Below are 112,365 nucleotides of genomic sequence, written 5' to 3'. Positions count from 1 at the left end.
GTTTGCTTTACTGTATGTATCTGTATTGTAAATGTTATTTTTTTTAAATATGTCTTAACTGTATCATATTGTTGTTTTACTGGTTTAATCCTTATTGTTAATTTTCATTATTTCTTTTATCTGTGTTTAATCTGTATCATATTGGTGTTTTACTGGTATTATCTGTATTATAACTGTTGTAAATGAGGAAACGAGATGAAAATGAAGAAGAGCAGAGGAAACAAGGAGTTGAAGATGAAGAGAAGAAGAAGATGTATGACGTCTCAAATCGGCCTCCGAGGCAGGTGGCGATATGGCGTCTCAAATCGGCTTTTGAGTCAGGTGGCGGTGTGGCTTCTCAAATCGATTTCTGAGTCATGTTGCGGTATGGCGTCTCAAATCAGCCTCCTAGTAAGGCTGCGAAGATGAAGAGGGACAAACTGAAGAGAATACAAAGATGAAGGGGCGGCAGTGGCTCTGGGGTAGAGTGGCCGGTAGAGCGGCCAGTTCGATCCCGGGCTCCCCCAGAGTTAGTGTCGAAGTGTCCTTGAGCAAGACGCTGAACCCTAATTGCTCCCGATGAGCATGTTGGTGCCTTGCATGGTTTCCTCCGCCATCGCTGTGTGAATGTGTGTGTGAACATTCACCCAATCTTTGTAAAGCGCTTTGGATAAAAGCGCTATATAAATGTACCGTTTACCATGAAGAGGAGGTTGTATGCATGCTTGTTTTTTACGTAAGTATAAACTGGGTAAGTATGAAAACATTTCCCCTTCCCTTACAGGTCCTGGTATCATCACTGATGATCCTTCCCAGTGCACCCAGGAGCTGTTTCCTACATAATATTGTAAATGTTCATTTATTTTGTATGGTTTTTAATCTGTATCAAGTTTGTTTGCTTTACTGTATATATCTGTATTGTAAATGTATTTCTTTTAATATGTTTTAACTGTATCATATTGGTGTTTTACTGGTATTATCTGTATTATAACTGTTGTAAATGAGGAAACGAGATGAAAATGAAGAAGAGCAGAGGAAACAAGGAGTGTAAGATGAAGAGAAGAAGAAGAAGTATGACGTCTCAAATCGGCCTCCGAGGCAGGTGGCGATATGGCGTCTCAAATCGGCTTTTGAGTCAGGTGGCGGTGTGGCTTCTCAAATCGATTTCTGAGTCAGGTTGCGGTATGGCGTCTCAAATCAGCCTCCTAGTAAGGCTGCGAAGATGAAGAGGGACAAACTGAAGAGAATACAAAGATGAAGGGGCGGCAGTAGCTCTGGGGTAGAGTGGCCGGTAGAGCGGCCAGTTCGATCCCGGGCTCCCCCAGAGTTAGTGTCGAAGTGTCCTTGAGCAAGACGCTGAACCCCTAATTGCTCCCGATGAGCATGTTGGTGCCTTGCATGGTTTCCTCCGCCATCGTTGTGTGAATTTGTGTGTGAACATTCACCCAATCTTTGTAAAGCGCTTTGGATAAAAGCGCTATATAAATGTACTGTTTAGCATGAAGAGGAGCTTGTAGATCTGCTATTTTCACAATTTCTTAGGTTAATTTTTTTGAAAAAGCTTTTGTATTGTAAAAGATCTTTGACAATCGTTTGAAATAATGTTTTTTTCTCCTGCTCCCAGCAGGCCAGGAAAGTACTGGCGAGAGCTGTATGGAGGATGGAGATGACTCGAGACGCCACTGGAGGGCTTGCCCGTGGACGGACTAGAGAGAGGTGGGCATCTCTATGCATGGGTTTCAAAGTTTGACCCTGACCATCGCTTACACAACTGATGAAGTCAAGTAGAAGACGACTCAAGGTAGGAACCTTTTTTTCTTTGCTGCTGCTGCTGCTTGTGTTGTATGCTGTGTACTTATGTGATTCAAGCTGTTGCTCTATTACTGGCATATTGAGACCCAATGACTGGGTGGTTCAGTGGCTGTTTCTGGCTGTGGAATTGAAGACTGATGTGAATCTACTGTGTGTGCTGTGTTGTTTCCACTGTTGAAGGTAGTGAGTTGTGGTTCTTGGTCACTTAAATTAGTTTTCTATTTCCTTTAAAGTTCAAGCTAGAGGTTGTGGGCTCTGACATAACAGCCCTCAATTTCAAATATTGGCTGCTGTTGAAGGTAGTGAGTTGTTACAGGGTGAATGTATTTTTTCATACTAGAAAAAACATCACCCATAGGGCGTTTGGCCTAAGGTTGGGCGATTGGACGAATATATCGGCAGTCGACGATTGGATGATGATTAAACAATCGTTGAATGTTTTTATTAGGCAATTGTTTTGGACGATATTTGTCCTTTTATTTTGCAAAATAAATGTATCCTAATGGCCTTCTCGAGAATTAAACTCTTCAAATATAACCAAATAAATGTAAAGCGCAATACAAAGAGTGCGCAAAAATGTTAATTGGGCCATTCTAATAATGATTGATGATGATGATGGAGGCACACTCTTGTTGCGCTTATTTCCGACAAGTCTAGGCTACAAAACTCAGTCCCCTCCCCGGTTGGTAGGCTACTGAATGGAGCGGAGGAGAGCAGAGGAAAGAGGGAATAGCTTTTGCTTTCCTAGTTGTCTGTTTATCAGCTACTGTACGTTTGATGATAGCTGTATATATATTTTTATATAAAAATGTAATTGAAACTACAGCTCTAGTTTTTGCAAATGCTGTGCATGTGCAAGCTTGATCACGGAGGAATGCATGTCTCCCTGGTCTCACAAGATCCAGCACTTGATTCTTAACTTTAGCTGTCAAGTCTGGATATTACGCTTCCTGTACCCCAGACATGTTTATTTGCGTAGATGACAGGGGCTGCTCCCTCTGTCCATAGTCATCTTTGAGTGTACATTTATAATGTTCATTTGTTTTCATTTGTTGTCTGTCTATGTCTTCAAACTGTATGTGTGTTATACTGGTTGTATCTTAATCCGTATTGTAAAGCTGTCCTGGGCATGACATTAAACTGCATCCGACAGTGGGGGACGTACAAGAGGGGACAAAATGAGGGTACCCGAAACCACTGTTATGGTATGGCGTCTCAAATCAGCCTCCTAGTAAGGCTGCGAAGATGAAGAGGGACAAAAGGGAAACAAGGAGATGAAGATGAAGAGAAGTAGTTTAAGATGAAGAGAAGAAGAAGATGTATGACGTCTCAAATCGGCCTCTGAGTCAAGTGGCGATATGGCGTCTCAAATCGGCTTTGAGTCAGGTAGCGGTGTGGCTTCTCAAATCGATTTCTGAGTCAGGTTGCGGTATGGCGTCTCAAATCAGCCTCCTAGTAAGGCTGCGAAGATGAAGAGGGACAAACTGAAGAGAATACAAAGATGAAGGGGCGGCAGTGGCTCTGGGGTAGAGTGGCCGGTAGAGCCGCCAGTTCGATCCCGGGCTCCCCCAGAGTTAGTGTCGAAGTGTCCTTGAGCAAGACGCTGAACCCCTAATTGCTCCCGATGAGCATGTTGGTGCCTTGCATGGTTTCCTCCGCCATCGTTGTGTGAATGTGTGTGTGAACATTCACCCAATCTTTGTAAAGCGTTTTGGATAAAAGCGCTATATAAATGTACCGTTTACCATGAAGAGGAGGTTGTATGCGTGCTTGTTTTTTACGTAAGTATAAACTGGGTAAGTATGAAAACATTTCCCCTTTCCTTACAGGTCCTGTATCATCACTGATGATCCTTCCCAGTGCACCCAGGAGCTGTTTCCTATATAATATTGTAAATGTTCATTTATTTTGTATGGTTTTTAATCTGTATCATAGTTTGTTTGCTTTACTGTATATATCTGTATTTTAAATGTATTTTTTTTTAATATGTTTTAACTGTATCATATTGGTGTTTTACTGGTATTATCTGTATTATAACTGTTGTAAATGAAGAAACGAGATGAAGATGAAGAAGAGCAGAGGAAACAAGGAGTTGAAGATGAAGAGAAGAAGAAGATGTATGACGTCTCAAATCGGCCTCCGAGGCAGGTGGCGATATGGCGTCTCAAATCGGCTTTTGAGTCAGGTGGCGGTGTGGCTTCTCAAATTGATTTTTGAGTCAGGTTGCGGTATGGCGTCTCAAATCAGCCTCCTAGTAAGGCTGCGAAGATGAAGAGGGACAAACTGAAGAGAATACAAAGATGAAGGGGCGGATGTGGCTCTGGGGTAGAGTGGCAGGTAGAGCGGCCAGTTCGATCCCGGGCTCCCCCAGAGTTAGTGTCGAAGTGTCCTTGAGCAAGACGCTGAATTCCTAATTGCTCCCGATGAGCATGTTGGTGCCTTGCATGGTTTCCTCCGCCATCCTTGTTTTTTACTTAAGTATAAACTGGGTAAGTATGAAAACATTTCCCCTTTCCTTAAAGGTCCTTTATCATCACTGATGATCCTTCCGGTGCATCCAGGAGCTGTTTCCTACATAATATTGTAAATGTTCATTTATTTTGTATGGTTTTTAATCTGTATCGTAGTTTGTTTGCTTTACTGTATGTATCTGTATTGTAAATGTTATTTTTTTTAAATATGTCTTAACTGTATCATATTGTTGTTTTACTGGTTTAATCCTTATTGTTAATTTTCATTATTTCTTTTATCTGTGTTTAATCTGTATCATATTGGTGTTTTACTGGTATTATCTGTATTATAACTGTTGTAAATGAGGAAACGAGATGAAAATGAAGAAGAGCAGAGGAAACAAGGAGTTGAAGATGAAGAGAAGAAGAAGATGTATGACGTCTCAAATCGGCCTCCGAGGCAGGTGGCGATATGGCGTCTCAAATCGGCTTTTGAGTCAGGTGGCGGTGTGGCTTCTCAAATCGATTTCTGAGTCATGTTGCGGTATGGCGTCTCAAATCAGCCTCCTAGTAAGGCTGCGAAGATGAAGAGGGACAAACTGAAGAGAATACAAAGATGAAGGGGCGGCAGTGGCTCTGGGGTAGAGTGGCCGGTAGAGCGGCCAGTTCGATCCCGGGCTCCCCCAGAGTTAGTGTCGAAGTGTCCTTGAGCAAGACGCTGAACCCTAATTGCTCCCGATGAGCATGTTGGTGCCTTGCATGGTTTCCTCCGCCATCGCTGTGTGAATGTGTGTGTGAACATTCACCCAATCTTTGTAAAGCGCTTTGGATAAAAGCGCTATATAAATGTACCGTTTACCATGAAGAGGAGGTTGTATGCATGCTTGTTTTTTACGTAAGTATAAACTGGGTAAGTATGAAAACATTTCCCCTTCCCTTACAGGTCCTGGTATCATCACTGATGATCCTTCCCAGTGCACCCAGGAGCTGTTTCCTACATAATATTGTAAATGTTCATTTATTTTGTATGGTTTTTAATCTGTATCAAGTTTGTTTGCTTTACTGTATATATCTGTATTGTAAATGTATTTCTTTTAATATGTTTTAACTGTATCATATTGGTGTTTTACTGGTATTATCTGTATTATAACTGTTGTAAATGAGGAAACGAGATGAAAATGAAGAAGAGCAGAGGAAACAAGGAGTGTAAGATGAAGAGAAGAAGAAGAAGTATGACGTCTCAAATCGGCCTCCGAGGCAGGTGGCGATATGGCGTCTCAAATCGGCTTTTGAGTCAGGTGGCGGTGTGGCTTCTCAAATCGATTTCTGAGTCAGGTTGCGGTATGGCGTCTCAAATCAGCCTCCTAGTAAGGCTGCGAAGATGAAGAGGGACAAACTGAAGAGAATACAAAGATGAAGGGGCGGCAGTAGCTCTGGGGTAGAGTGGCCGGTAGAGCGGCCAGTTCGATCCCGGGCTCCCCCAGAGTTAGTGTCGAAGTGTCCTTGAGCAAGACGCTGAACCCCTAATTGCTCCCGATGAGCATGTTGGTGCCTTGCATGGTTTCCTCCGCCATCGTTGTGTGAATTTGTGTGTGAACATTCACCCAATCTTTGTAAAGCGCTTTGGATAAAAGCGCTATATAAATGTACTGTTTAGCATGAAGAGGAGCTTGTAGATCTGCTATTTTCACAATTTCTTAGGTTAATTTTTTTGAAAAAGCTTTTGTATTGTAAAAGATCTTTGACAATCGTTTGAAATAATGTTTTTTTCTCCTGCTCCCAGCAGGCCAGGAAAGTACTGGCGAGAGCTGTATGGAGGATGGAGATGACTCGAGACGCCACTGGAGGGCTTGCCCGTGGACGGACTAGAGAGAGGTGGGCATCTCTATGCATGGGTTTCAAAGTTTGACCCTGACCATCGCTTACACAACTGATGAAGTCAAGTAGAAGACGACTCAAGGTAGGAACCTTTTTTTCTTTGCTGCTGCTGCTGCTTGTGTTGTATGCTGTGTACTTATGTGATTCAAGCTGTTGCTCTATTACTGGCATATTGAGACCCAATGACTGGGTGGTTCAGTGGCTGTTTCTGGCTGTGGAATTGAAGACTGATGTGAATCTACTGTGTGTGCTGTGTTGTTTCCACTGTTGAAGGTAGTGAGTTGTGGTTCTTGGTCACTTAAATTAGTTTTCTATTTCCTTTAAAGTTCAAGCTAGAGGTTGTGGGCTCTGACATAACAGCCCTCAATTTCAAATATTGGCTGCTGTTGAAGGTAGTGAGTTGTTACAGGGTGAATGTATTTTTTCATACTAGAAAAAACATCACCCATAGGGCGTTTGGCCTAAGGTTGGGCGATTGGACGAATATATCGGCAGTCGACGATTGGATGATGATTAAACAATCGTTGAATGTTTTTATTAGGCAATTGTTTTGGACGATATTTGTCCTTTTATTTTGCAAAATAAATGTATCCTAATGGCCTTCTCGAGAATTAAACTCTTCAAATATAACCAAATAAATGTAAAGCGCAATACAAAGAGTGCGCAAAAATGTTAATTGGGCCATTCTAATAATGATTGATGATGATGATGGAGGCACACTCTTGTTGCGCTTATTTCCGACAAGTCTAGGCTACAAAACTCAGTCCCCTCCCCGGTTGGTAGGCTACTGAATGGAGCGGAGGAGAGCAGAGGAAAGAGGGAATAGCTTTTGCTTTCCTAGTTGTCTGTTTATCAGCTACTGTACGTTTGATGATAGCTGTATATATATTTTTATATAAAAATGTAATTGAAACTACAGCTCTAGTTTTTGCAAATGCTGTGCATGTGCAAGCTTGATCACGGAGGAATGCATGTCTCCCTGGTCTCACAAGATCCAGCACTTGATTCTTAACTTTAGCTGTCAAGTCTGGATATTACGCTTCCTGTACCCCAGACATGTTTATTTGCGTAGATGACAGGGGCTGCTCCCTCTGTCCATAGTCATCTTTGAGTGTACATTTATAATGTTCATTTGTTTTCATTTGTTGTCTGTCTATGTCTTCAAACTGTATGTGTGTTATACTGGTTGTATCTTAATCCGTATTGTAAAGCTGTCCTGGGCATGACATTAAACTGCATCCGACAGTGGGGGACGTACAAGAGGGGACAAAATGAGGGTACCCGAAACCACTGTTATGGTATGGCGTCTCAAATCAGCCTCCTAGTAAGGCTGCGAAGATGAAGAGGGACAAAAGGGAAACAAGGAGATGAAGATGAAGAGAAGTAGTTTAAGATGAAGAGAAGAAGAAGATGTATGACGTCTCAAATCGGCCTCTGAGTCAAGTGGCGATATGGCGTCTCAAATCGGCTTTGAGTCAGGTAGCGGTGTGGCTTCTCAAATCGATTTCTGAGTCAGGTTGCGGTATGGCGTCTCAAATCAGCCTCCTAGTAAGGCTGCGAAGATGAAGAGGGACAAACTGAAGAGAATACAAAGATGAAGGGGCGGCAGTGGCTCTGGGGTAGAGTGGCCGGTAGAGCCGCCAGTTCGATCCCGGGCTCCCCCAGAGTTAGTGTCGAAGTGTCCTTGAGCAAGACGCTGAACCCCTAATTGCTCCCGATGAGCATGTTGGTGCCTTGCATGGTTTCCTCCGCCATCGTTGTGTGAATGTGTGTGTGAACATTCACCCAATCTTTGTAAAGCGTTTTGGATAAAAGCGCTATATAAATGTACCGTTTACCATGAAGAGGAGGTTGTATGCGTGCTTGTTTTTTACGTAAGTATAAACTGGGTAAGTATGAAAACATTTCCCCTTTCCTTACAGGTCCTGTATCATCACTGATGATCCTTCCCAGTGCACCCAGGAGCTGTTTCCTATATAATATTGTAAATGTTCATTTATTTTGTATGGTTTTTAATCTGTATCATAGTTTGTTTGCTTTACTGTATATATCTGTATTTTAAATGTATTTTTTTTTAATATGTTTTAACTGTATCATATTGGTGTTTTACTGGTATTATCTGTATTATAACTGTTGTAAATGAAGAAACGAGATGAAGATGAAGAAGAGCAGAGGAAACAAGGAGTTGAAGATGAAGAGAAGAAGAAGATGTATGACGTCTCAAATCGGCCTCCGAGGCAGGTGGCGATATGGCGTCTCAAATCGGCTTTTGAGTCAGGTGGCGGTGTGGCTTCTCAAATTGATTTTTGAGTCAGGTTGCGGTATGGCGTCTCAAATCAGCCTCCTAGTAAGGCTGCGAAGATGAAGAGGGACAAACTGAAGAGAATACAAAGATGAAGGGGCGGATGTGGCTCTGGGGTAGAGTGGCAGGTAGAGCGGCCAGTTCGATCCCGGGCTCCCCCAGAGTTAGTGTCGAAGTGTCCTTGAGCAAGACGCTGAATTCCTAATTGCTCCCGATGAGCATGTTGGTGCCTTGCATGGTTTCCTCCGCCATCCTTGTTTTTTACTTAAGTATAAACTGGGTAAGTATGAAAACATTTCCCCTTTCCTTAAAGGTCCTTTATCATCACTGATGATCCTTCCGGTGCATCCAGGAGCTGTTTCCTACATAATATTGTAAATGTTCATTTATTTTGTATGGTTTTTAATCTGTATCGTAGTTTGTTTGCTTTACTGTATGTATCTGTATTGTAAATGTTATTTTTTTTAAATATGTCTTAACTGTATCATATTGTTGTTTTACTGGTTTAATCCTTATTGTTAATTTTCATTATTTCTTTTATCTGTGTTTAATCTGTATCATATTGGTGTTTTACTGGTATTATCTGTATTATAACTGTTGTAAATGAGGAAACGAGATGAAAATGAAGAAGAGCAGAGGAAACAAGGAGTTGAAGATGAAGAGAAGAAGAAGATGTATGACGTCTCAAATCGGCCTCCGAGGCAGGTGGCGATATGGCGTCTCAAATCGGCTTTTGAGTCAGGTGGCGGTGTGGCTTCTCAAATCGATTTCTGAGTCATGTTGCGGTATGGCGTCTCAAATCAGCCTCCTAGTAAGGCTGCGAAGATGAAGAGGGACAAACTGAAGAGAATACAAAGATGAAGGGGCGGCAGTGGCTCTGGGGTAGAGTGGCCGGTAGAGCGGCCAGTTCGATCCCGGGCTCCCCCAGAGTTAGTGTCGAAGTGTCCTTGAGCAAGACGCTGAACCCTAATTGCTCCCGATGAGCATGTTGGTGCCTTGCATGGTTTCCTCCGCCATCGCTGTGTGAATGTGTGTGTGAACATTCACCCAATCTTTGTAAAGCGCTTTGGATAAAAGCGCTATATAAATGTACCGTTTACCATGAAGAGGAGGTTGTATGCATGCTTGTTTTTTACGTAAGTATAAACTGGGTAAGTATGAAAACATTTCCCCTTCCCTTACAGGTCCTGGTATCATCACTGATGATCCTTCCCAGTGCACCCAGGAGCTGTTTCCTACATAATATTGTAAATGTTCATTTATTTTGTATGGTTTTTAATCTGTATCAAGTTTGTTTGCTTTACTGTATATATCTGTATTGTAAATGTATTTCTTTTAATATGTTTTAACTGTATCATATTGGTGTTTTACTGGTATTATCTGTATTATAACTGTTGTAAATGAGGAAACGAGATGAAAATGAAGAAGAGCAGAGGAAACAAGGAGTGTAAGATGAAGAGAAGAAGAAGAAGTATGACGTCTCAAATCGGCCTCCGAGGCAGGTGGCGATATGGCGTCTCAAATCGGCTTTTGAGTCAGGTGGCGGTGTGGCTTCTCAAATCGATTTCTGAGTCAGGTTGCGGTATGGCGTCTCAAATCAGCCTCCTAGTAAGGCTGCGAAGATGAAGAGGGACAAACTGAAGAGAATACAAAGATGAAGGGGCGGCAGTAGCTCTGGGGTAGAGTGGCCGGTAGAGCGGCCAGTTCGATCCCGGGCTCCCCCAGAGTTAGTGTCGAAGTGTCCTTGAGCAAGACGCTGAACCCCTAATTGCTCCCGATGAGCATGTTGGTGCCTTGCATGGTTTCCTCCGCCATCGTTGTGTGAATTTGTGTGTGAACATTCACCCAATCTTTGTAAAGCGCTTTGGATAAAAGCGCTATATAAATGTACTGTTTAGCATGAAGAGGAGCTTGTAGATCTGCTATTTTCACAATTTCTTAGGTTAATTTTTTTGAAAAAGCTTTTGTATTGTAAAAGATCTTTGACAATCGTTTGAAATAATGTTTTTTTCTCCTGCTCCCAGCAGGCCAGGAAAGTACTGGCGAGAGCTGTATGGAGGATGGAGATGACTCGAGACGCCACTGGAGGGCTTGCCCGTGGACGGACTAGAGAGAGGTGGGCATCTCTATGCATGGGTTTCAAAGTTTGACCCTGACCATCGCTTACACAACTGATGAAGTCAAGTAGAAGACGACTCAAGGTAGGAACCTTTTTTTCTTTGCTGCTGCTGCTGCTTGTGTTGTATGCTGTGTACTTATGTGATTCAAGCTGTTGCTCTATTACTGGCATATTGAGACCCAATGACTGGGTGGTTCAGTGGCTGTTTCTGGCTGTGGAATTGAAGACTGATGTGAATCTACTGTGTGTGCTGTGTTGTTTCCACTGTTGAAGGTAGTGAGTTGTGGTTCTTGGTCACTTAAATTAGTTTTCTATTTCCTTTAAAGTTCAAGCTAGAGGTTGTGGGCTCTGACATAACAGCCCTCAATTTCAAATATTGGCTGCTGTTGAAGGTAGTGAGTTGTTACAGGGTGAATGTATTTTTTCATACTAGAAAAAACATCACCCATAGGGCGTTTGGCCTAAGGTTGGGCGATTGGACGAATATATCGGCAGTCGACGATTGGATGATGATTAAACAATCGTTGAATGTTTTTATTAGGCAATTGTTTTGGACGATATTTGTCCTTTTATTTTGCAAAATAAATGTATCCTAATGGCCTTCTCGAGAATTAAACTCTTCAAATATAACCAAATAAATGTAAAGCGCAATACAAAGAGTGCGCAAAAATGTTAATTGGGCCATTCTAATAATGATTGATGATGATGATGGAGGCACACTCTTGTTGCGCTTATTTCCGACAAGTCTAGGCTACAAAACTCAGTCCCCTCCCCGGTTGGTAGGCTACTGAATGGAGCGGAGGAGAGCAGAGGAAAGAGGGAATAGCTTTTGCTTTCCTAGTTGTCTGTTTATCAGCTACTGTACGTTTGATGATAGCTGTATATATATTTTTATATAAAAATGTAATTGAAACTACAGCTCTAGTTTTTGCAAATGCTGTGCATGTGCAAGCTTGATCACGGAGGAATGCATGTCTCCCTGGTCTCACAAGATCCAGCACTTGATTCTTAACTTTAGCTGTCAAGTCTGGATATTACGCTTCCTGTACCCCAGACATGTTTATTTGCGTAGATGACAGGGGCTGCTCCCTCTGTCCATAGTCATCTTTGAGTGTACATTTATAATGTTCATTTGTTTTCATTTGTTGTCTGTCTATGTCTTCAAACTGTATGTGTGTTATACTGGTTGTATCTTAATCCGTATTGTAAAGCTGTCCTGGGCATGACATTAAACTGCATCCGACAGTGGGGGACGTACAAGAGGGGACAAAATGAGGGTACCCGAAACCACTGTTATGGTATGGCGTCTCAAATCAGCCTCCTAGTAAGGCTGCGAAGATGAAGAGGGACAAAAGGGAAACAAGGAGATGAAGATGAAGAGAAGTAGTTTAAGATGAAGAGAAGAAGAAGATGTATGACGTCTCAAATCGGCCTCTGAGTCAAGTGGCGATATGGCGTCTCAAATCGGCTTTGAGTCAGGTAGCGGTGTGGCTTCTCAAATCGATTTCTGAGTCAGGTTGCGGTATGGCGTCTCAAATCAGCCTCCTAGTAAGGCTGCGAAGATGAAGAGGGACAAACTGAAGAGAATACAAAGATGAAGGGGCGGCAGTGGCTCTGGGGTAGAGTGGCCGGTAGAGCCGCCAGTTCGATCCCGGGCTCCCCCAGAGTTAGTGTCGAAGTGTCCTTGAGCAAGACGCTGAACCCCTAATTGCTCCCGATGAGCATGTTGGTGCCTTGCATGGTTTCCTCCGCCATCGTTGTGTGAATGTGTGTGTGAACATTCACCCAATCTTTGTAAAGCGTTTTGGATAAAAGCGCTATATAAATGTACCGTTTACCATGAAGAGGAGGTTGTATGCGTGCTTGTTTTTTACGTAAGTATAAACTGGGTAAGTATGAAAACATTTCCCCTTTCCTTACAGGTCCTGTATCATCACTGATGATCCTTCCCAGTGCACCCAGGAGCTGTTTCCTATATAATATTGTAAATGTTCATTTATTTTGTATGGTTTTTAATCTGTATCATAGTTTGTTTGCTTTACTGTATATATCTGTATTTTAAATGTATTTTTTTTTAATATGTTTTAACTGTATCATATTGGTGTTTTACTGGTATTATCTGTATTATAACTGTTGTAAATGAAGAAACGAGATGAAGATGAAGAAGAGCAGAGGAAACAAGGAGTTGAAGATGAAGAGAAGAAGAAGATGTATGACGTCTCAAATCGGCCTCCGAGGCAGGTGGCGATATGGCGTCTCAAATCGGCTTTTGAGTCAGGTGGCGGTGTGGCTTCTCAAATTGATTTTTGAGTCAGGTTGCGGTATGGCGTCTCAAATCAGCCTCCTAGTAAGGCTGCGAAGATGAAGAGGGACAAACTGAAGAGAATACAAAGATGAAGGGGCGGATGTGGCTCTGGGGTAGAGTGGCAGGTAGAGCGGCCAGTTCGATCCCGGGCTCCCCCAGAGTTAGTGTCGAAGTGTCCTTGAGCAAGACGCTGAATTCCTAATTGCTCCCGATGAGCATGTTGGTGCCTTGCATGGTTTCCTCCGCCATCCTTGTTTTTTACTTAAGTATAAACTGGGTAAGTATGAAAACATTTCCCCTTTCCTTAAAGGTCCTTTATCATCACTGATGATCCTTCCGGTGCATCCAGGAGCTGTTTCCTACATAATATTGTAAATGTTCATTTATTTTGTATGGTTTTTAATCTGTATCGTAGTTTGTTTGCTTTACTGTATGTATCTGTATTGTAAATGTTATTTTTTTTAAATATGTCTTAACTGTATCATATTGTTGTTTTACTGGTTTAATCCTTATTGTTAATTTTCATTATTTCTTTTATCTGTGTTTAATCTGTATCATATTGGTGTTTTACTGGTATTATCTGTATTATAACTGTTGTAAATGAGGAAACGAGATGAAAATGAAGAAGAGCAGAGGAAACAAGGAGTTGAAGATGAAGAGAAGAAGAAGATGTATGACGTCTCAAATCGGCCTCCGAGGCAGGTGGCGATATGGCGTCTCAAATCGGCTTTTGAGTCAGGTGGCGGTGTGGCTTCTCAAATCGATTTCTGAGTCATGTTGCGGTATGGCGTCTCAAATCAGCCTCCTAGTAAGGCTGCGAAGATGAAGAGGGACAAACTGAAGAGAATACAAAGATGAAGGGGCGGCAGTGGCTCTGGGGTAGAGTGGCCGGTAGAGCGGCCAGTTCGATCCCGGGCTCCCCCAGAGTTAGTGTCGAAGTGTCCTTGAGCAAGACGCTGAACCCTAATTGCTCCCGATGAGCATGTTGGTGCCTTGCATGGTTTCCTCCGCCATCGCTGTGTGAATGTGTGTGTGAACATTCACCCAATCTTTGTAAAGCGCTTTGGATAAAAGCGCTATATAAATGTACCGTTTACCATGAAGAGGAGGTTGTATGCATGCTTGTTTTTTACGTAAGTATAAACTGGGTAAGTATGAAAACATTTCCCCTTCCCTTACAGGTCCTGGTATCATCACTGATGATCCTTCCCAGTGCACCCAGGAGCTGTTTCCTACATAATATTGTAAATGTTCATTTATTTTGTATGGTTTTTAATCTGTATCAAGTTTGTTTGCTTTACTGTATATATCTGTATTGTAAATGTATTTCTTTTAATATGTTTTAACTGTATCATATTGGTGTTTTACTGGTATTATCTGTATTATAACTGTTGTAAATGAGGAAACGAGATGAAAATGAAGAAGAGCAGAGGAAACAAGGAGTGTAAGATGAAGAGAAGAAGAAGAAGTATGACGTCTCAAATCGGCCTCCGAGGCAGGTGGCGATATGGCGTCTCAAATCGGCTTTTGAGTCAGGTGGCGGTGTGGCTTCTCAAATCGATTTCTGAGTCAGGTTGCGGTATGGCGTCTCAAATCAGCCTCCTAGTAAGGCTGCGAAGATGAAGAGGGACAAACTGAAGAGAATACAAAGATGAAGGGGCGGCAGTAGCTCTGGGGTAGAGTGGCCGGTAGAGCGGCCAGTTCGATCCCGGGCTCCCCCAGAGTTAGTGTCGAAGTGTCCTTGAGCAAGACGCTGAACCCCTAATTGCTCCCGATGAGCATGTTGGTGCCTTGCATGGTTTCCTCCGCCATCGTTGTGTGAATGTGTGTGTGAACATTCACCCAATCTTTGTAAAGCGCTTTGGATAAAAGCGCTATATAAATGTACTGTTTAGCATGAAGAGGAGCTTGTAGATCTGCTATTTTCACAATTTCTTAGGTTAATTTTTTTGAAAAAGCTTTTGTATTGTAAAAGATCTTTGACAATCGTTTGAAATAATGTTTTTTTCTCCTGCTCCCAGCAGGCCAGGAAAGTACTGGCGAGAGCTGTATGGAGGATGGAGATGACTCGAGACGCCACTGGAGGGCTTGCCCGTGGACGGACTAGAGAGAGGTGGGCATCTCTATGCATGGGTTTCAAAGTTTGACCCTGACCATCGCTTACACAACTGATGAAGTCAAGTAGAAGACGACTCAAGGTAGGAACCTTTTTTTCTTTGCTGCTGCTTGTGTTGTATGCTGTGTACTTATGTGATTCAAGCTGTTGCTCTATTACTGGCATATTTGAGACCCAATGACTGGGTGGTTCAGTGGCTGTTTCTGGCTGTGGAATTGAAGACTGATGTGAATCTACTGTGTGTGCTGTGTTGTTTCCACTGTTGAAGGTAGTGAGTTGTGGTTCTTGGTCACTTAAATTAGTTTTCTATTTCCTTTAAAGTTCAAGCTAGAGGTTGTGGGCTCTGACATAACAGCCCTCAATTTCAAATATTGGCTGCTGTTGAAGGTAGTGAGTTGTTACAGGGTGAATGTATTTTTTCATACTAGAAAAAACATCACCCATAGGGCGTTTGGCCTAAGGTTGGGCGATTGGACGAATATATCGGCAGTCGACGATTGGATGATGATTAAACAATCGTTGAATGTTTTTATTAGGCAATTGTTTTGGACGATATTTGTCCTTTTATTTTGCAAAATAAATGTATCCTAATGGCCTTCTCGAGAATTAAACTCTTCAAATATAACCAAATAAATGTAAAGCGCAATACAAAGAGTGCGCAAAAATGTTAATTGGGCCATTCTAATAATGATTGATGATGATGATGGAGGCACACTCTTGTTGCGCTTATTTCCGACAAGTCTAGGCTACAAAACTCAGTCCCCTCCCCGGTTGGTAGGCTACTGAATGGAGCGGAGGAGAGCAGAGGAAAGAGGGAATAGCTTTTGCTTTCCTAGTTGTCTGTTTATCAGCTACTGTACGTTTGATGATAGCTGTATATATATTTTTATATAAAAATGTAATTGAAACTACAGCTCTAGTTTTTGCAAATGCTGTGCATGTGCAAGCTTGATCACGGAGGAATGCATGTCTCCCTGGTCTCACAAGATCCAGCACTTGATTCTTAACTTTAGCTGTCAAGTCTGGATATTACGCTTCCTGTACCCCAGACATGTTTATTTGCGTAGATGACAGGGGCTGCTCCCTCTGTCCATAGTCATCTTTGAGTGTACATTTATAATGTTCATTTGTTTTCATTTGTTGTCTGTCTATGTCTTCAAACTGTATGTGTGTTATACTGGTTGTATCTTAATCCGTATTGTAAAGCTGTCCTGGGCATGACATTAAACTGCATCCGACAGTGGGGGACGTACAAGAGGGGACAAAATGAGGGTACCCGAAACCACTGTTATGGTATGGCGTCTCAAATCAGCCTCCTAGTAAGGCTGCGAAGATGAAGAGGGACAAAAGGGAAACAAGGAGATGAAGATGAAGAGAAGTAGTTTAAGATGAAGAGAAGAAGAAGATGTATGACGTCTCAAATCGGCCTCTGAGTCAAGTGGCGATATGGCGTCTCAAATCGGCTTTGAGTCAGGTAGCGGTGTGGCTTCTCAAATCGATTTCTGAGTCAGGTTGCGGTATGGCGTCTCAAATCAGCCTCCTAGTAAGGCTGCGAAGATGAAGAGGGACAAACTGAAGAGAATACAAAGATGAAGGGGCGGCAGTGGCTCTGGGGTAGAGTGGCCGGTAGAGCCGCCAGTTCGATCCCGGGCTCCCCCAGAGTTAGTGTCGAAGTGTCCTTGAGCAAGACGCTGAACCCCTAATTGCTCCCGATGAGCATGTTGGTGCCTTGCATGGTTTCCTCCGCCATCGTTGTGTGAATGTGTGTGTGAACATTCACCCAATCTTTGTAAAGCGTTTTGGATAAAAGCGCTATATAAATGTACCGTTTACCATGAAGAGGAGGTTGTATGCGTGCTTGTTTTTTACGTAAGTATAAACTGGGTAAGTATGAAAACATTTCCCCTTTCCTTACAGGTCCTGTATCATCACTGATGATCCTTCCCAGTGCACCCAGGAGCTGTTTCCTATATAATATTGTAAATGTTCATTTATTTTGTATGGTTTTTAATCTGTATCATAGTTTGTTTGCTTTACTGTATATATCTGTATTTTAAATGTATTTTTTTTTAATATGTTTTAACTGTATCATATTGGTGTTTTACTGGTATTATCTGTATTATAACTGTTGTAAATGAAGAAACGAGATGAAGATGAAGAAGAGCAGAGGAAACAAGGAGTTGAAGATGAAGAGAAGAAGAAGATGTATGACGTCTCAAATCGGCCTCCGAGGCAGGTGGCGATATGGCGTCTCAAATCGGCTTTTGAGTCAGGTGGCGGTGTGGCTTCTCAAATTGATTTTTGAGTCAGGTTGCGGTATGGCGTCTCAAATCAGCCTCCTAGTAAGGCTGCGAAGATGAAGAGGGACAAACTGAAGAGAATACAAAGATGAAGGGGCGGATGTGGCTCTGGGGTAGAGTGGCAGGTAGAGCGGCCAGTTCGATCCCGGGCTCCCCCAGAGTTAGTGTCGAAGTGTCCTTGAGCAAGACGCTGAATTCCTAATTGCTCCCGATGAGCATGTTGGTGCCTTGCATGGTTTCCTCCGCCATCCTTGTTTTTTACTTAAGTATAAACTGGGTAAGTATGAAAACATTTCCCCTTTCCTTAAAGGTCCTTTATCATCACTGATGATCCTTCCGGTGCATCCAGGAGCTGTTTCCTACATAATATTGTAAATGTTCATTTATTTTGTATGGTTTTTAATCTGTATCGTAGTTTGTTTGCTTTACTGTATGTATCTGTATTGTAAATGTTATTTTTTTTAAATATGTCTTAACTGTATCATATTGTTGTTTTACTGGTTTAATCCTTATTGTTAATTTTCATTATTTCTTTTATCTGTGTTTAATCTGTATCATATTGGTGTTTTACTGGTATTATCTGTATTATAACTGTTGTAAATGAGGAAACGAGATGAAAATGAAGAAGAGCAGAGGAAACAAGGAGTTGAAGATGAAGAGAAGAAGAAGATGTATGACGTCTCAAATCGGCCTCCGAGGCAGGTGGCGATATGGCGTCTCAAATCGGCTTTTGAGTCAGGTGGCGGTGTGGCTTCTCAAATCGATTTCTGAGTCATGTTGCGGTATGGCGTCTCAAATCAGCCTCCTAGTAAGGCTGCGAAGATGAAGAGGGACAAACTGAAGAGAATACAAAGATGAAGGGGCGGCAGTGGCTCTGGGGTAGAGTGGCCGGTAGAGCGGCCAGTTCGATCCCGGGCTCCCCCAGAGTTAGTGTCGAAGTGTCCTTGAGCAAGACGCTGAACCCTAATTGCTCCCGATGAGCATGTTGGTGCCTTGCATGGTTTCCTCCGCCATCGCTGTGTGAATGTGTGTGTGAACATTCACCCAATCTTTGTAAAGCGCTTTGGATAAAAGCGCTATATAAATGTACCGTTTACCATGAAGAGGAGGTTGTATGCATGCTTGTTTTTTACGTAAGTATAAACTGGGTAAGTATGAAAACATTTCCCCTTCCCTTACAGGTCCTGGTATCATCACTGATGATCCTTCCCAGTGCACCCAGGAGCTGTTTCCTACATAATATTGTAAATGTTCATTTATTTTGTATGGTTTTTAATCTGTATCAAGTTTGTTTGCTTTACTGTATATATCTGTATTGTAAATGTATTTCTTTTAATATGTTTTAACTGTATCATATTGGTGTTTTACTGGTATTATCTGTATTATAACTGTTGTAAATGAGGAAACGAGATGAAAATGAAGAAGAGCAGAGGAAACAAGGAGTGTAAGATGAAGAGAAGAAGAAGAAGTATGACGTCTCAAATCGGCCTCCGAGGCAGGTGGCGATATGGCGTCTCAAATCGGCTTTTGAGTCAGGTGGCGGTGTGGCTTCTCAAATCGATTTCTGAGTCAGGTTGCGGTATGGCGTCTCAAATCAGCCTCCTAGTAAGGCTGCGAAGATGAAGAGGGACAAACTGAAGAGAATACAAAGATGAAGGGGCGGCAGTAGCTCTGGGGTAGAGTGGCCGGTAGAGCGGCCAGTTCGATCCCGGGCTCCCCCAGAGTTAGTGTCGAAGTGTCCTTGAGCAAGACGCTGAACCCCTAATTGCTCCCGATGAGCATGTTGGTGCCTTGCATGGTTTCCTCCGCCATCGTTGTGTGAATTTGTGTGTGAACATTCACCCAATCTTTGTAAAGCGCTTTGGATAAAAGCGCTATATAAATGTACTGTTTAGCATGAAGAGGAGCTTGTAGATCTGCTATTTTCACAATTTCTTAGGTTAATTTTTTTGAAAAAGCTTTTGTATTGTAAAAGATCTTTGACAATCGTTTGAAATAATGTTTTTTTCTCCTGCTCCCAGCAGGCCAGGAAAGTACTGGCGAGAGCTGTATGGAGGATGGAGATGACTCGAGACGCCACTGGAGGGCTTGCCCGTGGACGGACTAGAGAGAGGTGGGCATCTCTATGCATGGGTTTCAAAGTTTGACCCTGACCATCGCTTACACAACTGATGAAGTCAAGTAGAAGACGACTCAAGGTAGGAACCTTTTTTTCTTTGCTGCTGCTTGTGTTGTATGCTGTGTACTTATGTGATTCAAGCTGTTGCTCTATTACTGGCATATTTGAGACCCAATGACTGGGTGGTTCAGTGGCTGTTTCTGGCTGTGGAATTGAAGACTGATGTGAATCTACTGTGTGTGCTGTGTTGTTTCCACTGTTGAAGGTAGTGAGTTGTGGTTCTTGGTCACTTAAATTAGTTTTCTATTTCCTTTAAAGTTCAAGCTAGAGGTTGTGGGCTCTGACATAACAGCCCTCAATTTCAAATATTGGCTGCTGTTGAAGGTAGTGAGTTGTTACAGGGTGAATGTATTTTTTCATACTAGAAAAAACATCACCCATAGGGCGTTTGGCCTAAGGTTGGGCGATTGGACGAATATATCGGCAGTCGACGATTGGATGATGATTAAACAATCGTTGAATGTTTTTATTAGGCAATTGTTTTGGACGATATTTGTCCTTTTATTTTGCAAAATAAATGTATCCTAATGGCCTTCTCGAGAATTAAACTCTTCAAATATAACCAAATAAATGTAAAGCGCAATACAAAGAGTGCGCAAAAATGTTAATTGGGCCATTCTAATAATGATTGATGATGATGATGGAGGCACACTCTTGTTGCGCTTATTTCCGACAAGTCTAGGCTACAAAACTCAGTCCCCTCCCCGGTTGGTAGGCTACTGAATGGAGCGGAGGAGAGCAGAGGAAAGAGGGAATAGCTTTTGCTTTCCTAGTTGTCTGTTTATCAGCTACTGTACGTTTGATGATAGCTGTATATATATTTTTATATAAAAATGTAATTGAAACTACAGCTCTAGTTTTTGCAAATGCTGTGCATGTGCAAGCTTGATCACGGAGGAATGCATGTCTCCCTGGTCTCACAAGATCCAGCACTTGATTCTTAACTTTAGCTGTCAAGTCTGGATATTACGCTTCCTGTACCCCAGACATGTTTATTTGCGTAGATGACAGGGGCTGCTCCCTCTGTCCATAGTCATCTTTGAGTGTACATTTATAATGTTCATTTGTTTTCATTTGTTGTCTGTCTATGTCTTCAAACTGTATGTGTGTTATACTGGTTGTATCTTAATCCGTATTGTAAAGCTGTCCTGGGCATGACATTAAACTGCATCCGACAGTGGGGGACGTACAAGAGGGGACAAAATGAGGGTACCCGAAACCACTGTTATGGTATGGCGTCTCAAATCAGCCTCCTAGTAAGGCTGCGAAGATGAAGAGGGACAAAAGGGAAACAAGGAGATGAAGATGAAGAGAAGTAGTTTAAGATGAAGAGAAGAAGAAGATGTATGACGTCTCAAATCGGCCTCTGAGTCAAGTGGCGATATGGCGTCTCAAATCGGCTTTGAGTCAGGTAGCGGTGTGGCTTCTCAAATCGATTTCTGAGTCAGGTTGCGGTATGGCGTCTCAAATCAGCCTCCTAGTAAGGCTGCGAAGATGAAGAGGGACAAACTGAAGAGAATACAAAGATGAAGGGGCGGCAGTGGCTCTGGGGTAGAGTGGCCGGTAGAGCCGCCAGTTCGATCCCGGGCTCCCCCAGAGTTAGTGTCGAAGTGTCCTTGAGCAAGACGCTGAACCCCTAATTGCTCCCGATGAGCATGTTGGTGCCTTGCATGGTTTCCTCCGCCATCGTTGTGTGAATGTGTGTGTGAACATTCACCCAATCTTTGTAAAGCGTTTTGGATAAAAGCGCTATATAAATGTACCGTTTACCATGAAGAGGAGGTTGTATGCGTGCTTGTTTTTTACGTAAGTATAAACTGGGTAAGTATGAAAACATTTCCCCTTTCCTTACAGGTCCTGTATCATCACTGATGATCCTTCCCAGTGCACCCAGGAGCTGTTTCCTATATAATATTGTAAATGTTCATTTATTTTGTATGGTTTTTAATCTGTATCATAGTTTGTTTGCTTTACTGTATATATCTGTATTTTAAATGTATTTTTTTTTAATATGTTTTAACTGTATCATATTGGTGTTTTACTGGTATTATCTGTATTATAACTGTTGTAAATGAAGAAACGAGATGAAGATGAAGAAGAGCAGAGGAAACAAGGAGTTGAAGATGAAGAGAAGAAGAAGATGTATGACGTCTCAAATCGGCCTCCGAGGCAGGTGGCGATATGGCGTCTCAAATCGGCTTTTGAGTCAGGTGGCGGTGTGGCTTCTCAAATTGATTTTTGAGTCAGGTTGCGGTATGGCGTCTCAAATCAGCCTCCTAGTAAGGCTGCGAAGATGAAGAGGGACAAACTGAAGAGAATACAAAGATGAAGGGGCGGATGTGGCTCTGGGGTAGAGTGGCAGGTAGAGCGGCCAGTTCGATCCCGGGCTCCCCCAGAGTTAGTGTCGAAGTGTCCTTGAGCAAGACGCTGAATTCCTAATTGCTCCCGATGAGCATGTTGGTGCCTTGCATGGTTTCCTCCGCCATCCTTGTTTTTTACTTAAGTATAAACTGGGTAAGTATGAAAACATTTCCCCTTTCCTTAAAGGTCCTTTATCATCACTGATGATCCTTCCGGTGCATCCAGGAGCTGTTTCCTACATAATATTGTAAATGTTCATTTATTTTGTATGGTTTTTAATCTGTATCGTAGTTTGTTTGCTTTACTGTATGTATCTGTATTGTAAATGTTATTTTTTTTAAATATGTCTTAACTGTATCATATTGTTGTTTTACTGGTTTAATCCTTATTGTTAATTTTCATTATTTCTTTTATCTGTGTTTAATCTGTATCATATTGGTGTTTTACTGGTATTATCTGTATTATAACTGTTGTAAATGAGGAAACGAGATGAAAATGAAGAAGAGCAGAGGAAACAAGGAGTTGAAGATGAAGAGAAGAAGAAGATGTATGACGTCTCAAATCGGCCTCCGAGGCAGGTGGCGATATGGCGTCTCAAATCGGCTTTTGAGTCAGGTGGCGGTGTGGCTTCTCAAATCGATTTCTGAGTCATGTTGCGGTATGGCGTCTCAAATCAGCCTCCTAGTAAGGCTGCGAAGATGAAGAGGGACAAACTGAAGAGAATACAAAGATGAAGGGGCGGCAGTGGCTCTGGGGTAGAGTGGCCGGTAGAGCGGCCAGTTCGATCCCGGGCTCCCCCAGAGTTAGTGTCGAAGTGTCCTTGAGCAAGACGCTGAACCCTAATTGCTCCCGATGAGCATGTTGGTGCCTTGCATGGTTTCCTCCGCCATCGCTGTGTGAATGTGTGTGTGAACATTCACCCAATCTTTGTAAAGCGCTTTGGATAAAAGCGCTATATAAATGTACCGTTTACCATGAAGAGGAGGTTGTATGCATGCTTGTTTTTTACGTAAGTATAAACTGGGTAAGTATGAAAACATTTCCCCTTCCCTTACAGGTCCTGGTATCATCACTGATGATCCTTCCCAGTGCACCCAGGAGCTGTTTCCTACATAATATTGTAAATGTTCATTTATTTTGTATGGTTTTTAATCTGTATCAAGTTTGTTTGCTTTACTGTATATATCTGTATTGTAAATGTATTTCTTTTAATATGTTTTAACTGTATCATATTGGTGTTTTACTGGTATTATCTGTATTATAACTGTTGTAAATGAGGAAACGAGATGAAAATGAAGAAGAGCAGAGGAAACAAGGAGTGTAAGATGAAGAGAAGAAGAAGAAGAAGTATGACGTCTCAAATCGGCCTCCGAGGCAGGTGGCGATATGGCGTCTCAAATCGGCTTTTGAGTCAGGTGGCGGTGTGGCTTCTCAAATCGATTTCTGAGTCAGGTTGCGGTATGGCGTCTCAAATCAGCCTCCTAGTAAGGCTGCGAAGATGAAGAGGGACAAACTGAAGAGAATACAAAGATGAAGGGGCGGCAGTAGCTCTGGGGTAGAGTGGCCGGTAGAGCGGCCAGTTCGATCCCGGGCTCCCCCAGAGTTAGTGTCGAAGTGTCCTTGAGCAAGACGCTGAACCCCTAATTGCTCCCGATGAGCATGTTGGTGCCTTGCATGGTTTCCTCCGCCATCGTTGTGTGAATGTGTGTGTGAACATTCACCCAATCTTTGTAAAGCGCTTTGGATAAAAGCGCTATATAAATGTACTGTTTAGCATGAAGAGGAGCTTGTAGATCTGCTATTTTCACAATTTCTTAGGTTAATTTTTTTGAAAAAGCTTTTGTATTGTAAAAGATCTTTGACAATCGTTTGAAATAATGTTTTTTTCTCCTGCTCCCAGCAGGCCAGGAAAGTACTGGCGAGAGCTGTATGGAGGATGGAGATGACTCGAGACGCCACTGGAGGGCTTGCCCGTGGACGGACTAGAGAGAGGTGGGCATCTCTATGCATGGGTTTCAAAGTTTGACCCTGACCATCGCTTACACAACTGATGAAGTCAAGTAGAAGACGACTCAAGGTAGGAACCTTTTTTTCTTTGCTGCTGCTTGTGTTGTATGCTGTGTACTTATGTGATTCAAGCTGTTGCTCTATTACTGGCATATTTGAGACCCAATGACTGGGTGGTTCAGTGGCTGTTTCTGGCTGTGGAATTGAAGACTGATGTGAATCTACTGTGTGTGCTGTGTTGTTTCCACTGTTGAAGGTAGTGAGTTGTGGTTCTTGGTCACTTAAATTAGTTTTCTATTTCCTTTAAAGTTCAAGCTAGAGGTTGTGGGCTCTGACATAACAGCCCTCAATTTCAAATATTGGCTGCTGTTGAAGGTAGTGAGTTGTTACAGGGTGAATGTATTTTTTCATACTAGAAAAAACATCACCCATAGGGCGTTTGGCCTAAGGTTGGGCGATTGGACGAATATATCGGCAGTCGGCGATTGGATGATGATTAAACAATCGTTGAATGTTTTTATTAGGCAATTGTTTTGGACGATATTTGTCCTTTTATTTTGCAAAATAAATGTATCCTAATGGCCTTCTCGAGAATTAAACTCTTCAAATATAACCAAATAAATGTAAAGCGCAATACAAAGAGTGCGCAAAAATGTTAATTGGGCCATTCTAATAATGATTGATGATGATGATGGAGGCACACTCTTGTTGCGCTTATTTCCGACAAGTCTAGGCTACAAAACTCAGTCCCCTCCCCGGTTGGTAGGCTACTGAATGGAGCGGCGGAGAGCAGAGGAAAGAGGGAATAGCTTTTGCTTTCCTAGTTGTCTGTTTATCAGCTACTGTACGTTTGATGATAGCTGTATATATATTTTTATATAAAAATGTAATTGAAACTACAGCTCTAGTTTTTGCAAATGCTGTGCATGTGCAAGCTTGATCACGGAGGAATGCATGTCTCCCTGGTCTCACAAGATCCAGCACTTGATTCTTAACTTTAGCTGTCAAGTCTGGATATTACGCTTCCTGTACCCCAGACATGTTTATTTGCGTAGATGACAGGGGCTGCTCCCTCTGTCCATAGTCATCTTTGAGTGTACATTTATAATGTTCATTTGTTTTCATTTGTTGTCTGTCTATGTCTTCAAACTGTATGTGTGTTATACTGGTTGTATCTTAATCCGTATTGTAAAGCTGTCCTGGGCATGACATTAAACTGCATCCGACAGTGGGGGACGTACAAGAGGGGACAAAATGAGGGTACCCGAAACCACTGTTATGGTATGGCGTCTCAAATCAGCCTCCTAGTAAGGCTGCGAAGATGAAGAGGGACAAACTGAAGAGAATACAAAGATGAAGGGGCGGCAGTGGCTCTGGGGTAGAGTGGCCGGTAGAGCCGCCAGTTCGATCCCGGGCTCCCCCAGAGTTAATGTCGAAGTGTCCTTGAGCAAGACGCTGAACCCCTAATTGCTCCCGATGAGCATGTTGGTGCCTTGCATGGTTTCCTCCGCCATCGTTGTGTGAATGTGTGTGTGAACATTCACCCAATCTTTGTAAAGCGCTTTGGATAAAAGCGCTATATAAATGTACCGTTTACCATGAAGAGGAGGTTGTATGCGTGCTTGTTTTTTACGTAAGTATAAACTGGGTAAGTATGAAAACATTTCCCCTTTCCTTACAGGTCCTGTATCATCACTGATGATCCTTCCCAGTGCACCCAGGAGCTGTTTCCTATATAATATTGTAAATGTTCATTTATTTTGTATGGTTTTTAATCTGTATCATAGTTTGTTTGCTTTACTGTATATATCTGTATTTTAAATGTATTTTTTTTTAATATGTTTTAACTGTATCATATTGGTGTTTTACTGGTATTATCTGTATTATAACTGTTGTAAATGAAGAAACGAGATGAAGATGAAGAAGAGCAGAGGAAACAAGGAGTTGAAGATGAAGAGAAGAAGAAGATGTATGACGTCTCAAATCGGCCTCCGAGGCAGGTGGCGATATGGCGTCTCAAATCGGCTTTTGAGTCAGGTGGCGGTGTGGCTTCTCAAATTGATTTTTGAGTCAGGTTGCGGTATGGCGTCTCAAATCAGCCTCCTAGTAAGGCTGCGAAGATGAAGAGGGACAAACTGAAGAGAATACAAAGATGAAGGGGCGGCAGTGGCTCTGGGGTAGAGTGGCAGGTAGAGCGGACAGTTCGATCCCGGGCTCCCCCAGAGTTAGTGTCGAAGTGTCCTTGAGCAAGACGCTGAATTCCTAATTGCTCCCGATGAGCATGTTGGTGCCTTGCATGGTTTCCTCCGCCATCCTTGTTTTTTACTTAAGTATAAACTGGGTAAGTATGAAAACATTTCCCCTTTCCTTACAGGTCCTTTATCATCACTGATGATCCTTCCGGTGCATCCAGGAGCTGTTTCCTACATAATATTGTAAATGTTCATTTATTTTGTATGTTTTTTAATCTGTATCGTAGTTTGTTTGCTTTACTGTATGTATCTGTATTGTAAATGTAATTTTTTTTAAATATGTCTTAACTGTATCATATTGTTGTTTTACTGGTTTCATCCTTATTGTTAATTTTCATTATTTCTTTTATCTGTGTTTAATCTGTATCATATTGGTGTTTTACTGGTATTATCTGTATTATAACTGTTGTAAATGAGGAAACGAGATGAAAATGAAGAAGAGCAGAGGAAACAAGGAGTTGAAGATGAAGAGAAGAAGAAGATGTATGACGTCTCAAATCGGCCTCCGAGGCAGGTGGCGATATGGCGTCTCAAATCGGCTTTTGAGTCAGGTGGCGGTGTGGCTTCTCAAATCGATTTCTGAGTCATGTTGCGGTATGGCGTCTCAAATCAGCCTCCTAGTAAGGCTGCGAAGATGAAGAGGGACAAACTGAAGAGAATACAAAGATGAAGGGGCGGCAGTGGCTCTGGGGTAGAGTGGCCGGTAGAGTGGCCAGTTCGATCCCGGGCTCCCCCAGAGTTAGTGTCGAAGTGTCCTTGAGCAAGACGCTGAACCCTAATTGCTCCCGATGAGCATGTTGGTGCCTTGCATGGTTTCCTCCGCCATCGCTGTGTGAATGTGTGTGTGAACATTCACCCAATCTTTGTAAAGCGCTTTGGATAAAAGCGCTATATAAATGTACCGTTTACCATGAAGAGGAGGTTGTATGCATGCTTGTTTTTTACGTAAGTATAAACTGGGTAAGTATGAAAACATTTCCCCTTCCCTTACAGGTCCTGGTATCATCACTGATGATCCTTCCCAGTGCACCCAGGAGCTGTTTCCTACATAATATTGTAAATGTTCATTTATTTTGTATGGTTTTTAATCTGTATCAAGTTTGTTTGCTTTACTGTATATATCTGTATTGTAAATATATTTCTTTTAATATGTTTTAACTGTATCATATTGGTGTTTTACTGGTATTATCTGTATTATAACTGTTGTAAATGAGGAAACGAGATGAAAATGAAGAAGAGCAGAGGAAACAAGGAGTGTAAGATGAAGAGAAGAAGAAGAAGTATGACGTCTCAAATCGGCCTCCGAGGCAGGTGGCGATATGGCGTCTCAAATCGGCTTTTGAGTCAGGTGGCGGTGTGGCTTCTCAAATCGATTTCTGAGTCAGGTTGCGGTATGGCGTCTCAAATCAGCCTCCTAGTAAGGCTGCGAAGATGAAGAGGGACAAACTGAAGAGAATACAAAGATGAAGGGGCGGCAGTAGCTCTGGGGTAGAGTGGCCGGTAGAGCGGCCAGTTCGATCCCGGGCTCCCCCAGAGTTAGTGTCGAAGTGTCCTTGAGCAAGACGCTGAACCCCTAATTGCTCCCGATGAGCATGTTGGTGCCTTGCATGGTTTCCTCCGCCATCGTTGTGTGAATGTGTGTGTGAACATTCACCCAATCTTTGTAAAGCGCTTTGGATAAAAGCGCTATATAAATGTACTGTTTAGCATGAAGAGGAGGTTGTATGCGTGCTTGTTTTTTACGTAAGTATAAACTTGGTAGTGGGTAAGTATGAAAACATTTCCCCTTTCCTTACAGGTCCTGTATTATCACCGATGATCCTTCCCAGTGCATCCAGGAAATGTTTCCTACATAATATTGTAAATGTTCATTTATGTTGTATGGTTTTTAATCTGTATCGTAGTTTGTTTGCTTTACTGTATGTATCTGTATTGTAAATGTACATTTTTTGAATATGTCTTAACTTTATCATATTGTTGTTTTACTGGTTTAATCCTTGTTGTTAATTTTAATTATTTATTTTATCTGTGTTTAATCTGTATCATATTGGTGTTTTACTGGTATTATCTGTATTATAACTGTTGTAAATGAGGAAACGAGATGAAGATGAAGAAGAGCAGAGGAAACAAGGAGTTGAAGATGAAGAGAAGAAGAAGAAGTATGACGTCTCAAATCGGCCTCCGAGGCAGGTGGCGATATGGCGTCTCAAATCGGCTTTTGAGTCAGGTGGCGGTGTGGCTTCTCAAATTGATTTCTGAGTCAGGTTGCGGTATGGCGTCTGAAATCAGCCTCCTAGTAAGGCTGCGAAGATGAAGAGGGACAAACTGAAGAGAATACAAAGATGAAGGGGCGGCAGTGGCTCTGGGGTAGAGTGGCCGGTAGAGCGGCCAGTTCGATCCCGGGCTCCCCCAGAGTTAGTGTCGAAGTGTCCTTGAGCAAGACGCTGAACCCCTAATTGCTCCCGATGAGCATGTTGGTGCCTTGAATGGTTTCCTCCGCCATCGTTGTGTGAATGTGTGTGTGAACATTCACCCAATCTTTGTAAAGCGTTTTGGATAATAGCGCTATATAAATGTACCGTTTACCATGAAGAGGAGGTTGTATGCGTGCTTGTTTTTTACTTAAGTATAAACTGGGTAAGTATGAAAACATTTCCCCTTTCCTTACAGGTCCTTTATTATCACTGATGATCCTTCCCAGTGCATCCAGGAGCTGTTTCCTACATAATATTGTAATTGTTCATTTATTTTGTATGGTTTTTAATCTGTATCATAGTTTGTTTGCTTTACTGTATATATCTGTATTGTAAATGTATTTTTTTTTAATATGTTTTAACTGTATCATATTGGTGTTTTACTGGTATTATCTGTATTATAACTGTAGTAAATGAGGAAACGAGATGAAAATGAAGAAGAGCAGAGGAAACAAGGAGTTAAAGATGAAGAGAAGAAGAAGAAGTATGACGTCTCAAATCGGCCTCCGAGGCAGGTGGCGATATGGCGTCTCAAATCGGCTTTTGAGTCAGGTGGCGGTATGGCGTCTCAAATCAGCCTCCTAGTAAGGCTGCGAAGATGAAGAGGGACAAACTGAAGAGAATACAAAGATGAAGGGGCGGCAGTGGATCTGGGGTAGAGTGGCCGGTAGAGCGGCCAGTTCGATCCCGGGCTCCCCCAGAGTTAGTGTCGAAGTGTCCTTGAGCAAGACGCTGAACCCCTAATTGCTCCCGATGAGCATGTTGGTGCCTTGCATGGTTTCCTCCGCCATCGTTGTGTGAATGTGTGTGTGAACATTCACCCAATCTTTGTAAAGCGTTTTGGATAATAGCGCTATATAAATGTACCGTTTACCATGAAGAGGAGGTTGTATGCGTGCTTGTTTTTTACTTAAGTATAAACTGGGTAAGTATGAAAACATTTCCCCTTTCCTTACAGGTCCTTTATCATCACTGATGATCCTTCCCAGTGCATCCAGGAGCTGTTTCCTACATAATATTGTAAATGTTCATTTATTTTGTATGGTTTTTAATCTGTATCGTAGTTTGTTTGCTTTACTGTATGTATCTGTATTGTAAATGTAATTTTTTTTAAATATGTCTTAACTGTATCATATTGTTGTTTTACTGGTTTAATCCTTATTGTTAATTTTCATTATTTCTTTTATCTGTGTTTAATCTGTATCATATTGGTGTTTTACTGGTATTATCTGTATTATAACTGTTGTAAATGAAGAAACGAGATGAAAATGAAGAAGAGCAGAGGAAACAAGGAGTTGAAGATGAAGAGAAGAAGAAGATGTATGACGTCTCAAATCGGCCTCCGAGGCAGGTGGCGATATGGCGTCTCATATCGGCTTTTGAGTCAGGTGGCGGTGTGGCTTCTCAAATCGATTTCTGAGTCAGGTTGCGGTATGGCGTCTCAAATCAGCCTCCTAGTAAGGCTGCGAAGATGAAGAGGGACAAACTGAAGAGAATACAAAGATGAAGGGGCGGCAGTGGCTCTGGGGTAGAGTGGCCGGTAGAGCGGCCAGTTCGATCCCGGGCTCCCCCAGAGTTAGTGTCGAAGTGTCCTTGAGCAAGACGCTGAACCCCTAATTGCTCCCGATGAGCATGTTGGTGCCTTGCATGGTTTCCTCCGCCATCGTTGTGTGAATGTGTGTGTGAACATTCACCCAATCTTTGTAAAGCGTTTTGGATAATAGCGCTATATAAATGTACCGTTTACCATGAAGAGGAGGTTGTATGCGTGCTTGTTTTTTACTTAAGTATAAACTGGGTAAGTATGAAAACATTTCCCCTTTCCTTACAGGTCCTTTATTATCACTGATGATCCTTCCCAGTGCATCCAGGAGCTGTTTCCTACATAATATTGTAATTGTTCATTTATTTTGTATGGTTTTTAATCTGTATCATAGTTTGTTTGCTTTACTGTATATATCTGTATTGTAAATGTATTTTTTTTTTATATGTTTTAACTGTATCATATTGGTGTTTTACTGGTATTATCTGTATTATAACTGTAGTAAATGAGGAAACGAGATGAAAATGAAGAAGAGCAGAGGAAACAAGGAGTTAAAGATGAAGAGAAGAAGAAGAAGTATGACGTCTCAAATCGGCCTCCGAGGCAGGTGGCGATATGGCGTCTCAAATCGGCTTTTGAGTCAGGTGGCGGTATGGCGTCTCAAATCAGCCTCCTAGTAAGGCTGCGAAGATGAAGAGGGACAAACTGAAGAGAATACAAAGATGAAGGGGCGGCAGTGGATCTGGGGTAGAGTGGCCGGTAGAGCGGCCAGTTCGATCCCGGGCTCCCCCAGAGTTAGTGTCGAAGTGTCCTTGAGCAAGACGCTGAACCCCTAATTGCTCCCGATGAGCATGTTGGTGCCTTGCATGGTTTCCTCCGCCATCGTTGTGTGAATGTGTGTGTGAACATTCACCCAATCTTTGTAAAGCGTTTTGGATAATAGCGCTATATAAATGTACCGTTTACCATGAAGAGGAGGTTGTATGCGTGCTTGTTTTTTACTTAAGTATAAACTGGGTAAGTATGAAAACATTTCCCCTTTCCTTACAGGTCCTTTATCATCACTGATGATCCTTCCCAGTGCATCCAGGAGCTGTTTCCTACATAATATTGTAAATGTTCATTTATTTTGTATGGTTTTTAATCTGTATCGTAGTTTGTTTGCTTTACTGTATGTATCTGTATTGTAAATGTAATTTTTTTTAAATATGTCTTAACTGTATCATATTGTTGTTTTACTGGTTTAATCCTTATTGTTAATTTTCATTATTTCTTTTATCTGTGTTTAATCTGTATCATATTGGTGTTTTACTGGTATTATCTGTATTATAACTGTTGTAAATGAAGAAACGAGATGAAAATGAAGAAGAGCAGAGGAAACAAGGAGTTGAAGATGAAGAGAAGAAGAAGATGTATGACGTCTCAAATCGGCCTCCGAGGCAGGTGGCGATATGGCGTCTCATATCGGCTTTTGAGTCAGGTGGCGGTGTGGCTTCTCAAATCGATTTCTGAGTCAGGTTGCGGTATGGCGTCTCAAATCAGCCTCCTAGTAAGGCTGCGAAGATGAAGAGGGACAAACTGAAGAGAATACAAAGATGAAGGGGCGGCAGTGGCTCTGGGGTAGAGTGGCCGGTAGAGCGGCCAGTTCGATCCCGGGCTCCCCCAGAGTTAGTGTCGAAGTGTCCTTGAGCAAGACGCTGAACCCCTAATTGCTCCCGATGAGCATGTTGGTGCCTTGCATGGTTTCCTCCGCCATCGTTGTGTGAATGTGTGTGTGAACATTCACCCAATCTTTGTAAAGCGCTTGCGCTATATAAATGTACTGTTTACCATGAAGAGGAGGTTGTATGCGTGCTTGTTTTTTACGTAAGTATAAACTTGGTAGTGGGTAAGTATGAAAACATTTCCCCTTTCCTTACAGGTCCTGTATTATCACCGATGATCCTTCCCAGTGCATCCAGGAGCTGTTTCCTACATAATATTGTAAATGTTCATTTATGTTGTATGGTTTTTAATCTGTATCGTAGTTTGTTTGCTTTACTGTATGTATCTGTATTGTAAATGTAAATTTTTTGAATATGTCTTAACTTTATCATATTGTTGTTTTACTGGTTTAATCCTTGTTGTTAATTTTAATTATTTATTTTATCTGTGTTTAATCTGTATCATATTGGTGTTTTACTGGTATTATCTGTATTATAACTGTTGTAAATGAGGAAACAAGATGAAAATGAAGAAGAGCAGAGGAAACAAGGAGTTGAAGATGAAGAGAAGAAGAAGAAGTATGACGTCTCAAATCGGCCTCCGAGGCAGGTGGCGATATGGCGTCTCAAATCAGCTTTTGAGTCAGGTGGTGGTGTGGCTTCTCAAATCGATTTCTGAGTCAGGTTGCGGTATGGCGTCTCAAATCAGCCTCCTAGTAAGGCTGCGAAGATGAAGAGGGACAAACTGAAGAGAATACAAAGATGAAGGGGCGGCAGTAGCTCTGGGGTAGAGTGGCCGGTAGAGCGGCCAGTTCGATCCCGGGCTCCCCCAGAGTTAGTGTCGAAGTGTCCTTGAGCAAGACGCTGAACCCCTAATTGCTCCCGATGAGCATGCCTTGCATGGTTTCCTCCGCCATCGTTGTGTGAATGTGTGTGTGAACATTCACCCAATCTTTGTAAAGCGTTTTGGATAATAGCGCTATATAAATGTACCGTTTACCATGAAGAGGAGGTTGTATGCATGCTTGTTTTTTACTTAAGTATAAACTGGGTAAGTATGAAAAAAATTCCCCTTTCCTTACAGGTCCTTTATCATCACTGATGATCCTTCCCAGTGCATCCAGGAGCTGTTTCCTACATAGTATTGTAAATGTTCATTTATTTTGTATGGTTTTTAATCTGTATCGTAGTTTGTTTGCTTTACTGTATGTATCTGTATTGTAAATGTAATTTTTTTGAATATGTCTTAACTTTATCATATTGTTGTTTTACTGGTTTAATCCTTATTGTTAATTTTAATTATTTATTTTATCTGTGTTTAATCTGTATCATATTGGTGTTTTACTGGTATTATCTGTATTATAACTGTTGTAAATGAGGAAACGAGATGAAAATGAAGAAGAGCAGAGGAAACAAGGAGTTGAAGATGAAGAGAAGAAGAAGAAGTATGACGTCTCAAATCGGCCTCCGAGGCAGGTGGCGATATGGCGTCTCAAATCGGCTTTTGAGTCAGGTGGCGGTGTGGCTTCTCAAATCGATTTCTGAGTCAGGTTGCGGTATGGCGTCTCAAATCAGCCTCCTAGTAAGGCTGCGAAGATGAAGAGGGACAAACTGAAGAGAATACAAAGATGAAGGGGCGGCAGTGGCTCTGGGGTAGAGTGGCCGGTAGAGCGGCCAGTTCGATCCCGGGCTCCCCCAGAGTTAGTGTCGAAGTGTCCTTGAGCAAGACGCTGAACCCCTAATTGTTCCCGATGAGCATGTTGGTGCCTTGCATGGTTTCCTCCGCCATCGTTGTGTGAATGTGTGTGTGAACATTCACCCAATCTTTGTAAAGCGTTTTGGATAATAGCGCTATATAAATGTACCGTTTACCATGAAGAGGAGGTTGTATGCGTGCTTGTTTTTTACTTAAGTATAAACTGGGTAAGTATGAAAACATTTCCCCTTTCCTTACAGGTCCTGTATTATCACCGATGATCCTTCCCAGTGCATCCAGGAGCTGTTTCCTACATAATATTGTAAATGTTCATTTATGTTGTATGGTTTTTAATCTGTATCGTAGTTTGTTTGCTTTACTGTATGTATCTGTATTGTAAATGTAAATTTTTTGAATATGTCTTAACTTTATCATATTGTTGTTTTACTGGTTTAATCCTTGTTGTTAATTTTAATTATTTATTTTATCTGTGTTTAATCTGTATCATATTGGTGTTTTACTGGTATTATCTGTATTATAACTGTTGTAAATGAGGAAACGAGATGAAAATGAAGAAGAGCAGAGGAAACAAGGAGTTGAAGATGAAGAGAAGAAGAAGAAGAAGTATGACGTCTCAAATCGGCCTCCGAGGCAGGTGGCGATATGGCGTCTCAAATCGGCTTTTGAGTCAGGTGGTGGTGTGGCTTCTCAAATCGATTTCTGAGTCAGGTTGCGGTATGGCGTCTCAAATCAGCCTCCTAGTAAGGCTGCGAAGATGAAGAGGGACAAACTGAAGAGAATACAAAGATGAAGGGGCGGCAGTAGCTCTGGGGTAGAGTGGCCGGTAGAGCGGCCAGTTCGATCCCGGGCTCCCCCAGAGTTAGTGTCGAAGTGTCCTTGAGCAAGACGCTGAACCCCTAATTGCTCCCGATGAGCATGCCTTGCATGGTTTCCTCCGCCATCGTTGTGTGAATGTGTGTGTGAACATTCACCCAATCTTTGTAAAGCGTTTTGGATAATAGCGCTATATAAATGTACCGTTTACCATGAAGAGGAGGTTGTATGCATGCTTGTTTTTTACTTAAGTATAAACTGGGTAAGTATGAAAAAAATTCCCCTTTCCTTACAGGTCCTTTATCATCACTGATGATCCTTCCCAGTGCATCCAGGAGCTGTTTCCTACATAATATTGTAAATGTTCATTTATTTTGTATGGTTTTTAATCTGTATCGTAGTTTGTTTGCTTTACTGTATGTATCTGTATTGTAAATGTAATTTTTTTGAATATGTCTTAACTTTATCATATTGTTGTTTTACTGGTTTAATCCTTATTGTTAATTTTAATTATTTATTTTATCTGTGTTTAATCTGTATCATATTGGTGTTTTACTGGTATTATCTGTATTATAACTGTTGTAAATGAGGAAACGAGATGAAAATGAAGAAGAGCAGAGGAAACAAGGAGTTGAAGATGAAGAGAAGAAGAAGAAGTATGACGTCTCAAATCGGCCTCCGAGGCAGGTGGCGATATGGCGTCTCAAATCGGCTTTTGAGTCAGGTGGCGGTGTGGCTTCTCAAATCGATTTCTGAGTCAGGTTGCGGTATGGCGTCTCAAATCAGCCTCCTAGTAAGGCTGCGAAGATGAAGAGGGACAAACTGAAGAGAATACAAAGATGAAGGGGCGGCAGTGGCTCTGGGGTAGAGTGGCCGGTAGAGCGGCCAGTTCGATCCCGGGCTCCCCCAGAGTTAGTGTCGAAGTGTCCTTGAGCAAGACGCTGAACCCCTAATTGCTCCCGATGAGCATGTTGGTGCCTTGCATGGTTTCCTCCGCCATCGTTGTGTGAATGTGTGTGTGAACATTCACCCAATCTTTGTAAAGCGTTTTGGATAATAGCGCTATATAAATGTACCGTTTACCATGAAGAGGAGGTTGTATGCGTGCTTGTTTTTTACTTAAGTATGAACTGGGTAAGTATGAAAACATTTCCCCTTTCCTTACAGGTCCTTTATCATCACTGATGATCCTTCCCAGTGCATCCAGGAGCTGTTTCCTACATAATATTGTAAATGTTCATTTATTTTGTATGGTTTTTAATCTGTATCGTAGTTTGTTTGCTTTACTGTATGTATCTGTATTGTAAATGTAATTTTTTTTAAATATGTCTTAACTGTATCATATTGTTGTTTTACTGGTTTAATCCTTATTGTTAATTTTCATTATTTCTTTTATCTGTGTTTAATCTGTATCATATTGGTGTTTTACTGGTATTATCTGTATTATAACTGTTGTAAATGAAGAAACGAGATGAAAATGAAGAAGAGCAGAGGAAACAAGGAGTTGAAGATGAAGAGAAGAAGAAGATGTATGACGTCTCAAATCGGCCTCCGAGGCAGGTGGCGATATGGCGTCTCATATCGGCTTTTGAGTCAGGTGGCGGTGTGGCTTCTCAAATCGATTTCTGAGTCAGGTTGCGGTATGGCGTCTCAAATCAGCCTCCTAGTAAGGCTGCGAAGATGAAGAGGGACAAACTGAAGAGAATACAAAGATGAAGGGGCGGCAGTGGCTCTGGGGTAGAGTGGCCGGTAGAGCGGCCAGTTCGATCCCGGGCTCCCCCAGAGTTAGTGTCGAAGTGTCCTTGAGCAAGACGCTGAACCCCTAATTGCTCCCGATGAGCATGTTGGTGCCTTGCATGGTTTCCTCCGCCATCGTTGTGTGAATGTGCGTGTGAACATTCACCCAATCTTTGTAAAGCGCTTGCGCTATATAAATGTACTGTTTACCATGAAGAGGAGGTTGTATGCGTGCTTGTTTTTTACGTAAGTATAAACTTGGTAGTGGGTAAGTATGAAAACATTTCCCCTTTCCTTACAGGTCCTGTATTATCACCGATGATCCTTCCCAGTGCATCCAGGAGCTGTTTCCTACATAATATTGTAAATGTTCATTTATGTTGTATGGTTTTTAATCTGTATCGTAGTTTGTTTGCTTTACTGTATGTATCTGTATTGTAAATGTAAATTTTTTGAATATGTCTTAACTTTATCATATTGTTGTTTTACTGGTTTAATCCTTGTTGTTAATTTTAATTATTTATTTTATCTGTGTTTAATCTGTATCATATTGGTGTTTTACTGGTATTATCTGTATTATAACTGTTGTAAATGAGGAAACGAGATGAAAATGAAGAAGAGCAGAGGAAACAAGGAGTTGAAGATGAAGAGAAGAAGAAGAAGTATGACGTCTCAAATCGGCCTCCGAGGCAGGTGGCGATATGGCGTCTCAAATCGGCTTTTGAGTCAGGTGGTGGTGTGGCTTCTCAAATCGATTTCTGAGTCAGGTTGCGGTATGGCGTCTCAAATCAGCCTCCTAGTAAGGCTGCGAAGATGAAGAGGGACAAACTGAAGAGAATACAAAGATGAAGGGGCGGCAGTAGCTCTGGGGTAGAGTGGCCGGTAGAGCGGCCAGTTCGATCCCGGGCTCCCCCAGAGTTAGTGTCGAAGTGTCCTTGAGCAAGACGCTGAACCCCTAATTGCTCCCGATGAGCATGCCTTGCATGGTTTCCTCCGCCATCGTTGTGTGAATGTGTGTGTGAACATTCACCCAATCTTTGTAAAGCGTTTTGGATAATAGCGCTATATAAATGTACCGTTTACCATGAAGAGGAGGTTGTATGCATGCTTGTTTTTTACTTAAGTATAAACTGGGTAAGTATGAAAAAAATTCCCCTTTCCTTACAGGTCCTTTATCATCACTGATGATCCTTCCCAGTGCATCCAGGAGCTGTTTCCTACATAATATTGTAAATGTTCATTTATTTTGTATGGTTTTTAATCTGTATCGTAGTTTGTTTGCTTTACTGTATGTATCTGTATTGTAAATGTAATTTTTTTGAATATGTCTTAACTTTATCATATTGTTGTTTTACTGGTTTAATCCTTATTGTTAATTTTAATTATTTATTTTATCTGTGTTTAATCTGTATCATATTGGTGTTTTACTGGTATTATCTGTATTATAACTGTTGTAAATGAGGAAACGAGATGAAAATGAAGAAGAGCAGAGGAAACAAGGAGTTGAAGATGAAGAGAAGAAGAAGAAGTATGACGTCTCAAATCGGCCTCCGAGGCAGGTGGCGATATGGCGTCTCAAATCGGCTTTTGAGTCAGGTGGCGGTGTGGCTTCTCAAATCGATTTCTGAGTCAGGTTGCGGTATGGCGTCTCAAATCAGCCTCCTAGTAAGGCTGCGAAGATGAAGAGGGACAAACTGAAGAGAATACAAAGATGAAGGGGCGGCAGTGGCTCTGGGGTAGAGTGGCCGGTAGAGCGGCCAGTTCGATCCCGGGCTCCCCCAGAGTTAGTGTCGAAGTGTCCTTGAGCAAGACGCTGAACCCCTAATTGCTCCCGATGAGCATGTTGGTGCCTTGCATGGTTTCCTCCGCCATCGTTGTGTGAATGTGTGTGTGAACATTCACCCAATCTTTGTAAAGCGTTTTGGATAATAGCGCTATATAAATGTACCGTTTACCATGAAGAGGAGGTTGTATGCGTGCTTGTTTTTTACTTAAGTATAAACTGGGTAAGTATGAAAACATTTCCCCTTTCCTTACAGGTCCTTTATCATCACTGATGATCCTTCCCAGTGCATCCAGGAGCTGTTTCCTACATAATATTGTAATTGTTCATTTATTTTGTATGGTTTTTAATCTGTATCATAGTTTGTTTGCTTTACTGTATATATCTGTATTGTAAATGTATTTTTTTTTAATATGTTTTTACTGTATCATATTGGTGTTTTACTGGTATTATCTGTATTATAACTGTTGTAAATGAGGAAACGAGATGAAAATGAAGAAGAGCAGAGGAAACAAGGAGTTGAAGATGAAGAGAAGAAGAAGAAGTATGACGTCTCAAATCGGCCTCCGAGGCAGGTGGCGATATGGCGTCTCAAATCGGCTTTTGAGTCAGGTGGTGGTATGGCGTCTCAAATCAGCCTCCTAGTAAGGCTGCGAAGATGAAGAGGGACAAACTGAAGAGAATACAAAGATGAAGGGGCGGCAGTGGCTCTGGGGTAGAGTGGCCGGTAGAGCGGCCAGTTCGATCCCGGGCTCCCCCAGAGTTGGTGTCGAAGTGTCCTTGAGCAAGACGCTGAACCCCTAATTGCTCCCGATGAGCATGTTGGTGCCTTGCATGGTTTCCTCCGCCATCGTTGTGTGAATGTGTGTGTGAACATTCACCCAATCTTTGTAAAGCGTTTTGGATAATAGCGCTATATAAATGTACCGTTTACCATGAAGAGGAGGTTGTATGCGTGCTTGTTTTTTAAGTATAAACTGGGTAAGTATGAAAACATTTCCCCTTTCCTTACAGGTCCTTTATCATCACTGATGATCCTTCCCAGTGCATCCAGGAGCTGTTTCCTACATAATATTGTAAATGTTCATTTATTTTGTATGGTTTTTAATCCGTATCATAGTTTGTTTGCTTTACTGTATATATCTGTATTGTAAATGTTCATTTATTTTCCTTGTCTTATTTTGTATATCTTAATTTTGTTTTTTTTACTGATTTAATCCATATTGTAAAGCTGTCCTGGGCATGTCATTAAACTGCATCCGACAGTGGGGGACCTACAACAGGGGACAAAATGAGGGTACCCGAAACCACTGTTATGGTATGGCGTCTCAAATCAGCCTCCTAGTAAGGCTGCGAAGATGAAGAGGAACAAAAAGGAAACAAGGAGATGAAGATGAAGAGAAGTAGTTGAAGATGAAGAGAAGAAGAAGAAGATGTATGACGTCTCAAATCGGCCTCCGAGTCAGGTGGCGATATGGCGTCTCAAATCGGCTTTTGAGTCAGGTGGCGGTGTGCCTTCTCAAATTGATTTCTGAGTCAGGTTGCGGTATGGCGTCTCAAATCAGCCTCCTAGTAAGGCTGCGAAGATGAAGAGGGACAAACTGAAGAGACTACAAAGATGAAGGGGCGGCAGTGGCTCTGGGGTAGAGTGGCCGGTAGAGAGGCCAGTTCGATCCCGGGCTCCCCCAGAGTTAGTGTCGAAGTGTCCTTGAGCAAGACGCTGAACCCCTAATTGCTCCCGATGAGCATGTTGGTGCTTTGCATGGTTTCCTCCGCCATCGTTGTGTGAATGTGTGTGTGAACATTCACCTAATCTTTGTAAAGTGATTTGGATAAAAGTGCTATATAAATGTACTGTTTACCATGAAGAGGAGGTTGTATGCGTGCTTGTTTTTACATAAGTATAAACTTGGTAGTGGGTAAGTATGAAAACATTTCCCCTTTCCTTACAGGTCCTGTATCATCACTGATGATCCTTCCCAGTGCATCCAGGAGCTGTTTCCTACATAATATTGTAAATGTTCATTTATTTTGTATGTTTTTTTTTGCTTTACTGTATGTATCTGTATTGTAAATGTTTTTTTTTTTAATAATAAAAAAAAAAATTACCAGTGCATCCAGGAGCTGTTTCCTACATAATTGTGTAAAACATCAAAGATTTTGAATGTCATTTTACAGTTGGAAGCTGAAATGGATTAGATGGGAAGATACATGGTAGAAGAGAGGCGGGAAGTGAAGTGGTGAAGAGAACATGAAGATGGAGAGAAGATGAGGTATTTGTTCGATCTGAAGGCATTGAGGTAATTTCACTCCATCAGAGGAGGTAAGATCAAAGCTGATGTACTGACATTTTCCCAAGGCCAACGTTAATTTCAGACGATTATTATTTTTTGTGCCTCCTTATTGGTTCGATCTGAAGGCATTGAGATCATTTCACTCCATCAGAGGAGGTAAGATAAAAGCTGATGGACTGATGTGCTTCCAAGGCCAATGATAAATTCAGACGAACATTTGTATAATGCCTTTCATTACAGTACTACACTTGCTTTATTTATATGTAAGTATGATCTTGGTAAGGTATGAAAGAATTTCCACTTTACTGTGTCGTTTTTAGTAGCATATATGATTGTGTTTTGCTCTTGCTTTTTTTTATTGGGTATTCTTATAATCTTTTCATTTTCAGTGTCATTTTACAGGTAGAAGCTGAAATGGAGAAGAAGGGAAGATACATGGTAGAAGAGAGGAGAAAGTGAAGTGGTGAAGAGAACATGAAGATGGAGAGAAGATGAGGTATTTGTTCGATCTGAAGGCATTGAGGTAATTTCACTCCATCAGAGGAGGTAAGATCAAAGCTGATGGACTGACATTTTCTCAAGGCCAACGACGAATATTTTATTTTTGTTTCCAATGTGTTACCAAGGACAACAATTTATCAAACTAACATTTTGATAATGCTTCCCAGCTTGTTAACTGGTAATTATGAAAATGTTTCCTTTCATTACAGTACTACACTTGCTTTATTTGTATGTAAGTATGATCTTGGTAAGGTATGAAAGAATTTCCACTTTTACTGTGTTGTTTTTAGTAGCATACTGTATATGATTGTGTTTTGCTCTTGCTGTTTTTAATGGGTATTCTTATAATCTTTTCATTTTCTGTGTCATTTTACAGGTAGAAGCTGAAATGGAGAAGGGAAGATACATGGTAGAAGAGAGGAGGAAGTGAAGTGGTGAAGAGAACATGAAGATGGAGAGAAGATGAGGTATTTGTTCGATCTGAAGGCATTGAGGTAATTTCACTCCATCAGAGGAGGTAAGATCAAAGCTGATGGACTGACATTTTCTCAAGGCCAACGTTAATTTCAGACGAATATTATGTTTTGTGCCTCCTTATTGGTTCGATCTGAAGGCATTGAGATCATTTCACTCCATCAGAGGAGGTAAGATAAAAGCTGATGGACTGATGTGCTTCCATGGCCAATGATAAATTCAGACGAACATTTGTATAATGCCTTTCATTACAGTACTACACTTGCTTTATTTATATGTAAGTATGATCTTGCTAAGGTATGAAAGAATTTCCACTTTTACAGTGTTGTTTTTAGTAGCATATATGATTGTGTTTTGCTCTTGCTGTTTTGAATGGGTATTCTTATAATATTTTCATTTTCAGTGTCATTTTACAGGTAGAAGCTGAAATGGAGAAGAAGGGAAGATACATGGTAGAAGAGAGGAGAAAGTGAAGTGGTGAAGAGAACATGAAGATGGAGAGAAGAAGAGGTATTTGTTCGATCTGAAGGCATTGAGGTAATTTCACTCCATCAGAGGAGGTAAGATCAAAGCTGATGGACTGACATTTTTTCAAGGCCAATGATAATTTCAGACGAATATTTTATTTTTGTTTCCAATGTGTTACCAAGGACAACAATTTATCAAACTAACATTTTGATAATGCTTCCCAGCTTGTTAACTGGTAATTATGAAAATGTTTCCTTTCATTACAGTACTACACATGCTTGATTTGTACGTAAGTATGATCTTGGTAAGGTATGAAAGTATTTCCACTTTAACTGTGTTGTTTTTAGTAGCATACTGTATATGATTGTGTTTTGCTCTTGCTGTTTTTAATGGGTATTCTTATCATCTTTACATTTTCTGTGTCATTTTACAGGTAGAAACTGAAATGGAGAAGGAGGGAAGATACATGGTAGAAGAGAGGAGGAAGTGAAGTGGTAAAGAGAACATGAAGATGGAGAGAAGATGAGGTATTTGTTCGATATGAAGGCATTGAGGTAATTTCACTCCATCAGAGGAGGTAAGATCAAAGCTGATGGACTGACATTTTCCCAAGGCCAACGATAATTTCAGACGAACATTATTTTTTTGCCTCCTTATTGGTTTGATCTGAAGGCATTGAGATCATTTCACTCCATCAGAGGAGGTAAGATAAAAGCTGATGGACTGATGTGCTTCCAAGGCCAATGGTAAATTCAGACGAACATTTTTATAATGCCTTTCATTACAGTACTACACTTGCTTTATTTGTATGTAAGTATGATCTTGGTAAGGTATGAAAGAATTTCCACTTTTATTGTGCTGTTTTTAGTAGCATATATGATTGTGTTTTGCTCTTGCTCTTTTTAATGGGTATTCTATATAATCTTTTCATTTTCTGTGTCATTTTACAGGTAGAAGCTGAAATGGAGAAGAAGGGAAGATACATGGTAGAAGAGAGGAGAAAGTGAAGTGGTGAAGAGAACATGAAGATGGAGAGAAGATGAGGTATTTGTTCGATCTGAAGGCATTGAGGTAATTTCACTCCATCAGAGGTGGTAAGATCAAAGCTGATGGACTGACATTTTCTCAAGGCCAACGATAATTTCAGACGAATATTTTATTTTTGTTTCCAATGTGTTACCAAGGACAACAATTTATCAAACTAACATTTTGATAATGCTTCCCAGCTTGTTAACTGGTAATTATGAAACTGTTTCCTTTCAGTACAGTACTACACATGCTTGATTGTATGTAAGTGTGATCTTGGTAAGGTATGAAAGTATTTCCACTTTAACTGTGTTGTTTTTAGTAGCATATATGATTGTGTTTTGCTCTTGCTGTTTTTAATGGGTATTCTTATCATCTTTTCATTTTCTGTGTCATTTTACAGGTAGAAACTGAAATGGAGAAGGAGGGAAGATACATGGTAGAAGAGAGGAGGAAGTGAAGTGGTGAAGAGAACATGAAGATGGAGAGAAGATGAGGTATTTGTTCGATCTGAAGGCATTGAGGTAATTTCACTCCATCAGAGGAGGTAAGATAAAAGCTGATGGACTGATGTGCTTCCAAGGCCAATGATAAATTCAGACGAACATTTTTATAATGCCTTTCATTACAGTACTACACATGCTTTATTTGTATGTAAGTATGATCTTGGTAAGGTATGAAAGAATTTCCGCTTTTACTGTGTTGTTTTAGTAGCATATATGATTGTGTTTTGCTCTTTCTGTTTTCTGTGTCATTTTACAGGTAGAAGCTGAAATGGAGAAGGAGGGAAGATACATGGTAGAAGAGAGGAGGAAGTGAAGTGGTGAAGAGAACATGAAGATGGAGAGAAGATGAGGTATTTGTTCGATCTGAAGGCATTGAGGTAATTTCACTCCATCAGAGGAGGTAAGATCAAAGCTGATGGACTGACATTTTCTCAAAGCCAACGTTAATTTCAGACGAATATTATGTTTTGTGCCTCCTTATTGGTTCGATCTGAAGGCATTGAGATCATTTCACTCCATAGTTAGTGACACCCACAGCCACGAAACTAGAGGGAGCGTAAACAACAATCTGGTACCACCCACCCATAAAACAAACATGGGCAAATTCTCCTTCTATAGCACAGCCACCAAGGAATGGAATAGTCTAACCCCATCCCTCAAAAAATGCAGTTCGCTGGGCTCATTCAAAACAGCCCTAAAAACTCATCTTTCTGGAGGCCGAAAGAGGAGCTAGTACCAGTTTCCCTGTAGACAGACGACCCCCCCCCCTCCTCTTTTTTGTACCGGTAAATATTTTGTATTTCCTCATGCTTTTTTTTTTATATAATTTTTATTTTTCAATGCTTCCCCCCCCCCCCCTTTTTTTGGTACATATATTATTTTTAATTTTTTCATGCTTTTTTTTTGTACATAGTGGTATTTTTTCTGTATTATCTGTATTTTCATGTTGATTTTTGAACTGTTTGGTTGCTACTATATATGTCTAAGAAATTAATTCAAGGACCCCAACGGAAACAAGTCCGCAAGGACTTTTTTGGCCGGACCTTTTAGACAAAAGCATTATAAATGTAACTGTGTTGTTTTACATTCTTTTGCCTAATAAAAATTTCAATCAATCAATCAGAGGAGGTAAGATAAAAGCTGATGGACTGATGTGCTTCCATGGCCAATGATAAATTCAGACGAACGTTTGTATAATGCCTTTCATTACAGTACTACACTTGCTTTATTTATATGTAAGTATGATCTTGGTAAGGTATGAAAGAATTTCCACTTTTACTGTGTTGTTTTTAGTAGCATATATGATTGTGTTTTGCTCTTGCTGTTTTTAATGGGTATTCTTATAATCTTTTCATTTTCAGTGTCATTTTACAGGTAGAAGCTGAAATGGAGAAGAAGGGAAGATACATGGTAGAAGAGAGGAGAAAGTGAAGTGGTGAAGAGAACATGAAGATGGAGAGAAGATGAGGTATTTGTTCGATCTGAAGGCATTGAGGTAATTTCACTCCATCAGAGGAGGTAAGATCAAAGCTGATGGACTGACATTTTCTCAAGGCCAACGATAATTTCAGACGAACATTATTTTTTTGCCTCCTTATTGGTTCGATCTGAAGGCATTGAGATCATTTCACTCCATCAGAGGAGGTAAGATAAAAGCTGATGGACTGATGTGCTTCCAAGGCCAATGATAAATTCAGACGAACATTTTTATAATGCCTTTCATTACAGTACTACACTTGCTTTATTTATATGTAAGTATGATCTTGGTAAGGTATGAAAGAATTTCCACTTTTACTGTGCTGTTTTTAGTAGCATATATGATTGTGTTTTGCTCTTGCTGTTTTTAATGGGTATTCTTATAATACACATTAAATAGATGTTTTAACACATTAGGAAGGCAATCAGTGTGAGTGTGCAAAGAGGGGTGGGGTGGTTATGGAGGTTAGTGTAGAGCTGTCAGAACCGAGTATCTACTGGGTGCTTAGACAGAGGGCAGTATGGGGGGTGGGTCTGGTCTAGAGTTTAGTCGGCCTAGGGTTCCCCTCAGGTGGGTAGAGGGGAGTATGGGGGTCACTGGATTGCTCCCTGGGCACTTGGAGCGCAGAAGAGCAAAGTTAGGAGCCAAGGAGACCCTGAGCTTCTCCTATCCCCCATGTCCGACGTGCAAAACCTCCAACAGAAATGATTCGCCATTTCAACGAAGACAGTTTTGCAAACGATACATGAAAGATAAACTTGTATCTTTGCCAGATCTCACTCCAAGTGGCTTAGGGAGCCTGCGCTCTCCTCGTTCTCAGCTCCTCCAAAAGCAAATTAGCATTTGGGATACAAACGATTTCTAAGTCACGGCACGCTGGAGGACGGAGTGAGGAGGAGGCAGAAATTAAGGTATTGGAATTTAGCTAATGCGTGAGGCTGAGAGAAGTGTCCCTATGTCGCCTGGCTCACTGAATAGTCCCACTGGTCCCAAGTGGACATCCACGCTGGCTCCCGAGATAGGCACTCCCGAGATAGGCTCTCTTGAGTTAGCATAGGTAGTGAGGACAGTCCCCAGTGGTGATGGTTGTAAGACCTCCACATGCTGCAAGACTGTGTCATATACATATCGTCAGTGTCCAGCCGGGACCAGCTAACTCCATTTTCAGTTTTTTTTTTTTTTTTCATAAATCAACGCTATTGAACCCCCTCTACATCTGTGTAATTTTTTTTTAAATAATAACATATGAAAAGTATTAAAAAGCGCCTCTGACGAAAACTCCTAACTCCATTGGACCCTCAAACTGTCCGTAAAAAACAAACAACTCCCCCCTCCTCTTAGGCTCTCAGAGAAGCTCTGCTCTGTATGAGGCAGACAGGGAGAAGATTTTTCAATGCTTTTGGGAGAACATAAACTGGGAAGAGAAGAGAATGTATGTGCAAGGTTTGATAGATGTCACCCCAGTAAAGAGGAGAAGGGTGTCTTCACAAAGGTCATCTGCTCGTGTTTTCTTTTTAAATGTTAATGGACAGAGAATGAGTGTGTGCAGGAGTTTGTTTCAAACATCTCCAAGAGCTCAAGGAGATCATGCCAAAAGACTTTCACAGCTTTTATGACAATCTAAAGCACTAAGAAACACCCACCACACACACACAACACACAACAGTGTGATAATAAAATGTTTATAGGTATATATGTTAGGTAAATTCAACTGTGGTTGTTATTGTTAGTGCAGTAGGCTACAGATTTGATAGGCTACAGATTCTATTTTTCATGAATGTATTTTGTATTTATATGCCATTTATTTATTGTTGATGTGCCATGATTGCTTTTGTTAAATACATGATTGAGTATTGAGGCAGAATTGTTTGTTGCACTCAACTGTAGAAGAACAACAGTGGTAACAGTTAGATCCATAGTTGTTTACAATGCATGTTAAAATAAAAGTTGTTTAAGTACAGAATTCAGATTGATCTATACTTAGTATATGAGGATGGCGCTCACCATAAATAGCTGATCTCCAAGCTCACAATGCGTTGTGATGTGTTGTGAGCTTTGAGATCCATTGCCAGCTGTTCTTATCAATGATGGACAAAACCTCCTAACTCCACTTGAGCTGGATTTGGGTAAAGTGGTGATAATATAATGACACATGCAAGTATTGATGAGGCAGTATTGCTTTGTTTTAAAAATATAAAGGTTTTCTTAATTTTCAGAAAAATTTATATTTTGTTTTTCATTTCCTGAACAATTACCATTTTGGATTTAGCTGGTTCCGGCCGGACAGCAGAGATATGTATGTATGCTGGCCCCAAATTGACCTCCTGGCGGGTCTGGCTGGCTCCTATGCCCGAGATAGGCACTTGTGAGTGGGCATAGGCGTTCGTGAGGAGGGCTGTTCTCATGTGGCCTTATGGGTGCAGTCATTGTTAAATGTACAAAGTGATGATGGTGACGCTGTGTTGTTGCGTTTAAACATGACCTGACTGTGCGCTAGTGTTGTCCCGGTAGGAATGACCTTGTGCTATTAGTTAACATTAGCTCAGCTCAGCAGTGATGCTCTAGAGCAGTGGTTCTCTAACTTTTTCATGTTAAGGACCCCCAAATTGACACTTATTAGCCCGCGGACCCCCATTTGAAAAAGATATGCCAAGGACCCCTTTAAGAGAAGATACGGCTCCAGCAGTGATTCTCAACCATTTTAATTTCAAGGACCCCCAGTTTGACATCCATTAGGGCTACGGACCCCCATTTAATGGCATTTCTGGGACCCCAATTCATATTGTAAAATCAATGTTAATTTAACTCTGAGAGTGTCCAAATGGACCTAACGGGTCCATTTGGACACTCAGAGTTACAGATCCATAAGGGTCCATTTGGTTCCTATCCATCATTTAGCTGGGGACCCCCTGGAACCCCCTCAAGTACCCCTGGGGGTCCCCGGACCCCACTTTGAGAACCAATGCTCTAGAGGACCAACTTGATATTATGACAGTATTTCATAAATGGGGTTTATACGCATGTTAAACATACACTCCTTGTCACGGTGCGAGGCAGGGAGTTGTAGGACCCAAGCGCAGACAGTGACGCGGAGACAGAACGGATCAGATGCAGGGGTTTTATTAACTAAACAGGGAAAACAAGGCAAGGCTAGGTAACCGATACAATATGAACCAACACAGACTGGAAACAGAGGGGCATATACATAGACAGGGACTAACTAGGCACAGGTGAGAACAAAGGACAATTAACACATGATTGGCTGTAACAGAACAAGACACAGGTGAACTAAGACAAGCAAAGACATACTAGAGAGACAAGACAGGAAGCAACAACAAGGGCAGACAGGAAACACCAAGACTACACTACAGAATAAAGGTACAAGTGCTGCCAGGGCTCTGCGCGGAGGATGTCGGCACAGAGGGCGCAAGCAGGACCAAGGGGGGGGCGGGCGCTGCCAGGGCTCTGCGCAGAGGATGTCGGCACAGAGGGCGCAAGCAGGACCAGGGGGGGGGGGTGCGCTGCCAGGGCTCTGCGCGGAGGACGTCGGCACAGAGGACGCAAGCAGGACCAGAAGAGAGGCGCGGGTCGAGGCCGGGATGGCCACCCGGGTCCGGCCGGACAACGGCAGGAGAGGTCCGGAATGGCAGGCGAGGAACCGGGGCAGAGAAGAGGAGCTCGAGGCAGGACGACCGCCGGGAACCAGCCGGAAAGCGGCCGGGGAGGCCCGACGGCAGGCGAAGAGCCGGGGGGGGGGGGGGCAGGGAACCAAGGCAGATGAGAAGAGGCCCCGGACAGCGGCGACCGGAAAACGGGTCACGAACGGCCCTGCCGAGACCGCGAACCAGCACAGAAGGACCGGACGCCGCACCTGGATACTGGCGGAGCCCGTCCAGGTTCGGACGTCTCGGCAGGCCGCCCGCCGTTCGTCGGCGCTGACCCGGGGCGAAGCAGGAGCTGGACGTGGAGGCTTCTGGATGCAGGGCAGTGGAGGCTCCTGGATGCTGGGCAGCTGGGAGCGTTGGCGGTGTCGAAGGGCAGGACGATGACGCCCCCTCACCCGGTTCCCCCTGACGATAGCCTAGCGAGACCCAGCATAGGGAAGCAGTTGTCTCAGCAAAGGCTGGCTCAGGGAACACAGGGTCAACAGAGGCAGGCTCGGAGCAGAGAGGCTGGAGGCCTACAACCAAGGGGTGCAGGCTGATGAGTAGGCTGGCCATCGACAGGCTGGAAAGCAGGTAGGTGAACAGGCAAACGGCTAGGCAGGAATGAAGAGAAGTACTTCAAAGCCATCTGCTGGGCTGTCCGCTGGGTCCATTTGGTTGGTTCATTCTGTCACGGTGCGAGGCAGGGAGTTGTAGGACCCAAGCGCAGACAGTGACGCGGAGACAGAACGGATCAGATGCAGGGGTTTTATTAACTAAACAGGGAAAACAAGGCAAGGCTAGGTAACCGATAGAACACTGTGACAACAATAATGAACCAACACAGACTGGAAACAGAGGGGCATATACATAGACAGGGACTAACTAGGCACAGGTGAGAACAAAGGACAATTAACACATGATTGGCTGTAACAGAACAAGACACAGGTGAACTAAGACAAGCAAAGACATACTAGAGAGACAGGAAGCAACAACTAGGGCAGACAGGAAACACCAAGACAACACTACAGAATAAAGGTACAAGGAGAACAGGGAACAATACAACAGAAAGAGTGGTCAAAAGGGTCCAATACCATAAAAGGTAAGACAATGGCTAAATTATAAAGTCAGTCCACGGTCCGAGGAGCGGATCGTGACACTCCTTAGACTAGATTACTTTCTAATTGTATGACACTGTCTGGACGTTGCAGAAATAAGGTTACTTTTTGACAGAAAATCGATATGGGAGCATTTATTTCACATCCTGTGCAAATTTGGCATCCCTGCTGAATGGATCAAGGACTGACTGATTGGTCTTTAAATGTAAAAGGTTTTAGATTTTTCCCTTTTTTTCTGATAATCTTGCGCAATATGTTTTTTATGAAATTAATTCAAGGACCCCAACGGAAACAAGTCCGCCAGGACTTTTTTGGTCGGACCTTTTAGACAAAAGTATTATAAATGTAACTGTGTTGTTTTACATTCTTTTGCCTAATAAAAATTTCAATTTCAATTCACAGAATGTTGGCTATCAGAGCACTTCGCCATATTGGCAACCGTGCCATCTCCACGTCCGTCTGTGTACGTGGGGGACATGGTAAGTGTAAATTGACATTAAATATTCAAGATTAAGTTATTAGGGTTTCTGGAAATATCTTCTAAGAACACAAGCCAAAAGACAACGACAGCAATGTTTGTGTGTATGTTTTATGTGTTGGATTTGTATGTGTTTTCAATGAATAAGTGTTGTCTATGTGTGCACTTTGCCTTTTTCGGTCTTAGAATCAGTGCACTTTGTGATCATTGACTGTTAAGGCTGTGACACACTGACTGAACATGCATGCGCCGGTGAGCGATCAAGCAGCCTTTTCTCCCAGAGAAGAAATACTCACAGCAACAACACGTTGTGTATCGCGCTCGCACGTGAACGCACGCATGCAATCTAATGTAGGCACATACACGTCAGTGATTGAAAGCAGCACTGGTCTGTTGGTCAATCAGAGGCTGTCTAAAGACATGCATACGTGTGCATATCAGGTGTTAATGCAGGTATTTGATTGGCGTGTGACTCGTGACATTACGCCGGCCATAACCGTAATGGTGTTTTCTTTGCTATCTTTTTTTATAACCGAACTGACAAGACAATTTGTGCTTTCTCCTGTAGGTGTTGCTAAGGTAGAAGAATACACACTCCCATTCTACTTTGACAGACGGGAGAACCCCCTCCCTGACATTCGCTATGTCCAGGATCTAAGTGCAGAGCAGAAGTCCCTGAAGGAGAAGGAGAAAGGATCATGGGCAGCACTCTCTGCTGAGGAGAAAGTTGCATGTAGGTCCTGTCCTGAGCCTATTGTCCTCATATGCTTTTATGCTGTTCATTAACACATTCCACACCAGAGTTTAATATCATAATGTACTCACCAGTGCCAGCGATTTATTGTTGTTTTTTAGTTTTTTTCACGTCGCCACAGACCTCGCTAAATACCTTAAGATCGCGCATTAAACTGTTTGTAGACACACAGGGTAGCTGTGTGAGTGGCCCAGAGAAGACTGTTTCAATCGGCGACATTCCATTTTGCAGTAGTCGCGGTTTATGTTGAACAGCGTTCAGCGAGGAGAAAAACAACAACCGAGATAATGGCGGATTAGGGGAAGATTTAGAGCGACGGCGGGTGGGAACGAATATCTCCGGATACGGATATTTCCATATCCGGATGTGCTACAATGAAATGTGTCACTGCGAGGAAGGCCTACAATGAAATGTGAACCTGCGAGGAAAAAAAGAAAAGAAAGACCACTTCGCGTAGATCTACGCGACTGGCACGCTGCGCAATTATTTAGGTTCGCGTAGAGTAGATCTACGCGATTGGCACGCAATGTGTTAATGCTGATTTATACTTAGTTGTGCAGTGCACACCGAAAATAGCCAATCTACAAGATCACAATGTGTCAAAATGCTGTGCATTGTGAGCTTGTAGTTCTGCTATTTTCGGTGTGCGACACGATGCGCAACTTGGTGAATTGAATCGGGCTTCACTTTTCTTCAAATGGATTTGATTAGATTCTTGCCATACTGATGTACACATCCTATATTGAGCATTACATCTTCTGTTTCAAATTTTAAAACGTTTTTCATCTTGTAATTGTGTGTATTTTATGCATTCCCAATGTTGTTTAGGGTACCGCATCAGCTTCAATAAAAGCTTTGCTGAAATGGGCCAGAGTACCGGAGAGTGGAAGTCAGTGGTTGCAGGGATGCTGTTCGTGTTTGGCGCGACTGGTTTAGTTGTTCTATGGCAGAGAAAGTTTGGTACGTCTTTCCGTTTTTTAATGTTATATATTGCACATGGTCTTTTTTCTATTTTTTTACGTTTCCAAAAGGAGAGGAATACACTTTATTTTAATTATTAGTTTCTCCTTTAGCTAAGCAATAACATTGAGCACTATACACAGACTGTCAACTGTCAAATGTACACATTGCTGAACATAAATCGTATTGATCACATGTGAGGTCATATAATTATCATTTTGCGGAGAAATGCACAACACAAGGCAACAGACACTTATTTCGTAAATTAGTCATACTACAGTGTCGCACAAAAGTAGCAAAGATAGCCGATCTACAAGCTCACAACATGTCACTATTTAAAAAAAAAGAATGTATGTGTTTTATGTGGGTTTTATTCATATTGAACCAATGAAAAGTATTAACAAGAGCTTGTGACTAAATACTACATTGGATCCATTGGAGCACAGGTTCTCCATTTCTTGAAAAGTAACACTTTTGGACATGCAAGGTTTCCATCTTACAGCAACTGTATGATCTCACATCAGAACAGTGGGATTTAGTTTCAAAATCGGCAAAGTGTCCCTTTTTAAGTTACTGTTGATTTAAAACACTTGATGACAGTTTTGTTATTGTCCTTATACAGTGTATGGACCTGTCCCTCACACCTTTGAGAAAGAGTGGAAAGAAAAGGAGCTGCAGAGAGTGCTGGACATGAGGATGAACCCAATTGAGGGCTTCTCATCCCTCTATGACTACGAGAACAAGCAGTGGAAAAAGTAAATTTAACAAGAGGACCATGACAAACACTTGAACATAAAAAGCAGACCAATTCAATAAGGGTACAAACATACCAATCTCAATGTATTTATCAATTGTTCACTTTACCTCATTTCATTGCGTTTTTGGAAGACCTCTTCCTCTTAAGGTCATTGTGTATAGAGAATAAAGTTCCTATGTTTACCCAATTGCAGTCTTGATTTTGTCCATCCTTTGACTGCTACATGCTCAATACTTATTAGCCAAGTTTATATAGTACTGCATTTATGTTTGTAGGACATCCTTAAGCCGTAGAAGTCAAGTCATGTGTTAAATGTGTACGTTACCTTATAGTAAAGTAGATTTAATTCCATTTTAAGTACATACTAGGTAAACTCAATGCTTCACACAACGTATTCACAGATTTGCAAAGTATAGTCACTGCCCTCATCCACCTACAATTCAAATGATACCACCCCCCTACCCCACAATAACGCACTATATAATAAAAAACATCACATGCACCTGGGACGTATCATCAGTGTTGTAACCTGGGGTCATCGTCGGGTGTTTCGGGTCTCGCAACATACACCCTCACCCAGGTGACCCAGCCGGGTTGATCAAGCCCCGACTTTTGTCGCAGTAGCTACCCACGGTGAGTCCTCTTAGGGAAAGACAGGGCCACTCAGTCCGCTTCTCCGGAACTACTCTGCCGGGACCAGGAGAGGCTCTGTGGGTGGCCTGTCCGGGCCCCTCCTTCGTCTCACCAGGTCCTGGACCTGAACGTTGCACCAGACTCCGGCGTGAAGGTGTCTTGGGCCGTGGTGGTATTGCAGGCTCCACTAGTGGCTTGCCTGAAAGGCCCTCTCTAAAGTCCTCACCATGGGTTTGTTGGGCTTCTTCCTCACGGAAGACACAGGCTGGGGGCGCTAACCCATACTGCTCCTGGATGCCGTCTACATTCCGGCTGTCAACCGTCTCTCCGGTGGTCACCAGACTGTTCCTGGTTGTCACGTAGTCTATTACTATGAGCCACTATAAATAAAAGCATCACGTGGATGCACCTGGGACGTATCATCAGTGTTGTATACATTAAAGGCCTGGGAAAATACAGTCTTGCCTGCTTTTAAAAGATGTTTGTAGAAATCTCAGATTTGGAAGGTTGTTAGTATGTATCGTGAATAAAAGACAGATTTAGATATTGTGCTCGAGTCTAGGTACAGTGAGGAGACCTGTTGTTCTGAGAGTTCTCTATAGGCTGGGTAGGGTCAGATCAGAGCCTAGAAAAGTAGTACATAAATAGAAGGTTAACTATAGTGTAGCTGTAGTATTTTGAAGCCACTAAAATATAATGGAAGAAAGCATCCCAGATTACACAAGTATGGCCTTTAGCCTATCAATGTTATTATATTCCCATAAGCTCCATTTTCTTCATGGGCCGCAAATCTAGGCCTGTTATTCATCATTGTCTATCCCAGCAGGATTGGTACCAAGATTTTAAAGTGTGTATAAACTCTTGAAAGGTTATCTATGAATTCTCAACTGTGCAGTATAAGATTATTTATAGCATGTAATAACACTTTATTTCTATATTGCAGTATTGATACTTTTACTTAAGTAAACAGTTTGAATACTTTTTCCATCACTGACTAAAACGTTACATGAACATGTTCATTGGCATGTTAAAGCAAAATGACACTTTGGTAAAGGTTTGTATAGGTACCACTTGCAAGGATTGTGTAACTCCAAATACTGATGACATCTTCAGTAGTTGCTCTGTTGATTAAAACATCATAATTCAAAATATTGCATGGTGAAACCTGTCTCAAAGTCACTCTTTTAGAACACAAATAAATGCTAAGTGGATTCTGACAATATCTAACGTAGTAGTTACGTTAGTAGTCTTACGAAACTCAATACTGCATTTGTTACATCATGGCAAGGTAACTTACTACATAACCCAAACCTGCCAAAGTGTAATCTTGCTTTAACTACTAGTGTTAAAACAAATCTAGTATTAATTAACATGTCAACATAACGCTGTAGACATTTAGCTTATGTAAATTAGTTAATGAGTGACATAACAAGTGCAATAGTAGATGTACAGTATCACATAGTATAATCAGTAAATATGAAAGTATTTTAACTTTTTAACCACCTGCTCTACACACTATATTAAAATAAATATGGTCTTAAATTAAGTTAATCTCAGATAAATATTTAAATAATAACAATATTCTGCTTAATTTCCAGGTCGATTTCCAGGCGAAGTCCTCCACCTCCACCCCCCACACAGACCTAGACCAGGTGAAATCTTCCACCCGACCAATCGACTATGTGGATGACTCTGAATTTGAGGTAATTTTTGCCCTACTTGATCACACTACAGCTTCACAACCGCCGTGTTTCGAGCTGGCAGATCTGTTACTTTGCTATTTTTGAACTTGAATCCTGAAAAGTAACAGTTTTGGTTTTTGGACATGAGGTTTCCCCCCGACAGAGACGATATTCACTATAACGTGTGGGTTACATGTTCATTGGCCGTTAAAGATGAATTATTACACTTTGTTAGAGGTGTGTGGGTTGTCGGTTGTGTAGGCCTACCTCTTGCCACGATGTAACTCCAAAATATTGAGGAGATATGTAACATACGTTACATGTTCATTAGCACTTGACTCTACATTTTAACGGTGGCCTATTTTTCAAACGGACATGCATTTGGCACGTTTAACTCAGTCAAAATGTTGATATCACGTACGTTAGAAAGACGTTTCTCAACGTCTGGTCCGGGGCCCACCAACCAACGGGTAAAAATGGACCCTCACGTGTCTGTAACTGAGAGAGCATGAATGGAACCTTTTTTTTCTCTTCATCTTTGGGATCCCAATCTACCCTGTACAATCCTCAGTGTTTATTTAACTCTGAGAGTGTACTAATGGAACCAAATGGACCGTTACGGGTCCATTTGGTTCCGGTTGGCGAGGGCCCATGTGGACCTCCTGGTGGTCCCTGGACCTGACGTTGAGAATCAGTACGTTAGAAGATGTGGGTGTCGTTACATGTCATGATGTAACTTAACTCCAAAGCATTGATTTATCTCCAATAGTTGCTCTGTTAACCGTTAAAAACATGATTCAAATCTAAATATTCTCCCCAAAGTTGAGAATATTTACAATGCAATACTAATGCATGGTGATTGGTGAAAGTAGGCATTGAAATCACTCTTAACACCATGCAGATGGTAAACAGTTTGAATACTTTTTCCACCACTGACTAAAACGTTACATGGACATGTTCATTGGCATGTTAAAGCAAAATGACACTTTAGTAAAGGTTTGTGTAGGTACCACTTGCAAGGATTGTGTAACTCCAAATACTGATGACATCTTCAGTAGTTGCTCTGTTGATTAAAACATCATAATTCAAAATATTGCATGGTGAAACCTGTCTCAAAGTCACTCTTTTAGAACACAAATAAATGCTAAGTAGATTCTGACAATATCTAACATTACGAAACTCAATACTGCATTTGTTACATCATGGCAAGGTAACTTACTACATAACCCAAACCTGCCAAAGTGTAATCTTGCTTTAACTCTATACTAGTGTTAAAACAAATCTAGTATTAATTAACATGTCAACATAACGCTGTAGACATTTAGCTTATGTAAATTAGTTAATTAGATTGTTATCAAGAGTGACATAACAAGTGCAACAGTAGATGTACAGTATCACATAGTATAATCAGTAAATATGAAAGTATTTAAACTTTTTAACCACCTGCTCTACACACTATATTAAAATAAATATGGTCTTAAATTAAGTTAATCTGAGATAAATATTTAAATAATAACAATATTCTGTTTAATTTCCAGGTCAATTTCCAGGCGAAGTCCTCCACCTCCACCCCCCACACAGACCTAGACCAGGTGAAATCTTCCACCCAACCAATCGACTACGTGGATGACTCTGAATTTGAGGTAATTTTTGTAACCATATCTTTTTAAATACCTGCTCTATATTAAAAGAAATATGGTTTTATATTACGTTGATCTGAGATAAATATTAAATAATGGTTAACAATATTCTGTAATTTCCAGGTCGATTTCCCGTTGAAGTCCCCCCCCACACACACAGACCTAGACCGGCTCTCTCAGTCTGATGAGGGTTATAGCTCCCTGAGAAGACACCAGCCAAAGAGGACCATCCCCCCAGAAGTCTTTGCCTACATTCTGTCATTCAACTCCAAAGACACTATGAACATGCTCTACATAGCAAAGGAACTGCACAACATTTGTACATAATTGTAAATAGTTAGAAATAGGTATTTTTCAATCAATCAATCAAACTTTAATTATTATTGTATTGTATTATTGTATTGTATTATGTAAATAAATGTACCCTGTATATACTTGATTTCAGTTGTGTCTTTGATTTTTATAAAACTATTTAATCTACCTTTGTGGAGGAGGCTGACAAATTGTTTAATTCTCATTTCCTTGATAAGTTCACAGTCCTCATTGTTTCACAGAATAATGTAAAACTTCTAATTGCAGCTCAGGTTTGAATTTGTTATCATTTTATTTTGGTTCACATACAGTATATATTTGACACAATTGGCACCTAAACACATACATACATGTACAAATTTAGCAAATTGCCTGAGAGGGAGGGAAAGAAAGACAATAGATAGATGCAAGTCTACAGTCATCACAACTAAGAAATGTCCTTCAGGTCCCAGTGGAGATTGAAGCTGTTTGCAGAACAACATGGGCAAAGATTCCATGTCCTGCAGTCTGCATTTTGTAATCACCCCTCAGTGATGGAATATACCATTGATACAATTTACCACACCACAGCTAGTTGTCTTTAGTACTCAGTTCAAACTTTGCAGTGCGAAGCAAGTGTCAAAACTGACAATATCTGTCTAGTGGAAGAATGTTATTTAGGAAAAACATATAGACATGATCTACTCATGATAATGTCACCTAACAACTTGATTTAGAAATTTCGTTTTTTCAAGAAAACACTATTTCATTATCCTTATCATTAAGTGACACATTTTAAGCTTTTAACTAACATCAACATGTACAGTAACACTGATTTCTGTACTGTTACAATAGTGCAGCAATAGTTATTGTAGTAAATAATTTTGGACACTAGGTGGCGGTGTACTACCACTACACATGTGGTTGGGGATAAGAAAAGTGTTTTTTTTAACAGGAATGGTTTGGTGTGGCTAAGGCAAAGATAAAGGAACTTATTTCTTGATTTCAAGACACTGAATGCGGTCATTAAGGTAATGAACTCGCCAACTTCAGGAACCCCAGAGGCAAAGATTTGAGTTAAAATATGTTCGCTTCAAAAATATATATATATATATTCAAAGATATGCACACATTTTCAAGATTTTTCAAAAATAGCAGATGTACAAGCTCATAGCGCGGCACTCGGTTGTGACGCTATGTTAACTAATTTTACTGGGGACCCCCTGGTGCCCCCACAAGGACCACTGGTTGAGAACCACTGGAAAATGATGAAAGCGAAAGGTCGAACTTAATCATTTACTGTACACATGTAAGTGTGGTTACAGTTACACAATAGAATATTAACCAGTTTGTAAAGTTACGGTTTAGTGTTGAAATTATGGCTCAGCCTGGATAATGTCCATACAGTCTATTATGGAAATTGCTGTGACGTCATTATCAAGCGCTAACCTGTCTCCAGTGTTGCCATGTCTGCTTATTATAGCGAATTTAGGCTTGTATTTCTGTAACGTTTCTTATATTGGTTGTTGCGGTTTTTTGGGCTCGTTTCCAAAGAGTAGTTGCTTATTTGGGCTCCTTTTGTTGTTTAAACCAGTGGTTCTCAAACATTTTCATGATCAACGACCCCCAAATTAATGTATTTGTCTACGGACCCCCGTCTGAAAATATTTTGTGCCAAGATTTGTGTTGTTAAAATGTTTCAAAAATATTCCAAGATTAACATTAGCTTGTAGATCTGCTATTTTCAAATAGCCGTTGTGCCTATAGAAGCTTCTTTTGGGCTCGTTTTCATAGACCTGGTTGCTTATTTCTCTCGCAGAATCTGGCAACACTGCCTGTCGCACGTGATTGACTCACTGTTGCTATTACTATCAGGAATCAGTGATCAAACTACCACATATTGTATTCATTTGTATTCGATCTGTTCGCAGACATCATGATTCTATTCAAATAGCAGCCAATGAGCTGTGGCGCAGCGCCATACTGTCTGTTAGACTGACAAGCCGTGGTGAGGATCCGGTGATTGATTGACAACCTACTGACACACAAGCAGCTCTGACTGATCATCATGGGGAACGGAATGAACAAGGTAATTTACAGCCAGACAGTGGTGGAAAGTAACTAAGTACATCTACTCAAGTACTTACAGACAGTGTTTCCAATTTCCAGTACTTTTAGTTCTACTCCACTACATCTCAGAGGCAAATATTATACTTTGTACTCCACTACAATTATTTGTAAACTTTAGTTACTTTGTATATTTTGAATGTTATTACAAAACATATTAACCATTTCAGCCCTATTATACATTTCGGCCATTTGATCTACAAGTTCACAATGCGTCGCGGTACATTGCAGTATTGATACTTTTACTTGAGTAAAAAATGTGAGTATACTTTTTCCACCACTGTGTGTACATCAGGCTGCTGCTGTCTTCTAGGGGTTGTAGGCTACTTGTAACATGGCTGATTAATGTGCAACGATTTCCTGCGTTGATGCAACGTGTTTTGTAAATGACAAAGTTACATTTAAAGACGTGTACATTAAATATTTACAGTATCAGTCCCTGTCCGACAGGTTGGGACTGATACTTCTTCCGGGAAGTGTTTTATTTATTAATTTCCCCCTGTGTCTAAATAGGTGAGCTATGATATTTTAGCTTTTAGGCCCAGCCTAATGTACAAATATCTACCTTATATACAGGTGGAAGAAGTACTCAGATATTTTTACTTAAGTAAATGTAGCAATACCACAATATAACAACGCATGCATAGCATCAGGCATTGTTGTGCTATTTTCAAATAGAAAATAAATAAAAGTATAAAATAGGGCTAAAGTGTTTAATGTATGTTTAATAATATATTAATTATGCAATAACTAACTAGTAACTAAAGTTTTCAAATACTGTATTGGAGTAACAGTAAATATTTGCCTCTCTGAGATGTAGTGGAGTAGAAGTAAAAGTATTGCAATTTGGACATCCTCCAGTAAAGTAAAAGTACCTCACAATTATACTTAAGTACAGTACTAGTAGTAATGTAATTAGTTACACTGTTTTAATGCATTATATTGTGATTATAAGTCACTATAAGTGGTCATTGATGCTTTAAGTGAAGTTAAAAAAAGAAGCATTCAATTTATGCAAGAACACCTCAAGCACTTTCTGCCTACACCTTCTAATGAATAAATAAATATACTGTAACTATAAGTATATATACTTTTTAGCGGTACAATATGTATTTATTCATTAGAGGTACTACAGTTGTCAGCGTATTTAGTGCAGTACTCGCTCGTTATTAGAGTCCTTGGAGGCCACTCATGCATGACGTCAGTATTGTGACTTAAGGCCCCAAGCATCACTCATTTAGGACACACCAACTTGGGGGAGTTTAAGGATCTCCAATTTGGGCATAAAAGAGTAACACAGATGACTCTTTTCATGTTATGATGCCAGTGAATCATGTCAGTGATTAATTTTGGGTCATAGACTGTCCAAACTGTCATTTCATCCCAGATCCCACTTTAGTAGTAGTAGTAGTAGTAGTAGTAGTAGTAGTAGTAGTGGTAGTGGCTGTCTGGATTTTCTGAAATGTTCTTTTATTTGGTGTATGTATTTAGCATTTTCACAAAAGATCGAGAGCTGTGGCTGGTCTCTCCACTCATCAACTTGTCCTGATCACCATGTGTGATTTATTTTGGTCGTGTATTGGTGTTGGGATGACTTCTTTCTTGATCTGTAAAATCTTTAACTCGGAGTGTACAAATGTAACCAAATGGTCACCGGTTTCATTTGCACACTCTTAGGTGTCCTCTATTGGCTCAGTGGTAAAAAATTCAGCACTTGGCTGCGCATGAGACATAGGTTCAATTCCCAGGGAGGACATGAACGTTATAGAGTGCTGGGTCAAGTCAGAACAGATTTAAAGCTCAAGTGATAAAGCTCATCACTTGAGCTTTAAATCTGTTCTGACTCCACCCGGCAATGCTTTTCACAGTAGTTATTTAGCGTTTGTACTGTAATGGATTTTTAACTGAATTCAACATGCCTGTGACTGCTGCTTCACAGGTTGTTGATGGGCTCTACCTTGGAAATATAAGCGGTGAGAAACAGACAATATGTTATTTAAGCTTTCATTTACAGCAGGACCCGGCCTGAGAGGCAGAAGAATGCTATCGGAAACCAATTCCAGTTGTGGAATAGCAATAGCTATTATATTGTATCAATATGTTTAAGCCAAATATTTAATTAGCATTTGCATTTTAAATGAATAAGCCAAAGGCCACATTTAATGAATTTTATTATATCATTTGTTGTTTAAAATAAGACACAATTGGATTATATACGTACTGTAGTCTGAAAGGCTTTGGATTGGACCTTGTAGTAATAGTTATTATATACAATTGTTAATTTTAACATTATCACCCTAACCTGCTGTCAAATTATAGTATAAGTTGAAATATATGAGTGTATCATATGCCAGTACTTAGTCACAGCATACAAAATCAATGAATGCAGTTTTATCATATTAATTGCAGAGTTACAGTACATAAAATCAGGAGCATGTTGGTGATTTCCACTATTAAAATTGGCTGTTGGTGCTGTCGTCACTGATGACTGTGCAAGTTGCATGCAAGTTCTACCATCAGGCATTTGATAGGCCAGAGCCTGAGAATGGAAAAGTTTAATTGACTAGAGCAAAAGAGGGGTAATTAAGGAGCTATTTTGGCTGCTTTTACTTACAATATATCACCCCATGGTTAGTGTGTCACTCTTCATTATGGCACTACTCCAACATAATGTGGCCTATCTAATTTTAGAAACTCTGATGATGGCCTCGCAAGATGGCCAAAGTAGAATACACAGTAAAAACCTCAGTGTTAATTTAACTCTCAAAATTACAAACGAACACCATGGACTTCACTGCATAGCTTGAAATAACTCAAGTGACATGACCAAGAGCCTTTTTGCACCAAAAACCAAGTACAGCTAGATAATGACCTATCAATGGAAATGTGGACATTAAAACTGAATGACTGTAGGTGGGTGGAACAAGATAAGGTGGGGGGATTGAAATTCAGTGACAAGAATCTAGTGTGATCCGTCCCTCTCTTTTTTCCAGATGCAGAGAACAGAGAAAGTCTGTCTAGGAATGGCATCACCCACATCCTATCTGTGTATAACAATGCAAAGCCTGTATTTGAGGTAAGTGGTAAAGTAAGGTCAGCTGGCATTGCTTAATTTCCATATGCCAGAACACCATATGTCAAACTATTTGTTATTAGAAGCGCAAGATTGTGTATCCATCCTTTAGTAATGCACAATGCTCACAGCAGTGTACAGTAGCACAGCACCACCACAGCAGATCATTCATGTGTAATGTGTAATGTGTCTCTGTGGCCACATAGAGGCAGTCATGACTCATTGTTGGAACTGTTAGAAACAGATAGAGCCGCCCAGAAAACCCACCTGTTAAAAATTGCTATTCCGAGTTGAGATTGATCTCAACTCTTGTTTTTACTGTTTTACTGCTTTTAATACTTATCTTATTTGCTTGTCTGAGTTTTATATTTTTTCCTAATGAAACTCCCCCCTCCCCCTCACACATATGTAAAGAGACTTTGAGTACTTAGAAAAGCGCTATATACATGCACATTTCTATGTCTACTACTACTTGACAGAGTACAGCAATTTGCAATGGGCCTGGTCTACAAGATACACTAGACCAAAAGACACCCATGTAACCTGTCAAACTACTTCAAAAACGTCAAAGACGTCCACTAACACAACACCAGAGGGAGTTTCCACAAATCACGTTCAACCCAGATTTGGCTCAAACAAGGGGTTAAATTAGTTCTACTGCTATGCCACCAAAATGTGTAATGCCCTACCAAAAGTCATAAAAAAGTGTGAATCCTTACTCTCCTTCAAAACCGCTAACCCTAACCCTTACAGGTGGCTGCAATTCGGAACTGGCCCCTGCAAAAAGTCCAAGCCTATCATGAGAACCCCCCCCCCCCCCCGCCCCCGAACTGTCTACTGTACATATTTCTCTTTTTGATTACTCGTTAATATGATGTTTTGCATAGTATTGTATATTTGTCTGTCATCAAATGTTTCGATAAATTGAATACACATCCCCAATGTAAACAAGCCATAGTGCTTTCTTGGGTTTAATCCTTTTAGCAAACCTTGTATACTTTCTGACTGTAGGAAGAGTTCAGTCACTGGACTTATTTGTCTGTGACATTCCAAAAGCTTATGATAAATCCAGTAAGAACTTGTGTTTTAGGTATAAATAAGCTGAAATTAGGCAACAGGAGGATCAGCACTCTTTGGAACTCCGATGACATACATGTATGTTTTGCTTACAAAAGCAGTGGCTCAAAGGTCTCTCAAATGATGTTATGTTCATGAATTGCAAGGCCTCTGGAATAATTTTTAACATTGGTGACATAAGTGCCAGAGCATCTTATGTCACATACTATAAATGGGCTATGAGTGTCTTCAGAAATACATCTGGCCAGGTGTGGAACAGAAGCTAAGAAATCCAGGAATGATTAGTTCCTTGAACAGTATTCAACCTACAGGGCTCCCTCACATGGTTTTAGTGCACCGCAAAAAAGTGAATGATGCACGCAGGCAGAGGAAGAGCCTGTGTTGCCCGAAACGTCACTCGCTATTTTACAATATGACACACATGAGGCACATCCAGTACATGTATTGGCAGTGGTTCTCAACCTTTTCAGGCCGCGACCCCCCAAAATAATTATTTTTGAACTGGGGACCCCCCACCCTGACAAGAACTTGGAATTGTAGGAGTTGAGGCATTACGTTGTTGTTTGCCTCGGTTCCACAGATAAAAATTGTGAAAATAGCCGATCTACAAGCTCACAATGCCTCGCGTTGCTATTTTTTCTCCCCATGATAATCGACCCACGGGTTGAGAACCACTGCATTATGGCAGCGGCCCTGGATGTAGAGTGGCCGTCTAGGAGCCGGAAGGCCCCCTTTTCAAACATTTTCATGTCAAGGACCACACAAAATTATATGTATTTGGCCACGGACCCCTCCCCCCCATCTAAAAATATTTTGTTCCAGGGACCCCCAGAAGCAAAGATTTGAGTTACAAATGTTTGCTTTAAGAATATATATATATATATATATATATATATATATATATATATATATATATATATATATATATATATATATTTTTTTTTTTTTTCCTTCATTTTTTTCAAAGATTTGCACAAATATTCACAAATACTCAAAAATAGCAGATCTACAAGCTCATAGCGGGGCACTCGGTGCCGCACTATGAGCTTGTATATCTGCTATTTTTGAATAGCCATTCAAATAAGTGGTTACACAGATGCGTTCCCAGTCTTAATGGGTTAAAGATATATTGTTAATGTATTTATCTGTTACAGGACAGGACCTACCTATGTATCCATGCAGCTGATGCTTCCAGCCAGAACCTGTGAGTTTTACACATGGAGACACACAGAGACTCAAAAGCCATTATAGAGTGCCTTTGCCTTTTACTCATTGTCAATCTGAACATACTGTGAAGCCATCATGAGTCACGCAGTGTGGTTTCAACAACAGTACAACACGTGTCCAGGTCTTTAACCTCCAGATTGTGGCGCTAGGATGTGACAAAGCAGATACAGTTATGTTAGTCACATTAGGACAGTTGAGAAAGATTTTGATTTTTGCTTGGATAAAAAAAAAGTATTAAATGGACCAAGTCAGTAGACATCAACGATGGACCATTGATCCGCTTGTTTGTTTTGTATCTCATTACCATGAAGAAGAGAAATGAAGGTCAGGTAGTTTTTATGAATGTTGAGTTCAGGTCTGATAATCCATTAATTAGCTAGCAGGCTGACTCAAAGAAAAATAAAATAATGCTAGCACTCAGAGATGTCTTTAAGGTACTTTACCTTAATTATATTTTTCATACACAGGCTGCATACGGACGCATTTCAGCAGAGCCTTCCTCAGCGTCAGGTACCTAACCCTAACCCACGCTGGAAGGCTTTGGCGAAACACATCCGTGTGCTGCCTGTGCCTTTTGTTTTTATGAACTCTTCTGAGCCGTGCACCCAGTAAACAAACTATTAGTTGAGACTGTGTTGTGCTTGCAGTTACAGTATGTTGACTAAAAGAAAAGAAAACCACTCTGTATCTTTGCAGAAATAATAGAGGATTTGAGCGTGTGTGTGTGTTTGTTTGGGTGAAATACACCATGATAGTAACAAAAAGAAACAGTTGTATATTATTTGTACTACAGTGCCATCGTAGTAGTGCAACAGGGAGGGGGTTGCATGTGACTGCACAATGTGTCATGTTAATTTGTAGTCAGACACACTGTTGAAAGACCCATGAGCTGTCACTTAACCCTTGAAATAGTCTAACGTTTGGCGTTACTCACAGCTTTTGTGACAGTTTTTTAAGAGATATTGCATATGTTTCATTCTGTGGTCAATGGGTTCTCACGACATACGTGCAGTACAGTTCAGTGACAGCCCCTACTAAGTTGCCTAGTAGGGTACCCACCCTCCAAACCTAACACCGCAATCAAATTAGCCATCAGATCAGTGGCAGCAGCTACGGCAGGTTCCTGTATAGATTTTGATCTCATCCAAATTATGTCTTCTTATACCTTACGGGTCAATTTCTACACTCTTGGAGTGAAATGAACACAGTGGCTTTCTGCAGTGGCTTTCTGTCACGTTTTCACTGCCTGCCACTCCGCTCAAAGTTCAACCAAATTGAACTTTGACCTCTCCAGCTGCTGTCCTTTCAACGCGTAGCCGATAGCGAGAGAGTCTCGACAGGACTGAACAGTGAACACACACATACATCTGTCACACACAGAATGAACTGTGTGTGACCACAGAGTTTACACCAATCGGGACTACCATGATACTAGAAAACGTTTTTCTAGGCGAAACATTGATTTGAATTGTGGCTACAGGGTTTGTAACAAATAAGCAGTACTACATTGATATCTACCTGACTTTTTCTTTTTTTTGCTTTTACCCCTTTTTGTCCCCAATTTAGTCGTTATGCCAATTGATTCCTCCCCAGTGCACACACATATTTGTGTGTTGTCACTGCTGTTGCATCCTACTGACTCACCTGCCAGTGAGGAGTCTCCACCGGGTGGATGTAGAGCCTTCGTACTACTCTTCCTGTCCAAGTTCACTCCCCGCTGACAGGTGCCGCCGCCAGCCCATAGGAATACCTGCAGTGATATCACCCTCCCCGCCCCGGCTTCCTTCCCCCGAACATGGGCCAATTGTGTTCGTATAGATGCTCGACAAAGCCAAGCCTATATCTACCTTTCCAGGCAGTGCTAGTTTGCTACTTAGACAGGATGTAGCTCCCCGGGTGGCTGGTTAGAACCAAGATTAAAAAAAAAGAAAGTTCTGCATCTCCGGTTTACTTCCTGTATCTGCGTGACGTAGGTGGCCGCCTATTTAGGAGACCTGAATAAGGTTGGAGTCTGTTCATTCTAATGGGAGAGTGAACATGAACACAGCTTCTAAACAATTATTTAGACCCATGGTCACTGAACTAAATATTGGACCCAATCGCAGTAAACCAGCTTTTTTTTAGAGACAAATCAGGAGGAAATGTACTTTGTACCAACCCTTTTCTGTCCCAGCAACACACTCTCGCGAGATCTAGCGACAGTAAACATAGGTAGTTAGCGAGATCTGATGTCAGACAGTGCCATTTGTGTACCATTTCGCCTCTAGTGGCTAAGATTGGGATGGCGGATCTTCCTAAATATCCACCATCTTTCGTTAGCAGAAAGATTCGTTAGTGTTGTGTCATGGTGTTCATTTGGTGATTTATGTTGATATAGTTGCAACACCATGACTGTGATGTCTGTCTGTTCTCAACACTCCTCTCTCTTTTTCCAATGATATAGTAGTTGATTTGTGTGGGATGATGTGTTGTTGTCACAGTCCGTGAAAAAGTGTTCTTCAATAGTTCAATAGTGCACAGCAAGTTTGCCACCTGTCCACGTCCTGTGTGAATGGCCCGATAGGCTGGTTAATACTGGCGCTAAGAAAACTTGGGTTTAAGTTTAGTGAGAGGAAAGTGAAGGATGAAGGTTCTGTATTTAATTGGCTCCCTAAAGATTTAAGTCTTGGATTTGAGCTCTCTTCTTCCAGAAGATGTGTCAAGGTGTCGAGGCTACAGGGCTTCTGCAGTCTGTAGAGAAGAGAACGGAATGGGGTCAAATTGGAGTTAATGAGGATTGAAGTTTGGTATTTTGTTGGACGTTGTTGATTGGGTTGAGGGGGGGGTGCCTGACCTCTCCTGTCGCAATCAAGCGTCCTTCCCTCAGGCAGCAAAGGAAGGAAACCGTACTGTGACATCCGGCTGTTAGTCTCGACCACCCAGAGCTTTTATAAGCCCTCCTCTGTCACAATCCCTGGTCTGACTGGCTGGAACAGACGGGCCAACTGTCGCCTCCACCAGCAGTTAGGGGCCCATGGGGCCAAGAGTAATGCCTCCCCCCAATGTTAAGCCTGCTGCTTAGGGACCTCCATCTTCCTGGGACTCAACAGCGTATACTAACAGTAGTATGGCTGCTCTGGCTCTTTGGAGCACTTTGGAAAGAGTCTTATTGACTTGCATTGTTGATAACTTTATGGAGATTCTGATGCGTTTGTGATAATGAGTTTGAAGTGTGCAGTTGCACTGAAGTTGGTGGTAACCCCCCTCGGCCTTATAGATGTTTGAGTAATGACCACCTGTATACATACATGCAACTATATACTGTATCTTGTCAATTTAGGGGTAACTATTTGGGAGAATGTTTACAGAATGTGTGAATAATACAACTTCAGTCATGTATTTACCATCGTCATACCACAGTGTGTCTTTGTGAACAAACTCCATCCAGCATCCCGTTCTCTATGTTCCGCTGGTTAAACTCCCAGTTTATCACCGCAAGATGAATTTCTGCACATTGAACAAGTTAGCCGGAAACCTCTGGGCTTGAAGAGACAGAATGAAGTGCTGAGGGGACATCTTTTAAAGACGAGCTTGGATCACAGGAAGAAGGGAAGACAAAAAGTGTCAGTCCGTCTATTTTAGCCACAGTCTGTTGAGGCTATTGAGTAACCATCCTCTGCTCCTCAAGAGACAATGTTATCAACCATATGCTTCTTTATTGTGCAATGCACCACCAGTGTTTCCTGGCAGTATTTAACCACTTAAACCATGTATACTTTGTTGACCGGGGTCCCACAGAGGTCTACCCTCTACAAAAACAATGCAGATTTACAAGCTCACAATGCAAGCTTGTAGATCGGCTATTTTCACCTATTGTTTGCCTATTATTATGACATACCCAGTATAGGGATGCTAGGGTTCAGGTGGTTGAATAGGATTTTGACATCCACTGGCATTGGTTTGAGCAAAAGCCTAGAATAACTACTACGGAATTTACTTCAGTCAGTTTATTTCAGTGATCTCTTTATTTTGCAGAATGTTTTGATGAGCAGCTAAATAGATTTCAATAATTCTGGATGTGGAGTAGCAAAGTATTGTGAAATTGGAGAGAAGTTACTGAAGTACTTCAGTACTACCCCAACCTTCATTGCTTCATATTGTTGTGCCCAGCTTCATGCATCCCTGAAAACACATCTTTAGTTTTAACACCTGTATGGTATTGAAATTTGTCAAATATTTGACATCAACGTACAGTATAGCAGATGTTTCTTTCTTTGTTCTCAAATGAGGTATGAAAATCAATCACAGATATGCTGGTGAGGTGTCAGACACTTTTGGTGTTATGTCATTCGTTCTTGCCCAGTGCATATGACATCAATAAAGTGTGTGGTTTGGACATGATAACAATTGAAAATACAAGAACTATAAATCAAATGCACCGTTCCAAGCACGGTGTGTTTCGCAGGGGCGTCATTTGGGATTACTGGGGATGGCCACCTCCTAGCTTTCGCATTTAACCTAAAAATGTTTATATATATATTTCCTCCACCTTTGAAAGCTTTTTGCAGGGTTATTAATCTGATTTTAGATCAACACTTATAGACACTTGTTTTCTTTCTGCAACCATACATTAATTAATCACTTTAAAACTGGGCTCCCTATTTTGGGCATGTCACTATTGGCGATTTCTTTTTTCAAAAATAGCTGATCTACAAGCTCACCACGCATGCGTTCTTGCAATCAGGCTTATGTGGTCACTTTTTTTGCCACCCTCTAGTTTTTATGAAATGACACCTCTGTAATGTTTAGGAAGTGAAGATGCATGCGCCCACACGCACACTGTTGTTATACCAGAGTTACAGAACAACGCATGGAAGTGGTATAGCTTGTTTGACCTGCGGTGTGAGTTGTTGGAATTCAGCATGACATTTTACTTGGGAAACTGTCTGCCAAAAATCTACAGCACTCGATATCAGACAGTCAGCTGCAGCAGATGACATTAGCCAGTAACTAAAGAGTTTTGGAAAGGCAGAGCCAGAGCGGGTTTCCTCCCTCAACACAGGTCTACGCTGGGCACTGGAACAATAAGACAACTAACTTTTGTTGACAAGACAAGACAAGTTTCTTTTGTTGACTAAACGTTAGCAGATCGTGACTGGTTGTACAGTATGTGGCTTGTGGCAGTCAGCTGCTGTCCCCTCTTCCATTACTGTGTACCTGTCCTGCACTGACTCTTAGTGGTGTGGAGTCTCGGACATACAAACATGAAAAGGTCCACCAACAAAGCACATACTGCCTCTCTGCACTAAATATCTGTTATGAGGTCAAAAATAACTGAAGATGCACATGCACCTTTTTTTCACCCCTACAGAGAGTGTCTGTCTCTATGGACTGTGCTCTGGTCTGTCAGTGTCTGTTTCATTAGAACTGACCTGTCTGCGTCTCACTGATGTGGAACAATTTGAGGGAACAAACATTAGTCTGGCACTCAGAATCAGAGCCGTCTGGGAGAAATGCGGGGCCCGGTGCGAAGTCGTGTGCGCGCCCCCATCCTCGCGCGCACGATTTTTTTGCGGTTTTGGGCGGATATTTGGTGGTTATTTGCGGTTATTTCTTTTTATAACTCTTAATAAATGTGATTCTGTTCATTAAAAAACAAAAAAAGGGCGGGGCCCGGTGCGGTCGCACCGCTCGCACCACCCTTGCGACGGCCCTGCTCAGAATACATTAGAATCTCAAACATAGTTGGCCTCTTCTCAACTGAGACTTCCCACTGAATCTACTTGAAGATTTGACTTTTAACACTGACAGTATGGCTGAAGTACTGTGTGTTGTGAGAAGGGTGATGTTCATTGAGGGCTTTAAACAGGAGGTTTCAGTTCATGTTGTCCTTTCTCATATCCCATAATGTGTAACCTGAAATCTATTCATAGCCTCATACCTTAGCGCCTGACAAGAAAGTTAGTTTCTTGATTAAAGCCAGTAGTGGCCAACTTGTCAACAATTTCTTTACAAATACAGTATACTTCACTTCCCATGCCTTACTTCACAATTGCATTTGTGTTTAGTGTCAATACAGCAATTGAAAATAATAAAAGTGCACTGCTGTATACTGTATTGTTTTTACAATTATGTTGTTATCGTCATCATATTAATCAGTTTGTATTTGTGCTGTTGTTTTTTAAAGGTCACAACATTTTAAAGAGTGCATCAAATTCATCCATGAATGTCGTCTCAATGGTGGATCGTGTCTCGTGCACTGGTAAGTGTTAACATTACTCTGAACATCTGGGTCAGTTATTTATCGACATGAACCCTAGCATCCCTTCTAGGCATATCATAATAGGCATAACATTCTGCAAAAAAACACCAACCTGCAAACTTGTAGATCGACTATGTTCTGCAAAGAGATTTGGTCTAGTGGGAAAGTAGCGAGCAGACCAAGTACAGAGCCCTGAGGTACTCTGATCAACAAAGTATATAGGGTTTAACACTGAGGATTTTACTGTGCAGTTGCTCTGCCAATGCTACTAGAGTTGTTACGATACCGATACCAGTATTGGAAAGGTTGCAGATTCTGCCTAAAATACTGGTATGGGTGAGTATGCCAGTCTATGCCGATCCGATACCACGTCATTCATCAGTCATCACATGATGATGTTTCATTTACAGTCATATTTTGAATGCTTCAGTTGAGGTTGCACGACTGATTTATACTCTTACTGCACTATTTACATTATTATTTTACTAACTTGACAATTATTAATGGAATTTTGATTTAGTCCTAGATCAGTGGTTCTCAAACCTTTTAATTTCAAGGACCCCCATAACTCGCAGAGTTACAGACCCTGTAAGGGTGCATTTGGAACCCCCTCAAGGAACCCAGAGAGTCCCTGGACCCCACTTTGAGAGCCACTGTCCTAGATTCTTTTAAAATTAGACACTGGTATCGGATCAGTACTCGGTATCGACCGATACGCAAGTTATTGGTATCGGAATTGGTATCAGGATTGATTTTTTTTAAATCAGTACTCTAAATGCTACATGAAGGAACATTTGCTACTTTTAACCAACACAAGCAACAACGTTGTTGTTAGTCTTGCAGGCGTGTCCCGCAGCACCACCATGGTGGTGGCCTACCTCATGACCGTCACCCACTACGGCTGGGAGGAGTGTCTGGCCGCCGTAAAGGCCGTCCGCTCATTCGTCGGCCCAAACTACGGCTTCCAGCAGCAGCTGCAGGAGTACCAGACGACACAAGTCTCAGAGGTAACACTCAGCATGCATGCACGTGAAATACACATGTAAACACACATACACCTGGCTAGGTAGTTAATGACCAATTTGGTGACGTCAGCGTGCTCCGTGCACAGGCCGGGGGGGGGGGGGGATTGGTGAAGCAATAGGAAGCGCCGCAGGAATCCTTGCGGCTGGGTTTGGATCCGCCCTTCAAGACCATCGATTGGGCTCGTTCTTTCAGTCTACAGATGCGTTAACAGAGTATAAATTCCTCAGGAATAAGGATTTTGCTGTGTAGAGTAATTTTATGATAAGTAAGCGATTATGTTCAACAAAACGCTTTCTTCGAATATTTGTTTTTGTGGTTGATATGCTCAAACATAAGAAGAATTAAAGTCTGCACAGTGGTAATGCTGCAAAAGCTATGCTGTATTTTTTTTATTGCTGTCCGCAAAATACAGCGGAGCTTTTGCAGCATTACCAGTGTGCAGACTTTATTTCTCCTTGTGATATTGCTGTTTGTTTTTTTCATCAGATATTCTTAAACATAACATCATTGTGAGTCAGACAGCTCTCTTCCTCATCATTGTGAGTTAATATTCCAGGCAGATGTTTGTTTGTTCGTTGATATGGAGACAAATCTGTTTCCTGGCATACTCACATACTTTTGCTTTGTCTACTTTCATTTTCAGTTTTTGTAGAGCATGCATTTGTCAATGATAGTAATGGCATGTGGAATGGTACCATGTCAGAACAGGTTTTTGTTCAAGGCATTTTTCTCAGACACAAACCTTGGTACAGTATATCTACAGGATGTCTGTAAACACAGCAAGTGTATGTTAGGACAGGCGTTTTCAACTCTTTAATGCCACAAAACCCAAATGGATTTTTATGAAGTCATGGACACCTATTTCAAATTATTCTGTCCTAGTTATAGAAAGATGTTTTGGTTTATGTAAACATTTCTAAATGTCATATAATTGTATTTGAGCAATAGATTGATAGAGGCAACTTTAAAATATATAGGTTGAATTACAACATTATTATGTTGTAATTATGTAAACTGAATTATACTATTTGCTGCTCATTTGATTGTGGAACCCCCGCAAGACCACAGGGTTTGCCCAGATTTCACTTGGGAAACCACTAAGCATGCCAAACCATGAAATAGTTTTACAAATACATGAGTTCAAGTAGTTCAGGAGAATGAAGGTCTATTCTTATCAGAAATGTTGCACTCACATATGAACAGTTTTCATAAATTCCAAACTAACAGCTCTCTTAAACTTCAATCCATAACGATTAAATTGTGGAGAAAAAAAGGTGTAAAAGTAACTGGCTACTCTAAATGTATATATTTTTTTTCTTTATTTTAATTTATGTATTCTTTTTTTTTAAACCCATTAAAACCGGAAAAGCATCTGTGTAATTTTATATTTTTGCGTTGGCTATTCAAAAATCACACACAGTGTGAAGTGATTGGTGCCTTCACTCCTGTTTGAGTTTAATTAGTGTAACGGGTTGCACCTTTGCGTTGCAATCAGCTGCAGCTGTTGAGGCCATGCTCAAACATGTGGACACCCGGACGGGCGGACAGACAGACACACACACAAAGTCAGTCCTTGTGAGTGGTTGGCACCACTCAAAAAATACCAGATATACAAGCTACAGCGCGTCACTTTGAGCCTCGCTGCAAGCTTGTACACCTGCTATTTTTGAAAAATCTTTTGTTGTGTTTGAGTGTTTGAAAGTGTTTGAAAAAGGATAGTTGAATAATTGTCAATTATGAAAAAGTGAGAGAACTACTGATTTAGAAGCCAGAATGGGCTTCAGGTCTTAATGGGGTACAGCAGTGTAGTTGTTTGGGCCTGTAGGGCAGTCTCCTGTATAATGATGACACCGGTGCAGTGTTTGAGCGGAGAAGGGGAACTGTAGGGTTTTGCTGGGATTGCATTAGCCTGGTACTGGTCATCACGTGCTTAACTTTACTGTCAGCACCTTGCAACATAACTACTGAAAAGAAAAAAAAAGATTTCATTGTTTTGGCGATCTGGTGCTAATTTCGAGGATTTAAGCGGAAATGGGGTTTCTTTTAGTTATGCTTTTCCCATGCCTAACTTAGTCTGAAAGTGTGGGTTATTCAAGGTCTGGCTTTATTTGTTGTGCTTTGTAACTTTTCAGTTTTGTAGATAATACAAATTTAGTTAAGTATTTGTTGTTCTTATTAAATGATTTTGAGTGTTAGAATAAGTAGTTACTGTCTACCAACTAAATGTCTAGCTGTTAGACAATTAGTGATATTCAACTGGCGGCCGCAGGCCAAATCCGGCCCCAGCGGAGCCTTCTTGTGGCCCCTGGAACACATTTGAATTCCAATGTAAAAAATAAATGTAAAAATGTTTTGGATGGTTGTGTTGTACTGGATGACCATTTTGAATGTGTTTCATAACCGTTAACCGAAGCTTGTTAATGGTTAATCAGCCATTAACCAAAAAAATAAAATTTTGGTTGATTAAATTATTAATTAACCAAAGAATAAAATTTAGGCTACTATCTAGAATGATGTTTGTGACTCACTCAGGGTCCCAAATTAACACCCACCAGTATTTGCAGTCAAGACACTGCTACAAGAACCCAAATGTGGGTAAATGTAGTCTTTGGTGAGTAAAGTATGGAGACCATCCACCACTCTGGGCGGTATGCATTTCCTAATCTACTTCTGTAGATCTGCTGTGCTGCGTGTCATTGTAGCACATCTGGAGTAACTAGGTTAGGCAGGGGGCCACAGTAGTAAAATGACTTGAAGTCGGGGGCCACAAGACCGTGACAACAACAATTAGCAAAGTTCAGATTTAACCGGAAACCGTTAAGAAATGTGTAACTGGTTAATTTATTGTTATTTATTATTTTATGTATTTTTTGGCGAAGCTGAAGCTGAGGCTAAAGATACAGTTATTATATGACATAATAGTCATATGAACCCCTCAAGGACAGATCCTAAAGAACTCAGATAAGAACATGATACTATACAAACCCACTTTGAATGTCAGCCGAAATAGTTACTGACACAGGAGTTAGTGTTGGTGTGCTTAAAGGGAGTGTTAGTGATTTTGTTTTGTTAAATAGCTCTATATTCTCATAGTAATCAATCACTGATATACAGTGTTTGTTCAGGAACAGGGGTGGCCCTCTCTCTAGCTCTTTTTAAACATAAAATAGAAGATCATTTATCAGCTTACATTTTACAGTGTTCCAGTTCCAATTTTGTCTGCTCTTTTTTGTTTTTTTTTCATCACTTCCAATTTCACTTGTTCATGCTGTATCTTGTATGAGTTAGTCTCTCTCCTGATTGGATAAAACTGGCAGTCCAACCTGAAAACAAGGCGGGACTCACTATCAGGCATCAGAGCCAATGTGGTATGCACCCTAACCACCCAGCTATCGCGTCACCAACATACTTACAGATTCCCTTAAATAAGGCAGGGGAGGGGAAATTCCTCCGTCTCCTATTGTGCTGCAAGCACGAATTTCTTCAGAATGGAGGATGTGTGGGATGTTCCTAGGAAATCGTCTCACTGCCCCCATCTCTGGCAACTGGCCTAAGAGGCTTAAACCTTTTTAAAGCTCAGCCACAAAAAGAAGCGCAGACAACATTGGAACTGGAACACTATAACATTGAAGCTGATAAATGGATTCTCTCTCCATGAAATTGCCATCCCAACTCAAAATGTATTTTCTGTTTACTAAAGTGGTGGAGAGATGGGGGGACCCCTGTTACTGAACAAAGACTCTTGAGTGATAATTATTATCTGAATATAGACCTTTAACCTTTCAACAAAATACTTTTTGTTTAGACAATATCACTTACAGCACCTTTTAATTTTCGGATTTACTCCACCTGCATCTATATTTAATATTAAAAATATATTAACAATACTTCACATGTAAGCTGTGGTTTGACAGAATTCTTTTAACTTTTAGTTTAGTTCACATCCCCAAAAATTCTATCATATTCCTTCATCATTCTGAAACTTTTTTTTTTTCTGAAACATTTATATAAACATTTTACCTATAATTTTAGATGGCGCTCGTGAGTGCCCACACCGAGCAGCTGATGGCCTCGTGCACGACAAGCGCACCTTCCGAGCTTGCAAGCTGTGGTGGACAGAACCCGTTTCCTCGAACTTTAGTTAGCAGCCTTGTAACATAATGTAAACCAGCGTTTCTCAAAAGTGGGGTCAGGGGACCCCCAGGGGTCCTTGAGAGGGTTTCAGGGGTTCCGAATCCTCACCCAGCTAAATGATTGATAGTTAGGAACCAAATGGACCCTTACGCATCCCATATTGATACAAATCATATCAAATGGGCGTTCCTAATGTATCAAACTAGGGGTCCTTGAAAGGAAAGTTTGAAAACCACTGATGTAAACAGAGACTTGCTGCAAGCAGGCACACATCACTTCATGATTTGCATACAGTTGGCTTCAGAATAGCATATATACGCAGTTCTACAAAATTGCATACCGTAATTAAACCCATGCAGTTCCCCATGCCTTTTAAAAATACTGACCATCTCCAACAAAAACAAACTTACAAAACTATTAGCCCTACACCCAAACTCTCAGACATGGACAAAGCCATCACCTGCCTAGCACTTACAATAGCCAATGACACTGATAACCCCCCAATCAACACTTCACAATAATGGCATCTGGACAGAGATATAGAACTTTGAGATCTGGAAAATGTTTTGTCCACTCGGCCATAGCAGCATTAAATAAACTGCCTTGCAGATGTGGGTTAGGAATTCTTTTGGAGATTCTGTTTTGTCTACTATGTTGTGTTGCATGCTACTGTTCCTTATCTGTTTGTTTGTTGAACAGGCTGTGATAACAAACATCCCTCTGGGACAAGAAACTCTAATCTAAATCGTAAAAGTTGAGAAATATCTGCATTGTTTTCTGCTGTGTTGCATAACATCTCACTTCCTAGATCTTTTTTCACTGACCCAAAGAAGAAACGTGCTGCTCTTGTTTTAAATCTAGCAAGCTCATTTTAACTTGTGGTTAATTTATTTGTCTTTGGACTTAAAATGACAGATGAAGCACAGGATCAATCTTGAAATGGTAACTGAACGATTATGAAAAACGGACTTAACATGATCAGCCCATGTGATTTAAACAACAGTGGAGGGAGGACTAAACCTGACTTAGTATTTATGCATTCTAAGTTTAAATCTGTGTTAAATTATTTTTTTTCGCTCTTGTGTGCATGTGCACGATGACCCAGTGTTTACTGTGGGGGTCACATATACATAGTTTATTTTTTGCAATAGTTTTGGGATGCATACAATGTTATAAGTATCCTATGGCAACACGGTCTTGTTTTGTTTCTAAAAAGGTCAATTAAAAATACAGTTGTACAAAAACAGAGGTATACAAAAGCTCAAAATACCAGAATCAAACATTTATAAAAGCTAATGAGTTGGATTTGTGCGTTATGTTCTTGTCCTCAGTACAGAGCATGGCTACGGGACACTTTCCCTCACGGTCCATTTACGGACCAGGAGCAGGTAGGAGCCCTACTGAGCCAGTACACAGAGCAACAGCAACAGGAGAACCTCAGGCACCTGATGAGAGGAACGGACCGGTCCTGGAGGAGTCAAGCTGTAGGTGCCTTACCAGATGACCCTGATGAGTCTGAGGGCAAAAGCTGAGCTACAGGTTCCTAGTCCTGCCAAAATTATTCTGTGCCCCATTTCAAATAAGTCCTACTGAATTCAAAGGCTTTTGTAAAAAGTCTGAAGGGGCAAGATTCACTGAAATCCCTCTTGAAGGTTGACAGATGTTTAATTTTGTTTTCCGTTTTGCTTTTTATTGGTGTCTGTTCAGACCTTTTTTAAGAGCTGCACAACAGAAACAGTGATAATTTAACTGTGTACGGTATGTGTAGATTTAGAATTGGGCTCCAGAATCTCTTCCATTGAGAGTACGTCCCATGTCCTCCCAACTGGTCTTAGTACAGCCACAGTAGGTGCTCACTTAAGCCTTACTTTTAAACACCTCAGACACATTCGATTTTCTTCACCTGTATGCTAATCTCACACTTTTTATACTATACCTACTAGACTACAACATTCAACGTGACTGCCATAACAAGGTGACTAATATAGCTAAAACAACATTAAGTTGGCTCAACAAAGGATAGATAGAAAATGTGAGTCAAATAAAAAGTATACCATTAACAGCTGTACCACAACATAATGCTTTAGACTTTTCAAAGTCTAAAGTCTTCCTGATTTTACTGAAACACATGTAATTTATATTTTTCATTTTGGGTAAATTGTGTTAAATTCACTTGTACAATGTTTTTATATATATATATATATGGATGTTTCATCACAATATATTTATCTGCTTTTCTGAAGAAATTGCCAAAATTATGTAAATGCTAATAAATATATTCATGTGTCATTAGCTGATTTCTAATGCTATGTATACAGTAAATATTAATAAATCATGAAGACAAACCTGAGAGTAGTACAGTGGTTGACTAGATCAGTGGTGCACATCACGCGTTAACACAAAAAGTCAGTCTGCCTTAAAGGGATAGATCACCCCCAAAATGACTTTTTTTTCTATAAATTTGTCACCCCATGGAGACTTGAATTCATGGATATTTTTGTTTTTGTCGCATTCCTAAGCCAATAATTTGATGACCAGCGGACCAGTAGGCAGCGTTTCCGGTAGGACACAAAGGAGACTCTTTGTGTCTCCTACCGAAACCGCTGCCGGTCATCAAATTATTGGCTTAGGAATGCGACAAAATCAAAAAAATATCCATGAATTCAAGTCTCCATGGGGTGACTAATCGATAGGAAAAAAAGTCATTTTGGGGGTGAACTAACTCTTTAAGCCTGATTTATACTTTGTCGGAGGTGCCGCTCGTACGGCTGAGTATAAACTAAGCATTATACTTCATCTTGAAGCTGACTGGCTTTGTGCAACATCTCCCTACATCACACAGGTAAGCATAGACCACAGATTTACTTCAAATCTTCCAGACAGAAGGGAGCATGTGACTTAACCACAGCATCCACTTTTTCAGTTTCTGAAAGCTATGTCAGAGGAGAAGGCGCTAGTGTGGAAAATAGCCCTTTTTTCACAACTTGACTAAAGTTTTTTATCTTCAATATGAACATGACCAAAAGGGCACTGATTCAATGTAAAAGCACAAATCTATAAATGCATTTTCACGCATTCATCAAGTTAAAGAGATATTGGCACAGAGACAGAATCCTAGCACATAAGAGCTCACTACTCAGATTTGTGAGATTTCACAAGGGCTGATATTGTGCAACAGCAAAGCATGTGTTGTCAATGGATTTGTGGTCTGTAAAAGGTGTCCACGGTTGCATTAGTTGTAGAAATGACAACACAGACCTACATCATGACTTCGAATGGAAGGTGGGAATTTTAAAGTTTTCCACTGACTTTGTTCTGCTCATATAACAGCACAACTATAATGGCCTTATGGTTATTTTGTCTCGTTACATTTTCTAATGTTCTCCTGTGATGACCTAAATATTGTACAATGAAGGTGAGATTCTGACTGATAATGCATAATAATGAATATAAATAATGGACACCCTTTCACTTATACCCACAGTTAACAGAAAGCATCTATATTTTGTCAAATTAAGGACTTTCACATATTTCATATTTCATACATATTTAGTTTGACCACTGATTGTGGAGAAAATATGTTAGATATAAGACAATATGTGTATAATCATAATGTAACTCATCTCTGGTCACAGAACAAGCAGAGGAGCAACACAATTCAAAATGTTATGCAACCTGAATCAAGTTGAATGTTTTGTAGTTCAAAAAGAAAAGTATTTAATGGATATGATTAACAGGGTTGGTGGCAGGAATTCTGGGCCCCATGTAAAGATATGATACCTGGCCCCCATAAAGCCTTGGGTGCCATGAAGATGTGGGCCTTTTCACTGCTTTATGATGGCCCTACTTGTGAATACACTTGTTTTGAAAATATACTACTTGTAATATATTTTTATGTTGACATAAGGTGACTGAAATTGAAATGATGGAAATATAACATGTTCATATAAGAAATGTGTCTATCCAAATATTACTGCAAAAATCTTAGTTTTCTCCCATGTTGTGATGAACATAGCTACTGCAATGGCAATATGCAATAGAGAAATTTAATTATGTCCTTTTTTTTATTTAAGCATATATAAATCTCCATATAATGCTGTCAGATGGAGAATGTCTCCTTTCTGAAGCACAGAAATGTTCTCCATTTCTTTTTTTTATTACAATTATAATATAGCAAACACCATAACCAGAGAAGAGGCACACTGACTAATTTCAAAATAAGTAGAATCATGTATGCTGACGTACAGTATGATAGTTTCATCATGGGAGAAAAGGCTGAGTTTCGTTTGATTTGATCATTTTGATCCACATAAGACACTATCTCCACGTGTCTATCAAATAAATAAAATACCCATGATTTATTTAAGATGATCTCTATATTGACAAATGAGTTTCAATGTGCAACACTTTGACCCATTTGTTTTAAGGTCAGGTCAGGTGTTTACTTACAACTCAGGACACGTTGGAAAGGGATGGGACACCCTTCCAAAACAGGGTCATGCAGTTCAAATACTGAAAATGAAAGTAAGATATCAAAGATCAAGGTTAGGGCCAATGTGTATTATACGCGAATAGAATATATTGGTCTCTCCTGCTCGTGGTATTTATTTATTTTAAAATTTTATTATAGGACACACATGTGTAATAGTATAGTACCCCAGCGTTACACTATCATCATCGACATGTAAAGCACTCTTAACAGCAGGTTAATAACTGCTGATCTGTGGAGTAAAGCGCTGGTCAAAGCACACAGGTATGCCAGCGTATTTATTCTGTATAAACTAGAATATTCAACATAGCTTACTGTATGCAAGATGCACTTCTTCATGTCAACAGTTAAATTTACTTCTACATCATCTAACGCCATGTATTCCAGTCATTATGCAGTTTACTTTGTACACAAAAACAAACACGTACTGTGTGTGATCTGTGATTGCGTAAGTTTCTAAGGAACACACACCTCTATATCAATGACCATAAAGCATTAAACTCTGCCTGATTTCTTGTAAATGCCCTGGTTCAGGGAACGACGCTTCCGGAGGGAGGAGCTTGTCAACGTTGGCGCTTAGCTGATTGGCCAGACGTTGTCCAACCAACTTCCAGCCATGCTTCGTTAATTAGAGAGGAGAGTGTTGTAAAGACACACTTTATGACAAGAGCAGCATTTGTGATCTGCTGTCTTTAAGGATAAACACATCAAGAGCTGCTGGTCATATCAAATGGTTAGTAATGTATTCTTTTTTTAAATTTGATTTGATAATGTTTTAAATGGGGAAAAATATATATTTTTTTTATTTCAAATTATTATTATCCAAAAAAAAATCAAACACTTGCTCATGTTGCAACTCGCAATTGGTTGTGGTTAATTTGATTTATTATGCTTTGAATGAAACTCAAAAAGTCTTCAAATAATAATACAATGCAGTGCCATGTGGCTGATTTATATTAAGTTGATTTTATGAGTTTATTTAGTTAAGCTAGAGTATAGCCTAATCTATAAAGTACTTTTTCTATTATGTCCAGATGTCCATGTCTAACACGGGAGGTCGCAGACTGAAGCAGTGGCTGGTGGAGCAGATCCACAGTGGGCAGTACTCTGGCCTCCAGTGGGAGGATGACACCTTCACCATGTTCCGCATCCCTTGGAAACATGCTGGGAAGCAGGATTACAACCAAGAAGTTGACGCGTCCATTTTTAAGGTGTGTATGCCAAACACACAGAGCAGGTCATAATGCTGTTGTATAACAATTAATTGAGCCAAATGCTCGCCTTATTTTAGGCTATGCCATCATTAGTTATTTTGTATCCTATTGTCACTAATTGGCACTGATAAATAAGAAAAAACATGTTTTTTTTCTTTTCTTTTACAATAACTATAGGATTTCTTTCTTTGACACTACTAATAAATTGCATTATTGGTGAATTTCTTTCTTTCTTTCTTTTTTCTTTCAAACGCAACGTTAACCTATTAAGAACTGAGGCCGATTCTACTAATGCCTTCTAAATCAGTAGTTCTCAAACTTTTCGTAATGCAAAAAAAAAAAAAAAATTCAAACACTTTCAAGATTTTACAAAAATGTTCAAAAATAGCAGATTTACAAGCTCGCAGCACGGCACCAAGTGACGCGCTGTGAGCTTGTAGATCTGCTATTTTTGAATAGCCAATGCTAAAATCTAAAATGACACAGATGCTTTCCCGGTTTCAGTGGATTAATGCAACGTTCTTTTCCCTACTGCCTCAATGGCCTTTCCACAAATCAAATGCAATGTTCGGCTTTAACCTCCACTACTACACCCTTTATACTTTTATGAACATGTTTGCTAACGTTGAATTTTGTCGTTCAATAGGCATGGGCTGTGTTTAAAGGCAAGTTCAAGGAGGGGGAGAAGGCCGAACCTGCAACATGGAAGACCAGGCTACGCTGTGCGCTCAATAAAAGCCCTGACTTCGAGGAGACGTCAGAGAGGTCCCAGCTCGACATCTCTGAGCCCTATAAGGTGTACCGGATCGTGCCTGAGGAAGAGCAGAAAAGTCTGAGTGAGTTTGTGATTCTTTGCTCTTGTGCAGATGTGGTCTACACTTACGGATCAATTTGGTTACAAATGTGTACATTTTACCATATCGTTGCTGTCGGGTAGAAACCTCTTATCTCCATATTTTTACTTTTTGTGTTTTTTTTCGGAAATTAACTCCCTACTTGATCGTACTACAGTGTCACACAAAAGCATCAAAAGTAGCAGATCCACAAGCTCGAAACGTGGCGCAAAGAAACGCTTGTAGATCTGCCACTTTTGAATTTGAATCCTGAAAAGTAACGATTTTGGACATATGAGGTTTCCACGCGACAGAGACAATGAGATAAAAATGACATTAAGTGGCATGAAGTGTTCTGCCACCTGCCAACAGCACTGGCATTCCAGCCGTGCATAGACTGGAACCGTGTAACGTGCATTATTTAAACCAGTGGTTTTCAAACTTTGAAAGTGCAAGTAAAAGATTACAAATGACAAATGACAAATAAAAAGTATAAAATATATAAATTTCTTCTGTATTGGGAATCAGTGCGCACCAAGATATAGTAAATAAACAATACAATACATTGCAATAATAATGTGTGCTTGTCACAAAATCACTCTTGTCTAACGGCACACCAGTGTGCGACGGAGCCACGGTGACGGTACACTATACTGCTTGGAAACCACTGGGTTAAACCAATACACATTGCATTCAGAGTATTCTTCTGAGTGAATCATTCAGTCCGAGAGGGAGAGTGGAACATCGTTTTTGGTCTCCATATTGACAACTAAAGAGCTTTTCTCTTGTGTTTAGTTGGTAAAAGCACAGGGATGGCCATGACAGCTAGCTGTGGTGACCCCACTGACATGGACTGCTGCAGCCCTGTAGAGATGGAGGTGAGATTGTTACTCCAGTCAAACATATCACCGGTTTTAAAAGTAGAAGTATACAAATAAATAATGTTGCTTTCCATGCAGACATCCAGTGATGATTATATGCCCATCGTGAAGAGAAGTCAGTCCCCACAGGAGGAAGGTTGTGGCATCCAACCCAGTTCAGAGTACTGGTCCCAGAACAGCATTGGAGGTAAGGAACAGCCTCTTATCTCAGCTCTGATTCCAGTTAGCTGTTAACATTGAGGCTTGTGTATTGTTACCGTCTGATGTGGGGACCTCATCACTCTCCCTGTTCTCAGATAAGACAATGTTAGTTCCTTTTTTGTGAGAACAAACTAAACCTTAAACCCTAGTGTTCCTACGCTGGGGCGAACTTTCAGTGAATATTGTAGATCTACAAGCAATAGCAATTGCAGTAACAGATCATAACGTTCAGTTTGTAGATCGGCTATTTTCCGCGACGAGATTTGGTGTAGAGGGAAAAAGGACCGGCTAAGTGTATAGAGTTTAAGTGGTTAAAAATAACAGCAATGGAAAATCTCAATGACATGGCCCTGCAGCTGCGGGTGCTAAATACAGGTTGTTTACTGAATTCCGAAAAGGAGGAATTGGCTAATATCCTGTAGCACTTTGCTGACTATGAGGATTATTTCTTGGCCAAGACGTTGTCAGAACTTCATTTCTGATGATGTAGCACAATAATGACATGACAATGTGGTTGGCGGTTTCTTGATCACTCAGGATCATTACACGCACAGTTTTATGGTGTCAACTAAGTCAAGTAAATTAAATTTAGTGCCAAATCACAATAGAATGTCTCATGACACTTTACATATAGAGCAGGTCCAGATTACACTCTTATATCCATTTTCTCTGTGTTTCACAGCTTTCCCAGTCCATCACGATCCTTCACAAGTGGCCTCTTTGAATTCAGGTATTCACCGATATTGTGCTGTAGAATATTTTCATTAATATCTTCATTAATATCTGACCTATCTTTATTTAGCATTAATGATGATGATACAAATAGTTTCAGGGTAAAAAAAAAGTGTCATATACATGCATGCAAAACATAAAAATAATTGCAGTGTATTCTGTTTATATTCTAGCCTTTTCGCAGATGATGATCAGTTTTTACTACAGTGGAAAGCTCATGCACAGTGCGATGGCTACGCACCCTGATGGATGCCGGATCTCCCCAGCCTCCCATTTCATGCGTAGCACCCTCTACAGCTCGGACAGCATGCAGAGTGTTCAGTTCCCCTCTGCTGAGCTCATTGAATACGAGCGTCAGCGCCACGTCACGCGCAAGCTCCTGGGACACCTGGAGAGGGGCGTGTTGGTCCGTGCCAATCAAGAGGGCATCTTCATCAAGAGGCTGTGCCAGAGCCGTGTGTTCTGGAGCGGGCTGGGTGAAGCGGGCACCCATTACAGTAGCGCGCCAACTTCGCCAAGTAAACTGGAGCGGGATGCTGTCGTCCAGATTTTCGACACACGCAGATTCCTTCAAGGTGAGCCTCTTGATGTCCCACATATTTTCATGTCAAAGACCCTCTAGATGTCTCAAACATGGCCAAGATGGAAAATGTTTTTATCAGTGGACCCCCATTTTAAAAGATTTTGTGCCAGGGACCCCCATTTTGTCAAGATTTGTCAAGATTGTTTGAAAATAGCTGATCTACTACAAGCTCACGTATCGCATTGCGCATGGCTATTTCCGAATAGTTGGAAAACAAAATAGGGCTTAAACTGTTCTTCATTTTGCTGGGGGACCCTCTGGAACCCCCTCAATGACCCCTGGGGGTCCCCAGACCCCACTTTGGGAATCAGTGCTCTAGATTGATTGAAAGTTCTTTAGAGTTCATGAGAACAAACATTTGTGTTTGTGTTGAGTAGAGTAAACAGATTTGGTTGCACATTTCTTTTGTCCCAGCTCTGCAGATGTACCAAGAGGGCCAGTTCCCTGCCCCTGACCCCACTGTCACGCTGTGTTTTGGAGAGGAACTCCATGACGTCGCCTCTGCCAAGACCAAACTAATCATTGTCCAGGTAACACCGGTCTATTGATCCTAGTCAGTACTGTCAAGTTTCCTGCCACAATATCACAATCTATGTGTTTTCAATGCGTTACGGAATGTCATGACACTTTTCCTCCTGAACTAACTCACCAAAATGATTTTGGCCACTGATCCAGATCACCGCCATGAACTGTCAGCAGCTGCTTGAAGCCGTGAACCTGCAGCGATCTCAGCCCTACAGCACCAGCCCCAGTCTGGACATCTCTGATGAGATGGCCAATGACCAGATGGCCCATATCTACCAGGACCTGTGTAGCTACAGCGCCCCCCAAAGGACAGGCTGCTACAGAGACAACATGCCCATCATCACTGCATGAGTTTGCCAGAAGTTCCCAGAACGGACAGGACCTCATTAGCATGAATGTGTATAGTGCTAATTGAGACTTGTGTGTCTGATTTGTGTCCTTGTTTTTATGGTGGGGAGTTTTATTAAAGCTCAAGAGAAAAATGTAGCATAAAGAATAGGACAAGTACATGTACAGTTTTTTGTTTTTGATTTGCTAAATAATTATGAATGTTTACATTGTGTTTTCGTCTTTGACGGATGTGTTTTAATGGTGAATTAGTTCTCAAAATGGAAAATCATCAATGATATTTATCATATCTGTCAACTATGTCTTTTATACATGCTAGATGAACATCTGGATACAGAGAACAAAAGAACAAGGACTTTTATTGTTTACTTGTGTGTGTGCTGTTATTGTGAAACCAGTAAAAACAATGTTATATGCTAGCTGATGAGGTTATATAGGGTATCATTCACATGGTTGTAAACATTACAGATAGGTTTTACAGATAGGTTTTACTATCTGTGATTAACTCCCACTGTTTCACTTCATCTTACTTTACTTTTACTTTTCTTTTGACTGTCAGAACTGAAATAAATTTCTAGATTTCTAACGGTCTCGTTAATTTTGCTTCATTTCAACTCCACTAAATTATTTCATTGCCATTGCAGGTGCAACAAAATTACGATTTGCAACTCCAGTCAATGGAGCCAATGCACAGAATATTTGAAAAAATAAAATCAACACACTTTTTACGATTTCTCAACCACACAATTCATATAATTAAAAAGAAAGCACATAGCGGCTTCAAACTTCATAGTTGAGGGTGTAATTGTCATACAAAAACTAAAGCAAACGAGTAATCTAAAATGATATATACATACATGTATATATTACACCCCTTTAAACTGGCGGTGCAGTCTCAGTCCTGTGGAGGTAATGGTAACATCAGTGCAATGGAGGTAATTAACCACTTCAATCTTGGCAACCCCATCTTTATCCAAATCTTGATTCTTTTTTCTTCAATGTTTATCAAAATGTACGTAATACACAGTTTATTCTGTTTGGTTGCTTCTCAGACATGTCCTCATGTCTATGTAAAGTCACTTTCTGAGGAACTCTCACTGTTGACATTAACAATGAATGAGAGTTATTGAGTTCAGTGACAATGATGAAACCATTCTATGAAACCAAAAGAAGGATCCTTGGAACCTATTTGCAGGGAAACAACTGGACATCCCTGGTGTTCATGAGTAAGAGATTAACAGAGAAAGCACAGAAATGAGGAAGAACAAAGTCTCTTGGAAAAGAAGAGGCACACACGCACACGCACACGCAGTCACGCACGCACGCACCCACACATACAGTGTGTATATTCACAGTGTATATATACTGTATATTTATATATGTATGTATGTACATTATACGTGCGCATGTGTGTGTGTGTGTGTGTGTGTGTGTGTGTGTGTGTGTGTGTGTGTGTGTGTGTGTGTGTGTGTGTGTGTGTGTGTGTGTGTGTGTGTGTGTGTGTGTGTGTGTGTGTATAATCTCATGAAAATACAACATAGCAATGAAAGTCGACAACTACTGTCTTTGCTATTGGGGAAGTGAGTGTTTGTGTGTGTGTGTGTGTGTGTGTGTGTGTGTGTGTGTGTGTGTGTGTGTGTGTGTGTGTGTGTGTGTGTGTGTGTGTGTGTGTGTGTGTGTGTGTGTGTGTGTGTGTGTGTGTGTGTGTGCATATCATGTAATCATGTGATTTTATAGAACTGTATGTAGGCGTACTGTGAATGTTCTTGTAGAGATTTGGGATGACACAGTGAAAGGCTGATAGGGTTGACAGGGTGAAAGGCTATTCTCTCATTCTCCTCTCAATTGTCAGTCTCATTTCAATCTCTTAATGTCAAGGGTGCGTGCGTGCGTGTGTGTGTGTGTGTGTGTGTGTGTGTGTGTGTGTGTGTGTGTGTGTGTGTGTGTGTGTGCGCGTGCGTGCGTGCGTGCGTGCGTGCGTGCGTGCGTGCGTGTGTGTGATATACAATTATAATACATATATTTCATGAGTTAAGTCTCTTGCTGTCACCAGTACAGCTCTACATTTGTACTTTGTTCAAATATATCCTTACGGGTACGTTTTTCCACTTTAAGAGTTAAATTAGCACTGTGGATTTCACTGTGTATGGAAAAGGGGGAGATTGTGCATGCGAGTCAGTCCTAGCTGTGTCTGGAGTGTGGCCGCCAACATGTTGCAACTCTGTGGCGTCTGAGGCTACCCACAATAAACCATCAGAGACTGGCGACAAACAGGACTGTTGCTTGCACCATACAGAGCTGTTCCACAGCCTGCTGCATTCCAAGCCATTTTATTTCCCCTTTTGCAGAAATACCATCACTTCAAGGAAATTAAAATAAAGGCCAGAGGTGGGTTGTAAAGGAGTTATATTTACTCAGTTACTCATTTACTCATTTACTTAAGTACATTTTTGAATAATTGTACTGGCAAGAGTAGTTGGTTTTAATGCAACATAGTTTTCACTTTCACCAATGCATATTTGTGAAGAAAATTTTACTTTACTCCTTTAAATTTGGGACAAATATAAAATTTTTCAAAGGATTTGGCTACATTTCACTTGTTTATTTTCGCCCAACCTTTATTAAATGCACTTTCTTTTTGTTTAATTTTATCAGAGAGACTTCAGCGAAGATGTTGACTGTATTGGCTCTGATACTGTTTTACCAATCAAACCTATAGCCAGTCAGTGACAGCACACAGAATAATATCTCTGCATAGGCAGGTGACGCAAGGACACCTGGGTGGACAAACTAAACAATAATAATTTTTACTCCTCAAAAATTAAGGTTTATTTGTCACTACTCAGGTTATACAGGTACAAGCAGCGAAATGCAAGAATGTGAGGTCCTCAAAAAAATTTATGTTGTTCTAGCAGTTCTAGCAGAGGACCTCATACTGTATACTTGCATTTAGCTGCTTGTACCTGTATAGGTTGTGACCAATAATCCTTCTTGATTCTTGATAGGCACTGCCTTCTTTGTTTGCCTTAATTAATGTTATTGTTTTTTAATATTTGCTTTAGTAATGTGTATTGTTTTATTTGGTCTAGGCCGTATTTGAATTTGCACGTGGCTATTTTATATTTTATTTTATATATTTATTTCTATCGGACAAACACTTATGATTTTATAATTTAAACAATATTTAAACAATAAATCAACAATAAGATGGTATGAAGTAACTCAGTACTCGAGTGGTCTGTTCACTAAATACTTTTTTACTCTTTCCCAAGAAATTATTTGGAGAACTACTACTGAATAACTTGAGTTAATATTATTTTCAAGTAACATTTACTTGAGTACAGTTTTAGGCTACGCTACCCAGTCTGATAAAGAGGAAATATAAGAGTAACTTGTATATCAAAAGCGTTGAACGATTCAGTTGAAGATTGAGGTTAAAGGTTTGATGATCTGTGTTGCTGACTCTTGAGTTCTGTCACCACACGTACTGTCTGAAGTTTGCTGCAAACTCAGCACTGACCTTCCATGTCCCTTGCTGTATGGAAGCCTTCCTTGATATATAATAGTAGCATTTTGGTCTTACGTTTGGACCTAACAAAAGTAGTTTATGATGAATAAGTCTTCAGTACAAAGCTATTTGTATCTGTTAAATAAGTATTCTATATTTGCCATTTGCTCAGGTACAGGTGTAAAAGGGCAGTGGGATTCTTGAGCGGATCTATCACTCAAGAATGAATAGGAAAACAACAAAAAGAGTAATAATAGGAAAACTTTGAACAAGCTGAGGGGGGGGTAGCTTGAGGTGATTTACCAGTGTTCAGTGTCTGCCGGTGTAGTGTGTGTGTGTGTGTGTGTGTGTGTGTGTGTGTGTGTGTGTGTGTGTGTGTGTGTGTGTGTGTGTGTGTGTGTGTGTGTGTGTGTGTTAGGGCATTCACGAATAGCGATTTTTAGCATTCGAATTATTCGACCTATACGTTTTTATGGCATTGATGACTCGACTCAAGGAATGCGAGTTGATGTCACACCAGAGCTCACAGCTGCGTGTCTGCTGTAGAAAAGCCACTGGAAAAAAATAAAAATAAAAAAAAACCTTTTTTTTCTTCTTCTTTTTTTTATAGAATAATCGACTTTTATTACAGTGGTCGAATAGTGGTTTTGATAGTCGAATATTTGAATATTCGATTATTCTGTTAATGCCCTAGTGTGTGTGTGTGTGTGTGTGTGTGTAAACTGTAAATGGTGCATTTATATAGCGCCTTTATCCAAGGCCCTTTACAATGATTGTGCATTACATACATTCACCCATTCACACACACATTCATACGATGGCGGAGAAAACCATGCAAGGCACCAACCTGCTCATCGGGAGCAATTAGGGGTTCAGTGTCTTGGAGGAGACACTGAACAAATGTGCGTGAGTGCGTGCGTGTGAGACGGCAGGGGAAGTGTTGTCATTGTGTTGTCACAGTGTCAGAGGAGTATAAATCTGGGAACCCATCAGCTTTTCTTTGAATCAGCTGCGGAGCTCTGAATCTGTCTTGAGAGATTAGAGGAATATTAACTGGAGGCAGGGTAATTCCAGACTGAATGTCTCTAGCAAGTAGTCTGATAGCTGGTGGGAAGAATGTGTTGTGAAAGTGCTTCCTGTTTCTTCTGATGCTCTCTGGACAATGATATCTTTTAGCTGGTGTCTGGAGCTTCTCCACCCTAACAGAGTGTGTCCAGGCCAGGTGATGTGGCTCTAATCTAATGCCCTGCAGAACAGTGTGTCAATGGAGGAGAGCCGTTTTCCAATGATCCTCTCTGCTTTAACTTTAACCACATGAACCCTGGCATCTCTAATCTCCTGATGTCGTAGTAGGCGAACATTCAGTGAATAGATTTGGTGTAGAGAGAAAAAATGTGGGGACCAAGTATACACCCGTGGGACACCCCGGTCAAAAATATATACTGTTGCAGGGTTTAAGTTGTTAATGGTCCAATCTGGAGGGTCTGCCTCTCCCTTTGTGTAGTGTTCCATACCACACACACAGTGATACCTCTGGTGAGATTGCTCTCCGCTAGACCTCTGTAGGCCTTGGTGAAAGCCTCACTCAGGCCGGCTTTCCTCAGTGACCTGATGAAACAGAGCTTCTGCTATATGAAACTGTTACAGAGTAAATGATGGGCCTTAACCATAAAGCGTGTGAAACCATATATATAATAGTATGGATAAGTGCCCCTCTCCCCTGTTCACAGCCACCTACTTTGCTGAGGCACCCAATGATGCTAATACAACCGATGCATCTTCATGTTGAACAAAGGCGTCATGGAGGCCCCTTTTCTTGTTTGACCCGGGAGCACAGTGTCGCTATGAATTGTCCCTTTTATACATGTGTTTCTATGTTTGAAACAATCACACACACGCATTAAATGAGCGAAAGGTGAAAGGTTGTGATTTACCATAAAGGTTGTGTTGTGTAACCAGCATCGTAGAGGGGTTGTTAGTGTCTCTGGGGAGGAGCTGCTTTTAGAATTGACGTGGGTGAGATGAGAATAGGCATCCAGAGAGGAACTGGGAGACGACCGAGAACACTTTCGGTGGAAAGACAGGTGGACAGGGAACCCACATCCTGGGACCCAGGGAATAGCTACCTAACCACACACTTACAAAGTATACACTGTACTGTAAGCACACACACAAACACACACACACACGCACACACGCACACGCGCACACACACACACACACACACACACACACACACACACACACACACACACACACACACACACACACACACACACACACACACGCGCGCGCACACACACACGCACACGCACACGCACACGCACACGCACACGCACACGCACACGCGCACACACACACACACACACACACACACACACACACACACCACACTAGCCAGTGATCAAGGATCATATCCTCTAATCAGTATCAGTTCGTGTCCCTCCAGTCTGAGCCCCCCACCATACCTGTGGATGTGAAAGCCGAAGCCCCCCCGTCGCACGTCTGTGGAAGTGTCGTCTTCAGACAGAGAGTTTAACCCATGAACACCTGAGGCCGATTCTACAAATGCCTCCTAAATCAGTAGTTCTCACACTTTCAAGATTTTTCAAAACATTTTCAAAAATAGCAGCTGTGAACTTGTAGATCTGCTATTTTTGAATAGCCAACGCTAAAAATCTAAAATGACACAGATGCTTTCCCGGTTTTAATGGGTTAAGTTGATAATTTCATTAACTTATAAAATTTGAACTTATTTGAAGTTGTTTCTGTGAATGTTTGTTCATGTTTTATGTTGGTTACTGTATGTTGCAACTTTGTACTGCTGCTGCCCTAAACAGCGCTCCCTCATAAAAGAGATCTTGTGTCTCAATGGGATTTCACCTGAATAAATTATGAAGTAAAAAAGAGACAGAGGCAGTTGTCCTGACATTTTAACAACCGCACACACACAGGCACTCGCGCACACACGCACACACACGCACACGCACATGCACACACACACACACACACACACACACACACACACACACACACACACACACACACACACACACACACACACACACACACACCAAACCGATATACTGTATGTGAACTATTTGTAAAGTAGTAAATAAATTAGAAATGATGACTGAATTAAGTTTAACATTACATACATACAATAATTTCTAGCGACTTTCTATTAGAGAGCACATTCCATTGTGTCTTTCTACTTTTACTTTTAAAATGTATGCGCCAGAGGACTTCAAATACAACCTATTGAAAGCATAATGTTTATTCTTGTTACTGTACTACTTATTGTCCATTTTGATAATAGTATATGAATTAAATGAAATACACTCAAACTTCAAGAACGCTTGAAGAAGGCCAAAAAGCCAAAATAGCCACAACACTTTTTCTTTTGGACTATTAATTAGAACATTTATGATGTCATGTGGGACATTGCAGGCTGATTTTGGTTTGATTTTGTTTTGATAGCAATTGTCTCAACTAATTTCACAACAAACTAGAAAAAGTGCTCCTCGGAGCACAGGTCTCCGCCAGGTCAGGTACGTTATTCTGGCCTCCTGGTGGCGCTATGATAGGCCAATGTGAAAAGGGTGCCAACCGTGCCATTTATTCTTGCATTGACACTGCATTCATGATTTGAGGCATTTTGTTCCAAAAATGTGTTTTGCTAAATTAGACCTGCTGGTGGCGCTATAACAGGCCAATGTGAGAAGGGTGGCATTTCTTCCTCGGCCTAGTGGGAATGTGCGTGTGAAATTTCACGGAAATCCCAAGCTGTGTGTATACTTTGAGGCTTTTTGTTCAAAACGGACCAATCCTGCAAACTTTGGAAGCCAACCTTAGGCAATGAGGATGGAATATGGGAAATCGGACAGATCCGTGTTTATCACATGACTATAGTGATACTGTGTACCGATTTGCATGACGTTTGGATAAAATTTGTAGGAGTAATATTAAAAAATGGGTTTTGCACAAATCGGCCTCCTGGTGGCGCTATAACAGGCCCATGTGAAAGATTTGGGGCAGAGGTTCTGAATTGGCATCCAGGGAGTGTGTGTGCACAGTTTCGGAGCGACCGGGCCAACGGTGCCGGAGATTAGCTGGTGACAGACGGACACACACACACGGACACACGGACACACGGACACACGGACACACGGACGGACGGACGGACGGACAAGGGGTAAAACATACTCTCTCGCCATGCCTTCGGCCTGGCGGAGACAATTATAGATGCAAAAATCTACACATTTGTCCTCTCAACTAAGCATCACAGGCAACAAGTAAGGACTAAATGCGTTGACGATGTAATTGTTAATGATAGGTACACAGTAAAATCCTCAGTCACAAAAATGACTCAAATTACCAATAACTGTCCATTTGTACACTCAGAGTTAAATGAACACAATGTTTCTGTGAATGAATATGGGTATGAACTGATCCCAAGTAAAGTGACTCATTGCACAGAGCAACATTGATGTCAAAGGCAGTGTTGCCAAGTCATTATTATAAGCGACTTTGGGCTTGTTTTCCTGTAAATATTGGGAGTTGTGCGTTGCGTTTTTTTGGGCTTTGTTTCTATAGTTGCTTATTTGGGCTTTCTTCCTGATACGTGGTTTTCAAACAGTTTCATGTCAAGGACCAGCAAATTGTATTTGTTTATTTGGCCGCGGACCCCCATCTGACAGGACTTTCCCCATCTGACAAAAATATTCAAAATATTTCTTCCAAGATGGAAGGGGGAAAATAGCAGATCTATGCCAAATCTGGCAACACTGGTCAGAGGTATGAAGGCATGGAGGAGAGTCCCATCCTGTACTGTCTGGAGCCAGAACTGAGAGTTACAGTATGTGTTCTGGGCCAGTGGTGGACAGCAACTAAGTACATTTACTTGAGTATTGTATTTAACTTAAGTACACGTTTTGAGCATCTGTAGTTTACTTGAGTTTTTGTCCTTTTTGCATACCTTATGACCTACAATTCAAAGACAAATGTTGTACTTTTGACTTTCCACTACGTTTACAGGAAGGGGAAAAGTAAATTATGAATTAACCCCCGCATTTCAACTATCTTGGAAATAGCCCGATCTAAAAGCTTGTAGAATGGCTATTTTCACTATTATTGATATTTTTGTCATTTGTACTTTTAAATACTTTAAAAGCATGCACTTTTGAATAAAAAGCAAGTACTCCAGTACTTTAACTCAAGCACAAATTTTACAGAGCAACTTTCACTTAGTAGTTGAATAGGATAATATTTGACCAGGAGTGTCTATATGTTTTACTCAAGCACTGGGGTTGAGTACTTGTGTCCACCACTCGTTCTGGCTGGAGCTAAAACTGAGAGTTACATCAGTCTATAATGTTCTGGCTAGAGCCCAAACTGACCTGAGTGATCCCTGACCGCCAGATCTCTCTCTCCGGACAGCAAACACAGGAAGGAACGCAGGAAGATGATCCAACACAGCGTGCAACTTCTCCAAAACATCTGAAAAGAGGAACAGGCGACATACAACTCTACTGTGGAAAAGATGTAGGGGCTTCAACATATTTGTAAACACAAGTAAATAAACATGAATAGGATCGTGTGAGAAGAGAGCAGTGGTGGAAAAAGTACTCAAATGTTTTATTTAAGTAAAATACCAATACTGTCTGTTACAAGTAAAATTCCAGAATTCAAAATTTACTTGAGGAAAAGTACAAAAGTATTGGCATCAAAATATACTTAAATGACCAAAAGTAAAAGTACTAAAATATATATAAAAAAATTGAATATAATAGGGCTAAAGTGGTATGTTTTATAATATCATAACATCTGAAAAGTAACTAGTAACTAAAGTTAAATAATTGTAGTGGAGTAAAAGTACAATATTTGCCTCTGAGATGTAGTGGAGTAGAAGTAAAAGTATTGGAAATTGGAAATACTCAAGTAAAGTACAAATACCTCAACATTTTACTTACTGTAAGTACAGTACTTAAGTAAATGTACTTAGTTACTTTACACCACTGGAAGAGAGTCACATGATTAGATTAGATGTCCTTTATTATCCACAAGGGAAATCGTTTTGCTCAGGTCAGTGCATACATTCAAGACAAGACAATACATACAGTACTGTCATAGAAACACCACAATACCTTCTCACATTCACTTATTTGAGTTTTGCTCATTGGACCTTGCATCAATTATACTACAACATCCAATTACATGAAGTACTTTGACAATTAACAGGGTGTAAAAATAGAGGTCAACTATAGTTCTCTTGTCCTGTTTCGTATTCTGGTGAAAACAAAACTTATAGATAGAGGGGGATGCGTGTCATTGGTGTAGAGGGGTAGATCAAGGTGGGGTGATTATCCCTGGGGGCCTAGGGTGACTTAGACCATGACCCACAACAACACTGATATGGGGATCTCACTCACACAGTCCAATGCTCATTGTGTGCGTGAGTGCGTGCGTGTGTGGCAGAAACGTCACATTCATAAGTACCTGACGAACAAGGCCATATAGAGAGCATACAGTAATGCTGTCACAGTGTGTTTATGTGTGTATGGGCTCTCTGTTCATCAATATTTGTACACACTGTATACTGTATTTTGCACACCTGAAACTGACTCAAGAATCAAGAGGGTTGTATTTATCACTATAAAAGCAGCATAATGTTGGTGTGGCATGTTTCACAAGACTGTGGTAACAACAACAGTATAATAGTATAAGTACAATAATGAAAATACTGGATGTAAAAATAGAGAATAACGATAGGTAAAAGGTAAAAGCACTCTTAGCAGCAACAGGAAATGTGGGTTGAATTAGTATCTGTATTATAGAATTGGAATGTGATACACACACTGTATATGGACATTAATACAAGTACCAGTGTGAGCAAAACTACGATTTACATATTGCAATTTGTTTGGTTTAGATTTTTATTTTATTGTACAGTCAGTCACACATTCTTTTCCATTGACAAAACAGAGAATCTGACAGTGTACGCTGTTGCCTTGCATCATTTGACCGTTGTTTGGATGATACTCTACAACGGATTCTTCATAACCCCGTTATTTGTGATTGAGGAACAGCTCCTCTGCGGTGAAACCACTGTGTTTCCATCCACGGGCCCACCTTCATTACACAACCTCTTTCTGAGGAGAAGCCACACAGTGGCCAGAACACAGGTGCTGCTGAAGGGATGGAGATTATTTAAAGCTATAGTCTAAAATGGTTCCACCACCAGCTGAAGGAGCCCATGTCCTTTGCTGTCTGACGACCACATGCTTGTTGTAGAATGTAGAAAGTTCTCTGGCAGTACACACTTCCCCCTCTGAAAGGGCAACATCCAAAAATGACCTTCACATGACTGGGATGGAATATTCTGTAAAAATGCTAGTGAGATGTGGTACAGTACTTGTAAATGTGTGTAAAGCACTTCATCTTGGGTTTACAGATGACCAGGGATGGCCAATATGTCTGATACATGTACTGTATTTGAAATATGTATCTGAAACTAAATACAAAGTACTAGGGGAAACATTGACAGTTTTCTATTTTCCAAAATACTGAAAATTCTTTAAACAGCCAAGTTTAAATTCGTGGTACAGTAATACTTTCCAAAATTAAGAGACTTTTTTTCCTAATTAACTGTGTAATTTGTAAGAAATAATTCAAGCTATCTACAAGATCTGCTATGTTTTGCCTAATTTCCACCCCAGAATAGGGATGCTCGGGTTCCTGAGGTTACTGTTGGTCGAATATATGGAGTGCAGGTTTGTGAACCACTGATATAATGCTCCCCAGGAGGAAATGTATTTTATTGTATTTTCAGAATAGAAAATATTGTATTTTATTTTGATAATGTTTTTGGAATTTGCTTTTTTCCCAGCATTTCTGCTTTGTTTGTAATAGTGACTGTGAGAGAGAGACAAAAAAGTGGAAGAGAGAGGGGATGGCATGCAGCAAAACTCCTCATATCAGATTCAAACCCAGGCCAGCTAGCCTTATTTATATGTATTTACAGTACACTTTTACCAGGTGAGCCACAGGGGCACCCGTGAATTGCTTTTGATACATTTATACAGTATTTGGGGTATATGGTAAATGTATACAGTATGTTGCATCAAAAAAATAAATTTCAATGCATTCTGAAGTATATTTTGGGGTGAGATTACGGTGGTTGGACCCAAGGGTGGTAAAACCACATCTAGAAGGCATTGATGTAAGAAGTGAATCAAAATGGATAGTTGAGTAGACAACTGTGTTTGATGTGCATGTTTAAAAACAGCAATGAGCTGAGGGGATCTTGTGTATTTCGGTCGGATCATTTGCATGCTGTGTTGTACCATAAAGGAAAAGGAAAGGTAGCAACTCTAAAGACCAGTGGAGCACATCGCCTATGGCTGGCTAACTATGATGGTGAACACAGTAGTGCATGGCAGCAGAGCATGAATAGGGGAAAATCATGCTTATGTAATTCAGGGCAGTAAAAGGTCACAAGACTATTCAAAGCCATGGAAACGAAACGTTTAAATTTATAAAGAGGAAAATAACTCAATGATGAAAGATACGCTGACTTCAGTTATGTTTTGAAACAGGTAGATGTCTGCTACAGTACAGAAACTACCTCTACTACTGGTTTCAGGTCAGTGAAAAGCAGGTGACTGTACTCAAGGCCCAATGGGTAAGCCATTAGACTCTCCATCTATTTATACTACTATATTGCCCTCTAGTGGCTATGAGTGAATCACTAATTAGCCAAAGAGATAACCAACTATTATGAACCAGGGACCAGCATCTGACCAGTAATCACATGGGGACCACTGTTGGCGTTGGTGGGGATATGGGATACATATTATATTTGCCTTAACCACTTTAACCCTGTCATTTCATTTTTGGCCATGACATAAAAGGCAAAAAATGTCAAACATTGGAAAAGAATAGTAACATTTCAGCAACACAAAATGTAATTATTTACAAGCAAGAAGCAACACTGAACACAATACTACTTACTGATAATACATACAATTAATTCTCATAAAACAATGAATACAAAATTATAATCACTTTCCTACATTGCTCAGGGACCATGAGTGGTCCCCGAGTGTGCAACATATTGTGAGCTTGTAGATCTGCTATTGTATGTTGGTATGTTTGCCAGGGACGATAGGGTTCATGGTTAAATAGCTTATTCCCTAAACATGGACAGATACATACAGCTATGATACAGAGTTAATAAATGATATAGGAGAAGTATGTTATTGTTATGATTAAGGACTGATATATGGTACACTGCTAATATATAACTATACTATAGTATATCAGTATAGTATCCCTATATTTCAGAACTAGTTTTTCAGTTTGGAGGCTTTGAGTCCAGTGTCTTTGTCTTGAACAATGAGAGTTAATATGATGTGTAAATAAACTGTATAATGAACATCTTGTTATAAAATGTGCTTCTGTGGGAACTGATAATAGGGGAAATGCCCACAGAGAATAGGGGGTTAATAATCACAGCAAGAATAGGGGGAATTAAAGCACAAATAGCACAAAAGCACTGTATGACCTTTGCTGGTCATACAGGAGCCATTAGACCAAAAAGAGGGAATACATAATTTTATTTTTTACTTGAGCTGAACTTTTTCTTTGTATTTAATTACTTCTCTCTAATCTGTAAAACCTAGGTATACTTCATGTTGTAGATGCATGATACATGCTGGATGGCAATGGCATCAACTGTATTTACTGTATCTGTACCTTTGTTAGAAATGTTTACCAATGATAATCCGCCTTTTGCTCATTTGCTTGAAACCCGGCCATAGTTCATCTTGGTGATATCTTTGTACATCTTGACGCATGCTACAAACCATTCCATTCCCTCTCATTTTCCAAAATGATTCCCTCAGGCCAAACAGATGCTATCTCCACGAGATCTATGTGACTAAATTGTTTATTTGCTATTTCTGCTACATTTAAAACCTAGAGAGGATAGTGCCCCCGACAATTCAATTCCACACGTGACTGCTACAATTACAAATATCTTCTTATCAGTTTACTACATACAAGATTCATACTGTATGTAGAAATGACTAAAGGAAAACTACAGTTGGGATGTAGGCACCTGCAAAAGGGCATGTGTGTCTCCTTGTGTATGGTTGATGTGCCAATTAATTTGTTGGTATTACATACAGCTCTTGCTAATTTTAATGTACAGTGTAGTAGCACAGTGTTAGTCAATCTCACTGTTATTCCAACAATTACACTAATCACACAGGAAGCACAAACAGGAAATATTAGACAAGGCGAGGGGTTGTTGGTGTTGAAGGGGGAGTTGAATGTGTCACTGGGGATCATAATGGAGAATGCCATGAAGAGAGATAGAGAGAACTCAGTTTTAGGTTAGTGGTGGTAGGTGTTTTGGAAGATTGAGATCTACAGTAGAAAGTCTGATACTCATAATTGTGTGCAATAATGTCAAAGCCAACTCTTCCCAACATGCTGGAATTGATTTATAACAGCAACTGTTAAATGTCAGCCCTAACACATCATTATCATGGCAAGTCACTTGACACTTCTGTGACAAGTGTAAGACAAGTGTAAGACGAGAGAAATGTTTCATTTCAAAATGTGATATCAGACTGTTAATTGAAAAAATACACCTGCTCTTACGAAATGATACGTGGCAGGAGAAGCACATTATGAGTCACCTAAAGACCTCTGGTTACAAAATAGTTGCACAACAGAATCATCTGTGTCTTTGAAATATTGACTGATGAAGTTCAGCTTGCAGAATTCTTTCCCTCAAAATGGATGTAGAGCATTTTGGGAATGCAATCCTTCAAAAAGAAATATATTTTCTATTTCTTTGCTACTAGTCACTAACATGCAAGGTTTTATGGGTCCAAGACCCCTGTCTTTCTTCTTACTGTGCTTTTTTGGCTTCTTCTATTAACATTGGTATAATTAATGAGCCACAGAGCCAGATGGCGGAGGAACCTCAGAGAGTTCCAGAGATGTCTGCGTGTCTCTGCACACGAGTGTTTATGCGGCTTATGTTTAGAAACTCTCTTTCAGCCTAAGTCACAGACCCGACAGGGGAACTCACTCTCTCTCTCTCATGGACACACACACACTACTACATGTACATTTCTAAGACTTTCCACATCCAGCCTAACGATGATCTCTACCTCATCTACACCCAATTACTCACCGACTCTAATTGAATACTTGGCAGACAGAGAGAGAGAGGGGGGGGGGGTTGATGGCATGCAGTGAGCGAAGGAATCATCGGTCTTGGTCACTGGTCCCATTAGGTTACCCAAGTGACCTATGATGTCACAACGTAGCGGTGCAGATGAGACTAATGCACACCGTTCGCCATCAGGACCGATCGAGCGTTGGACCCAACTTGTGCGGGCTGCTTGTGTACAGGGCTACGTGACAGGAAAGTTATTTTCCGAGCATTTATTTTGAGGTTTAGATTGTGAGAGTTCCGTCAAACTTTAGGGATGTGAGAGTGTGTTTTTGTGGTTGTGGTCAAACAACTTTGTCCATGAGAGAGGGGATTTTGCTCATGTCACACATGTCAAGGGGTTTCCAGTTACAAGATGTGATGTTGAAAAACATCACAAGTTTTAAACACTGCAGATTATACACACTGAGTAGGAGAACAACAGGGAGGATGAGTGTACCTGTAGTGGTATCCAGTAGGCTAATAACTTAATCTTGAAAACGGAGGATAATAGCTGCCTCCATCCAAACAGGAACAAACAGAGGACTCCTGCAAGCCTGACCTTAGAGCTTCGTTCACCACTTAACCTAAACATAAATGATATAGCCTTTAGTCTCTCTCTCACTCTCTCTCTCACTCTCTCACTCTCTCTCTCTCTCTCTCTCTCTCTCTCTCTCTCTCTCTCTCTCTCTCCTTTTCTTACATATACAGAACACATTAGATACAGATACATTTTGGATCAAGTGGGGACAATTTGTCATGTGCACCTCATGATAACATCAGTCTGAGATGATTGAGATAAAATCAAGCACTTTGGTAAGTCCAGTGTGAGTGTGTGTGTGTGTGTGTGTGTGTGTGTGTGTGTGTGTGTGTGTGTGTGTGTGTGTGTGTGTGTGTGTGTGTGTGTGTGTGTGTGTGTGTGTGTGTGTGTGTGTGTGTGTGTGTGTGTGTGCGTGTATTCGTGCATGTTCATACATACGCATGTGCCTGCGTGCAATAGTAAAACCTTGGTTTATGGGTGTACTGTATACAACATGAGCCCTCGACACCACAGTATAACACTGTAGTAGTTGGAGAGGGGACAGCTGTGGCGTAAGATTTACTCCACCTCGCCATAATCCCAGCCAAGGCAGCTGAGCTCTCAAGCTTGCCGTCGCATCCTGGATTCATGACTAAATGAGTGCAAAGCAGCAAGAGAGGACCTGGGCCATGTTCAGCCTCTCCCAGGGGGTGAGTTACGATTTCCCGAGTCTAACTGAACCCAGGGAAATAGCCTGAATGGCCATCCATCAGCCCGGGTGTCTGCATCCTCCTGAACAATGTGTGACCCCTGGGCAACGAGAGGGTCAGGAGAGAGGTGACTTCCACCTTCACACACACACGCACACGCACACACACACACACACACAAACACACACACACACACACACACACACACACACACACACACACACACACACACACACACACACACACACACACACACACACACACACACACACACACACACACACACACACACCCGCCAAGTTACTGGGAAGGCCTTCCTCAAAATGCTGGAACCCAGTCTGGTAAATCACCTCAGGCTGAAACTGAAACTAAAGTTACAGAAGAGTCCATTTCACTTCATGGAGGCTGTAATAAATGCGTCTTCTCTCATGATGGTTTTAATACTTTAATACGACATGACACCCAAAGCCTCATGGTCTCTCTGTGGAGATCACATTGATTTAGGTTGAAATTACAATCAGTCCACGCAGGAATTCATGCTAAAAGACAGTTGGGCCCAGCCTTCCATGTGCACATCTTATTGGTTATAGATGGCCTGGTCAAGCCGGGCTGGTAGGTGTGTGATGCTGTAAGGACTATAGACAGAATAGAGTGTCAGTGGGGGGTGGGGGGGTAAGGGATGGGATCTATCTCTGTATCTCTGTCTGGGATCCTGACAGCTCTGGCTTTAGTCTGTACCCGGACCCCCTACACACACAGCTCACTGTTTACTGGCCCCTCTCTTCCCTCTGCACATCTATCATCTCTGCAAGACCACACACACACACACGGCACTCACATATATGTACGTACGCACGCACACACCCACAAACACACAGACACAGAAACACACTGACAGACAGACACATACTGTACGCACAAAGTCACAGAGTTACAAGTGACGTCTTTCCAACCGCTAATGTGACCTGCTCGGCATCAGTGAGAGCGCTCAGTACAGCTGTGTTGTAAGATGTAGGCTGGCGCTCATTCCACCAACACACCATTTCCTGTGATAAAACAGCAGTTTTAGGGGATGAGCTTTTGGCTGGCTGATGCCAGCCGTGATACCTGGACCCCGGGGGCGTCTGCCCACTCTTGACCTCATGGAACACAGTCCACAGATTCTTAACCAGTCGATGAGTTGCAGATATTTAAGCGGTGACTTGCACTGCAAAGAATGCTTTTGTCTTGCAAGCCTCATGTTAGGTATGAGGAGAATTGTCCATTTCTCACGCAAATGCTCCCATGCATGTGTTTGTGTGTGCCTATAGGGACTCCCTCCTCAATCTCCAGTAAGGAGAAGGTGGAGGACTTATTAAGACCACTTTGGAAGCCGGAAGACCCCCACCCCATTCCCTCCATTTTCTCTCCTGTCCTGTTCATCCATCATTAGTCAGCTCCCATGCTCACTAACCTTCAACCCTAACCTCCACCCACCCTTCTCCTCTCACCTTTCCCACACGATCCCACATTCTGGGGGTGACTTAGAAGAAGAAGCTCTTCTCTCTCTCTCTTATGTGCTCTCTCCAAGAAGCGAGGAAGTGACTTCTACAAACTTGCCCGGTGATTTTTTGTTTGTTTGTTTGTTTTACTTCGTTACTACTCTTTCCATCACTGTGCCAGCCCCTCTGCACTGAGAGCGTATCCATATGTTTGGCTAGGCTGAAGTAGCAGGCCTCTGGGTTATTTACACCTCTCATTTAACGTGAGTGGGCCTAGTATGTGTTTAGCGTGTGTGGGTTAGTTGAGGCTGGGGGGAGTTTACTTGGACTGCCAACAGCTTTTTATTTTGCTCCTCTTGATTTGATACTGACACTCGTGCATGTTTGTGTTATTATACACGCAAATGCACTGAATTCCCACCAACTATGTTGTTAAAATGAGTTTCTAATTTAGTCATGGCTACTGGACCTGGTCTTCATATAGCCATGACAGACTGTATGTTCAGGTAAATGTTTTAATTCCTGAAGTAAGGTTTTGAAGTTATACGTTGTGGTACTCCCTGGGTTTGTTCTTCAGTTATCCTTCCACATTCCCACAGGAAGGCAATGCCACGGTGGATTGGATCCCATCTCTGAGGGACAGCCATGGCCAGGGGGTTTGCTCTCTAAGCGTGCCATTAGCACCAGGTCAGACAGACAGGATGTTGATAACATCCTGCAAGACTTCACCTCCACCAACTCTCTCTCCTTCTCTCTCTCTCTCTCTCTCTCTCTCTCTCTCTCTCTCTCTCTCTCTCTCTCTCTCTCTCTCTCTCTCTCTCTCTCTCTCTCTCTCTGTCTGTCCGTCTGTCTCCCTGTCTTTTCTCACATCCCTTTTTCTGCCCTCATGTTTATTTTATATGCTCAATACGTATATACGTACACCACAGAAAATACGAAAACACACAGTATTTAGAGAAAGTGGTAACTTTTATGTGGGGCATCTGCATTTTTGTGTGCCTGAAATATTGTTGTTTGAGCGGGCACGCGCATGCTTGTGTGTTACATGTGCCCACATGAGTGTGTAGGCAGACGATAATGGAAGGGGATTTAAATGTGACAGTAGGTACAAATATGAGGTTATCTTGCAATGGGATTGAAAACATGCTGACTCATTCAGTGTCACCAAGCTGGCTGCCCTGACCGACATTTTCATGCTATTTGAACCTCTGAAAATCCTTTCTGTCAGAAAACCTTGGCCTTTCTGTCAGAAACCCCCCCTTTCTGCTAGAAAGCCCCCGAATGAAAGGGGGCGCCCCCTTTTCTTATAGAAAGCCTTGAGGGGAGACTGTTCCCTTTTGCCATCCCAGCATAGCTCCAAAACTGAAAGAAATAAACTTGATACTTAGGCTATCTCTCTTGAACATTCCTGGAACCAAGTCTGTCATATGTAAGTACTTTGGGAAAGCCCAGGATTAGTAGTGTTGTTAAACTTTGTGACTATATTTTATAGCCAATAAACACTAAATATTAGGCAATAAAGTACGTCAGTTACTCTTCTCCTGGCCAAAACAACTGCTTATCTGATTGCTCAGAACAATGGTATTGCTGTCCACAAAAGACATCTGAGTCATGGCACTTCAGTATTTTCCTTAGAAAACTAAGTTTAATTTTGTATACTTACAGTAGTAGTTAGTTGGCGTAATATAATAAATAATAATATAATAAATCAAGTTTATTAAACTTCATTTAAGTAGCACTTAAAAACAGTTATAAAATGCTCTACATAAAACTACTAAATAACAAAAATAATGATTAAATATGATTAGTGTCGACTATTATTCTAGTGGGTTCAAGTACGATTTTAAAACACTTTGAAAATGTTGATCTAGAATGTAGACCAGCTGTAACTGTACAGTCCCAAACCATTGTATTACTTATTTATTTATTTTAAAGTAATACTAGGTAACTTTTTCAACAAAACTAAAGTAAAATTGTATATCTTTTGTGGCAAAATGTTTCACAACACCCACTCCATGAATTTCACCCCCGAAAGCCTTTTATAAACTATTTTATATTGAAACGGTGGCTAGGGTAGTCATTCCCGCGAAAATGACGTCATCCGGCCGGAAAACGGAAACGGAAATGCACCGGTTTCCTGTTTGGCCAGGAACTACCACACCGGTTTCCTGTTTGGCCAGGAACTAGCGCGCTAATAACAAAAAGGAATCTCACGCTGTTTTTAAGAGATTGTAGGATTTGAAGATCGAAAAACAACAGCAAAATAAAACACAGCTCACGGTAACTAAAGCTCCACTGGCTAAGAGAAACGATCCACAGATAGTATAAAACAATTAAAAGAACGCTTTTTGAAACGCTTCCGTCTTCCGGTGAAAACAAATGGAATTCTGGGTAACGCAGGAATAAACGAACAACCTGCAGTGACGGTAATGACCAGCAGAGGCTGCTAAAAATCGTTATTTATGGACCTGCATTGTATTACTTTAACTTTTGACCAATATACAATTTTCTTTAATTTTCTGAAAGTCGTTTCATGTTTAACATTATAATGTTATTATAATGTAATACTTAAAGGCCAGATAATAACTATATTTTAAAAAGTGCACTTCAACCATTTTAACCCTGGTTTCCCTGGCATGTCATTATAGGCAAGCCGATCTACAAGCTCACAACATGTTGTGATGCAATTGCGTTGTGAGCTTGTAGATCACAAAAAAAAAAAAAGCAAAAAAAAAACACTGAATCAGGACAAGCAACAGTAAACAGTAAATTGTTGCTGTCGGGCAGAAACCTATCTGCTATCTCCATATTCCAGTTTTTGTGTTTTTTGGTAAATTAACACCCTACTTGATCATACTACAGTCACACAAAAGCATCAACAGTAGCAGATCTACACGCTCGAAATGCAGATTCTGCAGATCTGCTACTTTTGATGTTTTGAATTTGAATCCTGAAAAGTAACAGTTTTGGACCCGACAGAGACTAAATAAAATACACACTGGTAAGTGACTCAGTCAAATTTAAATATTGTATTACTGAGTTTACACTATTTATTTTACTATATGGTGCATCAATCAGTTTAACTTTCAATATATTCACTCCCTACACCTCAAGCTGACATCCACTGTTTGCTGTTATAAAAATAAAATTGACAAAAATTATCCAGTGTCACTTAATCTCGAGTTGAGAGTGGATATAATGAGAAGCACTCACTGCTTCGTGGAAGCGGAAACACCAGACCCAGAATTGAACACTATAGCAAAATAACTAAAGTCAAGATGCATTCATCAAGTTTACTCAACAGCAGTCAACAAGCATTGTATAATTGAGTCATCTGCTCTCTGACATCAGCGATGCCATGAGGTTTATGCCATGTTTACTCACACCCTCCCCGTCCCAGCTGGCACCCGCCCAGCAGGGCCCGGCCCGGCCCGGCCCGGGCCTACTTGAGCCCCGCGTCAGCTCCAGCCTACCGCCAGCATCCTCCAAGCTTGATTACAATGCTGTCACGTAATGACAGATGAAGCCACTAGGAGCTCTATCTTTAGCCCCCGGGTGAGTGCTGGGCGTTAACCTCGACTAGGCCCTTGAGGGAAGGATGGAGGGATGCAGAGGAAGGGAAAAACAGAGCTGGAGCTGGAGAGGGGAAAATAAGTCGCTACTACATGGGAAGAAAGTCACGTAAGTTATAACAAGAAGTCACATCCGACCCACAACCAGGAGCAGGAAGAGCCGGCGGTGGCGCACATTTAATTGGGCTTTGGTGATTGAGTTATTTGGAAACAAAAGCACACGTTCAACCGCGCACGCACAATGCAAAACAGTGTTGACCACAGCAACAGTGTGCCAGTGAGTAATGGCAGGGTATGTCTATAGTGAGAGTGTCTTGTGTGTCCTCACTCCCCATCACAAACACTGTGACCGTCTGTCAGTGGGGAAGACATTTATCCAGACGTCCCCGTCCCTCCTCCCCTCTCAGGCCTGTGTTGGTTTAACCCCGGCGGGCAGCAGGCAAGACAGACAGCACCCAGACACTATCATGTGATTTATTGTGCGCTCAGAGAGCGGTGGAGGAGATGACCACTCAGATCTGACCCATAGCATCTTATCATCCACTCGCTGCCTCATCAACAAGTGCTCTATAGTCTAGACTCAGACATATTTACTCATACACATTAAAACCACAGGCTCTGGCGGCAGTGAGGGTATAGTGAATAGTGGTTCAAGTAAACAGTAGCAAGAATATTGGACTTTTCATTATCTCTGGAATAGTGTTTTTTGTATTGTACAAGTTGAAGTACCAATACAGTAAAGATGCGAGCGTGATGATAAAATAACTGCTCTTGAACAATGAACTTTATTAACTGCTCTTTGGGGAAACTACGGTTTGATCAATATTGTATTTCTCATATATGTAGTGACTGCACTATTTATTCATGTTGTAAATGGAAATGATGACTGTACTATAGATGTGCATGATGACTAGGTGTTGATGTCCCAAATCATGCTTTCTTTTCTATTGTGCAATGCAGCATATGTGCAGTAGGGGGAGACCTGCTCAATGATATAAGGTCATTCAGACTTAAAAAGCTATAATGTCATAACAGCTCATGATTGCTCTGTGTCTTGAACTACAATAGTGGTTACAACATAACATTATGAAATGACCCTTGGGATGATTAGAATAGAGACATCTGAGAGACAAAAAAAACACATTCTAAAATTGCCGCAATCATGACGTGACATCCCTGCTAATTCAGCCATAGTAGATATTATATATACCTGGTGATTTCTGTTCGTACCCAAAGAAAAAGAAACATTTTTCCACAGTGCGCTCACCGCAGAACATCTTTGAAAACAAGCGCTGGGCTGGGTTTTGGGGTGATGTAAACACGGATCTATTTCTGTGGCCATGACACACCGTGGTTTCTTCTGGAAAGGGAACAGCAGCCCAAAAATCACAACAAAGAAGGCCACACAGACAGCAGCGGTCAGAGCATCTCCCCTGGACCCAGAGTCCCAGACACAGACACAACGGACGGATGGAGGGAAGGACTATGGAGCTGAGATGGAGGGAAAGTGGAAGAGAAAGGAGCGTGGGAGAAAGTCAGAGAGAGAGACACACAAAGACAGAGAGAGATTCACTGTAATCACTGAGTGCAATAAATGCACAGGAATTTGTCTTTGTGACATTGGTACACACGTACGCATAAACAACTAACAGCGTCACAGTGCATGCTAACTTAAATAATAGGACAAAATGAACTCTCGTACAGTGCAAAAGCTCATGCTGCATAATATGATAACAGATCAGGATATAATCTCCAAACCAATCAATATGCCAATAGTTGCAGGCAGTATTTTAGCATCATGATAGCCATATAACACGGTTACAGCTGCGGAGCCCTAAAAAATAAAATAAAATAAAAAACAGAGAGAGAATACGAATTGAATTGTCATAAAACGAGCAGGTAAATGGAAAACAGAGAGGAGAAAGGAATGTTGTGTAGAGTAGAAGGAGAGGAACAAGTGAGCCAGATCACTGTGATAAAGTCACCCTGACACAGAGAGACAGAGCAGACGGAGAGAGACCGTCCCATAAAACGGTGTAAGCTGACGCACACACAAGCACAGGCACAAGAACACCGAGCCCCAACAGTGAATACGATCCTTAGCTATGCTTTTGGACACTGACCTAGGAGGGACTTTAACCACTCTCTCTCTGTGTGTGTGTGTGTGTGTGTGTGTGTGTGTGTGTGTGTGTGTGTGTGTGTGTGTGTGTGTGTGTGTGTGTGTGTGTGTGCGCGTGCGCGTGCGCGTGCGCGTGCGCGTGCGCGTGTGCGTGTGCGTGTGCGTGTGTGTGTGCGTGTGTGTGTGTGTGTGTGTGTGTGGTATGCTCGCTGGGACCAGAGAGACAGGGGAGGACAGACATCAACACCCAATTCTGGCATCCCCACCCCCAGCACTAGAAAAACACTAGGCCACCCAATTTACTCCATCAATCAATTGATTAGGTACCAAAAGCACCCCGGCCCTCCTGCTTAATCCAACCAGCAACCAGCAAACTGTCTCCCACACCAAACATGCAAACACACCTACACACACACCTACACACACAACTACATACACACACACGCACACGCACACACACACACACACACACACACACACACACACACACACACACACACACACACACACACACACACACACACACACACACACACACACACACACACAGAGACACACACACACCAACCAATCCCCCATATACTCCTGTAAGGCTTATACAAGCAAACACACGCGCACACACGCACGCACGCACCTTTTTACATCTGCTGTGCAATGAATTAATGCAACTGATAAGAGATGGTCCTAAAGCAGTTCTGTCCAGCCAATAGACCACAAAATTGAGTGATGAGCTCATATTTGTGTGTTACCTAACCTCTACTTGCTCAGGATGCTTGTGTAATGACCACACACATACACACACACACACACACACACACACACACGCGCACACACACACACACACACACACACACACACACACACACACACACACACACACACACACACACACACACACACACACACACACACACACACACACACACACACACACACACACACACACACACACACACACACACACACACACACAGTCACACACACACATGAACGTCATCCTGTTCACCATCTACGTGCATGTGTGGGAGCTGGGAGACAAGGGGCAGATGACACATGCAATGTGCGTGCATGCGTGGGTGCATCCGTACACTGGTGTATGCATGTGTGCGTGCACACGTGCATCCGTGTTTTAGGGGGCATGTGAGGTTTTGCATTACACCGTGTTCTCAGGTCGTATGCTGCCTGTCTCGAATGTTTTACAGCTATTGCGTTTGTGTTGAGTCAAGTCCGGGGCTGTTCTCTGGTCAGTGTTGCCAGATTTTGCGAGAGAGGTCTATGAAAACAAGCCCAAAAGAAGCGACTACAGGCCTCATGAGCACTTTAAACCTTATATGCATCGGATATTTGAAAATAGCCGATCTATAAGCTCACAACACGTTGCATCGCGACGTGTTGTGAGCTTGTAGATCTGCTATTTTAAGAAATGTTTTGAAAAGAAAGTGAAATATTTTGAATATTGTTTCAAATTGTCTAACAACACACATCTAGTACTGGTGCATAATATTTCCAGATGGGGTGTCCGTGGACAAATACATATTCATTTGGGGGTCCTTGATTTGAAAATGTTTGAGAGCCACTGGTTTAAACAACATTAGGAAGCAAGCCCGGAATAAGCAACTGCACTTTAGAAACAAACCAAAAGAAATCTGCAACCACCAATATTTTCAAGCGGCTTGAAAGAAAAACAAGGCCAAAGTCGCTTATAATAAGCGGACATGGCAGGCAGAGGCGGAGGAGACGACAGTCCTCTGGGGGAGTAGATCAAGGCCGTACATCACCACACGCATCTCTCACAGTGGGTCACCCAATGGACAAAGAAAGAGGGGGAGTTCAGTGCTTTGGCGGTTTAGCCAAGCTTTTGTCCAGCCATACAGCCTGATTTATATAATTCGTCGTATGACGGTATCACATGCTGAAAATAGCCGATCTACAAGCTTATAACGTGCCGCAATGCGAAGGTCAAGAGCTTGTAGATTCGCTATTTAAGGCAAGTGTTAATTAAACAATACTGGTCTCACCACATCTTTCTCAAGTCTTGATTTTTTTTTATACTATTATGGTGCTGAGGAAGATCCATCCGTTCCTGTAAGGACACATGCACGCCAGCTGAAAATATTATTCCCGGATAGCTGCTCTGGCCAGTTTTAACGGTTGTCCATGCAAACAGACGCTGGCGATGACTAACTGGCTACAAAAGGCCTCATCGTCTTTACAAACAGATGAGCAGGGGCCATTTTTCAGAGACTTTAACAATGACAGCATCCCTAAACACTGATGTCATCTCTTAGCGCCCCCGGAATGAAATACGTCAACCTTGACAACACTTAACTGCAACACCATCTTTCAGCAGCCTATCTAGATAGAAAAGAGGGGGACAACAGTGTTCCAGAGTGACAGGGCTCGATGAAGACGCCGATACCGCTGAACCGCTTGACGCACAGTCGTCCCCGAGCGGGAGGAGTGATGCAGAATCAGGCGGTCTAAGGGGTAAAACAAGGTGAAGCACGTCTCCTCTCATCCTCCTCTTCCAGCTCCTGGTTTATTTCCACCGCACTATGGGTCGAGTGTGACGCACGTTTGAGATGGCTGGGAAAATAATCACTGCTTTTTTATTGCAGCGGTGTCATCAGAACCCTAAAGCAGCTCGCTTAAGTAACCATTCAGCTCTCGGGGCTTGGACCCATATAAAGCAGAGTAGGCTGCTCAGTCAGAAGACAAACACAAGTGAGAGAGAGACTCAGCCGCGTTGTCACACACCTCAGTCCAGCGATGGAAATGAGAAGCAGTGGAAAGTCCTGTGTATACGTCAGGGTATAGAGTATACAGCGAAAGATCACTGGAGTGATTATTGGAGATAAAATGGTGCTTTGGTAGACTTGATTTCATTATGGAGCGTGTGTTGTGAAAGATCAGATCCCAGTGGTTAGTGATATCCGAGCCAGCAGGCCGTTTTGATGACAGAGCAGTGAAATCATAGTGAGCGTGACTACTGTCCGGAAAGCCCATTCATTTATCAGTCTTGTTGCTATTGCAGTGACACAACAGCTTACTGGTTCATATAATGCAATTTATAAGCAGAACCAAAAACAATCTAATGGAATAATGAGCAGAACTGCGGTAGCCTATACTTGTGGGTGTGTGTGTGTGTGTGTGTGTGTGTGTGTGTGTGTGTGTGTGTGTGTGTGTGTGTGTGTGTGTGTGTGTGTGTGTGTGTGTGTGTGTGTGTGTGTGTGTGTGTGTGTGTGTGTGTGTGTGTGTGTGTGTGCGCGCGCACACACACACACACACACACACACGTGCACACCGGTATGTATGGGCATGTGTGTGTATCTTGTGAATGTGTGTGTGTGTGTGTGTGTGTGTGTGTGTGTGTGTGTGTGTGTGTGTGTGTGTGTGTGTGTGTGTGTGTGTGTGTGTGTGTGTGTGTGTGTGTGTGTGTGTGTGTGTGTGTGTGTGTGTGTGTGTGTGTGTGTGTGTGTGTGAGTGAGTGAGTGAGTGAGTTAAACTGCCACTGCTGGTCTGCCTGTATTTTGCCTGCAGGGATCCAGATAGTACTTGAGATAAGCTCCATCTCCATTTACAATCACAGCTTCTGAGATTGAGTCTTTTTTCTCTAATAAGTAAATTACCTCTAATACTCTGCTCGCTGTACTCTGCTGTTCTCGGCCCACTCCGCTCCCTCATGGAAACCAGATGTTAGACCAGCCTGCCAGCATATTCATACACTGGCTAAACGTACATTTATACTCGCATCACAGTGTGGACAAGCGACCGACCATGAGTTTGTAGATGTGCTATTTTTGCTATTTAATTTTTTTAAAGTATAAAATAGGGCTTAAATGATTAAAACCAGGGAAAGACAACACTTATATCACAATATTATAATAGCAAAACTCCCAGGCGATATCGATATAATATCGATATATTGCCCAGCCCCAATACAATATACATTCAAATGAATGTATGCTGGAGCAGAACACC

The 112,365-nt window shown here is 41.2% G+C and overlaps 3 protein-coding genes across 4 annotated transcripts; all 3 read left to right on the top strand.

The window, feature by feature from the left end:
* The first annotated feature begins 49,733 nt into the window (after nt 1–49,733).
* Nucleotides 49,734–52,474, top strand: LOC308083849 (cytochrome c oxidase subunit 4 isoform 1, mitochondrial-like). The gene is made up of 4 exons (XM_080426256.1): nt 49,734–49,817; nt 50,385–50,549; nt 51,399–51,530; nt 52,153–52,474. The coding sequence occupies exons 1-4, from the start codon at nt 49,742–49,744 to the stop codon at nt 52,287–52,289; spliced, it is 510 nt and encodes a 169-aa protein (XP_080282382.1). The 5' UTR covers nt 49,734–49,741; the 3' UTR covers nt 52,290–52,474.
* Nucleotides 52,475–58,379: 5,905 nt separating this feature from the next.
* On the top strand, nt 58,380–77,720 carry dusp22a (dual specificity phosphatase 22a; the record flags this gene model as incomplete). 2 transcript variants are annotated; one of them, XM_080424592.1, is made up of 7 exons in its annotated part: nt 58,380–58,622; nt 60,600–60,633; nt 61,654–61,736; nt 63,965–64,014; nt 70,204–70,278; nt 71,114–71,285; nt 76,770–77,720. In XM_080424592.1, the coding sequence occupies 7 exons, from the start codon at nt 58,602–58,604 to the stop codon at nt 76,968–76,970; spliced, it is 636 nt and encodes a 211-aa protein (XP_080280718.1). In that variant the 3' UTR covers nt 76,971–77,720. The 2 variants fall into 2 exon arrangements, with proteins under 2 accessions (XP_080280718.1, XP_080280717.1); XM_080424591.1 differs by lacking the exon at nt 58,380–58,622 and having other exon boundaries at nt 60,576–60,633.
* Nucleotides 77,721–80,515: 2,795 nt separating this feature from the next.
* irf8 (interferon regulatory factor 8) lies at nt 80,516–85,821 on the top strand. Its single transcript, XM_080424683.1, has 9 exons — nt 80,516–80,660; nt 80,962–81,138; nt 81,788–81,977; nt 82,770–82,852; nt 82,934–83,042; nt 83,739–83,786; nt 83,962–84,363; nt 84,786–84,901; nt 85,047–85,821. The coding sequence occupies exons 1-9, from the start codon at nt 80,658–80,660 to the stop codon at nt 85,245–85,247; spliced, it is 1,329 nt and encodes a 442-aa protein (XP_080280809.1). The 5' UTR covers nt 80,516–80,657; the 3' UTR covers nt 85,248–85,821.
* The last annotated feature ends 26,544 nt before the right edge of the window (nt 85,822–112,365 follow it).

This window comes from Gymnoscopelus braueri (assembly GCF_963280865.1).
Source record: "Gymnoscopelus braueri genome assembly, chromosome: 1".
NCBI lineage: Eukaryota > Metazoa > Chordata > Actinopteri > Myctophiformes > Myctophidae > Gymnoscopelus > Gymnoscopelus braueri.
This window is presented reverse-complemented; position numbering and strand designations above follow the sequence as displayed.

Bases quoted from the DNA above. Each gene is read 5' to 3' on its own strand.
- LOC308083849 (XM_080426256.1), top strand. From the start codon at position 49,742: ATGTTGGCTATCAGAGCACTTCGCCATATTGGCAACCGTGCCATCTCC. The intron at 49,818-50,384 runs GTAAGTGTAAAT...TTTCTCCTGTAG, and splicing joins CTGTGTACGTGGGGGACATG to GTGTTGCTAAGGTAGAAGAA. The intron at 50,550-51,398 runs GTAGGTCCTGTC...AATGTTGTTTAG, and splicing joins TGCTGAGGAGAAAGTTGCAT to GGTACCGCATCAGCTTCAAT.
- irf8 (XM_080424683.1), top strand. The intron at 81,978-82,769 runs GTGAGTTTGTGA...TCTTGTGTTTAG, and splicing joins GGAAGAGCAGAAAAGTCTGA to TTGGTAAAAGCACAGGGATG. The intron at 82,853-82,933 runs GTGAGATTGTTA...CTTTCCATGCAG, and splicing joins GCAGCCCTGTAGAGATGGAG to ACATCCAGTGATGATTATAT.